Genomic DNA, 144,179 nt, shown 5'->3' with positions numbered 1-144,179 from the left:
TGGATTTGATGTCGACATATGCGGCAGGGCAGAATTGGGGGAGGGCGATGGCGTGGGACTTGAGCTCAACGAAGACAACGTCTAGGGCCAGGGGGATGCTTCCTCAGAGTGGATAGGTGAAAGGCGAGGGGAAGGAGGCGACCGGGGCGTGCGGCTCAGCAGGGGAGGAAATAGTGGAGGCGAGGAGAGCACAGGCAGGCAATCGGTACGGCGTCGGCACCGGCGAACACAGGAACGCGCACAAGGGGGACATGAATCAGCAAGGGAAGCATCGACAGCAAATCGGAAAAGAAACGCACAACCAAACGGATCTGGAGCTTACCCGAAGAGAGCAGAGGCAATGCAGACGGAGAACTGCGGGCCGGCGGGAGCACGCCGGGAGCACGCCGGCGTCGGCCGGTCCCGCCGCCCGCCGCACCGCTGGTGAACTCCTCCGCCGAAGCTCTCCCCCGCCGCCGGCGCGATTTCGCCCTCCCCAAACCCTACACCGCCTCCACAGCAGCGAAAGAAAGAGGCGGGTTGGGAACGGGCGTTGCCCCACGAAGACGTGTGGCAGAACCACCTGAATTATTCCGGCTCAAGTGCGCTGGCCATCACCATAAAGGCAACACCGGCTCGAACGCACTTCAAACGGAACAATTCTTGGTCTGTCGGGTAACGTCCCGATACAACAACCGGATCTCGGATCGTACAAGCATACCCCGCACGAAGGCGAGTCCAGAGATATTACAACCATATATTTTACAACACAGGCATAGTAGTTATTACAACATGTTCAAGTATTATTACAGGTCCAAACTCAGTAAAATGTTATACAAGACATAAGTTTAAAGTTCAGAGTTAAAGCAGCGGAAAGATAACACGACAGCTACAACACATCGCATAAGGATACCAAGCTAGCTCAAGCAAGGTATCACTCATCGGGGTCATTGCCGGCCGGGGACGGATCCCACTCTACGGACCAGCCAGGGGGTAAAGAGCAGGGCCAAGTCAGACTAGCGGTCTGGTCCTCAAAACTCATACCTGAAACAGGATTCAACAGCAAGGCTGATTATACTAATACTCAGCAAGTCTTAACCGTCAACGGATATACTTAGTCCACTTAACTAGACTATGCAGGGTTCTGTAAGGCTCTGGTTTTTCTTTTTGTTGAAAAGCAACAAAGAGTAGGTCCTTAATTTCACATTTTAGCTATCAATATTCTAGTCGATTAACTATTCTATGTAAGCAACTAATTCTAATCAATCATGGTAGAACTTTAGTCAAACATCAAGATTAATCATAATGACATTACTCTTATTACTCTATGTGGCAAAGGGATCAAGTAGTATCAATATCTGCGAGAAACAGACGATTCGAATCGGATTTCCAACCATGCAAGGTAAACCTAACACACACGTTTGGAACACCATCGGGTCGTTCCCAAACAACCGTTGACCTTTCATTCCGGTTTGTGGATAGGGTCACTCTCCCCGACTACAGGGCACCAACTTCCTCCCTGCCCCTGTGGTGTTGCGCAACATAAACATAAATAAAAACCTACCTCTAAGAGAGAGTGAAAGGTATATCCACTCACCGGGCCGATCAGCTACTAGGCTTACCGCGTACCATATTTACGGCATGTGGCTAGTACGTTCAAACACTTAACCACCGCTACCACACACCGCGACCTTAACAAGTTTTTCAACACAGACAGACTTCAATAAATCCGCCCATGATCCTTATAATGATTGCATAAAGTAAACAAGCAACTCCTATAGAGCTCGCGAGCGACTGGCAATCACTCGACTTTTACCGGTCCTATTAGCATAGCTGCTATTCGAACTCTGATTCTAGTGTTCAATCAATAGGAACCTAGAATTATGCATCAAAGGTTTTCAATCAACTAAAATAACTTAAATGCATAAGTAAATAGTATATAAAGTACATAATTTGAAATACTGGGTTTATGTCCGGGGCTTGCCTTCGCGGTAGTCACTAGCTAATTCAGCCTTGGGCTCTTCCGGACTTTGGCCCAGGTCTTCAATCAGTGTAGCGGCGTTCACTTGGGCTTCTTGATCATCTCCTTCGGACTCCGGAATCAGCTCGTACGTCCCGTCAGCTAGAACAATCGTATCTATATGTGATGCAAGAAACGGTATTACAATCATACACACTTCGCGATAAAGTTGCAGTCTAACAATTAGCAAACATAACTTAGCATATGGGCAATTATTTATAGAGTAGTTATTTGATATTTCTTACTACATAAAATAACATGATTAACTTCACAAGACAACTTGACTATCTTCACAAAGTAAGTTTTAGTTGGTTCACATAGCATGTAAATCATGGTTTGCTAAGAATTAAGCAACTCAGTACACAACTAGTATTTAAATTCAGAAAAAAATATTTCAAATAGAAAGTACAGAGAACAATCTATCCTGTAAATTTCATACCATTTCATGCAGCCAATTATTCAGAATAAAACATTTACTCAGACAGCACCTAGAAAAAGATTAAATTCTACAAACCAAACTAGAGCAAATCAGAGGCTATAAGTTTAACAGGACATCGATACAGAGATAACACAACTACTGTAAATTTTTCAAGATTTATATGCACAGAATTAATTCTGATAAAATAAATAAAACAGACAGCAATATATCAAGATTCATTTTTAATTTTCGTTATAAACATAAACTTGTGCTCAAACTTCATGGACAATCTGAGCTACTCAAAATAAACACTCAGAAATATTTGCATGATTTATCATGAAAATAAATTATTTATACGATTTAATCTATTTAGGAACTCATAAATTTATAACTTAAGATGAACAGAGCTTTAAGCTCTCAACTTTTTACTATAGCTAACATGTAAATAGTGAGATCTAGCATAAAAATTAGAGCTTCACAAAGCAACAAAATCATGCTCAAATAGTTATCATGAATATATGTAGCATATAACCAAACCTAAGTCATAGCTTTTAATATAGGCATGCACTAGAGTTCATATTTTGACACAAGAACACACATGACAAGTAGGGTATCTCTGCCAAAAGACACACCCAGCATAGCTATGGAACTCAAGTTATAAATAAAAGAGCATTTACAAAGTATTTAACATACACATAAAAATTTGTAGTGACAAGGTAAATTCCTTTTACAAAATGATAGGGTTCTAAACATAGAATCCATGGCCACTGGTTTCATAATTTTTGGATTTTTCTATCATTTACTAGGAATTTCCAAAGTTCAGCCTAGAAACAAAAAGACAAGAACTGAAAACTTGTAGATAGGTCCTTAGAAAGAAAAAGTGGCTTGCAATGTGGCCCCTGGCCGGAGTCAGAGGTCTGGCGGGGCTTGACCGGCCGATTCCGGCGGCTCTGGGCGTCGGCGGCGAGGGTGAAGGGGCTGGGGAGCTTCAGGGCACTAAGCGCTACCTGCTAGTGGGGTTGGGTCGAGGAGGAGGCGGCCGGAAGAGGTTCGTCGACGTGCGGCGGTGCGGCGGTACAGAGGAGCTCGACGGCGAGGGGGCTCTGGTGGAAGATTGGCGACGAGAAGAGGCCGGTGAGCTGCGTGAGAGCGAGGTGGAGCTGGGAGTGGGGTCTGCGCGGGCAGAGCGGCTGTGGAGGAGCGGGGTGATGGTGAGCTCAAGCTCGCCGGCGTTCGGGCAGGCGGTGGTGGCGTTCTGGAGGTTCGGGGCGGGGCACTGGCGAGGGAATGAGGGGATTGGGATGTGGGGGTTCCCTTGGTGCTGAAGCGCATGAGAGGAAGGGAGCCGGAGCTCTTCCCCGAGTTCGCCATGGCGGCGGCGATGTGGCGGCCGGGGCAGCGTGGCGAGGTGAGGAGGGCTCCAGCGTGGGTAGGAGTGGGGCCAGGGGATTGCGGGGGATGCTGCGTGTGGTGGTGGAGCAGTAGGAGGTGGCCTCCCGGCCTTCCTGAGTGGCGGCGGCGCCACTCTGCGCTGCTGGCAGAGGAAGCAGAGAGAGAGGAGGAAGACGACAGGCTGGACTTGTTTGTAAATTCAGAAAAGTTTAGGGGTCCTACTATAAAACAAAAATAACTCCTAAACTAGGGCTCAAATGAAAAAGTGCCCAACATGAAAGTTGTTCAACTTTTCAAGATCTAAAACTTTGATGTAGTGCAAAAATTGATTTGACCAAAGGGTGAAAAATTATTTTGAAAACATAGAAAAGATTTTGAATTTAATGGACTTTCGTCTTTTCCAAAACGAATTCACCTTAATTTTAGACTGAAAATTAAAATTTCCTGCCATGTAATGATTACACTGAATTTTACAAAGAAACCCTCCACAAAAGCAACATTCATCCATCCTATTCAAATTAAATTATAGGAAGGACTTTGCATCAAATCATATTTACACAATTAGGCTTATTTTTAAAATAAGACCCCTGTTCAAGAAATTTAAGCACATGATGCATAAAATAAATATAGTTCTACTGTGCAGACACCTAGGGTGTCACAGACTTCCCCCCTAAAAGGAATCTCGCCCCGAGATTACAGGAAGAATATGGACGGAAAGATTTGGTACCTGGATTGGTTCTATGAAAGTCGGGAAAATTTCTTTGGAGATAAGTTTCAGTCTCCCAAGTGGCTTCTTCCTCAGTATGGTGATTCCACTGGATTTTGTACATTCTAATCTTCTCTCTTCTAGTACTTCTTGCTTTGGTGTCAAGAACTCTGATTGGATACTCAGCATAAGATAGATCGGGTTCAATTTCGATATCTTGTGGTTTAATGATTTCAGTGGGCACTTTGATGCATTTCTTGAGTTGAGAGATATGGAAGACATCATGAATGGCGGTCAACTGAGAAGGAAGACGGATTCGGTAGGCAACTGGACCACAAGCTTCAATGGTTTCAAATGGTCCGACGTATCGGGGTGCCAATTTCCCTTTTATGCCGAAGCGTTGAACACCTCTAGTAGGAGATACTCGCAGATATACGAAATCCCCTACCTTGAACTGTAAAGGTTTTCTTCTTTTGTCTGCATAACTTTTCTATCTTGATTGGGCTGTTTTAAGATTAGTCTGAATAACTTTGACTTTCTCTTCTGCCTCAGTGACTAGATCTGGCCCAAAGACTTTGCGTTCTCCGGCTTGTGACCAACTCAAAGGAGTTCGACACCTTCGACCGTATAACGCTTCAAATGGTGCCATTTGCAAGCTGGATTGATAACTGTTATTATATGAGAACTCTGCCAGTGCTAGGCACTAATCCCAGTTCTTGCCATATTGAATAGCACATGCCCTCAACATATCTTCAAGGATTTGATTGATTCGTTCAGTTTGCCCGTCTATTTGTGGATGATAGGCTGAATTACGAATCAATTTGGTTCCAAGGGATTCTTGCAATTGTTTCCAGAAATGTGCAATGAACTGCGCCCCACGATCAGAAATGATCGTTTTTGGATCTCCATGCAGACGGACAATCTGGTCGAGATAGATCTCTGCATATTTATTGGCAGGATAAGTTGTATGCACAGGAATAAAATGAGCGGTCTTGGTGAGTCTATCAACGATTACCCAAACAGAATCATGCTTCTGAGAAGTGTTGGGTAAGCCAATGATAAAATCCATACTGATGTCCTCCCATTTCCAAGATGGAATGGGTAAAGGTTGGAGAGTACCAGCTACTTTCAAGTGACTAGCCTTAACTCTTCGACAGACATCACACTCAGAAACATATTTGGCGATCTCTCTTTTCATTCGAGTCCACCAGAAATTTTGTTTAAGATCCTGGTACATTTTGGTACTACTGGGATGAATAGAAAACCTCGATAGATGTGCCTCATCAAGGATTTGTTTTCTAAGCTGGTGGTTCTTGGGTACAACAAGACGAAATTCAAACCACAAAACTCCTTTATGATCCACACAGAAACACTTGTACTTTGCTTCTCCCTGGGATAGCTTTTCCTTGTTGATTTTGATACCTTCATCATGTAATTGTGCCATGATGATGCTATCATGAAGTGTAGGCTCGACAGCTATATGGTTCAGACTTCCTTGAGGTACCATTTCTAGGTAGTTTCATCATTTCCTGGCATAGAGTTTCATTGAATGGCTCTATAGATAGACAATGGCATTGTGACTTGCAGCTGAGTGCATCCGCAACTACATTAGCCTTTCATGGATGATAGTGCACTTCTAGATCATAGTCCTTTATCAATTCTAGCCAGCGTCTCTGTCTCATGTTAAGATCAGCTTGGTTTAAGATATACTTGAGGCTCTTATGGTCAGTGTGAATGTTACAATGAGTTCCCATAAGATGATGTCTCCAGAGCTTAAGATTATGTATGACAGCTGCTAACTCCAGATCATGTGTTGGATAGTTCTTCTCATGACTCCGGAGAGCTTTTGATGCTTAAGAGATCACCCGGTTGTCTTGCATAAGTACACAACCAAGTTCCGTACCAGAAGCATCACAATAGACATCAAAAGGTTTGGTACTGTCCGGTGTAGCCAGCACTGGAGCAGTAGTCAGTCGCGCTTTGAGAGTTTGAAAGGCTTCTTTACATTTATCATCCCAAACAAATTTCACTTCTTTCTTTAATAACTCCGTCATAGGCTTGGCTATTCTGGAGAAATCAGGAATGAATCAACGATAGTATCCAGCTAAACCGAGAAAACTGCGAATCTGATGAACTGAAGTAGGAGGTTTCCAATCCATCACTTCTTGCACTTTAGCTGGATCAACAGATATACCTTCACTGGAGATAGTATGGCCCAAAAATTGCACACTATCCAGCCAAAATTCACACTTGGAGAATTTGGCATAAAGGTGATGATCTCGTAATCGCTGAAGAACGATGCGTAAATGCTGAGCATGATCTTCTTCATTCTTGGAGTAGATCAAAATATCGTCGATGAACACCACGACGAATTTATCAAGCTCCAGCATGAAGACTGAATCCATTAGGTACATAAAGTAGGCCGGGGCATTGGTAAGACCAAAAGACATAACCAGATACTCATAGAGTCCATATCTGGTCGAGAAAGCTGTTTTTGGAATATCATAGGGCTTGATCTTTATTTGATGGTAGCCAGAACGAAGATCGATCTTAGAGAAAATCTTGGCTCCAGCTAACTGATCAAACATGATATCAATGCGGGGAAGAGGATACTTGTTTTTAATAGTGACCGCATTGAGTGGTCGATAGTCAACACATAGCCTCAAACTGTTATCCTTTTTCTTCACAAACAGGGCTGGACATCCCCATGGTGAAGCACTTGGGCGAATAAAACCCTTGTCAAGAAGGTCTTGAAGTTGGATTTTCAATTCTGCCAATTCATTTGGAGGCATACGGTACGGCCTCTTAGAAATAGGGGCGGTACCGGGTTGAAGCTCGATAACGAATTCGATATCTCTATCAGGGGGCATTCCAGACAAGTCATCTGGAAATACATCCACATACTTACACACAACAGGAATATCTTCAATTTTAATTTTTTTATGGCATAAGCACAAGAGTTGAAGCACTCTCGTTGCGGCAGACAGAGTATGGTGGCTCCTTGATAAGGTGAATCTATCTCGATAGCTCGGGAAGAGATATCTAACAGTACTTTATGTCTAGTCATCCAATCCATGCCCAAAATAACATCCATGCCTTCTAAGTTCAACAAGATCAAATCTGTCTTTATCAATTTGCTACCCAACTTAATTTCCACATGTCTAATGATTTGATTGGAAGCTACCTTCCCACCAGGGGTTGCTATCATGTAAGATCCCTTGGTATGACAAAAATCTAATCCTACCCTTGCTCCAAATTTGGCACTTATAAAACTATGAATTGCACCAAAATCAAATAATATGACTGCGGGTTTATTGTGGATAGAGAAAGTACCCGACATGACTGGTGTTCCTTCGGGAAGTTCTGCAAGAGTAGTGAAATTAACTCGCCCCTGTCGGACTTGCACCATCTGCTTCTTGCCCTTGTTGTTCTGGTTGGAGTTCTGCCCTGGATAAGGCTTCTTGGGTTGCGGGCAATTCTTGGCGAAATGGGAAGTACTGGAGCAATTGAAACATCGATTGTTGCCGTTCCCGCGATTGAACTGTTGGGCATTTGGCCTTGGGCCAAACTGCTGCTGCTGCTGAAAGACTGGAGTTCTGAATCCTCCCTGTTGCTGAGGCGGCCTAAAAATAAACTTGCCCATTAGGCCATTTCTCTGTGGAGCTCTTGGTGGAGTATTCTGCACCAAACGATACCTTGGTGGCTGAGCACTCGAGGGTCCCGTTGGTGCCTTTCGCTTCTTCTCGGCGCGGTGCGCGGCGATGCAATCTTCTTGAGTAATGGCCATGTTGACCAGCTCATTATAAGTATCTGCCTGAACAAGGTTTAGGCGTTCTTTGAGCTTGGTGTTGAGGCCACGACGAAAACAGTCGCGCTTCTTGGCGTCAGTATCCGCATGATGGCCCGCGTACTGGCACAGGTGATTGAAGGCCTGTGCATACTGAAGAACAGTGTGGTTCTCTTGATTCAAAGCCAAGAATTCATTCAACTTCCTCTCAATCAGTCCCTCGGGGATATGATGTGTCCTAAAGGCATTCCGGAATTCCTCCCAAGAGATAACATGTCCAGCAGGCTGCATAGCACAATAGTGATCCCACCAAATGCGAGCAGTGCTACGAAGTTGTTGGGCGGCGAAATGAGCCTTGTTCGCATCAGCACAAGGTACTTCTAGCAAGGCAAACTTGGACTCAATAGTACGGAGCCAAGCATCGGCGTCCAATGGTTCATCAGTCTGGCTGAACAGCGGGGGTTGGGTACCAAAGAATTCCTGGTAACCCGCTGGTTGCTCATCACGTCCTCCATGCTGCTGCTGGCGTGGCGGATTCTGCTGCCTTTGCACCAGCTGATGAAGCAATTCGGTTTGTATGGCCATTAGCTCTGCCAGATTCGGCGGTGGTGGTGGTGGCTGCTGAGATCCACTGCCAGTTTCACGGCCGAAGCCTTCGTGCAATCCACGGGTATGACCAACCATCTGTAATTATGGAAGACATCCATTTGATACATTATCCTTGCTCCCAAAATCAATGGTATGTGCAATGATCATACATTGGACAACAAAACAAAATCAGCAGAATTTAACAAAATGCGGTGTAACACAATATGCATAACACACATTTAGCTCAACCAACATAACTCGAAGTTTGTTAGTTGCTAGCATATTTCAATCTTTAGCACTTTGGCGTGTATCAATGGCTCAAGGATGTAAAGATAAAAGGATAGAGAATTTGTTAAGATGAACAGCTCAACAGAATATGAAAACAAAATGCTGTTTATTACAAAAACATGCATATCTCACATTCTGCTCACCAAAATAGCTCAAAATTGGTCAGCTGTTAGATAACTTCATGCTCTACCATTTCGGTATTCAACTCCAGAAGCAAAACAGTAAGGAAGGTAACCTAAAAATTCACTTTTCGTCGTTCTGTGCTATGCTGTTTTTCAACAGGGATCATGGTAGTGTTGTCGGTCGAAACCAACCGGCGAGCAGCGATGGGCAACACGAAGAGCCGGGAGGTTGCTGGGGCGCTGGCAGGCACTGCTCCCTCGTCGACGGCCCGCAATTCCGTCACGCGCCCGGAGAATGTATGGAAAGCCAGGCGTGCCACCTGACCTATACCCGATCAGGAGGGTGCAGACGTGCTCCAAACAGTTTCCTGCGTACAAAGACACGTGTAAACGTAAGTCCGAACCGTGGTCGGCTCCCCGGGACGACTCTTGCATCGGCTTTAAAGAGCCAATCGAGTCCCGGTGTCAGAGTGGATCTATATTTATCCAAATATTGATGAATAAAGCAAATAATCATGAAACTGCTTCGATTAAATCTAATTAATCTAATCCACGATGGTAACAGCTTCACTACTAGATCGGAACATCCTACACGTGACTAGGCCTAATGAATGTAACAGACAACTGAACCGTAACCCAAAACAGAGGCCTAAGAACTAGCAAGAGCCGATTCCCGGAACAATCCCTATGAAGACCACGATAAAGCATCTACTACACCACCAGATCATCCAATCCGTTTGCAAGGCCCAACCTAGCAGATATTATGCAAACTCTTAAGAAAAGAGCAAACCATAACAGATTGGATCTATTAAACTTAAAAGAAGCAGGGTGTTGCCTCTATGCAACTAATTCTATGCGATAAGAACTAGCATGAGATTGAAACGTGACTGCACAGAGACAACATGATATTCGTAGATGATAAGCAACGAAGCACAACAGATCTACTAAAAGCCATGCTACGAACATCAGGATAAATAGCATTACTCGCCATCAAAAATGCTTCAGTACGAGTAATACCAAGGTAAAAGCAAGAACAATGCTGCCCTGATCGCAAGAAGCGATCAGGGCAGCATGGCGCTTACTTGGATGAAACCCTAGGATTAGGGGTGGCGATGCGCCGAGAGTTGTTGTTTGTGAGACGTGATGACGCTCTCCCTTTACGAATAACAAAGGGTACATATTCATAGTCTGGAGACTTGGGAAACAATCTAAACTAATCTTGTCCCGATTGGACTCTATCTCTAATCTTAAACTAAATCAAAGGATACACGGCCCATGTGGCCCAGATGCTCACGCAGGAGCCGATTTACAAGTCTTCTTGATCTTCTGCTTTAAGCCCATCTTGCTTTCGGCCCATAAATTAATCCTGTTAATTTATGGCGATAACACATGCCTCCTGGTTTTGGCAATGATAGTTCCAAAACCAATCCGTCGCTTCATCTTCCCGTTAATGCTCATTAATCACACTATAACCACCAAGAAAGACGCAACGTCTCTGCAACTGGCTCCTCGTAGAATGTGAAACTGCCGATCCGTCTCCCATCCTTTACTATTTAACCTCACCCCGAATCGGCTCTTCTTCACAGCGAACTCCTTCTTCCTCCCAAAGCTAGTAGCGCAGAAACCCCAATCCTCCAGCACCAGCAATGGTGACCTCTTCTTCCTCCGACTCCAACTCCTTCGGAGACTCTTCTTCTTCTTCCTCTTCCCCTTCTTCTTCCCCCCTTCCTGCTTCTTCCGTCGACTCCATCCCGGAGAGTCGGGAGCCGACGCTAGAGTGGGACCGAACCGCAGCGTACGAAGCGCTGGCTCCTCTGCACTGGGATGCAGAGGAGTTCGACTTCGGGGTCGCCTCCAAGGAGGACGAGCCCGAAACTGAAGAAGAAGACCTCCGGCTCCTGTTCCAAGAGGAGTCGGAGAAGGACGAGGAAGAAGACCCCTCTTCGGACGGAGTCGACTCTTCCTCGGAAGAGGAGATCGACTCCCCCTCCGATGACGATGAGCCGATGGGCGGAAAGCCCTTACGGTTCCTCGGGTCCTCCAAGGAGGACAGCGAGGAGGAGAACAGCGGCGGCGGCGACGGCTAGAGCGACTCCGGGTCTGAAGGCGGCATCAGCGCCTTCAGCAGCGACGACGACGACGACGACGGCAGCGACGACGACGGCAGCGGGGATGTGCCGGCCCGAAGCCCCAAGCGTCGTAGGTACTAGGTACCTACGAACAGTAGTAGTATCGTAGGGGTAGGATCACAAAGCCGAAGGATTGATTCCTTTGTAAAATCGGCTTTCCTTGTAATGAACTTCTCATTAATGAAATCAACTTCCCTAAATTATGTATGTCTGATATTTGCTTTCCCAAAAGCCGATGGCAACGCATCAGGCTTCCATAAATATCCAAGAGCCGACGAAATTCAAACTAGAAGCAACCCGCACAGAAATAGAGTAACACTTCCAACTTGAAACGAACTCTTGAATCCGAGCACAATTCGAAAACCAGGCTCTACAAATCCGAGCAATAACTCTCCAAGCAGCCGGAATTCGAATCAGAACCCTCAACAATCAATCCCTAAGACAACGGATCTGATCCATGGCAGATTCTGCAGCTCAGACGACAAGCTCAGCAACTGACGATGCGGCAATCTGCGGCCTGAAGGTAACATTCAGCCTAACCCTTTAGTTTTCTTCAACTCACTAAGCCTCTGAAACATGACACCATATGCATACTTCTGAATTTCTGAACTTCAGGTGTTAGACATCCTTCTGCCACATCCCCCCGACCCAAAATCTTTCTGTCTTGGTCCACAAACTCATGAAAACCCCACAGATTTGATCTCTTGTGAAGCAAATAGGATCCCTTTTGTGAGTCAAAACATCGATCTAAACCTCTGGGACGACTGCTTAAGAGCCTGGCCAAACCCTCCTGAGAGCTGGATTACATGGTACAACAGAGTAGCAAAAGCTCACATGCCCTTATGGTAGGATTTGAACATAGCCGATGCACTTAGCTTATCACTGTCACCCCTTGACAAAGATGAAAATCTTCTGAAAACCATCGGCTATTTCTGCTCTGATGCTCTGAATTGTTTCCTCTTTGGTCATGGACCCATGACCCCTACTCTGCTAGATGTCACCATGATCACTGGACTAGACATTAGCTCTCATAATCCTGCTGCTCACAAAATGGCAGAAGTCCCCTTCAAACTTTCTTCCAAAGTCAACTGCACAAATTGGGGTACTTACATGAGTCAGCACATGAAAACAAAAGGTCCAGTGACTGAGAAGGAACACACAACCTTCTTAAATCTTTGGCTAGAGCACTTCATCTTCTGTGGTCCTTCTTTAGCTCCAACTAAGAACTATCATCCCTTGGCCTATCACCTGGCCCATGGTAATCACACCGGCCTAGGCAAACTCTTCCTTGGAGAAACCTACAGATATCTTCATTTGATGACATCTAATTTGCTCAATAAAAAGAAACTGAGAACTGGAGGCCCTTGGTGGTTTATTCAGTTGTGGGCACAACTGTACTTTCAACACCATATCCTCAACTTCCAAGGCCTAACCAAGAACTCTTTCCCTGATGAGAGTGGTAAACCAATTAGATGTACTAGCTATGGCCAAGCTTTATTCAGTCTTCCTGGCAGTAAATTGAACTCAACAGATACAGCAAATTGATTCAGAATCTTCTACAAAGGACTAGATAATCCCCTTTATTTCCCATTTACTGAATCTAAATCCTTTGAAAACCCAACTGCCTTCAGATTAGATAACTTTGCCGATGACGACAGCACTCGGCATCTGTATTCTTTGATGATTCGACCTGGCTTCCTCCCCGTTGGCTTCAGCACCTCTAATAGAATTATCAAGCCAGGTTATGAATCTTACCAGCCAGTCATAGCAGCTCGGCAATTTGGCCTAGGACAAGTCCCTCCCCACTTCCATATTCACCACTTGGTGGAGAGCAGAGCCGATCTGCCTGATGGTCTCACTAGCTCGAGATGCTACAGCATGTTTGATAATCTCCACATTCCAATACCAGCCGATCTGTCCTTCACTTCTTCATCAATCGGCTTTGATACTTGGTGGAATATCTGGAAAACTCATGTCTTCAGAAAAGCTTTAGGTCCTCGACTGCAGCAAATCGATCTTGAATATGTAATCCCTGAGGAAGAGGTACTGAATTTATGCACTTTATTCCTTCCAAACCCTCTATTCCTTTCTCTTGGCTAATCCTGCTTTCCTTGTTAGCAGCAACAAGATGATGCAGAACCTACGACCATCACCACCAATGAAGAAAGTGATAATAACTATTCAGCCAGACTTACTTCAGTCGGCTTCCAAACGAAGACAAACTTCTGCAAGCATTGCCCCCCCCGAGTCTTGACCAAGAAAAGGAAGATGATCACAAGGCGAGTGGTCAAGAAACCAGCACCAACTTCCCCAAATCCATCAGAGTCCAACACCAACCAGGTAACTCACCATTCAAAAAACCTTCTTCTTTATTTCATACATATGTACTCTGGTTGACTGTGATTTTATTCCCAGGACGCAGCTGAAGACATCCCCAATGCAGAAAGCCTGGAACAACATGAGACAGCTGCAACTCCTGATGCACTGATGGAGACAAACGAAGAACAATCCGATGCGGTAGATGTCCTTGACGTCAACACCAGCTCTAACAGGACAGTTGCTCTTGAACCGTCCAACACCTCTTCTTTAGAACAGGTAACATTCCAAAACCAATTCTGAACTAGCCGATAACCCCATAAATGCATCTTGTTCTAACTCCAGACATGCCCATAGAGCTTTGACATTTCAGGTTTGCTTTCCTTTGACCCGGCATCAATGGGTCTGACTGTCCCTAGAGCAGAAACATCATCTCTGTAGTAATCGGCTAACTTGGGACATCAGCTTCAACTCATCAAGGGTCTCCTATCTGCTCCAATTACTGCTCTAGTTGATGATTCCAGCAAGATAAAAAACATCTTCGAGCAAATAGAATCCAAACTCCCGGAGCCATTGCAAATCAAGCTCTGGTCAGCCAGTAACCTTATATTCTTTCGGATAGAAGTCAGTAAAGCACAACAAAGGATGGAAGCATGTCGCTCTCAAGCTTCTCTGAAAGCTGACATTACCCAAAAGTGCAAGGCCCTCAACCAGAAGAAGGCAACTCTAGATATCAAAGCTGACGTGTCTGCCAACATGAACCGACTCGATCTCCTTAAGAAAGAACTGGCGAAACTCGAAGAAAAGGTCCGCACCACCAAGGAACTCATCCAGGCCGAGGAAACTTCCATTGCAAACTCCAAACAAGAAACCCAGGAAATAGCCGAGCAGATACAAGCAGAGTTTGCAGAGATCAGCACCTTGAGTCGGCAGATAGTTACAGGCAATGACAAGGATGACGAAGCAATCATAGCACGAGCAGACACCGTCCGCACAGAAGCCATCCACGCCATAGAAGAATTCCTGAACCAGTAGATAGGCTCAAGAGACAATTAGTACTGCCTGTTAACCTGAAACTTGTACTTGTTTAAAAATATCTTAAGTTGACGGTTACACATCGGCTATCTTACTTCTCATATGCATTTTTTTTTCTGGCCAACTCAACGTGTTGGCCTATTATGCTTTTTTTTTGTGTCGGCCAACTCAACGTGTTGGCCTATCTTCTCTTTTTTTTACTGGCCAACTCAACGTGTTGGCCTGTCATGATTACAGCCAGATGGATCTCATCAGCTCTTGTTACTCGCCTTCCCACATGCTCGGGAAATACTTCTTGAGATGTTGGCCATTGACAGCAACAGAAAACTTGACGCCGTCCAATTCCTCGAGCATGTATGCATTCCCAGGCAAAACCTGATCAACCCTGTACGGCCCATGCCAAGTTGGAGACCATTTACCAAACCTTTTATCTTTAGTTCCCAATGGCAATACTGCCTCCCAGACCAAATCTCCGACTTGGAAATCCTTAGGCTTGACCTTCTTGTTGTATGCACGGGCGACTTTAGCCTTATTTTCCTTGATCTTTTCCAACGACCAAAGTCTTAGCTCTGTCAGGTCCTCCACATTGTCATTCATCAAGGCTGCATACTGTTCAGCAGATAAATCATTCTGAAATTCAACACGCCTTGATCCGGCCGTGATCTCCCATGGTAGCACAGCATGTTGGCCATAGACCAAATGGTACGGCGACGTCTTGGTGGACCCATGACACGAAATATGATATGCCCACAAAGCTTCTGATAACACCTCATGCCAACGCCTAGGATATTCATCGATCTTTCTCTTTATGAGCTTGATGAGGCTCTGGTTGGATGCTTCAGCCTGTCCATTAGCTTGGGCATAATACGGAGATGATCTGATCAGCTTAATCCCCATGTCATCGGCAAACTTTCTGAACTCCTCTGATATAAAGACCGATCCTCCATCGGTCGTAATAGTCTGAGGGATCCCAAATCTGTGAATGATGTGCTCTTTGACAAAGCTGATCACATCTCTTGACGCTACCGACCTCATGGGCACTGCCTCCACCCACTTTGTAAAATAATCTGTGGCAGCTAAGACCCATTGGTGACCTTTACTAGATGACGGGTTGATCTGACCAATCATATCCATGGCCCAACCTCTGAATGGCCACGGTTTGATGATCGGATTCATTACTGATGCTGGCACTATCTGAATCTTGCCGAATCTCTGACATGCTTGACATCCCTTATAATATTTGAAACAATCTTCAAGCATAGTGGGCCAGTAATAACCCGATCGCCTAATCAGCCACTTCATCTTATGAGCCGATTGGTGAGTACCGCAGGCTCCTTCATGAACCTCATGCAAGAGCCGATTTGACTCTGAAGGTCCCAGACATTTAAGCAGTAGTCCTTCCAAGGTCTTGTAGAACATGTCATCCCCTATCAGAACATACTTCATGGCCTTGAGCCTTATCCTTCTGGGTGCCCCCCGAGCCGAATCCTTCAAGTAATTGAAGATATCGGCTCTCCAGTCTCTGGGTTCTAGAAACTGAACCTCCACATCGACTCCATCAGTTGTATCCTTGTAGCCAGAAGCCATCTGTGCCAAATCATTGGCTTCATTATTCAGAGTCCTGTGTATCCAGTGGAAATTGATGTACCTAAATCGTGACATCAACTCACGGCACCACACCCAAATCGGGAAAAGAGCCTCGCTCTCACATCTATATTCCTCCATGAGCTGAGAAATCACCAACTTTGAATCTCCAAAAATTTCCACCGCTTCTGCTCCAGCTTCGAGGAGCAATTCCATCCCTTTGCGAACGGCTTCATACTCCACCAAATTATTGGTGCATGGGGCAGTCATTCTGATAGAAAAGGAGTAAGTCGCCCCACGAGGCGACACCAACAGAATTCCCACACCGCACCCATCATCACAAGCCGATCCGTCAAAGAACATAGCCCAAGCACGAATAAATACCGCAGCAATATCAGTGCTGATCCTGTCTGCAACAAGATCCGCCAGTGCTTGTCCTTTGACTGCTTTTGTAGGCTGGTACCGGATATCAAACTCTGACAATGCAAACATCCATTTTCCAAGTCGGCCTTTCAGGACAGGAGCCGACAGCATGTGCTTTATGACATCCGATTTGCATATGACAATTGTCTCCGCCGAGAGCAAAATATGACGAAGTTTTGTACATGTAAAGTATAAGCAAAGGCAAAGCTTCTCGATTTCAGGGTACCTGGACTCGGCGTCTAACATGCGTCTGCTGAGGTAGAAAACCACCCTCTCCTGGCCGTCTTGCTTCTGGACTAACACTAAAGCAATGGACGCGTCACCCACGGATAGGTACACGTAAAACGGCCTATCTTGTTGAGGAGGAACCAACACTGGAGGCTTTGACAAATATTCTTTGATTTCATCAAAAGCTTGCTGCTGTTCTGCCCCCCAGCGAAACTCATCATCGGATTTGATCTTCACCAAACCCATGAACGGCTCAATGCGTCCAGACAGATTAGAGATAAATCGTCTGACAAAGTTAATTTTACCGATGTGCTTCTGCAATTCTTTCTTCGTAGTAGGTGGTTTCATTGTCTTCACAGCTTCTTGACTCTTGAGGCCAATCTCGATTCCCCGTTCATGCACCAGGAATCCCAGAAATTGACCGGCCGATACGCCGAAGGCACACTTCTTTGGGTTCATTTTGAGCCCAAACCTTCGATTCCGTTCCAGAACTTGGCGCAGATCTTCTAAATGCCCCCCAGCTGATTTGGACTTGACCACAATGTCATCAATGTAGATTTCTACCAATTTGCCGATGAGATCATGAAAAATGTAATTCATGGCACGTTGGTACGTTGCACCGGCATTTTTCAGTCCAAAGGTAATAACCAAGTACTCATACAAGCCGACCGCGCCTGGCACTCTGAACGCGGTCTTGTTCACGTCTTCTGGGGCCATGAAGATCTGGTTGTAGCCAGCATTACCGTCCATAAAACTCATCATCTTGTGGCCGGCAGCTGCGTTGATCAATGTCTCCGTAACAGGCATCGGGTACTCGTCCTTTGGCGTCGCTCTGTTGAGATCTCTAAAATCAACGCAGACACGCCATCGCCCATCCTTCTTTTGCACCGGTACCACACTGGAGATCCATTCTGCATACCGGCATGGCCTGATGAACCCAGCATCCAACATCTTCTCCACCTCTTTCTTGACTTCTTCTTGGACTTCGGCCTTCATCTGACGTGCTCGTTGCTGAAATGGCCGAAACCCCTTCTTGAGCGGGAGCCGATGCTCGATGATGCTTCTATCCAGACCGGGCATCTCAGTGTAGTCCCATGCAAAACAGTCCTGGTACTCTTTCAGTAATGCAATCATCTCCTCACGCAAGACCGGATCCAACTTCTTGCTGATAAATGTCGGTCGTGGCTTATCCCCAGGACCGATGTCAACCTCTTCCAAATCATCAGCTGACGTGAACCCATATCCTAGTTTGCCGTCGTCTGAAAAACCAACTGCGAACGCAGGCGAATCTTCGTTATCCGCAAGATCAGCGGCAAACACAGGGAGATGACAAGAAAAATTATTTGGCCAACCGCACGGGCTGACCGCTTCTATACTTCCATTATCATTCGGAACCAAATAGTCGATGAGTGGACAACTGCCAGAGCAGGCCATCGTATGTACATGATGTAAGAATTCCGAACACAAACATGATTTTTCTATTTTTTGGGGCCGGTCGCTGGGACCGGCCTCTCTATTTCTATTACATCCCGTAGCATGCCGAGATGCGTTTACTCTGTGAGGCCGGTGGATAAGACCAGCCTCAGTCCATTTTTTGTCGCCTCGATCCGATCACAATCTTCCAGGGCAATCCCTGAGATCGGCTCTTGTCCTTCCGCGTCCCAGGCATTCATGTCTGCGAGCGAGACTTCGTTGGAATCGTCTGCAGGGACCACTTCTACTTCATCGCCGTCCCATTGGACAAGATACTGATGCATTGTGGAAGGGATACAACAGTTGGCGTGGATCCAATCCCTCCCAAGCAATACCGTATATGTACTCTTGCTGTTGACGATGAAGAACGAAGTCGGGATCGTCTTGCGGCCAACTGTCAGCTCCACATTAAGAACCCCCATCGCTTCTGATGGTTGTCCGTTGAAGTCATTGAGCATCACATTGGTCTTGATCAGATCAACAGAAGAACAACCCAATCGGCGCAGCACAGAGTATGGCATCAGGTTGACCGCGGCGCCAGTGTCGACCAACATCCTATTCACAGGCTTGCCGTTGATGAAACCCTTGAGATACAATCCCTTCAAGTGCTTGTAGCTTTTTTCCTTGGGCTTCTCGAAGATGATTGGCCGCGGGCCGAGATCCAGCTGCGCAATGGCCAATTCCTCCGGTTGGGGTGCCCGAAATTCCGATGGGAGCACGAGCACCATGTTCACGTCAGCTGATGGCTTCTCATCGGCTTTTGTCTGCTTGGGGCGCCACTCCTTTCTTGGAGGGCGCCTCTCCTCCCTTCTCGGTCGCCTGACTTGCTCCGCGAGATTCGGACGTGCCTTCCTCAGCACGTCGAGGTACTTTGCTTCTGCCTCTTCCAGGTGGCGCAAGCACTGCACTCTGCGCTTCTGCGAGCGACTAAGCCCGTCAGGACACCACCGTGGTCGATGGTACCTGTCTTCTTCTTCTGGCTCGGAATCACTCCTGGATGGGTGCATCACATGGTTATCTTGACGTGTTCTGGGCCCTAAGCGCCGGAACTAATGGGGACGTGGGTTCCCGATCTTCCGTCAGGTTCTGGATAACTCTCGTTGTAGGCGGAGCGAGACACACCGATCCGGCTTCAGATCCTAAGACCCGAATCCAGCAATCTTAGCACCACAACTCCTCTGGTTATCAACCGTGTCACAACCCGGTTGACCTCGCCAGGAAGGCTAATCCCTGCAAGCGCAACGAAGAACACAAGCAAGAACTCGAAAGAAACGCAGCTCAAATGAAGTGACTCTGCAGATCAATGATTAATCTCACGATGTGGGGTTTCACAAACCGATGAACGGCGACAACTGTTCTTGACAGAATGAATCTAAGCAAAACCCAAGTAACCTAATAGCGGCTGCTGTGTATATATAAGAGAGAGGCTAGGGGGTGGCCAAGGGGGTGGCCGGGCAACCCTAGGGAGTACAAGGCCTTCGGGCCCAAAAACTGGCGTCGCTGCATCCAGGCAGATTCTGGTCGTCATGTTATTTCGATGATTCCTGTCGACTCCGAGTGTATTTTGATATGGGATCAGTTGGGTTGGAAATCTTATCTCCTTATCTTTCCAACGATATATAGAACGCCCAAAACGGAGCCCGTATGTGGCCTGGGCGTCCGTTTTCGTGAGGCCTACTCCTGCAGTCCGAACCGGACTCGCGAATAAATCGGACTTCAATGTGGATTGGGCTTTGAACTCTATCTTTGCTTGGGCCTTGGTCATATGCGTATTGGTCATGTCCTCATCAGGAACACCGATGTCTCGTCCTGCTGGTGTCCTCGAGGCCTGCACTCCAAGCAATCATCTATAGTAGGCAATCGGCTCATGCCGGAGTTCCAGCAATACCTGAAGAACGGGCAATGCCAGTGGTCGCATATAGCCTAGCGTCTCCCTAGTGTCCTTCCTGTGCAATGCTCATACTCATCCTCTTCCGATTCGTACCGGTGGCGCAGCTTGTATTGGTACTGGTACTTTTCCAGAAGCCGATTAGAAGCTGGAAGCTGATTGCGGATGTGACGCACTTGCTCTTCAGTCACATGTCACTGTTCCAACTTGCGTTCATCCTGTGGCCGTTTGCCAGAAGCGGCCTCTCTCCTCTGATTGTCATGGCGGCGCATAGGTCCCACCATGTTGATCTGGAATGCTAGATCCTGGCCCTCGGATCCGAAGTTTGACAGCTCCACGACATTAACTTGCGAGAAGGGCTTCGTGTCAACCTTCATTGTGTGTTGAGCCAGGATTAATCGGCCTTGCTCGATAGCTGATTGTATCTGACGACGTAGCTCCTAGCATTCACCCGTGGCATGAGTTAACGAGTGGTGCCATTTGCAGTATAGTCTTCCCTGCAGCTCTTGTGCCGTCGGTAACTTGTGATTCTCTGGGAGCTTCAGCTGTTTTTCCTTGAGGAGCAGATCAAATATCTGCTCTGCTTTCATCACGTCAAAGTCGAAGCCCTTGACAAGCCCCTGCTGTTTGACCCACTTGCACGGGACAGGGCTTGCCCCCCGAGTCCACTCTACCATGGCCACTTCTTGCTCCTCGCCGGAGTCGTCAGATTCATCCGCCTGGGCCATGTTTACATGGCGCTTGAACTTGTCCTGGTACAGCTCGGGATGGTAATGTTCGTATGCTGTGAGCTTCTGCACCAGGTACGCCAGAGATGTGAACTCCAACTGAAAAGCCGCATCCTTGATCGGCTTAGCAAGTCCCAGGACAGCCAGATCGACTGCCTCCTTCTCTGTGATGCCCGACGAGTAGCATCGGTTCTTGACTTCCCTGAAGCGCTGTATGTATTCTGACACAGTCTCTCCTTGCTTCTGCCTGACTTGGGCAAGGTCGGCAATTCCAGCTTCAGCAGACTCCGAGTGGTACTGGGTATGGAATTGATCTTCAAGCTGCCTCCAAGCCCGAATTGAATCCGGAGCTAGTGATGCATACCATCCAAAAGCTGGGCCCGTAAGGGATTGGCCGAAGAACCGGACCCTCAACGGATCCGACACTGAGATCATCCCAAGCTGCGTTAAGTATCGGCTCACATGCTCGATGGAGCTGGCTCCTTCTGACCCGTTGAACTTGGTGAACTCAGGAAGCCGATACTTGGGTGGCAGTGGGATCAAGTCATAGTCGCTTGGATACGGCTTGGAATAGCCGATCGCTTTCCTCTTGGGCAGGATGCCAAACTGGTCTCTCAGTATTGCACTGACCTGCTCCACACTAAGAACTCCTGGGGCCGATGGCTCAGCACTCGGCCCAGTAGCATACTTTGCCAGCCACGCTTGTTTCTCCGCGTCTGCTCCAGAAGCTCCTGGGTTTACCATCTGCATCGAGCGTGTTGGATTGACGCTGTCAGGGATGTAAGCGCACGTGTAACCGTGCGGGATCTCCTTGGGTGGCTCGGTGAGGAACTGGCCTTCTCCAGGATCGCCGCCGATCTTGTGGACGACGTAGATCGGCGAATTCTGTGATTTTGGGGCCGCAAACGAGAATGGCAATACCGGTCTAGAATGCAGCGCAGCTTCCTCTATGTGACTCCCCAGGGTTGGCCCCGATGGAGAGTACTGGTTCTTGATTATTTCCTGGATGGCGCGGTGCGCCATGCACTCAAGCTCGTTCATCAGGCTCTGAGAGTGCCGATGAAGTGAATGGGCCACCATGTAGTTCATCTCCTGACGCAGGGCCCTGGTGCGCTGTTCTGATGGTATAGACAAATCCACGTTATCGAGAGCGCCTTCAGGTGAGAACCCCTTCCACCTGATGCCATGGTTGCGGGTCCTCTCAAAAGAGCCGATGAGATCAGCTTCCAGCAGAGCTTTGATCTCATCATACTTCTTCTTGTGTTCAGGAGAGAGCTCTTCATACGTGATGGGCTTGGGAGCGGGTTCTTGATCTTGGGCTCCAGTCATTGTTGCAGTGGATGTTGTTGGTGAGAAGGGTCCCACCAGGCGTGCCAGAATGTGTTGTCGGTCGAAACCCACCGGCGAGCAGCGACGGGCAACACGAAGAGCCGGGAGGTTGCTGGGGCGCTGGCAAGCACTGCTCCCTCGTCGACGGCACGCAATTCCGTCACACGCCCGGAGAATGTATGGAAAGCCAGGCGTGCCACCTGACCTATACCCGATCAGGAGGGTGCAGACGTGCTCCAAACAGTTTCCTGCGTACAAAGACACGTGTAAACGTAAATCCGAGCCGTGGTCGGCTCCTCGGGACGACTCTTGCATCGGCTTTAAAGAGCCGATCGAGTCCCGGTGTCAGAGTGGATATATATTTATCCAGATATTGATGAATAAAGCAAATAATCATGAAACTGCTTCGATTAAATCTAATTAATCTAATCCACGATGGTAACAGCTTCACTGCTAGATCGGAACATCCTACACGTGACTAGGCCTAATGAATGTAACAGACAACTGAACCGTAACCCAAAACAGAGGCCTAAGAACTAGCAAGAGCCGATTCCCGGAACAATCCCTATTAAGACCACGATAAAGCATCTACTACACCACCGGATCATCCAATCCGTTTGCAAGGCCTAACCTAGCAGATATTACGCAAACTCTTAAGAAAAGAGCAAACCATAACAGATTGGATCTATTAAACTTAAAAGAAGCAGGGTGTTGCCTCTATGCAACTAATTCTATGCGATAAGAACTAGCATGAGATTGAAACGTGACTGCACAGAGACAACATGATATTCGTAGATGATAAGCAATGAAGCACAACAGATCTACTAAAAGCCATGCTACGAACATCAGGATAACTAGCATTACTCGCCATCAAAAACGCTTCAGTACGAGTAATACCAAGGTAAAAGCAAGAACAATGCTGCCCTGATCGTAAGAAGCGATCAGGGCAGCATGGCGCTTACTTGGATGAAACCCTAGGATTATGGGTGGCGATGCGCCGAGAGTTGTTGTTTGTGAGACGTGATGACGCTCTCCCTTTACAAATAACAAAGGGTACATATTTATAGTCTGGAGACTTAGGAAACAATCTAAACTAATCTTGTCCCGATTGGACTCTATCTCTAATCTTAAACTAAATCAAAGGATACATGGCCCATGTGGCCCAGATGCTCACGCAGGAGCCGATTTACATGTCTTCTTGATCTTCTGCTTTAAGCCCATCTTGCTTTCGGCCTATAAATTAATCCTGTTAATTTATGGCGATAACAGGTAGTGTTTTGACTATAAATATAGCTACACAGATCCGAATAGGCTAAAATTTGGTGAGCACCCAGGTTATAAAATTTGCAACAATTTTGGTATTCATCAAACAGCCTAAAAATGCACAGATGAAGAGATAAAAAAAAATTCGGCAAGCAGAAAGGTCATGATTTCCAAACTGGTAGTCACTACTTATATTACTTCTAAGGTAGTCTTTATATTACAAACCTAACATCACACTTCCTTACCACATATGCTACAACAAGTGGTACTCCTTTCTAGAGCTATTTTACAACATTTCATTTCCCTATTTACATATACTACAACAAAGAAGATCACATGCTATCTAGGACAATCCTAAGATGCCTAGAAATCGTCGAGGTTGCCCACAGAGGAAGCACTGCCGGAGGAAGAGTCGTCCGGCTGAGGGTTAGGCTCGGCAGGCGTGTGCTAGGAATCTATCTCTGAGACTCGCTCAATCTCCTCTGGGTCTTCTTCTTCTGCTGCAGGCTCGGCTGGAACAACTGGGGGCATTGGCTGCTCATGGAGCATACCAATATGCTCTATAGCATCACCCAGATCCATTTGGAGCTTGTGAACCTGCTCCTGAAGAAAAGCAATCACCGTGTTGCGCTGCACTATTTCAGTACCATGCTTCAGAACCTGAAGCTCATATTGTGCAATGGTGTTATCTCTCCCAGCAACAGCCTCATTAAGCCCCTGAATCTGAGTGTCTCTCAGGCTAAGACCTCGCTGAAAAGTCTGGGCCAAGTCCATCACCTGAATCATGTGCCTCTGCTGCAGGGCCTGATAGCGGTACTGGGCATTCATATACCTAATCACCGCCTGGATAATGTCATCTGCCACATCTCCAGATAAGTGTCCAAAATGGGTGGTCCTGAAGAGCCACTCTACGCTGCCAGCATTGACTGCGGAAACAAGCCAATAGGATAAGCGTCCACTTCATTCGGATGGTGCTCACAGAAGGTGGTAATAGCTTTGAGGGCTGCTGCCTCAAAAGCGTCCACAAGGCGATATCCAACCACCTCAATCTCAATAGGCGGCCAAGCCAAATTGGGGTGCTGAGGAATGGTCATGGTGGCACTGCACTTCTGAATTCCATCCTCAGAAAACTATCGTCCCTTGTACCGGGGTGGTTCTGGGTAGTGGAAAATACGAAGTGTATCCCACAAAATCCTAGGAAAGCCCTCCTAGTACAGGCAATCAGTATGAGCATATCCATCATTATCCCAGAAAATACTCGGAAGGTCCGCCATCTGAATCAAAAGGATTCAAATGTGAGTTATATGATTATCTCAAGACTTCTCAAATAAAGCTTTTAAGAAGACTGCGGAAAAAAATGTGATTCCGATTCAAAAGATTATATAGTTTCACAAGACTCAGAAAGTAAACAAACCACAATTGGTACTGGTTCATCTGTTGAGATTCTATGGAACGAAAAGATCATTTTGACATCAAGATGGGGCTAAGGATGAAGGCATAACTCAATTCCATCTTTTACATCCAAGAAAGTCTAAGTGTTTCAACAAACTTGCTCCTAATATCAAGTTTTAACTCAACTTATTGTTTAATCATACTAAGACATATTCATGAGGATCTATGCTAGAAATTCCTTAAAAAGACTCATGTAACAAATTCAAATCATAGGAATCAAATCAAACATAATCAAACTATGCATGCATGTTCTATTCGCCCTCACAAGATAAACAATTGCCAACTATTGTTGGGCTTACGCGGTTAGTACGGTGGCATAACATAGATATGTCTCTCCCTATAATATCTAGTCGATAAATTCTAACCGTTCTTAACTTATCGAATCGTGGTTAGTGTACCTGTAGAAGATTGATAGAGCATATATATGCATGGAACCTTTCATGCCTGCACTCATGAAAGCGTTCCCATACATTACCGCTCACTATAGAAGCGGCATCCATGTGTCCAACACTGCATGGACAGTGCTCATATGCTACCGAGGCAACATATTCACGGGGTACTTTTACTCCCAATATAATCGACCGATGGTCGGTATATTGGCAGCAGCTCAAATAGGCCACTGCTTGAGCGCAGCGTTCGGTTCGCATCACCGACGGGAAGGTCAGACTCCCTCAGCTGACTGAGTATAATTTACTCCCAATATAGTCAACTAATAGTTGGTATATTGGCAGCACCTCAAGTAGGCCACTAGTTGAGGGCAGCGTTCGGCTCGCATCACCGATGTGAAGGTCAAGCTCTCTCAGTTGACTGAGGATTCTTACCATCTTACCTTTGCATAGGTGCATCGTTACAGAATGTAAAGTACTGAAAGAAAAGTACTGGAAGTCAGTTATAAATAAATCATAAGTTAGATAGCCACCAAGTAACTCTCATAAATTTCCCTAGGGCTTTACATTCTAAGAACAATCCTTAACGAAACCAACGTAATTTTATAAATACTTTGTTGGTCCAATTTTACACGGAAATCAATTTTTAAGATTCCAACACCTCTGGTGTGCACTTGCAGCTCTGATACCAGTTGTGGCAGAACCACCTGAATTATTCCGGCTCAAGTGCGCTGGTCATCACCATAAAGGCAACACCAGCTCGAACGCACTTCAAACGGAACAATTCTTGGTCTGTCGGGTAACGTCCCGATACAACCACCGGATCTCGGATCGAACAAGCATACCCCGCATGAAGGCGAGTCTAGAGATATTACAACCTTATATTTTATAACATAGGCATAATAGTTATTACAACATGTTCAAGTATTATTACAGGTCCAAACTCAGTAAAACATTATACAAGACATAAGTTTAAAGTTCAGAGTTAAAGCAGCGGAAAGATAACACGACGGCTACAACACGTCGCATAAGGATACCAAGCTAGCCCAAGCAAGGTATCACTCATCGGGGTCATTGCCGGCCGGGGACGGATCCCACTCTACGGACCAGCCAGGGGGCAAAGAGCAGGGCCAAGTCAGACTAGTGGTCTGGTCCTCAAAACTCATACCTGAAACAGGATTCAACAGCAAGGCTGAGTATACTACTACTCAGCAAGTCTTAACCGTCAATGGATATACTTAGTCCACTTAACTAGACTATGCAGCGTTCTGTAAGGCTCTGGTTTTCCTTTTTGTTGAAAAGCAACAAAGAGTAGGTCCTTAATTTCATATTTTAGCTATCAATATTCTAGTTGATTAACCATCTATGTAAGCAACTAATTCTAATCAACCATGGTAGAACTTTAGTCAAACATCAAGATTAATCATAATGACATTACTCTTATTACTCTGTGTGGCAAAGGGATCAAGTAGTCTCAATATCCGCGAGAAACGGACGATTCGAATCAGATTTCCAACCTTGCAAGGTAAACCTAACACACATGTTTGGAACACCGTCGGGTCGTTCCCAAACAACCGTTGACCTTTCATTCCGGTTTGTGGATAGGGTCACTCTCCCCGACTACAGGGCATCAACTTCCTCCCTGCACCCGTGGTGTTGCGCAACATAAACATAAATAAAAATCTACCTCTAAGAGAGAGTGAAAGGTATATCCACTCACCGGGCCGATCAGCTACTAGGCTTACCGCATACCATATTTACGGCATGTGGCTAGTACGTTCAAACACTTAACCACCGCTACCACACACCGTGACCTTAACAAGTTTTTTAACACAGACGGACTTCAACAAATCCGCCCATGATCCTTATAATGATTGCAGAAAGTAAACAAGCAACTCCTATAGAGCTCGCGAGCGATAGGCAATCACTCGACTTTTAGCGGTTCTATTAGCATAGCAGCTATTCGAACTCTGATTTTTGTGTTCAATCAATAGGAACCTAGAATTATGCATCTAAGGTTTTCAATCAACTCCAATAACTTAAATGCACAAGTAAATAGTATATAAAGTATATAATTTGAAATACTGGGTTTATGTCCGAGGCTTGCCTTTGCGGTAGTCACTAGCTAATTCAGCCTTGGGCTCTTCCGGACTTTGGCCCGGGTCTTTAGTCAGTGTAGCGGCATTCACCTGGGCTTCTTGATCACCTCCTTCGGACTCCGGAATCAGCTCGTACGCCCCGTCAGCTAGAACAGTCGTATCTATATGTGATGCAAGAAACGGTATTACAATCATACACACTTCGCGATAAAGTTGCAGTCTAACAATTAGCAAACATAACTTAGCATATGGGCAATTGTTTATAGAGTAGTTATTTAATATTTCTTACTACATAAAACAACATGATTAACTTCACAAGACAACTTGACTATCTTCACAAAGTAAGTTTTAGTTGGTTCACATAGCATGTAAATCATGGTTTGCTAAGAATTAAGCAACTCAGTACACAACTAGTATTTAAATTCAGAAAAAAATATTTCAAATAGGAAGTACAGAGAACAATCTATCCTGTAAATTTCATATCATTTCATGAAGCCAATTATTCAGAATAAAACATTTACTCAGACAGCACCTAGAAAATGATTAAATTCTACAGACCAAACTAGATCAAACCAGAGTCTATAAGTTTAACAGGACATCGATACAGAGATAACACAACTACTGTAAATTTTTCAAGATTTTATATGCAAATAATTAATTCTGATAAAATAAATAAAACAGACAGCAATATATCAAGATTCATTTTTAATTTTCGTTATAGACATTAATTTGTGCTCAAACTTCATGGACAATCTGAGCTACTCAAAGTAAACGCTCATAAATATTTGCATGATTTATCATAGAAATAAATTATTTATATGATTTAATCTATTTAGGAACTCATAAATTTATAACTTAAGATGAACAGAGCTTTAAGCTCTCAACTTTTTACTATATCTAACATGTAAACAGTGAGATCTAGCATAAAAATTAGAGCTTCACAAAGCAACAGAATCATGCTCAAATAGTTATCATGAATATAAGTAGCATATAACCAAACCTAAGTCATAGCTTTTAATATAGGCATGCACTAGAGTTCATATTTTGACACAAGAACACACATGACAAGTAGGGTATCTCTGCCAAAAGACACACCCAGCATAGCTATGGAACTCAAGTTATAAATAAAAGAGCATTTACAAAGTATTTAACATACACATAAAAATTTGTAGTGACAAGGTAAATTCCTTTTACAAAGTGATAGGGTTCTAAACATAGAATCCATGACCACTGGTTTCATAATTTTTGGATTTTTCTAGCATTTACTAGGAATTTCCAAAGTTCAGCCTAGAAACAAAAAGACAAGAACTGAAAACTTGCAGATAGGTCCCAAGAAAGAAAAAGTGGCTTGCCCGGAGTCAGAGGTCAGGCGGGGCTTGACCGGCCGATTTCGGCGGCTCTGGGCGTCGGCGGCAAGGGTGAAGGGGCTGGGGAGCTTCAGGGCGCTAAGCGCTACCTGCTAGTGGGGTTGGGTCGAGGAGGAGGCGGCCGGAAGAGGTTCGTCGACGTGTGGCGGCGCGGCGGTACGGAGGAGCTCGATGGCGAGGGAGCTCTGGTGGAAGATAGGCAACAAGAAGAGGCCGATGAGCTGCGCGAGAGCGAGGTGGAGCTGGGTGTGGGGTCTGCGCGGGCGGAGCGGCCGTGGAGGAGCGGGATGACGGTGTGCTCAAGCTCGCCGGCGTTCGGGCAGGCGGTGGTGGCGTTCTGGAGGTTCGGGGCGGGGCACTGGCGAGGGAATGAGGGGATTGGGATGTGGGGGTTCCCCTGGTGCTGAAGCGCACGAGAGGAAGGGAGCCGGGGCTCTTCCCCGAGCTCACCACGGCAGCGGCGATGTGGCGGCCGCGCAGACGACCGGGGCAGCGTGGTGAGGTGAGGAGGGCTCCAGCGCGGTTGGGAGTGGGGCCAGGGGGTTGCGGGGGGTGCCACGTGTGGCGGTGGAGCAGCAGGAGGTGGCCTCTCGGCCTTCTTGAGCGGCGGCGGCGCCGCTCTGCGCCGGCGGCAGAGGAAGCAGAGAGAGAGGAGGAAGACGACAGGCTGGACTTGTTTGCAAATTCTGAAAAGTTTAGGGGTCCTACTGTAAAACAAAAATAACTCCTAAACTAGGGCTCAAATGAAAAAGTGCCCAACATGAAAGTTGTTCAACTTTTCAAGATCTACAACTTTTATGTAGTGCAAAAATTGATTTGACCAAAGGGTGAAAAGTTATTTTGATAACATAGAAAGGATTTTGAATTTAATGGACTTTCGTTTTTTCCAAAACGAATTCACCTTAATTTTAGACTGAAAAGTAAAATTTCCTGCCATGTAATAATTACACTGAATTTTACAAAGAAACCCCCCACAAAAGCAACATTCACCCATCCTATTCAAATTAAATTATAGGAAGGACCTTGCATCAAATCATATTTACACAATTAGCCTTATTTTTAAAATAAGACCCTTGTTCAAGCAATTTAAGCACATAATGCATAAAATAAATGCAGTTCTACTGTGCAGACACCTGGGGTGTCACAAAACATTACGAGGAGACCTCGGTGGGACCCACGCACAGCTGCGGCGGTGCGGCAGCAACCAGAGTCGCAAGGGAGGCGGTGTGGCAGAGGCGCTGCCCATGCGCAGCGAGAGAGCCGCGGGAGCTGCCAATCCAGGACCCGCGTCGGGCGTCCTCCCCCCACTACGTTTTGACCGGAGGGCGGCCGGCTGTTCTCAGGGCTCCCCCTCCACAACGTATAGGAGTAAAGGTACTTGCTAGCTGTTGCAGCCAGCACTACCGAGCGCTCCCTAGAATCTCGCCTTGCGCGTTTTATGTTTTATCTTCCGTAGGTACTCCCTCCTTTTCAAACTATAATTCATTTGACTTTTTTGATTTTAAATTTGGCCACTCGTCTTATTCAAAAATGTATATAAATATAGTCAAATTTAAATTATTCTTGAAAAATTTGTATTAACTAGCATTTTGCCCATACGTTGCTACAGATAATATAAATTTTACCCATAAATATATGGGCCCAATAATTTTTTGGTGGAAATTCCATGTACAATATGTACCGTGATCGCATGAGGTATTAATTGTTCGGTTTTTGATTGTATTGGGATTCATATTGATTTGTTCAAGTTCCTATTAGGATTTCGATTGATTTTGGATTTCAATTAGGATTCCAATTGATGGATCGTGGGCCCCCCTGTCAATAATATAGACAGATCAAACCAACTTACCAAATAAAAAATTTGGGTGAAAACCTTACTCGCTTTTGTAATAGGTATAGATAAAACAAGCCATGATAAAAGAAGTGATTTTTTTTACAAATTTTTGAATAAGAAGGATGGTAAAATTTAAGGTGAAAAAAATTCAACGATTTATAATTTAGAATGGAGGGAGTATCTCAGAAGTTAAACCCAAAAAATTAAGACAAGCTGGACACAATTGACGTGATGACTTGTTTCCACTTGCAGTAGTTTAAGCTAGAAATCTTCCAACTACCAGAAGAAAGAAAAAGTTTTTTTTTGCAAAAAACAAATCGCAAATAGGAACGAGAAAATAGGGGACTCGCATTTCACACCCATTTCACACCCCTTAAAGGCTCAATAGAAGAAACAAAGGAGTAATGCTCACAAAAATTAGCCAATCGTGAACGAGTAGTTACTCCCTTGCTGATGTCACCAAGGATTTGATCCACCGGATTATTCCTTTGAATGGTGGCTCGGACTTGAGTTGGAGGTGCCTATGGTACTTCTTCTTCCTCCTTGTCCTCTTGATCATGCGCTCCCCCTTGATCCATGCCTTCATCTTGAGGTACCTGTTCCTATCTTGAGTTGGGGGTTGCGCCATTGTTGAGGAAGAAGGTTGATCTTGTTCTTGTTGTTCCTGCGGTCGCACATCACCTATCGCCATAGTCCTCATTGTGGCCGTCGGAACTTCATTCTCATCTACATCATCAAGATCAACTTGCTCTCTTGGAGAGCCATTAGTCTCCTCAAATACAATGTCACTAGTGACTAAACCCGAAGATTTGTTGAAGACCCTATATGCCTTTGTATTTGAATCATAACCCAGTAAAAACCCTTCTACGGCTTTGGGAGCAAACTTTGAATGTCTACCTCTCTTGACTAAGATGTAGCATTTGCTCCAAAATACACGAAAGTACGAAACATTGGGTTTGTTACCGGTTAGGAGCTCGTATGCCGTCTTCTTGAGGAGGCGATGAAGGTAGAGACGGTTTATGGCATGGCAAGCCATATTCACGGCTTCCGACCAAAACCATTCCGGCGTCTTGTATTCTTCTAGCATTGTCCTTGCCATATCGATGAGCGTCCTGTTCTTCCTCTCCACTACACCATTTTGCTGTGGAGTGTAGGGAGCGGAGAACTCATGCTTGATGCCTTCCTCCTCAAGATACTCCTCCACTTGAAGATTCTTGAATTCAGATCCATTGTCGCTTCTTATCTTCTTCACCTTGAGCTCGAACTCATTTTGGGCTCGCCTTAGGAAGCTCTTTAATGTACCTTGGGTTTCAGATTTATCCTGCAAAAAGAATACCCAAGTGAAGCGGGAAAAGTCATCAACAATTACAAGACCATACTTACTTCCCCCGATGCTAAGATAAGCAACGGGTCCGAAGAGATCCATATGTAGAAGCTCCAAAGGTCTTGATGTTGTCATCACGTTCTTGCTTGGATTACTTGTTCCCACTTGCTACCCTGCTTGACACGCTACATAAGGTCTGTCTTTCTCAAAACAGACATCGATTAGTTCTAACACATGTTCTCCCTTTAGAAGCTTATGAAGGTTCTTCATTCCAACATGTGCTAGACAGCGATGCCAGAGCCAGCTCAAGTTAGTCTTAGCAATTAAACATGCATCTAGATCGGCATTGTCTTTAGTAAAATCAACCAAATAAAGCTTGCCGTCTAATACACCTTTAAAAGCTAATGAACCATCACTTCTTCTAAAGACAGTAACATCAACATTTGTAAATAAACAGTTATCGCCCATGTGACATAACTGACTTACAGAAAGCAAGTTATATCCAAGAGATTCTACCAAAAAGACATTGGAAATTGAATGCTCGGTAGTAATTGCTATTTTACCCAAACCTTTTACTTTGCCTTGGTTCCCATCTCCAAAGATAATCATGTCTTGGGAATCCTTGTTCTTGACGTAGGAAGTGAACATCTTCTTCTCCCCCGTCATGTGGTTTGTGCATCCGCTATCGATGATCCAGCTTGAGCCCCCAGATGCATAGACCTGCAAGGCAATTTAGGCTTGGGATTTAGGTACCCAGCTCTTGTTGGGTCCAAAAAGGTTAGTCACATAGGATTTTGGAACCCAAATGCAAGTCTTACCTCTCTTGCATTTAGGCCCCACATTTTTAGCACAAACTTTACCAGATTTGCAATGAAGCACATATGAAGCATCAAAAGTATGGTAAAGCATAGATGGACCATGAGATGCATTTCTAGGCGCATGAGAAACAACATTATGAGCACGGCGCCTAGGTCTACTTTTACCATGAACATGTGAAGAGCTAGAAGATGCAATCATGGCATGAGAAGCAAAAGCAGCATCATGACGTATGGGTAAAACAACACGATCATTACAACCATCATGATGAGCAACATGAGAAACATTCTTAACATGAGCATACATATAAGCATGGTTCTTCTTGTCATGAAAAGAATGCAAGCTACTAGCCAAAGGCGCCTTCCCCTTCTCCTTAATGAAGTTGGGGGTCTTTTGGCTCTTTATGTCCTTGGTTCCCCTATGGAAACCAAGTCCATCCTTGATGGAGGGATGTCTACCAATGGTGTAGGCATCCCTAGCAAACTTGATTTTATCACATTCATCTTTGCAACTTTTAAGTTGAACATGAAGTTTAGCAATATCATCATTCAACTTAGAAATTGTAGAGACATGATCATTGCAAGCATCAACATCATGATCTTTACATCTATTGCAAATTGAAACATGCTCCAAAGAAGAACTAGAAACACTCAACTTTTCTACTCTAGCATTTAAATCAACATTTAAACTCTTAAGGCTAGAGATAGAGGCATGGCAAGAAGACAACTCAAAAGCAAGCATATCATTCTTCTTAATTTCCAAAGCAAGGGATTTCTCAACATTAACAAATTTATCATGTTCTTCATAGAGAATATCCTCTTGCTTTTCTAGCAATCTATCTTTTTCATTAAGAGCATCGATCAACTCATTGATTTTATCTACTTTAAATCTATCTAAGCCCTTAAAAAGATCGCTATAGTCTATATCATCATTAGATTCTTCATCACTAGAAGAAGTGTACTTAGGAGTGTCACGTACCTTCTTCTCCTTAGCCATGAGGCATGTCTGTCGCTCATTGGGAAAGAGGGAGGACTTGTTGAAGGCGGAGGCGGCAAGTCCTTCATCGTCGGAGTCGGAAGAAGAGCAATCCGAGTCCCATTCCTTGCCAAGGTGCGCTTCGCCCTTCTTGTTCTTGTAGAACTTCTTCTTCTCTTTCTGCCCACTCTTGTCTTGGTCCTGGTCATTTGCATTATCGGGACATTGTGCAATAAAATGACCGGACTTACCGCACTTGAAGCATGTACGCTTTCCCCTTGATTTGCTCTTCTTGGGGTAGTCCTTGCGTCCCTTTAGTGCGGTCTTGAAGCGCTTGATCACAAGCGCCATCTCCTCCTCATTAAGGCCGGCCGCCTCAACTTGCGCCACCTTGCTAGGGAGCTCCTCCATATTGGCTGTCGCCTTGAGAGCCACGGGTTGCAGCTCATAGTGTGGAAGAGGTCCGTTGACAATGTCGTCGACGTATCTTGCCTCCTTCGCCATCATGCGCCCGCTCACAAATTTTCCAAGTATTTCCTCGGGCGTCATTTTGGTGTACTTGGGGTTCTCACGAATAAGGTTTACAAGGTTAGGATCAATAATGGTAAATGACCTTAGCATGAGGTGCACGATGTCATGATCCATCCATCTTGTACTCCCGTAGCTTCGGATCTTGTTCACCAGGGTCTTGAGCCTGTTGTACGTGTCTGTTGGCTCCTCGCCCCTCTTCATGGCGAACCTCCCCAGCTCGCCTTCCACCAACTCCATCTTGGTGATCATTGTGGCGTTGTTTCCCTCATGAACGATTTTGGGGGTGTCCCATATCTCCTTGGCATTGTCCAAGCCACTGACCTTGTTATATTCATCCCTGCAAAGAGATGCTAGAAGCACAGTAGTAGCTTGGGCATTTTTATAAATTTGCTCATGAATAAAATTGGCATTATCACTACTATCAAAATGCATTCCATTTTCTACTACTTCCCAAATAATAGGATGAAGAGAAAAAAGATGATTGCGCATTTTATGGCTCCAAAAAGAATAATCTTCCCCATCAAAATGAGGGGGCTTGCCAAGAGGAATAGATAAAACATGAGCATTGGAATTGTAAGGAATGCAGGTATAATCAAAAGACATTTTGGAAAAGTTTTGATTAACCGTCTTTTTCTTGGAGGAGGAGTTGTCATCCTCCTTTGGTGAAGAAGAAGAGTCGTCGCTGTCGTAGTAGATTATCTTCTTGACGCGCCTCTTCTTCTTCCCGTCCTTCTTTGAGCTCGAGTCGTTGGGATTTTCACCCTTTGGCTCGTTGTTGTTTACGGTCTCCTTCTATGTCTCCTCGGTCACCTTCCCCTTGCCTTTAGGATCCATCTCTTCGGGCGGTTAGTCCCTTGATGAAGAGAACGGCTCCGATACCAATTGAGAGCACCTACAGGGGTGTGAATAGGTGATCCTGCAAAATTCAACTTAAAACAACACAAACTTGGTCTAAAAAGAGTTAGAGAGAAATAAAGCCAAGTTTGGATGAGATAAGAGAGGAGAAGAGAACTCTTCACTTGATTGCTCCTTTGAGATGTGTATTAAACTTAGGAGCAATATTCCAAGTGAATATGAGAACTCATGAAGACAACAATCGCAATAAAGTAAATGGACAATGAGACACGGCGATTTTTTACCGTGGTTCGGCCAATGCCTACTCCACGTTGTGGTGACCTCCTTTGGTCAACGGTTGCACTCAACCCCTCTCAAGTGATCCAAAGATCAAACTTGAGTGCCATGAATGTCTTCCTTATATCAAGTTCCCGGTTGTGAGGAATCTCCACAAATTGGAGTCTCTCACGCCTTACACAATTGATCACAATCAAGCATAAGAGTAAGGAGGGAGTAGAGACACACACAAGAGCACAAGAGCAGCAACACCACGCACAAAAGCAAAGAAGAGAGCGCACGAATCAAAACGACAGAGTTTCTCTCAAGAAAGCGCTCAAATCTCTCTAGAACAAGTTGAGAGCATGGTTGCATTGAATCGGAGTGTTGGTGTGCTCTTTGTATGATTGGGTACCAGGTAGAGGCGCCTAGGGGCTTCTTTATTAGCCCCAAGGGGTCAAGGAGTCGTTGCTCCTTCATTTGGAAGGCCCTGGTTGCCTTCTGTCTGCGGGTGCACCGGACAGTCCGGTGCACACCAGACACTCCACAGTGCCCGATCACCTTCCTTCTGCGGCGGAGCCGACCATTGGCCGCCGCGGTCGCTTGGCACACCGGACAGTTCGGTGCGTCCTGGCGACCGTTGGCCGAGCTGACGTGGCCGGCCGCCGATCACGCGCCGACCGTTGGCGCGGGACAGAGCCGTTGGCGGCCTGGCACACCGGACAATCCGGTGATTTTTAGCCGCGGCGCCCCGGCGATCACCCGAGAGTGGCTTCTTCGGCCGCTGACCAGCTGGGCACCGGAAAGTCCGGTGCGGCCCAGACTGGCCCAAAATTAGCCAACCTTAGCCAAACTCATTTTCTCCAATTTTGCTCGACTTGATGAGTTCCCTAGCACTTAGATGAACATAGTTAGCAACTAAAACAATTTTCAGTAAGTCACCCTTTTATAGTGAAAACCCCTCTCATACTAAGAGCGAGAGCTCTTGGCTTGAGATCGAGGAAGGGTGTGTGACCCTTTACCTTTGTGGCTCTCCTCAACAACATGGAGGTAGGCAAGACTTTGTGGCAAGCTGAACCACGTGATAAATCTTGTGTCATTGTGTGCTTGATCTGAAATGATGATTTGAGTAGTTAGAGTTTGAATATCACATATGTTTGAACATCTTTCAACCTTGTTTCATCTTCTTAATCGAAGTAGAAGTTAGTTTCCCACTTATTTAGGTCCTGCTAAAGTTTGATTAAATTTAGAGGCTATTAGGGTGTCTGGCAGTGCCGGGCATAAGCACGGCAGTGCCGGGCTCAGAGCGGCACTGCCGCTTGGAAATTTGATCTACTTTGCAGTTGAATTTTTACAGATACCATATTCACCCCCCTCTAGGCGTACCAGATCCTTACATAAGCCAACGCTAAATCTAGCCCCAAAACTCTAATCCACATAGACAGTGAGGCACCCATCGCCTCGGCGTGCGCAAGTGACTGGAAAGGCTAAACTCTAATGTCGGCTTCGGATCTCGGCGCCCCAACAAGCCCTGGATCCGAACCTTCTCTTCTACAGAAGAATGGAGGCAGCGGCGTCGACCCTCCTCGACAATATTCTCCACCACACCAGGACGCTCCACTGCTACAAGGCACCGATGGATCTCAGGACGCCGCACATCCCACCAACAAGGGCAAGAAGGTATTCCTTAACCCTCTCTATTTTATGTGTTAACAGATTGTGCACAAGTCTATATCTACTCTATTATCCTTAAGTGCTCTCGATTTGGCTAAGAGTTGGATACAGTTAAAGATCATTATTCCTATCAGTAACACCCCAAATTTCTGACGTATACTAATTCACAATTAAGTATCTAAACATCAGTACCATATAGAAAAAACTAGTACAACAATTTTTTTGCCCATCTCGTGAAAATAACGACAACAGATACATATAAGACTACCTCCAGCAGCTTGCGCATATGGTCTCGGATGCGCAAAATACGTAACAAAATCGTATTATTCACGCGTCTAGCAGTTTGTGCATGCGGTCACGCAAAATACATGGCTTCCACCCTGTGTCACGTTTATTCGCGAGCTACAACTCATTGTGCATGCTCCTGTTCCTCAGCCATACAATTACTTTTGCTATCATACTCGTAGTATCCTCGATATTCATGCGCCTCACGATGTGGAGCAGATGCACGTCCGTATGCGCGAGCTGCTGAAAACGGCTACTAATATTCGCAACGCACAGTACCAGTTTAGTACTCTTTTGCATATGTACAACCGCGAGTTGCTGGAGACAGTCTAAGACCCATATGCATGGCTTGTTAGGAATGCTGGCAAAAATTTATTTGTTTAGGGTTTAGGGTTTAGGGTCAGAGGTAGCCACAACAATTAGGCTAATTTCGATGGTGGCAGGCACTGACCACATACGCGGCTTTCGTGTCGGTCAGTACCAACCGGTCTAGCTCCAATGGAAGACGGTGGACCTGCGATCGATCGATACCGACCGCGTTGGAACCACAACAGCAATAACACCGCAACAACAACAACAGTGTCTCCATGGTATCCACACGTGCAGTGATAAAACATTGTGATGCCGAAATGCTAGCACCGCACACACAACGAGAGAATGGTGATTGTGTCTTGAGTGCCCCAAACCCTAGGGAGAGAGGTAACGGTTGTGGCTAAGATGATCTCTCAAGCACGCTAGCCTCTTCGTATATAGACAATTGCTAATGGGCTTTTATACTAAAAGCTCATTAGCATTCTCATATATCATGATTATCTCTTAGACATATTTTTCAATACTCCATGAGTGGCGAAAAATCACAACAGAAAATGGGATGTCTCTAAATATTGTTTGTGTTGCAATGTGTGACTGAGCTAGCTAGCTTGTGAGAGGAGGTAATGCACAGGTAATTTTTTTTTGATTTTTCGAGGGGGGAAGAGTTCCCCCACCAGATATATTGCAGCCACAGGTGTTGAAAAAGCCCCAAGAGGGGGATACATACGGAATTACAAGTGGGAAATGGCGAGGGAGAGATTACTACACCAAGCCTGAGCAAGGCCATGGTCGCTAGCTTTTAGGCGGTATGCCCACAGGCGGGCGTCTGCTAGACAGGCATGAAGGGTGGCAGCAATGGTGGGGGATTCACCCCGGAATACAAAGTTGTTACGCCTTTTCCAAATATGCCAGCAGCAAAGGGCAATATAATTGGGGAAGGCGTCACCGCTGAGAGATGCAGGGCAGAAGAGCTGGTGGAGGTTGGAGCAGCAGGTGGAGGCGCCCACATTGACACCAGCAGCATTCCAGAAAGCCCAACAAACTCACAATGGAATAGGATGTGGGATGCAGTTTCGTCGCAGCGGGAGCAAACCTCACAGGTAGCATCTGGAACAATCTTCTTTTTGTGGAGGTTGGCCCGGCTCTGAAGGCGGTCGTGGGATGTGAGCCAGGTGAAGAACTTCACCCTGGGTGGAGCGTGGCTGCTCCAGATGAAGCGCGACACCAGGCTCATGGAGTTGTCCTGTGCACAGGTAATAATGGCTCCTAATATGGTGGACAATCGTAATACTGTAGTGTGGAACCAATCCTTCTTTCAGTTGGATGTTGCCATTATGACTCATTCAACCAACTCACATGGCATCAAGCAATTAAGTGGGAACATAGAAAAAAGATGAGGCTCAAGAAAAATGACAGTGAGTTCATCTGATGTCGGTCAGACTAGGTTGAGATGAAAATAAATATACAAAGACGTATACGTTGACTTTTGCTGTTTCATTGTTTGCTGCTGTGTGAATGGTTTTCTTTTCCTTTTCATGTCATTGTTAGTTATTATTATCACACAAATTAAATCTCCATTTGGTTTCACACATGACTTGGGTCGTTACATCCACTCCTCTCAGCTTAATAATGCCTCTTGGCATATTAATTCAAACATGTAATGAAGCGAAGACTCTCTTTCGCTGACTTGAGTGAAATATGCTCTGATTTTGAAGTTGTCCATTGTAAGTATATTTGAATATGTGTCTCACTTCCTTTCCTTTTCGTTGTTAGGTACCACACAAATCTCCATTTGGTTTTCCACGCGTCAAATCGAGTGGGCACTCTCAGCTTTGACTTAATGATCCTTGATTTTAAGCTGTCCGTTTGATTTTTAACAAAACTTAAATGCACGCCTTCAGTCTCTTCTCTACCTAATGCCTATTGACCTAAACATGTAACAAAGTGGAGACTTGAGTCAAATAAGCCTTCTTCACACACACACACACACAAAAAAGAGAGAAAAACTCTTGTGGTGGCCAAATATCCACTACATAGGCCTCACTGTGAGACTTGTCTACCTCTTTTCCCTTTCAAAAAGTCCTGCGCATCACTGTCTCCTCTTGAAGTTCTCATCTTGGGTCACGTAGCATGCATGGTTTTACCCTCAAGATATATATCTATATATATAATATACATACACACAGGATAGCTGTCCACCATATCCATGCATTTCAACCAGTCAGAGCCTCAGAGGTAGGTTCTTACCGCCATTAAGCTAAATCTTTATTCTGAACTGAAGTTTGTTAGATTTAATTAATCATAAACATGATCTTAGCTTAGTCTAATCATGATCACTAATTACTTAATGCGGAATTAATTAGATTAAACTGACCAGAGCTTCTTGAATCCATGAACGCCTCTGAAATTGTAGTAGTAGGGCTGATGACTGATGTAGATGAAATAGACTTAATCTTCACCATTGGAGAGATTTAGATCTCTCTGTTGACGAAGTTCTTGACGAGCAGCAACTCCTCCTTGTGCATGCCACGAAGTAGATGAGGAACAGCAACTCCTTGTGCCTGCCACGAAGTAAATGAGGAAGTCGCGCTTCCAGCCCCTCCAGCGCTCTAATTGATTGGTGTTTCGCTAATCGTGAGATTAACTGATTAGGGTTAGAGAGGGTTCCCTCTACCTCATATTTATATACAGCACTGTGGGACCGGGGCCGACTTATAGATGGAAACGTTAGGTGTACCTGCCAATCACGGTACATGACTTATTTGGTATGTTATCTCTAATTTGTGGAAATTATTTGCCATGCAGATCTAGGTTGTTATCCTGAGATCACAAATTTCCAACATTCTCCCACTTGATCGAACGATTAACAACTTAGGTTCGCTTTAAACTTATGTTCACACTCAGTACAACAGTAAGACCGGACCAATGCGTCGTTAGTAGTATTTAATTCACTACCGGGACTCCATTACTCACAGTTCACTGCAATACCTCGATAGAACGCTTATTACTTATTTGGGAATGATCATGTATCTAGAATCAGGTCCAAGACCGTTCACAAATCCCATACTTAATTTCGCGAAAAATTAAATGGGATGAGTGACAAGTCTTGAATAATATTTGCTAGCATAAACTCAACTTATTTCTTTAACTTTAATAAGTTGATCCTGGGACCTTTCTTTCACAACATAATTTTTAATCATCAGTAGTCTAGACATCATCAATAATTATGTTGTTACTCGAATGAATACTGCAATCATAGCAGTATCAATTTGGTGTCCATAAACTTAACACCGGAATATAATTCTAAAGCTTGATAACTTAAAACATGCCTTATGCAATCTCAACTTTTCATTATGCCAAGTTTGCTTAGAGCTCTCAATATTATTGCTCTTTTCTGCAAGAATGAAGGACATAATCTAATGTGCACTTTTATATCCATACACACTTACAGAACTCTTAGCTAAATAATTTATAATAAACAAGCATGCTATGGTGTCTTGTACATTATCCAATGGACCTCTTTTGGATAATATTAAACACATAAGTATTTCCGGCTTACAAATGCAAAGTCAATCACTTAGAGACTCCTGCATAAGCTTCAAAAGATTGAAGCATAAGGAACGTCTTCCTTAACTTTATCTCAACTTTATTCTTAGGGTATTAGACATAATTTTCTTATAGAACATCATATCTTAATATTTATTCTTATTGTATCACTTTAGACAACTTACATCTCAAGTGATGATCCTAACACTTTCTTGGTCCAATCTTAGTGTACATTGATGCCCAAAACATAAGAGGCTTTCACCAAGATTACTTTAAATTTAATTTAATGATGATAGGAAATCTCACAATATTAGTAGCATATTCTAATCGCCACTTTACTTAGTAGAGCATCATCCACTTAAGTATTAGGATAGTAACTTTTTCACCTTAATCTCAGTACATACCTTTATCCATGAACATTTAATCATGGTAAGCTATAAGCTCAGTATTTTTAATTTTCTTTCGGAATCATGATCATGGCAAGATACTAATTTGATTCCATCACAAATTTATACTAAAGCTCATAGACTCAATTTATGGCCTCCTTTATAGTGACCTTCAAAACGAATGAGGTCATTCTTTTATGCCAACATCAACCGTTATTATATATCACATATTCATGTTGGGATTAATCAACTTATGAGAATCCTCAACAAAATATATGGTAGCTTAAGATGGAGGTTTACTTAACTAATGGCATGAGTTAAATATTATGAGATTCTGCTACTTGAATCATCGATGCGGGGTAACTAAGCCCACATCTCTCCAAATCATCTCTTCCTCCTTTGTGAGCTCCCACTGACTCCCACTAATCTCTGCATTCTTTTAAGAACACAACAGTTGAAACAACTGATCTTTGCATTCCTTTAGAAACACAATAGTTGAGACAATTATAGTGGTAGAAATGGTACCCCTCAGACTTATTAGGATATCCATAAATGGTAGCTCATCATGACATAAGTTCTTTATCTTTAGTATACCATTGATCAATTTCCTTTACTAATCAAGCTCACACCAGCGATGGCTAGAAATTAACAAGAGCAGCAAAGTTTATGGTCAAATATTTACCAAACAGCGATGGCCAGAAATGATAAATATAAGCTATACTTCAAAAGTCTCGAGCTTCATTGAACTAGTCAAATAGCGATGGCTAAAATGAACTAGAGCAACAAAACTTTGTGAACATGTATCCATTAATCAGCGATGGCCAGAATAATGAATAAAGTCACAATTAACTTTATTTGAGACAATTGGCTTTATGGAGTAATTCTCCTGTCACAATGTTTTTTTTTATCGTTCTCCATCATATTCACCCTTTATATGAGCCAATTTTCTAATTTAGCCTTTTGAATATCAATCTTTATGGGCAAATAAAATATGGTGATAACTCTTTATAGTCTTACATCTAATGACTGGAGTATCTCTCATTCTTATGAGACATTCCAATTCTCCCCTTCGAAATGTGATTTAACTAATAATATCACAATTTCGACAAGGTCTCATCAACAACTTATTGAAGCATTACACAATATGCAAGAAATAAATAAAATAATTCCTTGACAAGATAGCAAAATCAACAATGATGATATACTTATTATCTCAAAACTTAACAATTGTTCAGAATCACTTATTACTGAAAACAAATATGGCTAAATATATAAAACTAATGCGAAGCATTTAACATCTTCATCATCATCATCATCATCATCATCATCATCATCATCATCATCATCATCATCATCATCATCATCATCATCATCATCATTAAACTTTGTTCCCCTTGAACTCCCCTGATCTTATGGGTCAGACTTAATGACCTACTGGGAATGCATCTCAATCAATCCACCAAAATTTAGAGGAAACTTTAACTTAAAAGAGCTTATGAGACAACTTTATTATCCTTCCTTTGCACTTGATGAAGTGACTCACATAACTTATATCTTACTGGAGTATCCACATTTTGAGCACGCTTATTATAATTCTCTAGTGGAGAAGCCATAAGATATGACACCAGCAGATCATCAGAGATGAACCTGCCAAGTGCTTTCAACTCAGCAGCCATATTGTACATGCTCTTAATGTGTATACTTAGTCCATTGTGCCCATCATAACGTGAGGTAGACAATTTATTTATGAGGAAATTGGAATAATTAACTTTAGAACTTTCCTCAATGGAGTTCATAAACTCCTTCACACTTAGTTCCATATCACCCTTCATATAAGGAAATGCTCCCCTTATGGCATCTGAGATCGAATGTTTTATAACTAATTTTGCAAATTCGTTGGATTTTTGCCATTTCTCCAACTTGGAGTTGTACTCCCTTAATTGCTCATTATGATTCTCAAAACTTATAGAAGGATTAACAGTTTTATCCTCATAAAGTGCGTAATCAAGGTCCAGAACCTTGAGAACAGCATGCACCTCTTTATTCCGCTTGGGAAAATTGGTGCCATCAAAGGGCTCAATGGTGCTTAGCAAGCCCTCATAATTCACTGAAAAATCATAAAATTGAAGTCTCAATAATCTTAAACAATAAGATGCACATAAAAGCACAAGATTAACCCTACGATGGTCTGATTAAAATCATGCCATAAGTTTCAATTTGCATGACCGATGGGAAAACAAACGAAACTTATCATTAACTCATAATTAAAACAACGATGGTCAGAATTAATTACAAGTGTACTCTAATCAAACTTCTCGATGGTTCCATTCAATTAGAGAGCATCTTAATTGTACATGGTGGAAAATATATAATTTTTCAGCTTAAACAATGCGAACAAATGCAATGTTCATCAATAAAGCACAATGGAAACATTAAGGCAAATACACTTATTTTGGAATTTTAAACTTAAATTTAAACAGTGAAATAACACATAAATCATGAAGAGATCAAATTTCACTGTAAATATAAAGCTCATAAACCTTAAACATTGCTTTATATAATTAGTGCATAAAACATCAATAAATTTAATTGCACTAAAATGATCAGGCTCATTAATCTATAGATATAAGGCACACCAATCTATATATTCTTTCTCATTTAACAAGCACATCTGACATTATAAATTAATTGTGCTCAAATAACAAGACTCATTAATAGACCAAAATAAACTCATTATCAATGATGATTTTCCATAATTATTTTTAAATTGACCATATAACATCAGAATTATGGAAAATATCACTATTCATAATTGAGAAATAAATACTCATGGACATTAAATAAATATAATGCTGGTAATTATAAGTGCAACAGAAAATAATTAAAGCCTTAAACATAAACATCAATTAAATTAAGCTTAAATCATAAGAAACAGTAATGGAAAAGGCTTTAACACTTAAACTGGGCTAAGACTCGTGAAAACAGGCCCAACAATCTCCTTGCGCGCGGCCCATTAAGTTGTTGCTCGGCCCAGTCCGGCCCATCCCGCGAAACCCTAATGCGGAGCAATCTTGGCCGTTCGTTTCGATCGGATGGCTGGAAACTAATTCCACCCGGTATAAAAAACCAGAGCCGGTCCAAAAACTCGCTATTTTCCCTTCTTACTTCCTCAGACAGCAGCCCGTCCGACGCTGCAGCATGCGCCGGCGCTGCTGGGGTCCGGCCGACCGCTGCTCAGGACACTGGCCCGCAGCATGCGCCGCCTAGCTGTAGCCCACGCGCGGGAATAGCGCCGCCTCCTCCTCATGGCCTGCACCAAGTGGTCACCGGCCACATCGGGCCTACGCCAGCCGAGTGGGGCAGCAGCGCCGCTGCAGGGCCGCGTAGCGCTGGCCGCCGACTTCTGATGCGCAGGTGCTGCATGTGCCACGCGCGCGCAGGCCGGGCCTCAGCCACGAGCGCCGCGTGTTCGACCGAGGATTGCACCGGCCGCCGCTGCAGCCTGCTGCAGCGCGTGTCCGCCCTGGGGGCTGCGCCGGCAGCCGCCGCTGCCTGATGCAGTGCGCGCCGCGCATCCGCCCTGGGGTTGCGCCGGGTGGGCCCGGGCGCACAGGGTGGCACCGTGTGCTGCCTCGCGTGAGTCCTGAGGGCTCCGCCTCCTGATGCGCTCCCTGACGCCCTTTTGGATCCTCTCGCCGGGGTGCCGTGCGACCGAGTCGCGCGGCTCCCCGTCGAGGGGCTTCGTTGGGGTGTCCTTAGCCTAATCTCATGGCTCAGATACACCCTTCAGGTAAGAACTCCTTCAATCTTAGGGTTAGGGTTAGGAAAAATTGGGACTTTGCTTAATTCATCATTATTTGCCCAATCGTCTCCTTCTTACTTGCTTTCTGATGCATCAATTTCATGGATCTAACTTCAATTTGCGGAATATACATGATCAGGGGTTTAATCATGGGGAAAACTTAGTAGCAATTGTAAACCCTAACCTTAATTACTTAACTTAATCATGTAATAAACATAATTTGCCTCGGACTAATCATGAATTAGCATTAAACATAATGGTTTGCATCTAATCTGAGACTTTTTATACTTAAACAGATCAAGATTTCAACTTAGACTTGACCTAACCGAACCAATTAGATCTAATTGCATGATTATGACTTAATTAAATACATGAATTAGATCTAATTGCATGATTATGACTTAATTAAATACACGAATTAGATCTAATTGCATTCAATTAACATATAAAACTTTTCTGCAGTAACTGATTGCATCTTAATGGTACAGGCAGATGAAGTTGCACATTAGGATCTAATATGTGCAACACCTTAAACCAATCTAATCATGTAGCTGTGCACAAACAGATCTAATTTGCACATAGCACTTAAATGATTAGATCCATATCAAAATTAATTACCCATGATTAAGCACGGAACAGATCTAAATTGACATTAATCAGAGGCTAAGAACTTGATGGCTCTAGATTAGGATCATGACAGATCTAAGAAGGCTCTGATACCAATTGTTAGATTTGATTAATCATAAACATGATCTTAGCTTAGTCTAATCATGATCACTAATTACTTAATGCGGAATTAATTAGATTAAACTGACCAGAGCTTCTTGAATCCATGAACGCCTCTGAAATTGTAGTAGTAGGGCTGATGACAGATGTAGATGAAATAGACTTAATCTTCACCATTGGAGAGATTTAGATCTCTCTGTTGATGAAGTTCTTGACGAGCAACAACTCCTTCTTGTGCATACCACGAAGTAGATGAGGAACAGCAACTCCTTGTGCCTGCAACGAAGTAGATGAGGAAGTCGCGCTTCCAGCCCCTCCAGCGCTCTAATTGATTGGTGTTTCGCTAATCGCGAGATTAACTGATTAGGGTTAGAGAGGGTTCCCCTCTACCTCATATTTATATACAGCACTGTGGGACCGGGGCCGACTTATAGATGGAAACGTTAGGTGTACCAGCCAATCACGGTACATGACTTATTTGGTATGTTATCTCTAATTTTTTTTTGATTTTTCGAGGGGGGAAGAGTTCCCCCACCTGATATATTGCAGCCACAGGTATTGAAAAAGCCCCAAGAGGGGGATACATACGGAATTACAAGTGGGAAATGGCGAGGGAGAGATTACTACACCAAGCCTGAGCAAGGCCATGGTCGCTAGCTTTTAGGCGGTATGCCCACAGGCGGGCATCTGCTAGACAGGCACGAAGGGTGGCAGCAATGGTGGGGATTCACCCCGGAATACAAAGTTGTTACGCCTTTTCCAAATATGCCAGCAGCAAAGGGCAATATAAGTGGGGAAGGCGTCACCGCTGAGAGATGCAGGGCAGAAGAGCTGGTGGAGGTTGGAGTAGCAGGTGGAGGCGCCCACATTGACACAAGCAGCATTCCAGAAAGCCCAACAAACTCACAATGGAATAGGATGTGGGATGCAGTTTCATCGCAGCGGGAGCAAACCTCACAGGTATTATCTGGAACAATCTTCTTTTTGTGGAGGTTGGCCCGGCTCTGAAGGCGGTCGTGGGATGTGAGCCAGGTGAAGAACTTCACCCTGGGTGGAGCGTGGCTGCTCCAGATGAAGCGCGACACCAGGCTCATGGAGTTGTCCTGTGCACAGGTAATAATGGCTCCTAATATGGTGGACAATCGTAATACTGTAGTGTGGAACCAATCCTTCTTTCAGTTGGATGTTGCCATTATGACTCATTGAAACAACTCACATGGCATCAAGCAATTAAGTGGGAACATAGAAAAAAGATGAGGCTCAAGAAAAATGACAGTGAGTTCATCTGATGTCCGTCAGACTAGGTTGAGATGAAAATAAATATACAAAGACGTATACGTTGACTTTTGCTGTTTCATTGTTTGCTGCTGTGTGAATGGTTTTCTTTTCCTTTTCATGTCATTGTTAGTTATTATTATCACACAAATTAAATCTCCATTTGGTTTCACACATGACTTGGGTCGTTACATCCACTCCTCTCAGCTTAATAATGCCTCTTGGCATATTAATTCAAACATGTAATGAAGCGAAGACTCTCTTTCGCTGACTTGAGTGAAATATGCTCTGATTTTGAAGTTGTCCATTGTAAGTATATTTGAATATGTGTCTCACTTCCTTTCCTTTTCGTTGTTAGGTACCACACAAATCTCCATTTGGTTTTCCACGCGTCAAATCGAGTGGGCACTCTCAGCTTTGACTTAATGATCCTTGATTTTAAGCTGTCCGTTTGATTTTTAACAAAACTTAAATGCACGCCTTCAGTCTCTTCTCTACCTAATGCCTATTGACCTAAACATGTAACAAAGTGGAGACTTGAGTCAAATAAGCCTTCTTCACACACACACACACACACACAAAAGAGAGAAAAACTCTTGTGGTGGCCAAATATCCACTACATAGGCCTCACTGTGAGACTTGTCTACCTCTTTTCCCTTTCAAAAAGTCCTGCGCATCACTGTCTCCTCTTGAAGTTCTCATCTTGGGTCACGTAGCATGCATGGTTTTACCCTCAAGATATATATCTATATATATAATATACATACACACAGGATAGCTGTCCACCATATCCATGCATTTCAACCAGTCAGAGCCTCAGAGGTAGGTTCTTACCGCCATTAAGCTAAATCTTTATTCTGAACTGAAGTTCACACAGCTAGCTAGTCCTAGTCCCTTCTCATGTGTACTGACTTTCCTGAACAGGCAAGGGATCTGCCTAATGGCGGAGACGGTCGGTTCCATGGTTGTCCAGGAGGCAGTTGGCCAGATCCTATCTGGTCTGGTTCAGAGGTACGCGGAGTCAAATGCAAGCAGAAACCTTGAGAGGTTAGAGATGGCGCAAATCAGGCTGGAGGCTGCTCTTGAGACGTCAGAGAAGTGGCAGATCACAGACACATCCTTGCTGCATTGGCGCAGGAAGCTGAAGCGCGCTGCTCAGGAGTGCGACGACACGCTCCGCGAATGCAAGCGTAGAATCCGAGAAGAAGAAGAGACGGAACAGGAGGTGAGAAATTCCGCCTTTCCCAAGAGGATAGCACATGCTGCCAAGTCATTTGTCCTGTCTTCTTTCCGCCGCGACGGCAATGAGCTGAGTAGGTCCGCTGTTCAAAGGTTCGAGTGGTTTGCAGATGGCGCCAGTGAGTTTGTTCGGTTTGTTAGGTTTGGAGGCACGCCCCAGCAACGCATGGCCTTCAACTCCCTCATCAAGCACCTTCTCGCAGGCAAGAAACTGCAGCACAAGGTTGCTCGCGGGCATGGCGTTGGCGGCTCTTTGTTTCTACTATGCTTGGCACCAGTCACGACAACGGAGCACGGAGTTGAAGGTCGGTTGCTGTTTCTTCACAAGGACAGCAACGCACCGGAGGATGACTTCGTGCTTATCGTGATGCTGCAGCTTTCAGAAAGCACGGACATAGTTGGGATCATAATCAAGTGCCTGCAGCTGTTTACACCGAATTTCAAATCCGTAGTTGAGACCATCGAGAGAGAGCTCACTCAACTGCCAACCCAGGACCTGTCATGGGTGCCATGCATTGATTCATGGCAGATAAAACACTGGAACAATCTCCATCGCTTCAGTAGCCTATGGTTTCGCCCGAACCCATTGTGCTGCAAGCAGCACGACCAGCACAAGCTCTGTCGTAGTAGCAAGCTGTACACATCAGGGTCGCTAGATGTTTGTCTGGAACCAGTCATTGATGTGTTTCTGCAGGGACAGGTCTCGCTTTCCGGATACAACAAGCATTGGACCTCGTTGTCTGAATCTGGATGCACTTCTCTGAAGAATAACTCAACGTATCTGAAAGTTGGAATTGCCTTCACACCCCACAGCTCATTGCAAGACACGCTGCCTGCAGATTCAAGCTCTGCGATAGCAGCGGTCGAGGGTGAAGAGCAGCATTTCTTGCATAGAAATATTACCTTGGAAGAGCTAGAAGAGATCATGCTACCCAAGGCGGTAGGTTACTTCCGCCAGAACGCCAAAGCGACAGTCTACCAGATGCTCTGGAAGTCTGCGCATGGTGCTGCATACATTCAGGTTGAGAAGGCAAGCATCAGAACACTGAGAACAAGCGCGCGAGCATTTCAGAGAGCTAGGAAAGGGAAGATGGTGCAAGAGCATGATCGTGGGATAGGGAGGCAGACAGATGTGGTCTATCGGTTCCTCAACCTGTGGGTTGCACACGCGCCCGTCCAGCTGCGAGGCTCGATCGTTGAATGGATTCAGAAGGAAAAGGAAGGTCTATTAGCAGCGCCGTAGCTGCATGTGTCCTAAATTCTAAATCATGTGTAACCATGAATGGACAAGGAAATTGATGAATACATGTCAGGAAATGAAATGTTCTTGGTTGTGTATAAAATGTATTTCTAGCACCTAATGTTGTTTAAGTGTACCACTTAGGTCGACTGACTCTGAAAATGCATCTTTGGATCATTGGGCTCCATCAACACATGACCATGCGTGACACCGCCTCCTCTCACCATCCGTGCATCCATCTCCTATTGTGGAGCTAGGAATGAGGAAGAAGAGGATCTGGCTGTTTATTTTCATGGTCCAAACCACCTCACAAGCTTCTCACGTGCGCAGCGGCACAGTCAGTGTCACACTGTTGACGCCACGTACACCAAAAGCTAGCTCGTGAGCTGTTATGGACCTAAGTCTAAGTGGTACCTCCAAAAAAAAAAAAGTTCAAGAGCCTACCATGCATTTAACACTTTAAAAAATCTATGTTCTGTTGATACAAAAGTCAATGTTTAGCACAACATTAAGGAAGTGTTTGGTTTTAGGGACTAAAGTTTAGCTCGTGTCACATCAGATGTGTGAATGTTTGAATACCTACTACGAGTATAAAATGTAGTTTAATTATAAAACTAATTACACAGCTAAAGACAAAATGACGAGATAAAATTATTAAACCTAACTAAACCATAATTAGTTACTGTAGCATCACATGAGCGAATCATGAATTAATTAGGTTTAATAGGTTTGTTTTATTGTTTAGTTCTCATCAGTGTAATTAGTTTTGTAATTAGACTATGTTTGAATATCTGATTGGACAGAGACTAAAATTTAGTCCGGGAAATCAAACAGGGCCTAAGGCATTTTTGGAAACACTAGTGTCGAGAAATATAAGGAGCAAAACACATAGCATTAATGTCGCAAAATTACATATCAAGAGTCTAGGGCTGGGCACTTTAAACCCGCAACCCGAAGACTGAACTGACCCGTACCCGATTAGACCGAATTTGCGGTCTATTCGGGTATCGGCTTTCGGGTTCGGTTCACAACCTGTGCTAGTTCGGATATCGGGTTCGGGTTCGGTTTCTGACCCACATAACCCGAAAAGACCTATTAACCCGCAATAGAACTTTATTACCTAGCCCAACACGATTTCTACTTTTAACAACACATCGGCCAAACGTTGAAGCTTGGCCCATGCTCCGCTTCTTCCAGAATTGTGATGTCGTGGGCTTAGTTTTCTTTTCTTTTTTTTATCCAGCAAATCGCCATAAGTAGGTATGTATGGCAAAAAAACATGCTAAAATAAATGGCAAGAGCATCTGTTATTTTCGGTCTTCGGCCTATTTGGGTTCGGTTCCTATAGTTCTGTCTATTATTACGGTCTATACTTTTTGAGGCCCGAAATTTCTAGAACCCGAAAAGACCGAACCGTATAGACCAAATAGATCGAATGCCCAGCCCTACAAGAGTCCATGTTCTCTTGATCTTGCAATCGGGAAGCACTATGTCTATCATATCGTTGTTTATATTATAAAACGTAATCTGCTTTGTCGACAAGATTGCTGCCGTCCAATTATAGCATCTATCTATTCATACAAAGTATCTAAGCCACATCATCCACTAGCATGCATTTATTAGTTTACATCATCGTACCACCCTACTCACTAAAATTTATTTGCGATTCCCACAACAACGTGGGTAGTATGCTTCTATTTGTAAGTCGTCTTTGTTTTGATAAATGGAGAAGCTCTGTTGAGAAGGAAAAATACAAAAAAAAGCAACACGTTGGCCAAGACAAAACAATGAGGACTTTGGGCCCGGCCCGGCCCGGCCCGGCCCAGCTGGCTAACTCCACAGTCCACACGGACGATGAGGTGACCAGGGAGGCAGGGAGCGGGGATGGAGCGGGACGCGGTGAGAGGCGGGGCGCGAACCACAGGGGAGGATGGCCGACGCGCCTCCACCATTGCAGTAGCTCTCGAGGAGTCGAGGTACGGTCGATTTGCTCCCCACCTCGCAGTCCACAACTTGTTCCATTCCGACTGCCGCAGGAGCAGAGTATGATGTGTGGATGCGTATGCATTGCAACAAGAGGCACTGTGCTATGATCGAACTATCCTACGAGGAACAGTAAAACACAAATAATGAACACTATGATCTTATTTTAGTTAGATGGCATTATGATATTATTTGGCGTATTTTTTTTTGACGATGGGGAACACCCCCTATTTCATTACGAAATAGAACCAGAATTCTTACAGAGATTCTAGAAACGGCCACACATTAAGCCCACGGCATAATGCGACCGAACGACATCCACACACAGCCAACATCATCGTCTTAACACATCTTGAGGCGGAACAAGTACCAGAATTAAAGAACAAGACTAGCAAAGCTGAAGAGCTAAACGATCAGCAAAAGACAAAGCTTTTTCACGGAAGCAAAGCGCCAGTGATTCTCCTGTCAACCGGCGACCAGCCAAACGCCCGACAAAACGCATCATTTGCCGTCTTTCGGATTCGCAAGCTTCCTAGCTCCACTATTCTTTTTTCCTTCTTTTTCTGCAGTATAGCCCAGGTATCCAACCAGAAACAACACAAAAAAACTGCGTTAGAGGGGTCAGCAAGCATTTTACCATTGAAAACTTTATCATTTCTTGTCCTCCAAATAGACCACAAAACTGCACCACATCCAAACATAACCACATTTCTATCAATCTTGCTAAAGCTATGGATCCAAGGGCCAAACAAATCATCAGTGCTAGTCGGAATGGTATGCAGATTAAGAGCTATTTGGACCACTCTCCAAATGTACCTGGCCACCGAACACTTAAAAAATAAGTGGTCAGTAGATTCAAAAAGGCCACAAAACTCACAACTGGACAAACCCTGCCATCTTCTTTTGCATAATTTTTCTTTAGTGAGAATTCTATTTTTAGCACTAGCCACAGGAACACTTTGATTTTGTTTGGGAGCCTGATTTTCCACAAGAACCTATAAGGAACTAACATCGAGTTGCTTCTATTCATCTTATACAAAGAGTTAACAGTGAAACCTTTTTTGCCTCAAGTCCAGTGGACTCTGTCATCATCGACCGTAAGCGTGGTCTGGCAACACAAAGACTTGAGAGCCTCAAACATGTTTCCCAGGTCACCCACAATTCTTCTTCTAAAGGATAGAGCATTAAAATCAGAAGATAACACTTTGTCCACTGATATCTCTTTATTCAGAGCAAGATTAAACAGCCTTGGGAACTTATCAGCTAGAGTAAAATCTCCACACCACATGTTCTCCCAGAAGCTAGTTGATGAGCCATTTCCAACTTTTTTTCTACAAAATTTGTAGAACATGTCCTTAACATTCAAAATTCCTTTCCAAAAATGCGAATCACTCTGTTTCTTTCTTATTGAGATAAGGGGCTTTCCCTTAATGTACTTTTCTTTAAGAATTTTCTGCCACAAACCATCCGAATTCTCGATTTTCCAAATCCATTTGGATAACAAACACTTATTCATAGAATTCAGATCTAAAACACCCAATCCCCCTTGATCTTTTGGAATGCACATAGTATCCCAATCCACTAGGTGGTATTTTTTGCTGTTATGGCCTCCTTGCCACAACATACGTTTTCTGAATCCATCTACACGCTTAATAACCGATATTATTTGGCGTATGTCTGATCCATTTTATACGAACAGGCATGTTCCTTTTCTTCAGTTGCAATTTTGTGTATTAAACGCAGTCCTTTTCACTGCTCTGACAGTAGTTGGTTGAACCAAATTTGCACGGCATCAAGCAATTAGGGGGAAGGGGGGCATGGAAAAGTGAAAAATTGGAGAAAATGCTAGTAAATTGATCAGTCATCGGTCAACAGATTAGCGTGGCAAGAAAATAAACTGACAACGACTCATATATTGGCTTCATCTGCTAGAAGTTTCCAGTGAGAAGCAACCATGACTTTTCCAAGTTCCTTGTCTACTGCTATGTGTGGATGGAATAATTTCAGGCTGTATTTTTCTTTCTTTTCTGTCCTTGTTTGTGACCACACTATTATCCATTTGATTTTCGACATGACTTGCAACTCTTCCACATCTGTCGACTTGATGCCCGTTGCTAAAAAAGCAAGTTTTAATTACCATTGTTGCATATAGGAACCATCACCATTATATTATTAAGGGTAGAACACTAGCAAAATACTGACCTATCTAACCAAGGTTTCATATGAGGATAAAGCATGACTAGACATCCTTAATAGCTGCAAAGTAAATTCATGCAATGCAATAGTGATATTAAATTAATAGGACAACACGAATGTCACTTGTCTTGCTCCTCAAAACTTAGTTTTTGTCCTTCCCAAACTCGCTCCTTGTCCGACACAAATGTCTCCTCGCCTAAATGTTACACATACATAGTCAATAAACATAAGAGGAGACAAAACCATAGTCACAAAGTTCCCTGATCGATAGGGTCGAGGAACGGGGTATGCTACATATGAGAGTTTTTTACATAGTGGGAACAAAAATGACGCTGCGTACCTAGGTCGGGGACGATGTTTCTGGGTCGAGGGTCGCTACCACTGTACCGTTTCTTGTGACTATGGACAAAACAATACATCAAACATAAAGACAAAAGTTCAAAAGGATTTTAAAATAATTTACACTTCGCTACGAGATCATGGGCACAAGAACCATTGAAAACAAAGTTTGAACGAAGAAGATATGAAGGTTTGGTGGTGAGCCACAAGATAGGTTACATAGATCTACGTGCAGGAGATCTGATCCGTGGTGATGAGATCGGGTGCAGATGGATCTGTGTGGGCTGGTATGTGGAGGGGTGTGCCTGCTCCACGTGGTGGATGAACAATGCCAGTCTGGTGTCGGGGTCCGTGCGGGGTCCACAGTTAGATGGTGCACAATAGCAGGCAAGGAAAGGAAATTGTGGGGGTGCATGGCATTTTGTGTGGGGATTGGGGAAACAGTGTGGGCACGGAGCGAGAAATCGACGCCGAGGTCGAGCGGTGGAAATGGCGTGGGCGCGTGGCGGGAAAAAATGGTGGTGTGTGTGGAGTTGGGGTTCACGGCTGACGCGCCCGTGAACAATATCTATGGCTAGGTGGCGGCGACATACTGGTCAGAGAACTGCGCACGTATATAGGGTACGAATTTTGAGAATCTCCACGAAAGGAAACGGACAACTTGCGGGTTAGATTTAGGACGATCCAGAGATTGGATTGAGAATCTCCACGAAAGGAAAAGGACAACTAGAGGAAGCCCTGGCCAGACGGGGCCATCCGGTTCAGCCGCACCAGGTCTTGGCGTCTATAAAAGGAGTCCCAGGCCGCTAGGGTTCATATTTTTGACGCCCCCATCCTGAAGCACGAGCGATGGCGCCCACCTCGCGCGGCGGCGGCAGTTCCCCAAGGCACGAGCGGCGACGGCGGCTCCGGAGACGCGAGCGCCGGCCGTGGCCTGGGGAGGCGCGAGAGGCCAGAAGCTCGCGCGGCGGCGGCGGCTCCCCAAGCGCGCACGACGGCGATGGTCCCCTCCGGCGGACGCGCGAGGTGCGGCCGTCTCCGACGGTGACGGCGGTCGCGCGAGGCGCTGGCTACGAGGGTCGGCGGTCTGTACGACGGTTCGGGCGTCCTAAGGTGACCAACTCCTCCGATCCGGTGGCCTCGGCGGCGTCCTTCGGCGACGACCTCCTCCAATCCTTTGTTTATGCATGCGGCTGTTGGTTGAGCCCATACTAGGATTTTTTTCATTAATTATGATGTACGGTGTAGGTATTTATGCAACTTTCTATAACGATTTATGATTTGCGCGATATCAGCCATCCAATTTTTGCGTGTATGCTGTGGGAATGAAAATGCCATTCAAAATTTGTGCGCATGCAATGGAAACTCCCACGACCTGCCATAATTTTCGGATCTGCATAAAAATAGGAATCGCATGCATGTGCCTAATGGTTGCCATATTTTTCAGATCTGCCATAAAAATAGGACCGCATGCATGCGTCTGGTGGGGGACGCACCTGAATGCATGTTCCTGGTGGAGGTACGACATACAATCGCGTACATATTTTTATGTCATTTTGTATACATATCTATGCCAACATCAAGATATTTTCAACAGCTTTTATGTTGGATCAGTATTTACGCTCATAACTGCGTGTTTTTACGCTCGAACATGGAGATGCGTCCACCAGTGAACCGCATGCCAGATTTTTACGCATGTACCGCATTGCATAAATACTTACACCGTGTAGCATAATTAGCATCAGTAAATATCATAAACTGAATCTAACAAGCCTAACTGCATGGCTGTTATAGCCATCCTATATTTATGGAGGAAATAAAGCATTTAAATAAGTTTTTTTGTTTCCATGCATGCCAATCCATTTCCTTTCATCGCACATTCCTGTCATCCTAAATTTGTGCGCATGCAGCAGGAAACAGATTTTTACGCAGTGTTCCGGCATCTTGTATTCTTCTAGCATCGTCCTTGCCATATCGATGAGCGTCCTGTTCTTCCTCTCCACTACACCATTTTGCTGTGGAGTGTAGGGAGCGGAGAACTCATGCTTGATGCCTTCCTCCTCAAAATACTCCTCCACTTGAAGATTCTTGAATTCAGATCCATTGTCGTTCTTATCTTCTTCACCTTGAGCTCGAACTCATTTTGGGCTCGCCTTAGGAAGCTCTTTAATGTACCTTGGGTTTCAGATTTATCCTGCAAAAAGAATACCCAAGTGAAGCGGGAAAAGTCATCAACAATTACAAGACCATACTTACTTCCCCCGATGCTAAGATAAGCAACGGGTCCGAAGAGATCCATATGTAGAAGCTCCAAAGGTCTTGATGTTGTCATCACGTTCTTGCTTGGATTACTTGTCCCCACTTGCTTCCCTACTTGACATGCTGCATAAGGTCTGTCTATCTCAAAACAGACATCGGTTAGTTCTAACACATGTTCTCCCTTTAGAAGCTTATGAAGGTTCTTCATTCCAACATGTGCTAGACGGTGATGCCAGAGCCAGCCCAAGTTAGTCTTAGCAATTAAACATGCATCTAGATCGGCATTGTCTTTAGTAAAATCAACCAAATAAAGCTTGCCGTCTAATACACCTTTAAAAGCTAATGAACCATCACTTCTTCTAAAGACAGTAACATCAACATTTGTAAATAAACAGTTATAGCCCATGTGACATAACTGACTTACAGAAAGCAAGTTATATCCAAGAGATTCTACCAAAAAGACATTGGAAATTGAATGCTCGGTAGTAATTGCTATTTTACCCAAACCTTTTACTTTGCCTTGGTTCCCATCTCCAAAGATAATCATGTCTTGGGAATCCTTGTTCTTGACGTAGGAAGTGAACATCTTCTTCTCCCTCGTCATGTGGTTTGTGCATCCGCTATCGATGATCCAGCTTGAGCCCCCAGATGCATAAACCTGCAAGGCAATTTAGGCTTGGGATTTAGGTACCCAACTCTTGTTGGGTCCTACAAGGTTAGTCACATAGGATTTTGGAACCCAAATGCAAGTCTTACCTCTCTTGCATTTAGGCCCCACATTTTTAGCACAAACTTTACCAGATTTGCAATGAAGCACATATGAAGCATCAAAAGTATGGTAAAGCATAGATGGACCATGAGATGCATTTCTAGGCGCATGAGAAACAACATTATGAGCACGGCGCCTAGGTCTACTTCTACCATGAACATGTGAAGAGCTAGAAGATGCAATCATGGCATGAGAAGCAAAAGCAGCATCATGACGTACAGGTAAAACAACACGATCATTACAACCATCATGATGAGCAACATGAGAAACATTCTTAACATGAGCATACATATAAGCATGGTTCTTCTTGTCATGAAAAAGAATGCAAGCTACTAGCCAAAGGTGCCTTCCCCCTCTCCTTAATGAAGTTGGGGGCCTTTTGGCTCTTTATGTCCTTGGTTCCCCTATGGAAACCAAGTCCATCCTTGATGGAGGGATGTCTACCAATGGTGTAGGCATCCCTAGCAAACTTGATTTTATCACATTCATCTTTGCAACTTTTAAGTTGAACTTGAAGTTTAGCAATATCATCATTCAACTTAGAAATTGTAGAGACATGATCATTGCAAGCATCAACATCAAGATCTTTACATCTATTGCAAATTGAAACATGCTCCAAAGAAGAACTAGAAACACTCAACTTTTCTACTCTAGCATTTAAATCAACATTTAAACTCTTAAGGCTAGAGATAGAGGCATGGCAAGAAGACAACTCAAAAGCAAGCATATCATTCTTCTTAATTTCCAAAGCAAGGGATTTCTCAACATTAACAAATTTATCATGTTCTTCATAGAGAATATCCTCTTGCTTTTCTAGCAATCTATCTTTTTCATTAAGAGCATCGATCAACTCATTGATTTTATCTACTTTAAATCTATCTAAGCCCTTAAAAAGATCGCTATAGTCTATATCATCATTAGATTCCTCATCACTAGAAGAAGTGTACTTAGGAGTGTCACGTACCTTCTTCTCCTTAACCATGAGGCATGTATGTCGCTCGTTGGGAAAGAGGGAGGACTTGTTGAAGGCGGAGGCTTCTACTACTTCCCAAATGCTAGGATGAAGAGAAAAAAGATGATTGCGCATTTTATGGCTCCAAAAAGAATAATCTTCCCCATCAAAATGAGGGGGCTTGCCAAGAGGAATAGATAAAACATGAGCATTGGAATTGTAAGGAATGCAGGTATAATCAAAAGACATTTTGGAAAAGTTTTGATTAACCATCTTTTTCTTGGAGGAGGAGTCGTCATCCTCCTTTGGTGAAGAAGAAGGGTCGTCGCTGTCGTAGTAGATTATCTTCTTGACACGCCTCTTCTTCTTCCCGTCCTTCTTTGAGCTCGAGTCGTTGGGCTTTTCACCCTTTGGCTCGTTGTTGTTTACGGTCTCCTTCTCTGTCTCCTCGGTCACCTTCCCCTTGCCTTTAGGATCCATCTCTTCGGGCGGTTAGTCCCTTGATGAAGAGAACGGCTCCGATACCAATTGAGAGCACCTAGAGGGGGGTGAATTGGTGATCCTGCAAAATTCAACTTAAAACAACACAAACTTGGTCTAAAAAGAGTTAGAGAGAAATGAAGCCAAGTTTGGATGAGATAAGAGAGGAGAAGAGAACTCTTCACTTGATTGCTCCTTTGAGATGTGTATTAAACTTAGGAGCAATATTCCAAGTGAATATGAGAACTCAAGAAGACAACAATCGCAATAAAGTAAATGGACAATGAGACACGGCGATTTTTTACCGTGGTTCGGCCAATGCCTACTCCACGTTGTGGTGACCTCCTTTGGTCAAGGGTTGCACTCAACCCCTCTCAAGTGATCCAAAGATCAAACTTGAGTGCCATGAATGTCTTCCTTATATCAAGTTCCCGGTTGTGAGGAATCTCCACAAATTGGAGTCTCTCACACCTTACACAATTGATCACAATCAAGCATAAGAGTAAGGAGGGAGTAGAGACACACACAAGAGCAGCAACACCACGCACAAAAGCAAAGAAGAGAGCGCACGAATCAAAACGACAGAGTTTCTCTCAAGAAAGCGCTCAAATCTCTCTAGAACAAGTTGAGAGCGTGGTCGCGTTGAATCGGAGTGTTGGTGTGCTCTTTGTATGCTTGGGTACCAGGTAGAGGCGCCTAGGGGCTTCTTTTATAGCCCCAAGGGGTCAAGGAATCGTTGCTCCTTCATTTGGAAGGCCCTGGTTGCCTTCTGTCTACGGGTGCACTGGACAGTTCGGTGCACACCGGACACTCCACAGTGCCCGATCACCTTCCTTCTGCGGTGGAGCCGACCGTTGGCTGCCGCGGTTGCTTGGCACACCGGACAGTCCGGTGCGGCCTGGTGACCGTTGGCCGAGCTGACGTGGCCGGCCGCCGATCACGCGCCGACCGTTGGCGCGGGACAGAGCCATTGGCGGCCTGGCACACCGGACAGTCCAGTGATTTTTAGCCGCGGCACCCCGGCGACCACCCGAGAATGGCTTCTTCGGCCGCTGACCAGCTGGGCACCGGACACTGTCCGGTGCACACCGGACAGTCCGGTGCGGCCCAGACTGGCCCAAAATTGGCCAACCTTAGCCAAACTCATTTTCTCCAATTTTGCTCGGTTTGATGAGTTCCCTAGCACTTAGATGAACATAGTTAGCAACTAAAACAATTGACTAAGTGCTAGATTCATTCCTTTTGCATTTGGTTTCTCCAATGTTTGCAATATGCTCCAATTCAAGCCCAAAATGCACTTTCTCTGTTCAATATGGTTAATGGAAAAAACAAAGTGCTAGAAACATAGATGAGGGTATATGCAACTTATCCAAACACTTAAACCTTGTGTTCATGATGGTTTTGATCAAGTTGCACTTTTGGCCCTTCTATTCACCTCATTTGGACTTGACATCTTCAATTTGCTTTCTATAAACCTGTGCTCATACTCATAGGAGGCATGTTAGTTCAAAGTGATGTGTTGCGCATTTAATCACCAAAACACTTAGAAATGGCCCAAGGGCACATTTGCCTTTCAGTAAGTCACCCTTTTATAGTGAAAACCCCTCTCATACTAAGAGCGAGACCTCTTGGCTTGAGATCGAGGAAGGGTGTGTGACCCTTTACCTTTGTGGCTCTCCTCAACAACGTGGAGGTAGGCAAGACTTTGTGGCAAGCTGAACCACGTGATAAATCTTGTGTCATTGTGTGCTTGGTCTGAAATGATGATTTGAGTAGTTAGAGTTTGAATATCACATATGTTTGAACATCTTTCAACCTTGTTCTATCTGTTTACTACGCTCTACTAGTTTCATCTTCTTAATCGAAGTAGAAGTTAGCTTCCCACTTATTTAGGTCCTGCTAAAGTTTGATTAAATTCAGAGGCTATTAGGGTGTCTGGCAGTGCCGGGCATAAGCACGGCAGTGCCGGGCTCAGAGCGGCACTGCCGCTTGGAAATTTGATCTACTTTGCAGTTGAATTTTTACAGATACCATATTCACCCCCCTCTAGGCGTACCAGATCCTTACATAAGCCAATGCTAAATCTAGCCCCAAAACCCTAATCCACATAGACAGTGAGGCACCCATCGCCTCGGCGTGCGCAAGTGACTGGAAAGGCTAAACTCTAATGTCAGCTTCGGATCTCGGTGCCCCAACAAGCCCTGGATCCGAACCTTCTCTTCTATAGAAGAATGGAGGCAGCGGTGTCGACCCTCCTCGACAAGATTCTCCACCACACTAGGACGCTCCACTGCTACAAGGCGCCGATGGATCTCAGGACGCAGCACATCCCACCAACAAGGGCAAGAAGGTATTCCTTCACCATCTCTATTTTATGTGTTAACAGATTGTGCACAAGTCTATATCTACTCTATTATCCTTAAGTGCTCTCGATTTGGCTAAGAATTGGATACAGTTAAAGATCATTATTCCTATCAGTGACACTCCAAATTTCTGACGTATACTAATTCACAATTAAGTATCTAAACATCAGTACCATATAGAAAAAAACTAGTACAACGATTTCTTTGCCCATCTCGTGAAAATAACGACAACAGATACATATAAGACTACCTCCAGCAGCTTGCGCATATGGTCTCGGATGCGCAAAATACGTAACAAAATCGTATTATTCACGCGTCCAGCAGTTTGTGCACGCGGTCACGCAAAATACACGGCTTCCACCCTGTGTCACGTTTATTCGCGAGCTACAACTCATTGTGCATGCTCCTGTTCCTCAGCCATACAATTACTTTTGCTATCATACTCGTAGTATCTTCGATATTCGTGCGCCTCACGATGTGGAGCAGATGCACGTCCGTATGCGCGAGCTGCTCAAAATGGCTACTAATATGTGCAACGCACAGTACTAGTTTAGTACTCTTTTGCATATGTACAACCGCGAGTTGCTGGAGACAGTCTAAGACCCATATGCATGGCTTGTTAGGAATGCTGGCAAAAATTCACTTGTTTAGGGTTTAGGGTCAGAGGTAGCCACAACAATTAGGCTAATTTCGATGGTGGCAGGCACGGACCACATACGCGGCTTACGTGTCGGTCGGTACCAACCGGTCTAGCTCCAATGGAAGACGGTGGACCTGCGATCGACTGATACCGACCGCGTTGGAACCACAACAGCAATAACACCACAACAACAACAACAACAGTGTCTCCATGGTATCCACACGTGCAGTGATAAAACATTGTGATGCCGAAATGCTAGCACCGCGCACACAACGAGAGAATGGTGATTGTGTCTTGAGCGCCCCAAACCCTAGGGAGAGAGGCAACGGTTGCGGCTAAGATGATCTCTCAAGCACGCTAGCCTCTTCGTATATAGACAATTGCAAAAGGGCTTTTATACTAAAAGCTCATTAGCATTCTCATATATCATGATTATCTCTTAGACATATTTTTCAATACTCCATGAGTGGCGAAAAATCACAACAGAAAGTGGGATGTCTCTAAATATTGTTTGTGTTGCAATGTGTGACTGAGCTAGCTAGCTTGTGAGAGGAGGTAATGCACAGGTTTTTTTTTTTTGATTTTTCGAGGGGGGGAGAGTTCCCCCACCTGATATATTGCAGCCACAGGTGTTGAAAAAGCCCCAAGAGGGGGATACATACGGAATTACAAGTGGGAAATGGCGAGGGAGAAATTACTACACCAAGCCTGAGCAAGGCCATGTGGGATGCAGTTTCGTCGCAGTGGGAGCAAACCTCACAGGTAGCATCTGGAACAATCTTCTTTTTGTGGAGGTTGGCCCGGCTCTGAAGGCGGTCGTGGGATGTGAGCCAGGTGAAGAACTTCACCCTGGGTGGAGCGTGGCTGCTCCAGATGAAGCGCGACACCAGGCTCATGGAGTTGTCCTGTGCACAGGTAATAATGGCTCCTAATATGGTGGACAATCGTAATACTGTAGTGTGGAACCAATCCTTCTTTCAGTTGGATGTTGCCATTATGACTCATTGAAACAACTCACATGGCATCAAGCAATTAAGTGGGAACATAGAAAAAAGATGAGGCTCAAGAAAAATGACAGTGAGTTCATCTGATGTCGGTCAGACTAGGTTGAGATGAAAATAAATATACAAAGACGTATACGTTGACTTTTGCTGTTTCATTGTTTGCTGCTGTGTGAATGGTTTTCTTTTCCTTTTCATGTCATTGTTAGTTATTATTATCACACAAATTAAATCTCCATTTGGTTTCACACATGACTTGGGTCGTTACATCCACTCCTCTCAGCTTAATAATGCCTCTTGGCATATTAATTCAAACATGTAATGAAGCGAAGACTCTCTTTCGCTGACTTGAGTGAAATATGCTCTGATTTTGAAGTTGTCCATTGTAAGTATATTTGAATATGTGTCTCACTTCCTTTCCTTTTCGTTGTTAGGTACCACACAAATCTCCATTTGGTTTTCCACGCGTCAAATCGAGTGGGCACTCTCAGCTTTGACTTAATGATCCTTGATTTTAAGCTGTCCGTTTGATTTTTAACAAAACTTAAATGCACGCCTTCAGTCTCTTCTCTACCTAATGCCTATTGACCTAAACATGTAACAAAGTGGAGACTTGAGTCAAATAAGCCTTCTTCACACACACACACACAAAAAAAAAAGAGAGAAAAACTCTTGTGGTGGCCAAATATCCACTACATAGGCCTCACTGTGAGACTTGTCTACCTCTTTTCCCTTTCAAAAAGTCCTGCGCATCACTGTCTCCTCTTGAAGTTCTCATCTTGGGTCACGTAGCATGCATGGTTTTACCCTCAAGATATATATCTATATATATAATATACATACACACAGGATAGCTGTCCACCATATCCATGCATTTCAACCAGTCAGAGCCTCAGAGGTAGGTTCTTACCGCCATTAAGCTAAATCTTTATTCTGAACTGAAGTTCACACAGCTAGCTAGTCCTAGTCCCTTCTCATGTGTACTGACTTTCCTGAACAGGCAAGGGATCTGCCTAATGGCGGAGACGGTCGGTTCCGTGGTTGTCCAGGAGGCAGTTGGCCAGATCCTATCTGGTCTGGTTCAGAGGTACGCGGAGTCAAATGCAAGCAGAAACCTTGAGAGGTTAGAGATGGCGCAAATCAGGCTGGAGGCTGCTCTTGAGACGTCAGAGAAGTGGCAGATCACAGACACATCCTTGCTGCATTGGCGCAGGAAGCTGAAGCGCGCTGCTCAGGAGTGCGACGACACGCTCCGCGAATGCAAGCGTAGAATCCGAGAAGAAGAAGAGACGGAACAGGAGGTGAGAAATTCCGCCTTTCCCAAGAGGATAGCACATGCTGCCAAGTCATTTGTCCTGTCTTCTTTCCGCCGCGACGGCAATGAGCTGAGTAGGTCCGCTGTTCAAAGGTTCGAGTGGTTTGCAGATGGCGCCAGTGAGTTTGTTCGGTTTGTTAGGTTTGGAGGCACGCCCCAGCAACGCATGGCCTTCAACTCCCTCATCAAGCACCTTCTCGCAGGCAAGAAACTGCAGCACAAGGTTGCTCGCGGGCATGGCGTTGGCGGCTCTTTGTTTCTACTATGCTTGGCACCAGTCACGACAACGGAGCACGGAGTTGAAGGTCGGTTGCTGTTTCTTCACAAGGACAGCAACGCACCGGAGGATGACTTCGTGCTTATCGTGATGCTGCAGCTTTCAGAAAGCACGGACATAGTTGGGATCATAATCAAGTGCCTGCAGCTGTTTACACCGAATTTCAAATCCGTAGTTGAGACCATCGAGAGAGAGCTCACTCAACTGCCAACCCAGGACCTGTCATGGGTGCCATGCATTGATTCATGGCAGATAAAACACTGGAACAATCTCCATCGCTTCAGTAGCCTATGGTTTCGCCCGAACCCATTGTGCTGCAAGCAGCACGACCAGCACAAGCTCTGTCGTAGTAGCAAGCTGTACACATCAGGGTCGCTAGATGTTTGTCTGGAACCAGTCATTGATGTGTTTCTGCAGGGACAGGTCTCGCTTTCCGGATACAACAAGCATTGGACCTCGTTGTCTGAATCTGGATGCACTTCTCTGAAGAATAACTCAACGTATCTGAAAGTTGGAATTGCCTTCACACCCCACAGCTCATTGCAAGACACGCTGCCTGCAGATTCAAGCTCTGCGATAGCAGCGGTCGAGGGTGAAGAGCAGCATTTCTTGCATAGAAATATTACCTTGGAAGAGCTAGAAGAGATCATGCTACCCAAGGCGGTAGGTTACTTCCGCCAGAACGCCAAAGCGACAGTCTACCAGATGCTCTGGAAGTCTGCGCATGGTGCTGCATACATTCAGGTTGAGAAGGCAAGCATCAGAACACTGAGAACAAGCGCGCGAGCATTTCAGAGAGCTAGGAAAGGGAAGATGGTGCAAGAGCATGATCGTGGGATAGGGAGGCAGACAGATGTGGTCTATCGGTTCCTCAACCTGTGGGTTGCACACGCGCCCGTCCAGCTGCGAGGCTCGATCGTTGAATGGATTCAGAAGGAAAAGGAAGGTCTATTAGCAGCGCCGTAGCTGCATGTGTCCTAAATTCTAAATCATGTGTAACCATGAATGGACAAGGAAATTGATGAATACATGTCAGGAAATGAAATGTTCTTGGTTGTGTATAAAATGTATTTCTAGCACCTAATGTTGTTTAAGTGTACCACTTAGGTCGACTGACTCTGAAAATGCATCTTTGGATCATTGGGCTCCATCAACACATGACCATGCGTGACACCGCCTCCTCTCACCATCCGTGCATCCATCTCCTATTGTGGAGCTAGGAATGAGGAAGAAGAGGATCTGGCTGTTTATTTTCATGGTCCAAACCACCTCACAAGCTTCTCACGTGCGCAGCGGCACAGTCAGTGTCACACTGTTGACGCCACATACACCAAAAGCTAGCTCGTGAACTGTTATGGACCTAAGTCTAAGTGGTACCTCAAAAAAAAAAAGTTCAAGAGCCTACCATGCATTTAACACTTTAAAAAATCTATGTTCTGTTGATACAAAAGTCAATGTTTAGCACAACATTAAGGAAGTGTTTGGTTTTAGGGACTAAAGTTTAGCTCGTGTCACATCAGATGTGTGAATGTTTGAATACCTACTACGAGTATAAAATGTAGTCTAATTATAAAACTAATTACACAGCTAAAGACAAAATGACGAGATAAAATTATTAAACCTAACTAAACCATAATTAGTTACTGTAGCATCACATGAGCGAATCATGAATTAATTAGGTTTAATAGGTTTGTTTTATTGTTTAGTTCTCATCAGTGTAATTAGTTTTGTAATTAGACTATGTTTGAATATCTGATTGGACAGAGACTAAAATTTAGTCCGGGAAATCAAACAGGGCCTAAGGCATTTTTGGAAACACTAGTGTCGAGAAATATAAGGAGCAAAAGACATAGCATTAATGTCGCAAAATTACATATCAAGAGTCTAGGGCTGGGCACTTTAAACCCGCAACCCGAAGACTGAACTGACCCGTACCCGATTAGACCGAATTTGCGGTCTATTCGGGTATCGGCTTTCGGGTTCGGTTCACAACCTGTGCTAGTTCGGATATCGGGTTCGGGTTCGGTTTCTGACCCACATAACCCGAAAAGACCTATTAACCCGCAATAGAACTTTATTACCTAGCCCAACACGATTTCTACTTTTAACAACACATCGGCCAAACGTTGAAGCTTGGCCCATGCTCCGCTTCTTCCAGAATTGTGATGTCGTGGGCTTAGTTTTCTTTTCTTTTTTTTATCCAGCAAATCGCCATAAGTAGGTATGTATGGCAAAAAAACATGCTAAAATAAATGGCAAGAGCATCTGTTATTTTCGGTCTTCGGTCTATTTGGGTTCGGTTCCTATAGTTCTGTCTATTATTACGGTCTATACTTTTTGAGGCCCGAAATTTCTAGAACCCGAAAAGACCGAACCGTATAGACCAAATAGATCGAATGCCCAGCCCTACAAGAGTCCATGTTCTCTTGATCTTGCAATCGGGAAGCACTATGTCTATCATATCGTTGTTTATATTATAAAACGTAATCTGCTTTGTCGACAAGATTGCTGCCGTCCAATTATAGCATCTATCTATTCATACAAAGTATCTAAGCCACATCATCCACTAGCATGCATTTATTAGTTTACATCATCGTACCACCCTACTCACTAAAATTTATTTGCGATTCCCACAACAACGTGGGTAGTATGCTTCTATTTGTAAGTCGTCTTTGTTTTGATAAATGGAGAAGCTCTGTTGAGAAGGAAAAATACAAAAAAAAGCAACACGTTGGCCAAGACAAAACAATGAGGACTTTGGGCCCGGCCCGGCCCGGCCCGGCCCAGCTGGCTAACTCCACAGTCCACACGGACGATGAGGTGACCAGGGAGGCAGGGAGCGGGGATGGAGCGGGACGCGGTGAGAGGCGGGGCGCGAACCACAGGGGAGGATGGCCGACGCGCCTCCACCATTGCAGTAGCTCTCGAGGAGTCGAGGTACGGTCGATTTGCTCCCCACCTCGCAGTCCACAACTTGTTCCATTCCGACTGCCGCAGGAGCAGAGTATGATGTGTGGATGCGTATGCATTGCAACAAGAGGCACTGTGCTATGATCGAACTATCCTACGAGGAACAGTAAAACACAAATAATGAACACTATGATCTTATTTTAGTTAGATGGCATTATGATATTATTTGGCGTATTTTTTTTGACGATGGGGAACACCCCCTATTTCATTACGAAATAGAACCAGAATTCTTACAGAGATTCTAGAAACGGCCACACATTAAGCCCACGGCATAATGCGACCGAACGACATCCACACACAGCCAACATCATCGTCTTAACACATCTTGAGGCGGAACAAGTACCAGAATTAAAGAACAAGACTAGCAAAGCTGAAGAGCTAAACGATCAGCAAAAGACAAAGCTTTTTCACGGAAGCAAAGCGCCAGTGATTCTCCTGTCAACCGGCGACCAGCCAAACGCCCGACAAAACGCATCATTTGCCGTCTTTCGGATTCGCAAGCTTCCTAGCTCCACTATTCTTTTTTCCTTCTTTTTCTGCAGTATAGCCCAGGTATCCAACCAGAAACAACACAAAAAAACTGCGTTAGAGGGGTCAGCAAGCATTTTACCATTGAAAACTTTATCATTTCTTGTCCTCCAAATAGACCACAAAACTGCACCACATCCAAACATAACCACATTTCTATCAATCTTGCTAAAGCTATGGATCCAAGGGCCAAACAAATCATCAGTGCTAGTCGGAATGGTATGCAGATTAAGAGCTATTTGGACCACTCTCCAAATGTACCTGGCCACCGAACACTTAAAAAATAAGTGGTCAGTAGATTCAAAAAGGCCACAAAACTCACAACTGGACAAACCCTGCCATCTTCTTTTGCATAATTTTTCTTTAGTGAGAATTCTATTTTTAGCACTAGCCACAGGAACACTTTGATTTTGTTTGGGAGCCTGATTTTCCACAAGAACCTATAAGGAACTAACATCGAGTTGCTTCTATTCATCTTATACAAAGAGTTAACAGTGAAACCTTTTTTGCCTCAAGTCCAGTGGACTCTGTCATCATCGACCGTAAGCGTGGTCTGGCAACACAAAGACTTGAGAGCCTCAAACATGTTTCCCAGGTCACCCACAATTCTTCTTCTAAAGGATAGAGCATTAAAATCAGAAGATAACACTTTGTCCACTGATATCTCTTTATTCAGAGCAAGATTAAACAGCCTTGGGAACTTATCAGCTAGAGTAAAATCTCCACACCACATGTTCTCCCAGAAGCTAGTTGATGAGCCATTTCCAACTTTTTTTCTACAAAATTTGTAGAACATGTCCTTAACATTCAAAATTCCTTTCCAAAAATGCGAATCACTCTGTTTCTTTCTTATTGAGATAAGGGGCTTTCCCTTAATGTACTTTTCTTTAAGAATTTTCTGCCACAAACCATCCGAATTCTCGATTTTCCAAATCCATTTGGATAACAAACACTTATTCATAGAATTCAGATCTAAAACACCCAATCCCCCTTGATCTTTTGGAATGCACATAGTATCCCAATCCACTAGGTGGTATTTTTTGCTGTTATGGCCTCCTTGCCACAACATACGTTTTCTGAATCCATCTACACGCTTAATAACCGATATTATTTGGCGTATGTCTGATCCATTTTATACGAACAGGCATGTTCCTTTTCTTCAGTTGCAATTTTGTGTATTAAACGCAGTCCTTTTCACTGCTCTGACAGTAGTTGGTTGAACCAAATTTGCACGGCATCAAGCAATTAGGGGGAAGGGGGGCATGGAAAAGTGAAAAATTGGAGAAAATGCTAGTAAATTGATCAGTCATCGGTCAACAGATTAGCGTGGCAAGAAAATAAACTGACAACGACTCATATATTGGCTTCATCTGCTAGAAGTTTCCAGTGAGAAGCAACCATGACTTTTCCAAGTTCCTTGTCTACTGCTATGTGTGGATGGAATAATTTCAGGCTGTATTTTTCTTTCTTTTCTGTCCTTGTTTGTGACCACACTATTATCCATTTGATTTTCGACATGACTTGCAACTCTTCCACATCTGTCGACTTGATGCCCGTTGCTAAAAAAGCAAGTTTTAATTACCATTGTTGCATATAGGAACCATCACCATTATATTATTAAGGGTAGAACACTAGCAAAATACTGACCTATCTAACCAAGGTTTCATATGAGGATAAAGCATGACTAGACATCCTTAATAGCTGCAAAGTAAATTCATGCAATGCAATAGTGATATTAAATTAATAGGACAACACGAATGTCACTTGTCTTGCTCCTCAAAACTTAGTTTTTGTCCTTCCCAAACTCGCTCCTTGTCCGACACAAATGTCTCCTCGCCTAAATGTTACACATACATAGTCAATAAACATAAGAGGAGACAAAACCATAGTCACAAAGTTCCCTGATCGATAGGGTCGAGGAACGGGGTATGCTACATATGAGAGTTTTTTACATAGTGGGAACAAAAATGACGCTGCGTACCTAGGTCGGGGACGATGTTTCTGGGTCGAGGGTCGCTACCACTGTACCGTTTCTTGTGACTATGGACAAAACAATACATCAAACATAAAGACAAAAGTTCAAAAGGATTTTAAAATAATTTACACTTCGCTACGAGATCATGGGCACAAGAACCATTGAAAACAAAGTTTGAACGAAGAAGATATGAAGGTTTGGTGGTGAGCCACAAGATAGGTTACATAGATCTACGTGCAGGAGATCTGATCCGTGGTGATGAGATCGGGTGCAGATGGATCTGTGTGGGCTGGTATGTGGAGGGGTGTGCCTGCTCCACGTGGTGGATGAACAATGCCAGTCTGGTGTCGGGGTCCGTGCGGGGTCCACAGTTAGATGGTGCACAATAGCAGGCAAGGAAAGGAAATTGTGGGGGTGCATGGCATTTTGTGTGGGGATTGGGGAAACAGTGTGGGCACGGAGCGAGAAATCGACGCCGAGGTCGAGCGGTGGAAATGGCGTGGGCGCGTGGCGGGAAAAAATGGTGGTGTGTGTGGAGTTGGGGTTCACGGCTGACGCGCCCGTGAACAATATCTATGGCTAGGTGGCGGCAACATACTGGCCAGAGAACTGCGCATGTATATAGGGTACGAATTTTGAGAATCTCCATGAAAGGAAAAGGACAACTTGCGGGTTAGATTTAGGACGATCCAGAGATTGGATTGAAAATCTAAGACCACCGCCATGAAGCTCTGGAATAGTAGAACGCAAAGATACCTTCCAATGGAACTAAATATTGGCAGATGTAGAACAGTTCCTCACCAGAGTTGGAGAAGAGGGGCAGCTCTTTTGGTCGTTTGCAACTGCTAGGGTTAGCTCCCGAGGAAACGGGTGGCGGATTTGGAATGGGCTCGTTAAGCGCTGGGCTTCCAATAACTAGAGGAAGCCCTGGCCAGACGGGGCCATCCGGTTCAGCCGCACCAGGTCTTGGCGTCTATAAAAGGAGTCCCAGGCCGCTAGGGTTCATTTTTTGACGCCCCCATCCTGACGCACGAGCGACGGCGCCCACCTCGCGCGGCGGTGGCGGTTCCCCAAGGCACGAGCGGCGACGGCGGCTCCGGAGGCGCGAGCGCCGGCCGTGGCCTGGGGAGGCGCGAGAGGCCAGAGGCTCGCGCGGCGGCGGCGGCTCCCCATGCGCGCACGACGGCGATGGTCCCCTCCGGCGGACGCGCGAGGTGCGGCCATCTCCGACGGCGACGGCGGTCGCACGAGGCGCGGGCTACGACGACATTTAAATAAGATTTTTTTTGTTTCCATGCATGCCAATCCATTTCCTTTCATCGCACATTCCTGTCATCCTAAATTTGTGCGCATGCAGCAGGAAACAGATTTTTACGTAGTGTACCAAATTACATAAATACCTACACTGTGTAGCATAACTAGTATCAGTATATATCATAAACTGGTTTAACGAGCCTAGCTGCATGGCTGTTGGAGCGATCCTATATTTATGGAGCCATCCAATTTTTGCGCGCATGCAGTGGAAATGAAAATGTCATCCAAAATTTGCGCACATGCAATGGAAACTCTCACAATCTGCCATAATTATCGGATCTACCATAAAAATAGGATCTGCATGCATGCGCCTGCGCGTGTGGATTTACCATATATATAAGCTTCACCTAGAGTTTGGTTAAGTTTTGGATTTTCTAGTTTTATATTACTTTTCGTGGTTAAAATAATTTTGAGAAATTGTTTTAGTTCTCAAAAAAAATACTCTAGAAGCTTCGACAAATTCGGAAAAATTGATGGGAAGGTTTTGGGACCCAATTAGCTCAAATAAAATGGTTAGAAAGCAAGGAAAGATTGAGATGAACTTCGAACATGAAGATCTTGACTTGGGGAAAAAGGAAAACACCTCCGGAAGGATTGGGAAAAATCCCTAGAGTAAGATAGACGATACGAGACGCATTTGCAAATATTTTCTCAACTAAAACACTATGCAAAAGCGGTATGAATGCATCAAATATGATTTTTCCTATGGTTCATTTTAACTAAATGATTGTAAGAATTCATAAACCATGTTCCCTGCACTAAAGCATACAAGACCCTAGCATCTTAGTTTCATTTGAAAGAATTTTACTGAAGCCAAAACTAAGGTGTTACATGTGCTGCCCTTTTGGTTCTTGGCTGCCCCGAACACAGAGAACCTGGGCCGATCTTGGTCAGAGCTATGACCTAGGCGATATCATGTCACCTTTGCTCAACAACAGCCTCACCTACCTCCCATGATGGGGGACTTCGGAGGAGTGCCTCAATAGCATCGAGTGCGCCTACCATATGACCAGCACAAAAATGCAGGCATTGGTGGATGTGGTGAGTTGGGAACTACTAGGAGGGCTTGCCACGTTCAGGAATCTTTCTCTTTATGTCCTGGAACATAGTTGGATGAGTTGTAGGTCTTGCCTGGCAGCAATCTCTGTCCCTACACGATGCAATGGTGGACAAGGTTGAGCTGTATTTCAACGTCGTCAATGTTGGGACTTTCTATTTGAGTCACTAGAGTCGGTGGCTGAAAACTCCACTTCGAGTGACGGGAAGGCAGAAGATGCCATGTATGTAGAATACTACTACATGTGTCAAATGTCCCAACGGTCAACACTAAATATCGTAGCAAATACACTAGGGTACCCAAGGTATCTAAGGATTGCTAGGGGAGCGAGGAGTGAATCATGGCACAATAGAGTATGCCTACGAGGTCATGACATCCTAATACATAATGATTTTTATAGAGGTTTGGACCGCAGTATTCGTAATACTACCCTACGTCCTCTTGTTGATCATGGATTATTGGACGTAGATGATGTACAAGATTACATGCTTTAAGCTAGAGGGACAACTCCTCAGAGAGGAGTAGAGTAAGATAGGCTAGACTAACTCTTGCTATTGCCACCTTGGATGGATTGCTTTCAAGTCCCTTGGTTTGGGTTTGGTGGGTCTTGCTTCGGATTTTAGTGGGTATTGGATGTTTTTTGACCTTGTGAACCTAAATTAGATGCTGCTCTACCACCTCTTTTTATAGTCTAAAGGAGTGGTACTATTACATGTATATTTCTCTTGTGGCCATAGAGCCAACTGCCCACGTCTTTTCAGTGGGTTGTGTCACATCTCTCGTTGTAAGCGTGCACCGATGTAATCATGTTGTTTTGCCCTTGGTGCATTATTGGCTCCTAGTACCCCTTATTACAACACAATCCTTTGTACTATCCTATGCTGGCGCCAAGGATTCTCCTAATCCTCGAACAAGTGAGATCTTCTGCTAGGATGTAGCGGTATACTCTAAACTATGTGAGCGCAATGGCTCTGGGTACACCTGCCCGTTGTGCGCGTGTCAGGGTGGAGGCGTGCTCGTAATATCACATTAAATGCGGGTGCTACTAAGGTTATCTTTTGGTAAGACATTGTCACACTGCTATACCGTCTACCTGGGTAGGCATTATAACCTACGACATCGGCCTTTGTGGCGCAATATTGTTCTCCGTAGGTAATTGGCTGTTGGTACTGCCCCTTGTATCTCATCATATTTTTAGGTACAACATGTGCGTGTTTCCGTGTTTACTAGACCGGTGCATGCACTGTTTAGCGGCCTCAAGTGCCCTGCAAGTTACATTGCATGCCTGCACGCTATATTAGCCCTATGACGTCGTCCATCGTGCAACTAATGCGATGTATTCGAGACTTATCCTATAAGTCATCGCATTGGGACAATCTTTAGGGCACCAAGATGTGGGGCCCATATTCTGATGTTGTACTGCCTTCGATGTCCTAGGGCACGAAGGGCCCCAGGGTCTTATACCGCTACTCCCTCCATCCAAGATTAAGTGGACATTTAGAGTTTAAAATTTTTCTCATATTAACCGGTCACCTAGGCCTGTGCCTCAACTGACGTACGCATGGGCAGCTGGCGGACGCATTTCAAGATTTTTTTATTCGCGAGAAAAAAAAAGACCCGTGGTTCAATTGCTCTCGTCCACTCGTTTCATCCGTTCCCCACCCCACCCATTCTCATCCATTCCGCACCCATCCTCCTCCATTCCCCACCCACCCATCCTCATCTGTTCCGCGCCGCCGCCGGCCTTGGCCTTGGCGCCCACGGTGGCCTGGTCCAGGCGGCGAGCCGCGCAGGCCTCCAGGTCCTCGAGCAGCCATGGGGATCTCTGGCAGGAGCACCCCGCTTCCACACATGAGCAGGAAGTTGCACGCGGCCGTGGGGCTCTCCGGCGGGAGCAGGATGTGGCCGGACGGGACGACGCGGCGTCCGGGAGCCACCGTGCTGTGTAGTGCGGCAGCACGGCGGCGAGGCTGCTCCCGGACCCAAATGCGGCCTCTTCCGTGGTGGCTTGGACCGGATGGCGGCAATGGTGTGCGCGTAAGCATCAATGGCGTCATCGACCACGCACTCGTCGCTGGCTCCGGGAAGGCACTGTGGGCATCCGCACCCAAAGCTAGCTGTGCGCCTAACCGAGGTCCTTTCCCCATCCGCACGTACAAGGTTATAGTGCCTCTATTCTTCACCCCCACCCCCTAGTTTATTTGCTGCTAAGTGTAAATCATCTTGATGCATGTAGATGATGTGCTTTTGCTGCCATTATGAATTGACGTTGCTATGATGAAGTGTATGCTATCACTTTGTGTAGCTCAAGTGATTTTGTATACTAGGCGCAGGTTGTCACTTTAGGTACATGAGTACCTTTTGGTCCTATAATAAACTGATTTTAGTGTAATATTGAAGTGTGCTTTGCGTGATCAACTGATAAAGTGATGATAATTAATTTACATGTGTGATACTGACTGCTTATGTTATGTGATAATGTTCCTAGGTCTTTCATACAAGTGACCAGAGGAACTCTTAGACAATTTTTCTACAACTACTAGTAGTTGGTAATTTTCCATTGCGGTTTGTCAGAACTCTGGTTTCATAGTAGTGGCACCGGCAAACATGATTAGCATAAACAAGCACACATTATAAAGTCTTCTAATTTACAGCAGTACAACACATGACTAACATGACCACGTTCACATGCTTTACTTATAGCATGAGCACACATTATACAGTTTCCAAATTGGAAGGACTACTACCCATAATTAACATGACGAAGGACTTATGCCATATTTACAGCATTAGCACACATGATATAATTAGTTTTGTAGTGATGCCAACACGTCCTCAATTAGCTGCATATCACAACCAAGGCTTTTTGGCAGCATGCCTAGTGCCTCCAGCCGATCTTTATCAATGTGTGGGATCTTGTATCTATTTCCTCCGCCATCTTTCATCACCTCAACCAAACACACTTGTAGTGTTAGGAACACTCTATTCAAAGTGTCTGGATCATATTTTTCAAACTCATTCTCTACGTTCGTGATCAACTCATCCAAGTTTCTAGAGATCCTGTCATAGGTTAGGGATTGTAGAGAATTGAAGAATCCTAGGTCTAGCACATTCAAATCTGGGGAATTGGCAGGTTGGTTGATGAGTTGTATGTCAAGCCCTGTCCGTGCTACTGCAGCCCTAAACTCCTTATCATTTACTGGCACATGTGAAGGAGCATTATCTTGCTGAATATAAATAGTTTTTCCTCTAAGTTCCTGAGGCCACCGTTGAACAATAGCATCTAGGACTTTATCGATTAGATATGACCTCATAGTAGCCTGATCTACCGTGATAGGTTTGGTTACTTCCGCCCCCTTCCTCTATTACGACTTCTTCTTTTTGCTGGTTCCTGTAGTAAATGAAATCTAGTATGGACCTAAAATTTGTAGCACAAAATTTATGGAAGAAAGTGAAACATGTGCATACAGTATGTTGTATGTACCTTTATAATAAATGGCCACACTCCTAGCTTCCCATCAAAAATACAGTTACCTGCGTCATCATATATTGGTCTTCCAACTACTGCCAATAACATAACTTTGCCAAAGCGATTCTTATTGTGCATAGTCCTGTGTGGATCATCCTCGTCGGGAGCCATATAATAGTTTATGTACTTGCATGTTGTGTTGAACCATTTCTCGTCCATATGGATGATGTTGTACATTTCAATGAACTTGGGGTCATTTGGCAGTGTTCGTTGATCTAACATGGAAAGACACCATCGTAACCTATCTTTCTTGTTTTCTTCTGTCAACAAAGGCTTTAGTGTGCTAGAGTGGCGTCATAGTAGGCCTTCCTTGAACCATCTATGCAAAGTGCTCTTCTTTACACCAATAGCTTTAGCTAGAGATCGTATAGTCCTCCTTTTGTGCAAGGGAACTCTAACAACATCTGATAGATTAATTTGTATCCTTTTGCGGCCACAATTCTTTCTCCGTGATCTAACATCCATTGGTATTCCTTGTGCACGACACTGCTTCACTCTCCGCCAAACACGTTGTACTTGATATTTACTGACTTGGAACATTTGCGCTACTATATTTGTTGCATTCCTTTTTAATTTTCCACGATTACTTTTCTCAAGCAATGCTTCATATATTCCTTGCCTTTGCGCATCTGTCAAATTTCTAGACTAATGTTTATTATTTTCGTGTCCTTGTTCATGGACTTCAATATCGGAGTCCTCCAGCTCCTCTTCATCAAAGGTTATGTCCACAACATCATTGTACACACCATAATCAAGCATATCCTCGAGCATGTCTACAAAAAAAAAATCAGGTTAGGCAGCAGTACGAATTTGGTGTTACGACTGTTGGCAAAAGAAAAATCCATGCTTACTGGATATGCATATATTAATAGATGCAGTATGTTTAGTGTTTGTACCAAGAGGATATCAATTCCAAATGCATTTAGGAAAAATGCTCTGAAACTAGTTTAGTCAATGTACGCATAGAATAATTTAAGTAAAAAGGGATGCTAATTTGAGGCTTACTGATCATTTGATGCATCTCCTGTTGCTGCTCTGAGGCTGGTAGGTTGAGGTCAAAGACGCCGTAATCATGTGGACCATCAAAGATGATATCTCCATCTTGTAGGCCATCAGAAGCTTGTAAGTTGTGCTCGAATATATTGTAGTCATGTGGACCATCAAAATTGATATCTCCACATTGTAGGTCATCTGAAGCTAGTAAGTTGAGGTCAAATACATTGTGTTCGTTTGGACTGTGAAAGTTGATATATCCATGTTGTTGATGATCGTCCCCAACAACAAGGACTACAACAAGGAGGGACAAGGGTAGGCACTTGAATGTCCCCAACAGCAAGGACTTGTAAGAATTGAATTAAGAGAGACATTACATGTATCAGGATCTTGTTGCTGTCCCTCACAAGCAGGAACGTTGAGATCTATGGCATGCATAGCGCTGTGTTCCCCTTCATAGAGATACTGGACTTGACCTTGGAGTTGATGGACTTCATTTCCTTCTTGGAGATGAACTTGATCTTCATGAAGATGGTGGATTTCGTCTCTCTGAGGTTCTTCATTGAGGTCAGGTAAGAGCTGTCCACTTCCTTCATCTGGTGCTTTATTTAGATCTATGGCCATTGGTTGAAGAGGTACTGGATTGTAGGTTGATGAAGATGGAGTCGATTGATGCTGAGGAGTTTGGACCAATTGGAGCAAGTGGATGCCTCACGAGCATGTGGAGTCTTTTGTAGTGGGAGCATTGGCGGGGAGTTAAAATTTGAATCTCAAGGCACACTGAGCGCCAAAGAGTTCTTGGAAACGCCCAAAAGTTCCTGGAAGTTTCTGTACTGGTCTTTGATGGCCTTTTGTATGCTGCCACGTGTTTGGTTTTTTTATTTGTATGTGCACTGAAACCTGCACATGGCTAGCACATTTATAGGGGTATTATGGTAATTTCACATGAACATGAGAGCTTATACTATCAGATGCCCTAGGACGCTAGGGGTCTCGAAGGCTTATACTGACCGGTGTCTCGGGGCACGAGGGGCCTCGATGGCTCATATTGTCTGGTGCTCCGAGAACGCGAGGGACCCCGGGGATTGTTCTGACAGATGCCCTGGGGCGCGAGAGGCTCTGGAGGTTTAGACTTTAGACTAACAGGTGCCCTGGGGGCACGAGGAGCCCCATGGGCTCACTCCTATACTCATACACCACGTCATGCGGTGTAGCAGGCTTTAGCCAGGGGTACATTTGCATGAATAGTGCTAAAGTTCTTTATTACTCGGGGTTAGGAGAGCCCACCTGATTGTAGAGTCCCGAGAGTAGGGACCCTTCTATCGTGGGTCTAAGAGTCAGTCTCCCAGACAAGGATCTTTGAGCGTGTCTTAACAACAGTTAGAGGTATGTCTTTTCTCAGATACTGACAGTCGTCTACGGCAGTTTCATGCATCCAGCACATTTCATTTTACTGACAGTAAGCAAGCAAATGAGGGGAGCCATGGAAAAATGGGGCGCGGGATAAATGCAGTGAGTTAATCAGACATCAGGGAACTAGTGGTGGTAGGAAAATAAACTTACAGAGACTTCAATGTTGGCTTCGTCTACTAGAAAGTAGAAACCACCACTGCTAAGTGCTAACTAGAACTCACAAAAAGAATTTCCAAGCTCATTGTCCACTGCTAACCAAGACATTTAAAAAAGATTTCCAAGTTGCGTCCGGTTTAATAAGTATCTGCAAGGCCAAGGCCTTTTAAAATATTCTCAAGTTGCATTCCACTTTCTTAGCACGCCGTTGATTATCACACCAGTCTTCATTCTTTGATTTTTCCACACGCACCTCTTTTTTTTTGAACTTGGTGCTTGTCGTCCTATTATATCCAAATATATAAAGAAGTGCAGACTCTCATTGTTAACTTTTGAGGGACTGGCCTACTTCTTCCCTTGCAGAGACCAAATATTGGACTTGCCTACCTCGTTTTCCCTGTCATAGTCTTTGATATATAGCACTGAATTATCTTCAAGTTCTCATCTTGCCTCGCTGTACAATTCGGACTCAGATAGCTCTACATGAAAAGGGTAAGTCTAAGGTATGATCCTACAGTTGCTAAGCTGAATCTTTCCTTCTGATCGGAAGTTCATATGTTTAGTCATTGAGTCCTGATGGTGGCTATTTGTTGATCTTTTATGAAGACGGAAGGGATTCTACAGATCCTCCTTGCATCCTGATGGCGGAGATTGTCGGCTCTGCACTTGTCCATGAGACAGTTAGCCAAGTCCTGTCCAACCTGGTTCAGAAATATGAGGACAAAGAGGAATCGAGTGCGAACAGAAGAAACTTGGAGAGGCTAGAGATGGCACACATCAGGCTGGAGGCTGCTCTCGAGACGTCAGAGAAGTGGCAGATCACCGATGCATCCCTGCTGCGCTGGCGCAGGAAGCTGAAGCGTGCTGCTCTGGAGTGCGACGACACGCTGCATAGATGCAAGCAGAGGATCCTCGAAGCTACGAATCACCGATACGTCTGGATGGCAGCCGTACCCATATCCGATACGCCTCGATACTCCGATACATCCCGATACGCTCCGATACACGTATCGGATTAATTTGATTTAAAAATAAATTATTTAATTCGTGATACGCGTCTGATACTCGGCGATACGTCCATCCGATACGTTGGGCTGTAATATCTCATTTGAAGCCCAGCTCAAGGTGAAGCCCATCAAAATATCAACACCGGCCCATCCAAAAACCTAACTACTAAAACCCCCTCTTTACCTCACTCCGCACACCACATCCACACACCAGTGCCGTCGCCATCGCTGGCTGCTCTGTGCTCTCTTCTGCGCGGCCATGCTGCCATCCGCCCGTCCCAGTCCCTTGCGCCGGCGGCTGGGAGCGAGCGGCCAAGCACCTCCGCCTGGATCTGGATCTACAGGTAACTTGGGTTCATTTCGTTTGTTCGTTTCTTTTTCTGCTACTGCTAGTCTGCTAGCCTGCGATTGAGTTTTTTTCCATGCCTTGCATCTCGTTGTAGACATGGATAGTACAAGTGGAAGCCCACCTTCACCATCCCCTGCCCCTAGTGCCCAAGTTCCTTCTGCTAGTGCATCTTGCTGTCACTTTTCTGCATATTCTGTTATTTTTATTTTGAGATTAATTAGAAAAAATTAATTATTTATATATACCAGACGTATCGGCGTATCCTGGATTTTGAAGATTTGTCGTATCGGTGTATCGCCGTACCCGTATCGCGTATCGGTGAAACATAGCCTCGAAGACGAAGAGACGGAGAAGGAGGTGAGCAAGTCCTCGTTCCCTGTACGCATGGCGCATACTACCAAGTCGTTCGTTTTCTCCATCTTCAGCCCCAACAAAGGCGAGCCGAGCAGCTCCGCCGTCCGAAGGTTCGAGTGGTATGCGGACGGTGCTAGCGAGTTCCTCAGATTACTGGAGCTTGGCGGCAGGCCGCGTCGCCCCATGCCCTTTGACCCTCTTGTCAGGCATCTTCTGAATGGCAAGCAACTACATCACAGAATCATCCAGGCAAACAGGTGTCCTTTGTTTCTACAGCTGATGGCCTATGTCAGTGCAGAGTACGGAATAGAGGCTAGTCTCATCTTTTTTATGCAGACAGATGGCAATGCATCGGAGGACGTCGTCTTCTTTTCTTTGATGCTACAGCTTTCAGAGAGTACTGACATTGTAGGGACCGCGATCAAGTGCCTAGAGCTGTATGCCCCTCTTTTCAGTTTCAAGCCTGCGGTTGAAATCCTTAGGAATAAGCTTATGCTACTACCTACACAAGATTTCTCATGGATGCCGGATGTTGATACGCATCACAGAGAACATTGGAATAATCTTCACGGGCTTGGCACTGATTGGTTTCGCCCAAACCCACTATGTTGCAAGCAGCGGCAGCAGCTCAGGCTCCGTCATGGTAGCAGTAGAAAGCTAAACAAGTCAAGATTACCTCTCGAACCAGTTATTCAAGTACATCTGCAGTGCCATGTCTCTGTCCTGGACTGCAGCCAACATAGGTCCTTGCTGTCTGAAACCAAAAATCCTCTACTCCCTCCGTCCCAAAAAGACCGTTGTTCTTTGACTCAAACTGTGTTTGACTGCTCGTCTTATTCAAATTTTTTATGTATATTATAAGACAAATAAAACATTATTAAAATATCATTAGTGGTGTAATAAGTCATAACAAAAGTGATAATATTTGTAAAAAAAGTTGAATAAGACGAGCAGTCAAACGCAGTTTCTAAGAGTCAAAGAACGATGGTTTTTTTGGGACGGAGGGAGTACAAGATTCTCCATATCTGAAACCCCAAAGAGACCCCAGCGAGGCCTAGGCCCACACTCACTTTCTAATTTTGCTTTGTATAAGACATTTTTCCACCACTTGGGCCCCAGGTCAGCCCAACCAAGTGCCCTCCCAGCTCAGCCTAGCTAGTCATTCTTATTGAGTGTCCCCCTGCTGATTTTTTGACCTGGGTCCGCCCCTGCCTGTGGGTCGCGCACGCGCCTGCCCGGCTGCAAGGCACGATCGTGGACTGGCTTCAGAAAGTATAGGAAAAGCAGGTAGCAGCTCGGCGGCTACATCAGAAATTCTAGGATAAGTGAAATGGGGAACACAGGACTAGAAAACGGGATGTTCAAGGAACAGATCAAGTGTGCTGACATGGTTTTACCATCATATATGTCAATTGTGATGTGTTTTTAGGAGGTGTGTAGTTGATTTCTGTGTGAATTTTAAGAGGTGTATAGTTAGCCCCGTTTGGGAGGGCTTCGGGAGCGGCTCCACGAGCGGCTCCAGGCGAAGCCCTCCCAAACGGTAGTTTTGTAACCGGCTTCACGTGTGAAGCCGGTCCTGAAGCCATCGGCGGCTTACACAGGCAAGGTGAAGCCATGAAATCGTGGCTTCACGCGGCTTACACATCAATCTAACAAGTGAAGCTATTTTGCCAAATATTTTCTAAAACGACTCCAGCTCCACCAGAGAAACCGCTCCATCTGAGGAGATAGAGCCGGAGCTGTTTTTGGAAGAGTCGGAGCCCTACCAAACAGGCCCTTAATCTCCGTGACTGGTCATTGCATGATTGCATCTGCTGCCAACTTTATTTGACTTGAGTTTTGTCCGTTTGACAGTCCTCTCCTCTGTGCCTGCCTGATGATTTCAGGAAGCAGATGAAACTGCAGTCTCCCCGTGCATGGTGCGGGTCTTCTGATACTTCTGACCTTTTTGTTGCACCTGCTGTTTGACTGTACTCCATGGGACGTGCCCGTGGTTTTCATCTAAAAAAGATTCGGAGAACCGTAGCACTGCAGTGGTCTAGTCTCTTCAACTCCAAAACAGCAGCCGTTTCCTCTCTGGCATCCACGCGCTGTGCTCTGCTGACCAGTGACCACCTAGGGCAGGCTCATCCTAGTGAGTGGTGCCTTTGCCGCGTGTGCAGGGGAGTTCTACAAGCTTATCCCGTGCTCTGGTCTTCTTCTGCATGGAAGATCCGGTGTTCAATATGGCTAAGCTACCCTCTGTATTTCATCTACAAGCAGTAGTGACGTGTACCTTCATCTGATACAGACTCTCCAGACACCATGACTTTGCTGAATTCCTTTTCCATTCGTGCACAAAAGTACAAGCGCTCGATTTGTCTTTTTGCTTTGTTGTCTGGTCCTTGTCAAATATCACTGCAGCCTTCATTTGGTTTCTTGCACAAAACACGTGCCACCCGGCAGATTCTCATGTTGTTAAGTCAAAAAGATGATCATTTAGGCGTTAATTAGGTCTAAACACAATCACTAATCATTATTTTTCTTTCACAAACCAACTCCTGTGCACCGGTCACTACCAGACCCCTGTTTTGTTGACTTTTCAATGTCTCTTTCCTCTGAAAATCTTGGGCATCAGTGCATCACATTCACATTTCCCTCAAGTATGTCTTTATATACACTTGCGAGAACTACCCATCACTTCCTTGCGCTTCAGTTGAGGGTAGGCCCCTACTCCTTTACAGCTAGTAAGCTAAATATTTTCTGGTGATTCAATGTTCCTCTGTGGAACACTTTTGATTCTGTCCAAGATTGTGTCCATATATTTAGTCTCCTCATGTACAATTGCTTTTTTTTTCTGAGCAGGGAAGGGATGCTACAAATCCTTATTGGATCCTAATGACCGAGATGGTCAGTTCTATGGTTGTCCAGGAGACAGTTAGCCAAATTCTGTCTGGTCTGGTTCACAGTTACGAGGGCAAAGAAGACTCAAATCCAAATGATAACTTGGAGAGGCTTGAGATGGCCCATATCAAGCTGGAGGCAGCTCTTGAAACATGCAGCAGGTGGCGCGTCACGGATTTGTCATTGCTGCGTTGGCGCAAGAAGCTGAAGCGAGCTGCTCAAGAGTGTGATGACACGCTATACAAATACAAGAAGATGATCCTTGAAGATGAAAAGATGGAACAGGAGGTTAGGAATTCCTACTTTCCTAGACGAATAGCACATGCTACCAAATCTTTTATTTTCTCTGCCTTTGGCCGCAACAGCTTTGAGTCCAGCAGATCTGCTGTTAGAAGATTCGAGTGGTTTGCAGATAGTGCTAGTGAGTTTCTGAGATTCATAGAGCTTGGTGGCACACCTTGCTGTCACATGCCATTCAACTCTTTTGTCAAGCACCTTTTTGCAGGCAAGGAACTACAACACAAAATCGTTCGTGGAAACGAGCACCCTTTGTTCCTACTATGGTTGATGCCCTTTGTTACGGAAGAGCATGGAATAGAAGCTTGCCTGGTATTTATCAAGAAAGACATAAATACACTGGAGGATGAGTTTTTCTTTAGTGTAATACTGCAGCTTTCAGAAAGTACAGACATAGTTGGGATCGCAGTCAACTGCTTGCAGTTGTTCCCCCATCATTTTCAGTCCACAGTTGATACTATCAAGAAAGAACTTACTCAACTAACTACACAGGACTTTTCATGGGTGCCATATGTTGATCTATGGCACAGAAAACACTGGGACAATCTTCTTAGGTTTAGCACTCAATGGTTTCGCCCAGATCCATTATGTTGCAAGCAGAATGACCAGCATAAGCTTCAGTATAGTAACCTAGGCACAGTTGATGCTTCTCTGGATTCAATTGTTGAAGTAAATATGCAGTGTCAGATCTCGCTATCAGAGTACAACAAACAACAACGAACCGCACTATCTGAATGCAAATATTCTTTGCGTGATTATCAAAAGTTGAAAGCTGGATTCCTCCTTACTCCCCTTGGTCCTTCAGAAAACATGCTACCTGCAGATAGAAGTTCTACGATGGCGCCGATCTTCAGGAGGGGACAACATTGTGAGGATACTGACATTGTCTTGGAACAACTCGAGGGACCGAATCTAGCGACCAGAGGGGGTGAATAGAAGCCGATCAAATTTTTTTTTGAAATCGATCCGTCGGCCTATATCCCGAAAATCACCATAAATCCTAGATGAAGTGTGGAGTAGCTATAGAAGAGCTAAACCAATACAAATCAGCCCTAGGAACGAGCGAGAGAAAACACGGAAGCGATCGAGAAAAACTGCAGACCTCACAATCAGGGTCCGGTCTGACCGGTGCAACGATCCGGTCTGACCGGTCGTGCTCGCTTGACCGGTCTGACCGGTCTCGCCGGCCGGTCTGACTGGTGGCACCCAGAAAACCCCATGAACAAAGCTTCAAATGTTGAATCTTGAGCAAACAATGTCCAAATCCAACGAAACTTGAAGGATACCTTCACAATTGTCCCGTGAACATATCCCCAAGAGATCTCTCCCAAAAGATCAAAGGCAATTGGGAATTTGAGGGATGATCAAAGAGGATTGAGATTTTCTCAAGAACGTGAAAAACTCCAATTCGTGAGAACTCACGATTACAGAGGGTTTGGCACTAGGCTAGATGGATTAGAATCGTCACAACGAGTTCAACAAAACACGAATCCAAGGGCTTGTCTCCTCCAAACACAAAACACACCAAAAGAGGAGATTTCAAGCCCAAAATGCAAAACTTGAGAAGGGAGGAAGGGGAGGACGAAATTCCAGCAAACAAGTGATGAACTTAACACGATTTCATTCAAGAATTTCAGAGGTCATCACCTATACAAAGCTAGAGCCTGCCACCCTATCATCCACCCTCATCTTTTGGAGAGATTAGCTATAACCCAATCTTCCTTTTGCGTTGGAGACCTTAGCCCTAACCTGGAGCAGGAGGAAGGGGAAGGAGGAAACAAAAAAGGACTCAAGAGACTCAACCCCACGAACAGGTGAGGGGGGGACTTATATAGCCCAGCTGCGCCTAGACCGGTCAGACCGGTCGGAGAGCTGCTGAACCCTGTACACGATCTCATCAGACGGCGGAGTTTCTTTCTTCGACTCGAAGCCTTCTCCATGATGCCGCCACGTCGATGAAGATCCGGTCCGCGGTTTTGGAGGGTCTGCGAAACCCGGGTAGGTGGCCGGTTTTGAGAAAACCGCCAAAACTCCACGCGCGGGAAGATTCCCGCCTCCACGCTGTGGCCCTAGACGCCGTTCCCGCCTCGGCCTTCTGACGGCCCTAGACGCCGCCCGACGCCCGTTCCTCCGCCAGTCCCGAGACCGACGGCCGTGCATCCACGACTTGGCGTCTTCAACCGTCGTCCGCCAGCTTGGTTTTGTGGTGCAAACCAAGAAACCCGCCATCCACCGATGCTTGCGCCCTCGACGCAGGAGTGGACGCCACAGCTGCCGCCCGGCCCGAGCTCCGGTCCCGACTGCCCTTCACCGCCGTCCACCGCACGGTTGACAATTCACTCATCACAGCGTGAGAAGATCCACCAAAGATGATATCATCCACGTATATTTGAACCAACAAAAAGTCAGAGCCAGAGCGCATGAGAAACAAGGTTTTATCAACACATCCCATTTTAAAATCTTGAGCAAGCAAGAAGTTTTTAAGCCTATCGTACCAAGCTCTAGGCGCCTGTTTCAAACTGTAAAGAGCTTTCTGAAGTTTGTAAACTCGGTTTGGAAGCTTGGGATTTTCAAAACCAGGGGGTTGTTTCACATAAACTTCCTCTTCAATAAAACCATTCAAGAAGACAGATTTCACATCCATTTGGAATACTTTAAAATCCTTGGAAGCAGCAAATGCAAGAAAGATTCGAATCGCCTCTAAGCGTGCTACCGGGGCAAAAGTTTCCTCATAATCTATATCCTCTTTTTGGAAAAACCCCTGGGCTACAAGCCGAGCCTTGTTCCGCACTACCAACCCATCTTCACCTTGCTTGTTCTTGAAAAGCCATTTGGTTCCAATGGGATTATAGGCAGGCGGAGGCTCAACCAAAACCCAAACCTGATTCCTTTCAATATTTTCGAGTTTCTCATGCATGGCATTGACCCAATTGGAGTAAAAAAGAGTGTGTTCAACATCTTTGGGCTCAAAAGAGGCAACAAATGCTGAATGAGCAAAGCCAGCGATACTTGTTACCTTGGACCGTGTGACTCGCTCGTTGAGGTCACCTAGCATCTGTTGAGTTGGATGATGACGCTGAATGTGTCGCGGTGCTTCTCTTGTCGAGGTTGCCTCCTCCTCAATCAAAGCTGGTGTCTCCTCAGATGCAGCTGGGGAAGGCTGAGTCACCTGCTCGATCGGCCCACGGGAAGTAGATGCAGTCGGGTCGGGGCCGTCGTCATCGTCCGAGCTCGTGGCGGAGGCGGCTGGGTCGACAGCACGAGTGGTAGCCTCAGCATCACCCTCCGCAGCTTCTTTCTCCTCATCTTCAAAGATGGGGGGTGCCGAGCTCATCATCTCCTGCAACCTCAAAGACAGAAGAATTACACGGTGCAGTCTCGTCGAAATTGACTTCACAAGTCTCTCTGACGATGTTAGTATCAATAATCAGTACACGGTAAGCTCTAGAGTGAGAAGCATAACCGATAAAAATACCATCAGACGATCGAGACTCAAACTTATCAAGATTTCCTTCCTTCAGCACAAAGCACCGGCAACCGAAAACTCTGAGATGGTCAACACGGGGCTGGCGTCTAAATCGCAACTCATAAGAAGTCTTGTGCATGAAAGCACGCAAGAAAATACGATTGGACACATAACAAGCGGTGTTAACCGCCTCAGCCCAGTACTTTTTAGGAGTCCTGTGCTCATCGAGCATCATCCTAGCCATCTCAACCAGCGTCCGATTCTTCCGTTCTACAACTCCATTCGGCTGTGGAGTGTAGCGAGAAGAATATTGGTGTTCAAGACCTTGATCACTGCAAAAGTTGTCAAAACGAGCATTTTTGAATTATGTGCCATTGTCACTGCGAATCGCTCTCATGGCCTGGGGTACTCGTTCTTCAACCTCAAGATCAAGTCTCGAACAAACTCGAAAGTCTCATCCTTGGTTCTCATGAAAAAACCCAAGAATAGCGAGAAAAGTCATCCACGATCACAAGAACGTACCACTTCCCACCAACCGACATCACCCGAGAAGGACCGACTGTGTCCATATGTAGCAACTCTACAGGGTGAGTGGTCATCACTTGATTAACAGGCGGATGGGAGGTGGCAACCATCTTCCCGTGGCGACACGAGTGGCAAACAAGGTCCTTTTCAAACTTTAATTTGGGCAATCCTCGGATCAGGTCAAGTGAGCTAAGTCTCGACAACAAGTCAAAACTCAAATGTCCAAGTCTCCTATACCACTTCCACAAATCAGAAGAATGACCAGCCAACAAGCAACAAGGAGGAGCAAGAGGAGTTCCAGAGAAATCGACCAAGAAAACTCGGTCACGAGGAACGATCCGGCAAACCAGGTCTCCTCTGGAATCCAAAACTCGAGAACCACCCTCCTTGAAGCGAACTTCAAACCCATCCTCAAGAAGTTGCGAAACTGAAAGCAAATTAAAGCCAAGATTCGAAACCAAAGCAACCTCTCTCAGGGTGAAGCGATCAGAGACTCTAACAGTGCCAACACCACGTACATTGCCCTTACCATTATCCCCAAAAATGATGTATTCTTTGTGGCACGTTGGGGTGAGGCTGGAGAACCATTTGTCATTCCCGGTCATATGGCGCGAACAACCAGAGTCCATGATCCACATGTTCTCCAAACCTCCAATCTGCACATCAGTAGTGAGATAAAGGGTGAGCAAATGTCTCAACACTGGGGTTAGCAAAGTGTGAAGCAAACCAGTGTCGAGCCATTTGCTCTACAGAGGGGTTAGCAAAATCAGAAAAAGCGTATCCCCCGTCCCGTCTACCGCGAGGCTGACGACCACCACCGCGAGGAAAGCGTGGTGCATCGTAACCTCCTCCAAAGCCTCGGTCCCGTGGTCCATAGCCGTACTGAGGATGACAAGGAGCACGACCGGCAAAGAGACCACCCGCTGGAGCACGGTAATCACCACCGTCTCCCTGTCCACCACCTACATGGTGCGCCCTAGCATCTTGCCTACCACCACGCCGAGGAGGACCATGCACTTGAGCAGAGTACATGTCCGAGTTACGTCTCTCCTGCTCATGCATCACAGCCTGCTTCCTCCTGAAGCAAAACTCCTCCAGGTGACTGTCTCTGTGACAGTACTCGCAGTGCTACCTCAACTCTCTCTTGGGAGGTGGAGGCCCCGCCTTTGGACGGGGAGGAGCAGGCCTCTTCTTCTGGGCAACCTGGGCTGTGGTAGCAGGGAGCGTGTCGAGGGGATTCCTCAGCTCATTGGGCTTTGGAACCCAAACCTGCTTCTGTGGAGGTGCTTTTTGTGGTTCTTTCAGTACACCATCCACGGGGTCGACAAGTGAAGGCTGCGTGCTCGTACTAGCAGTGTTTAGAGCACTAGGAACTCCAGCAGCCTTGCCAATCTTACCATACAACTTGCCAAAGTCTGACTTCGTGTAGGTGTAACCGACCCCAAATCCACCACCACGCTTAAACTGCTTGATCATCATGCCCAACTGCGGCTCACTACTAGAAACCCAACTAAGAATCGCCCTAAGATATGTGTTCTCATTCTCCAAGTTGGCTTTCTCTACCGCAAGATTATCCAAATCAGAAATCAGACCAGGGCAAACATGACAATCAATAGGTGGGATGGACTCCACGACCTTAGTCTTCCCCAAAGACTTAATCAAAGCGTTCTTCTCATCTAGCACCGACCTAAGCATGGGACAAAGCTTACAAGCACCAAGCAGAGCAGGCCTAGACCTAAGCTCCTCTAGCTCACACATAACAGTAGCAAACTTAGACTGCAAATAAGCTAGATCAGACTTAAAGATGGAGCACTCATCACAGTCAAGCACATCACTAACGATAGGTGCGTCCTTGGCCAGTTCAAGTTCATGCTTGGCCCTAGCTAGCTCGTGAGACACGTCAGCAAGCGAAGTCTTGGCAACATACAAGTTCGCAACGTTCTCATCATGCTTGGCAGGAGAGCAACAAGATCATTCATGTGAGATATGCAGCCAGCGCACTCATCCTCACCAGATTTCTCTCTAGCACAAGCCAGCTCAGCCCTAAGCTTCTTACGCTCTCTAGCTGCTTCCTTAAGCAGCCTTTTCTGATTGTCGAGAGCGGCGTACAACTCCCTAACCTCAGTATCAAGCAGGTCGATAGTGGAGTTTACCTCTGAATCGCTCTCGGATCCAGGAGAAGAGTCATCGTGCGTCGGTGTAGCATGTCCACCTAGAGACGCACGAGCACCATTGGCCTCGCCCGCCATGGTGCAGAAGCTCTTGTGCCGACCGGCCGCTAAGCAAAGGCCGATGAAGCTGGTGGCTTCCTTGTCCCGCTTCTTCTTCTTCTTGTCATCGTCGTTGGAAGTCGGTGAAGAAGAGCGGTCGGTGTCGGAGCTCTTGTTGAGGTCGCTGAGCTGCGCCAAGAAAGCCTTCTCCCACTTCTTGGCCTTGTACTGGAAGCGCTTCTTGAGTGACTCCTTGTCGAAGCGCCCTCCCCGGTCACGACTGCGGTGCTTGTGGCACCGACGCTCCTTGTTGGAGCCTCGCTCGTCGCGGTGGCGGTAGTAGTCGAGGTTGTTGTTCTGGCCACCGCCGGACTTCTTGGGGCAGTCGGTGACAAAGTGGTTCGGATCGCCGCAGTGGTAGCACCCGGGGTTCTTCCTCCTCTACCTGTTGTGGTAGACACGCTGGAACTTGTTGATGAGGAGGCACAAGTCGTCGTCGCCTAACGTCTCCAACTGCTCATCTGTGACAGAAGGCAATGAGGCAAGAGAAAAGCCAAGAGCAGAGTTAGCGTTAGAGCTCGATCCACTTGGGCCAGTCACAAGAGCGATGCTCTTGGAAGGAGGGGCACCATTGAGCTTGGCTCGTGTCTGGTTATCCACCTCGGTGGCCTTGAGCTTGCTGAAGAGCTCATTCACGGTCAGAGTCTCATAGCCTGCGGACTCATTGATTGTGTTCACCTTGAGATCCCACACAGAGCGGTCAAGTGCATAGGGCAACTTGAGAGCCTTCTCATACTCTGTATAGTCAAGAGCATCAGCAGATCTGTTAGCACTGACTTTGTTCACAATCGATTGAAACCGACTGAACATGTCGCCAATGCTCTCACCCGGCCCCTGTGTGAAGTTCTCATATTCACGCCGGTGAGTCTCGAAAAGCCTGGCCTTAACCTGAGGTGTGCCCTCGTGGTAGTTCTCAAGGCACATCCAAATCTTGTGGGCTTCCTGAAAACCCTGGACGCGTGAGAACTCCGCACGAGAAATGCCATGGACAAGGCATTGACAGCCTTGGCATTAGCCTCATGCTCGGTCACTTGCAGAGGAGTGGTCCGAACGGCAAGCACCTCGTAAGCCTGATTCTTGATTATATCCCTAACCTCGGCTCCTAAGGTCTGCAAGAAAGCCCGCATGCGGACCTTCCAGTAGGCATAGTCCTCGCCGGTAAACACAGGGATCTTCCCAAGACTTGCCATGGTCGTTAAGTGGTTTTCGAACCGATTAGGGTAATGAAAACCTTAACCAAGCTCTGATACCAATTGATCCGTTAGGGGATGAATGGGAGCCGATCAAAATTTCTTTCAAAATCGATCCGTCAGCCTATATCCCGAAAATCACCACAAACCCTCAAATCCTAGATGAAGTGTGGAGTAGCTATAGAAGAACTAAACCAACACAAATCAGCCCTAGGAACGAGCGAGAGAAAACACGGAAGCGATCGAGAAAAACTGCAGGCCTCACAGTCAGGGACCGGTCTGACCAGTGCAACGATCTGGTCTGACCGGTCGTGCTCGCTTGACCGGTCTGACCGGTCTCGCCGGCCGGTCTGACCGGTGGCACCCAGAAAACCCCATGAACAAAGCTTCAAATGTTGAATCTTGAGCAAACAATGTCCAAATCCAACGAAACTTGAAGGATACCTTCACAACTGTCCCGTGAACATATCCCCAAGAGATCTCTCCTAAAAGATCAAAGGAAATTGGGAATTTGAGGGATGATCAAAGAGGATTGGGGTTTTCTCAAGAACGTGAAAAACTCCAATTCGTGAGAACTCGCGATTCCAGGGGGTTTGGCACTATGCTAGATGGATTAGAATCGCCACAATGAGTTCAACAAAACATGAATCCAAGGGCTTGTCTCCTCCAAACACAAAACAAACCAAAAGAGGAGATTTCAAGCCCAAAACGCAAAACTTGAGAAGGGAGGAAGGGGAGGACGAAATTCCAGCAAACAAGTGATGAACTTAACACGATTTCATTCAAGAATTTCAGAGGTCATCACCTATACAAAGCTAGAGCCTACCACCCTATCATCCACCCTCATCTTTTGGAGAGATTAGCTATAACCCAATCTTCCTTTTGCGTTGGAGACCTTGGCCCTAACCTGGAGCTAGGAGAAGGTACTCAACATTCCTCACAACTGAAAGAGATCATGCTGCCAAAGGCTGTAGATTACTTCCGACAAAACACTGAAGCCACAGTCTACCAAATACTTTGGAAGGCTATACATAGCACTGCGTACATTCATTTTGGAAAGCCAGCCATGGAGGCTCCAGGTGCACGGAGAACTTTTAGGGGAGCTAGGAAAAGAAAACTAGCCCAACCAAAGGACCAGGATGTGCAGCATCGGACGCGTATGATCTCTCACTTGCTCGACTTGTGGGCTGCACATGCTCCCGTTAGGCTACGAGGCTTGATCTTGGACTGGATTCAGAAAGAAAAGGAAAGCCAGTTAGCAGCACCAGTGCACCACTGTTGTACCTGAAATTCTAAATCAATTAACCTGGAGAGATAACAGGAACATATCAAAGGTTGGATTACTACTCACAAAAGGGAGCAAATCTGTCAGAAAAATAAAAGGGCGGATATACAGGGACCAGGGTGATAGAAATTTGGGTCAAAAGCTCTGTTTCCAGAGGATCAAACCCATAGCATGAAGGTCTTAAGTTACATATCAAATAGTTTGTGTTCTGTTGGTCACAAAATTAGGAAGTACTACTATCAACCTACATTAGGAACTTATGAAAGTATAACACATCACTTGTTCTCAGTTTGAGTTATGCATATATGACCAGCTGATCATGTGATGGGAATTACATGGGAATAAAAAAAGGTGAAACCTGAAGGACCGGTGAGGCGACCAGAGGGGGGTGAATAGGAGCCAATCAAATTTTGCTTCCAAACACTGGAAATGAACACCTCACTTCAATTGAGATGAAGCAAGCGCTCAAACCAAGAACACATCAGCGAACCAGTGATCTCATGATTACAAAATGTTCCTAATACTCACATGAGACCAGCAAAACAAACGGATCGCAAATCGGACACCGAAAAGTCCGAATCGGTCCAAAACCGTGTCGCGAACAAGTGCTGATTTCAGCAGCACGAAATTCTGTTCTCGGATGTAAAACTTAAGCAAACGAACTGATTGAGATGAAATTTTACACACACCTGGAGAAATATGTTTCCAAGGTCTCCACAAATTTTGAGCTCAATCGGACTTGTGAATCAACCGCAGATCTGAAAATACGAACAGAATGGGGTTTTGTTGGGGTTTTCTCAAAACGAACTCAAAGAGAACTCAAGTCGGATCACGACCAAGAACTGCACCGTGAGGGCGTATGCAGTGATCCAAAGAGTCTATCTCTACACAAATCAATCCCCAACAACACCCATATCAAAAAAACTCGAAGGTTCTCCACAAAACCACAAGAGAGGGGAAAGGGAGAAACCAAGAACACAAGAACTTCAGAAATTCCAGCAAGGGTACAAACTGAGATTTGAAGCCAAAGAACCCTGTGGGCCGGACCGGCGACCCTTCCTCGGATTAAACTTGAAGATCAAGAATACAGTCGAAGGTTACAAAATCGCTGTGGATCACTTGGCACAAGAGGTGGCTACTAGAGGGAAAACTAGGAGCTCTAGAATGAGTAGTCTAAAACAAATGGCAGCCAAGGATACTGAACTAACCAGCCCTCCCCTCTATTTATAGAGGGTTATTCTCACTTCCTAAACTACCCCTATTTACATAGAGCCTATCCACTCCACCGGGGGCGAAATGGTCCAACTCCAAGAGTTTTCATCTGACAGCCACGCCCTTCACACGGAGTTGCTCGCCTTACGCATCCTCCGTGATCAGGTGCAAACCAAGTTTCCGTGCAAACTCCGTGCAAACTAACTAACAAAAGTCACAAAAAGTTCTCAAAAAAAATTATAGATGTACTTCATTGCCTACTCTACCACTGTACAAAATTTAAAGTTCAAATTCATCATACGTTAAGAGATACAAAAAAGAGATAATTTTCAAGTGAAAATTATCTCAAAATTCTCTTTTTTGTATCTTTTAATATATGATGAATTTGAATTTGAAATTTCATAGAGTGGTAGAGTGGGAAAAGAAGTACATCCATAATTGTTTTGAGATTTTTTTGTGACTTTTGTTAGTTAGTTTGCATGGAGTTTGCACAGAAGTACTGGTTTGCACCTGATACGTACTACTACAGATCATGTTATATGAGACGGTTAATTTTCAGTTATTAAGACGCTTATGAAGTGTCCAAATTTGATGGAGTCGCAAAAGATGTCCCACATTTAAGATGGTTATAAACCGTCTTAAAAGATATTATATAAGACAATTTTTAATTTATAACCGTCTAAAAAAGATATTTGTTTAAGTCATTTTGTCCGATAAACCGTCTTGAATTAGGTTTTTGTTTAAGACACTTTTTCTAAAGAACTGTCGAGAATACGAACATTATAAGTCACAAAGTATTTATCAAACTGTCTAGAATATCCTATAGTAATAGACGCTTGCAACAGGAAAACCATCTTATTTAGGAGACTGATATTGGACGTTTTAGAAACCGTCTTATTTAGGAGACTGATATTGGACGCTTTGGAAACCGTCTTATTAAAATTTAAACAAAATGACTTACATAGCATTACATTCTTCAATTTATAATCATTTTTGAGATACAACATTATAATAATTTGAAAGAGAATATACATACACACATATATTTAATAACATTATAATTAATATAATATAGATAGGTACCATTCAATATCTCATAAATAAGCATTGTCAAGTAACTCATACATAAGTGTACTCTAAATCCAAACTAAAATACTAATTGAAAAACTTAGTTATCAACTGTTTGCGCTAACGTTGAGCCTAACTAAGTATATATGAATTCAAGTCTTCACACTTGTGCAGTCACCAAAATTTGAGATCCATTCCATCTTTTCCTGTACAACAAATAGGAGAAGGCAATAATTAGTAGTTAGACACAGATGAACACCTTACATTGTGACATATCTCAAAGGTCATATGGATGTGTAAAAAAGGATAGAATAATGCTAGATTTTGCATCTGTCAAAAGACTTACCTTCTCTGGAACTTTGCTAGAAGCAGGCGTGCTAACAATTGGTCAGACAATAATTGTTTGCCACATGTGAGGAAAATTTGCATTTGGGTCAAGCAGATTTGACGGACCAAGAAATAGTATCTGAAGAAGCATTCGACACTCTCCCATCCTATTGAAAATAACCAAGGAATTAGTCAGTATTGATGTCGACATGTGGTGCATGATCTTGTACTATTGAAGATACCAAATACTGTTTGTTTTCCACAAAACTGGCCTTTAACCTGAAAATTAATATCAAAAGACACCCATGTCTGTTGTCTACGAACTCAGAATAATGCATAGAAAAACTGCTAATCAGTAATCTAAACATCTGGGCCATGATTACACAAGAAAGAAAGTTGCCAAGATAGGACAAATATTTTGTAGTAACGCTCTTATTCAGTCTCATAAATAAACAAGCAATCGCAAGTGTGAGAATCGCAAAGTTCTTATTTTGTCTTCACATGATAGTACATTGATAACTATAAGGGACGACTTTGCAGATAATGAATGAAACTATTCTTGTGGTACTGCACTACTATGGTTCAAATATGAGCACTAATATGATAGGTCATGCAGGAACAAGTAGTTCCCCAAAAATAACAGTAAAAGGACCTAGACTTTTTGTACATGCAACACATAAGCACATCAAATAAAAAAGATATATAAAAAAGGGGACACTAACCTCCAGCTCTAGATGGTAGGCCACGAGAGAGGGGGTCCCCTTAGCAGCAGTGCAGCACAACAATCGGCAGCAGCACCCGGCCTTTTTGAGGGCCTTTAATATGTCCATCTCTATTGTACACAAACAAAGAAGAATGATTTCAGTCTGTGGTGCCAAACTGCTAGTTTCAATAGCAGAAACAGCACGAGCACGAATGTATCAAAAGACAGATGCCTATCTCATTTGTAGAGAGCACCAAATTAACATGTAACAGATCAACTTATGTGTAGGGGCTAAAACAACAAGAAGAAATATCAAATTGTTGTATCCATACATATGAAATTATTTTTGACTTTTTAACCAATAGTATTAGGAGAAATTAATCGAAATTTCCAATTTTCCAATTTCAGTACAACATGGTACAAGGTCGAGATCAAATATTACCTAGCCAAAGATATATATGTATACAAAGTTTTAGATCAGGTTGATCTCTAAAATTTCAGTATAAAGTTCATATTCATCCGACTTTGTATGAAAGGTCAACCAGCAGGTCCCCCATGTCATATGCCAAAGACATGCATGGAATGCACACAAAGTTGTACAAATTTCATAAATTCTTCACTGCTAACACAAGCAAGAGCATGAGTAAGCAACCACTAATTAACAGCTAATCACTTACCGGGATCCCCAATGGCAGAAGTCAGAACATAGAAAAAAAGTTTTTTGGGCATGGAAATAGCAGCTTACCAGCTTCGGTGCTGTCATTAGAATAAGAGGAAACAGATGCTCTGTTATCATGGATATACTGAGTTGGCGAGTAAGTTTTGACAGGAGAGATGATTGTTTTTTGTACTTCTCCCTTCTACGCTTAGCATTATGGTCCTCTTGAAGAAGTTCTTCAATCTTAGTGTTGCTTTGCCCGCTGGTAGAGAAATGATTGAAAATACAAAAGCTATTCAAAATGTACCAAAAAATTAAGCATAAGACATACTGAATATATGGCAACCACAATTGATAAGAAATAATACAAACAGAGAGAATATACATCTGTGTCTCCGTCACCCGTCACCACCATGGCAGGCCCTATCCTACCATTGAAAGTTGACATGGCAGAAATTTGAATGATGCGTCGCCGGCACAATGGCCGTGCGATCCGTCAAGTTATCATGAATCATCGGATCAGCGAGCAGAGCCCGCGTCAGCCTTTTATCTAATAAATGCGCCCCTCCCGGAAGTCGGGGTTTGATGCACGTATTAGCTCTAGAATTACTACGGTTATCCGAGTAGCACATACCATCAAACAAACTATAACTGATTTAATGAGTCATTCGCAGTTTCACAGTTCGAATTAGTTCATACTTGCACATGCATGGCTTAATCTTTGAGACAAGCATATGACTACTGGCAGGATCAACCAGGTAGCACGTCCTCCTCGACAAGCCAACGACGGCTTCTGCACAAAGCATCAACCGGGCCAGCTGTCGTTGATTCGAAGGTTCTGACTTTGAAAGGAACAAGGAGCCAAAGCAGCCACGTCCTGTATCGTTAGCATCATCCGAGACCAATAGCACAAGCGAGGTAGCCTTGGTGGACTTGACCGTTGAGACCATTACCACGAGGCAACGCCGATTGGCTATAATGCCGTCGCATCACACCCAAAGGGTGGATGCAACGAAGGCAACTTGTAGCGTATGCAACTTCCCGAGGAACGGGTAGCAGCACGCAAGCACTTTTTAAGGGTTGGGCATGGTTCCAACGGGACTGAAGGGACATAGGCGCCGAGAGTCAGCCGCACAAGGACGGGGCCCTCCCGGCAGTCACAGGTCCAAGACATCTCATGCGCCAGCTGATACACGATGGCCAAGCCATCCAAAGCATCAATCCGCGCAATGCACGGCGAGTCTACTCTTGAGGAGGGCAGCCAGCGGACCACTGAGCGCGATAAAGAACAATATCCATCCCACAGTTAACCAGATTCGGTCGAATAGTGACCAGTCTTAGCCAACCGGTGCAAATTTCTGAAGCTCGAGGACTGAGTTCAAAGGCATGCAAACCAAAGCATCGGAATCCCCAAGTCCGAACGCAGAAAACGAGAGCAAGCCATCGCCGAGGCCAGTCTGCGAGTCCCCCTTGCCCGATCTTGAGAAATGAGTTCAAAGCCAACATGCTCGAATGGTCGGAATCCTCAAGCAACCGAAATCCATTCCGACTCAGCCTTAGCAAGCCCCTAAACCACCTTGTTCGTTGGTGCAGTACTGCGAGGTTTGAGAAATGAGTTCAACACCATATCCTATGGAAACCAAGACTCTTGTGCAAACTTTGGAAACCCCAATTAAGACCACAGGATCCTCATCCAAGGACTATGGGCAAAGGTGGGTTATTTTAGTACTTAAATCCCTCACCATTAGCCAAAGTAATCACAATTTTGTGAATAACCCCCTGCATCTTATCCCACCTTTGCCCATATCCTCTTATCTTTGATTCTTTGCGTAAACACGACACATGGAGATGCCGCGGATCGACAGGGCCGAAGCGGACGCTGTCCTCCAGGAACTGCACCGCCGGCAGGACGAGGACGACTGCGTGAACTTCCACCACTACGAGCTGGACGCCGAGCACCGCCTCAAGAATCTCTTCTGGGCCGAAGCCGACTCCGGCCTCGACTACATCTTCCACGGTGACGTCGTCGTCCTCGACACCACCTACCGGACCAACAAGTACGGCATGCCGTTCGTCCCCTTCGTCGGGCTGACCCACCACCACACGCCCGCGTTCTTCGGCTGCGGCATCATCTCCGACCAGTCCCTCGACTCGTACATCTGGCTGCTGCGCGCCTTCCTTCTGTCCGTCGCCCAGAAGAGGCCCAAATCGGTGATCACCGACGGCGGCGACGCGGTGGTCGCGGCCGTCAAGATCGTGTTCCCGGACTCCAACCACCGGATCTGCTCGTGGCACGTGGAGCAGGCCATCGAGGAGCACCTCCATGGCGCGTCGACCCGGAACGAGTTCAGGTCCCTGGTGTGCGACGCGTGCTCCCTCCGCCTGGCGCCTGCACGATCCGGCGGCGACGTCCGATGGGAGGGCCTGAACACATCGGGAACACCCTCTGCCTGCACTCTTTGTTTGGGGGATTAGATGCAGGGGGTTATCCATAAAATTGTGATTACTTTAGCTATTGGTGGGAGGATTTAAGTACTAAAATAATCTACCTTTGTCCATAACTCTTGAACGAGGATCCTGTGGTCTTCCCTGCCGGCTGCCGCAACGGAACAAAGCCAAAGCCAACCGCCTGCGCCGCGCGGGGAGGAGGGCCACGACCACGAAGAGGGCCACGACCACGAAGATGGCCGACACCATCCTCCACAGCGCGGTCGTCGTCACCATGGACGGAGAGCTCCGCGTCCTTCGCGATGGCACCGTCACCGTCGCCGGCGACCGCATCGCCGCCGTGGGTGTTGGTGATATGCCCAAGAACCCATCATCACAATACGGTTTAAAGGCCCAAGAGGATATTGATCCAAGAGGGATTAGGGTTACTAATGGGCCTATGAGATAGAAGCCCATTAGTACGCCCTATATATACGAGGGAGGGGATAGAAGCCCATTAGTACGCCCTATATACGAGGGAGGGGCTAGGGGGGCGACACCCCCTGTGAGACGCGCCTGTTAGTATTGATCTCCATCGGGCCAATCCAATGACTGGGCCAACCTTGACTCGCGTCCTGATCGGGGACGCCCAGCCCAATAGACGGCTGGTGGGCCCCCGTCGCGCAGTGCCATATATAGAGGAGGTGGGAACTGCGGCACGTAACACGAGGTTGGTCGCCGCCACTATTCCCACTGTCCTAACCCTAATCCGATCTAGAGAGGGGATGCTGAAGCGACGGGAAGCCGCCACCAGCACCATGACGCCGTCGTCCCCGTACTGCACCACCCGTCGCTGCCTGTGCGCAGTCTTCGTCGCCGAACGAGGTCGCACCGGAATCGTGGACGACAATGAAAGTGAAAGGTATGTCTCACAGAAAACCCGCCGATCTACTCCTAGTCGATCTAAAGTTTCTAATAATGGTATCAGAGCCAATCTAGAGAGTAGATCGAATTTGGGAAAAATGGATTCGGTCACGAATCGAAAGAACAAAGACAAAAGACATAGAGATTTCGATGGAAATCGAACAAGAAAACGAAACCCTAGAGAAAAAGGGCGGCGGGACTCACCCGCTACCGCCACACACCGCCGGCGTTGTTTGACGCCGTATGGCAAAGAAAAGTCGAGCCGCCGGCAGAGGACATCACGCCGCGGCGCGTGCCTCTCCCGCGGACTCGGTCCTCAGGGCACCGTCGCCCAGTCCGCTCGACGGCGGCGTGCTCAGCCAAGGGCGAGCACGCGCACCGGCGAGTGGACCGGCGGCGGCGCCACCATTTTCTTCAGGGCGCCATGGGCGGCCACCGCTGCCTCTGTGCGGCGCAAAAGCAAGAGAAAGAGTAGGAGGGAGAGAAAGAGGTGAGGGGAGCCGACCGGATCTTCACTGGGGCGTCCTCCTTCACCGGCGCCGTCGGCCTCCAAGGCAGGTGCAGCTAGCCTCCATGGCTGGTGCCACTGACTGCAGCTGCCCTATGCGGCACAGAAGAAAAGAACAAGAAGGGTCGGGGGCCGGCGAGAGGCGCCCCCTCCGAGCAATGACCGGGGGCCGGCGAGAGGCGCCGGCGGCGCTGCGCTCGGTGCTCAGTAGAAAGGGGGAGGGCCGCGGCCACGTGCGGGCGGCGCCGCTCCTCACCGGCGCTGGCGAAAGGGGAGGAGGGCCATGGCGGCGCGGCGCCCTTTCGGCAGCCAGTGGCCGCCGCCAGCTCGGGCTCGAGCTGAGAGAGGCTCAAGAGGGAGAAAGGAAAGAGAAAAATGACATTAGGGTTTGGGGAGGAGTGGCCGCCGGGTGTTTGCCCTGGCGAGATCCACGGAGGGCCGTCGGATTTGATCCGACGGCCAGGGGCTGCTCAAGCTGCTGCTGGGCCGACCGGCGGTGCTGGGCCGGATGGGCTGCGCGAGCGCGAGTGGGGGTCGCACGCGGAAGTGCAGCGCACGTGCATGGGCGGCGGGCCGATTTCGCTGATTCGGGCCGCGCGTGCATGCTGAGTGGGCCGAACACTGGACTGACAGAACAGTAAAGCTTTGGTTTTATGTTTTCGATTTTCAGAAGCAATTTTGAGTAAAGTTTTTGAGGAATTCGACTTCTATTGAATATTACACCAACGTGTATATTGCTTAGAAGAATAAAAGAGTACAGAGATGCTTCTGAATAAGTGAATCTTGTTAAGTTTCCGCTGCAAAGTAAAAGTTTCATCCTCTATTTAAATTGGAACCAACGGGAAAATTTAAATAGAGGAGTAGAAAGATATTTGTTTAAAGTTAATTTATGATATTGTTATTTTCTGACCAACGTTGATGATAACAATATTATATTTATAAGTTCAATGATAAATCTCTGACTTTTTGCATCAGAGTGATCAATTTTTTAGAGAAAAGAGAAAAACAAAGAATTGTTTCTGAAAAGAAAGAAAAGTTTTCCGCTGCAATAAAGAAAGATAGACTCAGATGAGTTTTTTCCTGTGGGAAAAAGGAACCTCTATGTTTAAGGTTAAGAAAAGCTTCCGCTGTTGTATGTTAAAGAAAGAATATTTTGGCACCATTTTGCCATTGTAAGTATCAAGTTGAGCATTAGCTTGCTCTTAAAAGAAAATAAATTTAAAGTATATTATGATGTTGTCATTTTCTGACCAAAGTTGATGATGGCAATATTATAATTTTTATTCCAGTCATGTATTCTATTTCTGCCCAACGGTGATATAGTTGAGGTTAAGAAAGAAAAATGCTTGTTCCATTCTGACTTTTAGTTGATATGGAAAAGAGATGAAACTGTTTTCGAAAAGGTTTTGGTTTCTCTCACTAAAGTTCTTGCGAATATTGTAATTCGTTAAATTTTCTGATTAAATTGGAACCAACGAGAAGATTTAATCAGAAAAGAAAGTATATGTGCATGTTTTAGTCATTGTGACCAAAATTTTATCACTATAAAGTGCTATCTTGTCCTTCAACAGTAAAGGTAATGGTTGAAATGAGTTTGACGCACGTTCAATTTGACCAACGTTGAATTAAACATGCGTTGCAAATGCCTTTGAAGTTTTATACCGCATGTCGGAAAAGTTTTTGTCACTTATATCCTGCATGACAGGAAAAGTTGTGATGGATCATGTGCTACTTGAGTATCACATAAAAAAAAGTAAAGAAGTTTGGGGGAGCTTTTAAAGTTATCCCAGTAATTCTCATGCACTACTATAGTGACTTGAAAAGAATCGAAGGATAAAAAGAAAGTTGTATGCTAACCAATATTGTAAGAATGACTTGCAAAAGTATAGCAAAATGAAGAACTTGATGAGTTCTTGAAAGTGCAACAAATCAAGAACTCTGAGGAGCTCTTGAAAAGAAACGAGGAAATAGTACTCCCATTATTTTGTATGACTTGGTCATATGAATAAAGTTCTAGTAATGAAATGCTCCTCGTTCACAAGTGTTAAAAATAGTTTCGAAATTGTGGCAGCAAAGTTTGTGCCATATTTCGAGGGGGAGAAGATTAGAGAGACAAGAAAGATTAAAATTTAGAGAGAATTTTCCCCGCAAAGTTAAATGCGATGCATTTTAAAAGCAAGGATGATCTATTAAAGTGAGTATGACCGACCAAAAAGGGAGTACAACGGTCATAATGTTGATATCCCAACCATAAAAATAAGCAAGATTCTTAGAGTTTTTCAGCTCTAAATAAGAAGAAAAGAAAGTTGAGCCTCAAAACATCCGAAAGAAAAGGTGGTGCTTAAAGCAAGGTGGTGCTTAAAGCACCCTTTGAGGCTTGTAAAGAACAAACCCAAACAAAAGCTCGAAGATATTCCATCTTTACAATAGATGGGATAATCTGGGGGAGTAAGTATGCAAAGAACTAAGCCTTGAAGAGAAGTGAGACTGTATGTTCACTCCTATGATTCAAGCACTACAATTGTCTCATCATATGTTGAGGTGTTGATTGAATGACAGAAATTGAGATGTCTCATTCATCGAGGTGGCAAGAAGCCATAAAAGATGTCATGAGACCTAGAAGTTTCAAATTTATTTTGGAACATAAAATAAGTTCCTAATAGAGCCAAGACAGTAGGCTATAATGGGTCTACAAAATTAAATGTGACTTCAGAGGGAACATGGAAAGTCGTTGAGCACGACTTGTGGCAAAAAGATTTATGCAAAGACAAAGGATAAGTTCTAATGAGACATTTTTTGTACAATCTCATGAAAGAATTCTTTTAGAATCATGGAGACATTGGTGCATACTATTTTTAGAATTGCATCAAATGGATGTTGGTGAAATATCTTCCAATGAAGATTTGTACGAGAAAGTGTATATACATGACATAACCAAATGGTTTTGTTGTGAAAAGAAAAGAACATCCGAATACCATCTGATGAAATCAGAATAGTGGTATCTAAAGTTTTATGAGAACAAAGAAAGTTTTGGGTTTTAATTAAAGGTCAAGACGACAAATTGCAAATATGCAAAGTTTGAATATGGGAAATTATTTTCCTACAAAGTTTAAAGAAGGTTATTATGACCTCTAGTTTTGATAAAATAATGTCGGTGAAAAATCATTCGCTCTAGAAATGAAAATTCACTGGGATAAAAGTAAAGGGGGTATTAAGGATTATCGCAGAGAGCATACTTAGAAAATAGTTCTGAAAGATATAAAGTATGTATGCGAGTAAGCCTACGCCTGTCCTATTGTCAAGGGTAATAGTTTTGGAATTTTCAGAATTCCAAGAACCGTTATATGATCGATCAAAAGAAAAAAAAGGTTCCATGTGCTTTAGCTGTTGGAAGCAAAATTAGTGCTCAAAAGAATTTACCCTGACATAGTGCAAGTATCCGGGACATTTTGGCAGAAGTCCAGTCCAGCAATAGATCACTGGAATGGAGTTATAGAATGTTTTGCAATTTTGCAAAGTATTGTCAGCCTCGTACTGAGTAAGAAAGGAACATGTGCTCTCAAAAGGTTGTGAGCAAAAGGAATTAAGTTTTGGCGAGTTGTTTAGTGAAGCCCACAGTAGTAGCTAACACTCGCGCTTGGAGTTTTATTGTGGAAAAGCTCTTAAGCAAAATAGTTGTGATACCGTGGGTCGTGTACCCAAAGTTTAGCATGATATGAGGCGACAGGACAGGCAAAATGGTTGATAAAACCTTTACCCGGAATTGATAATGGTAGACAACAGCAGTATACCATTCGAATGTTTTCACTCCTATGGCAACATGTCAAGTGTGCTGCCAAACACATTGACAATGGCTTATATGTTGCAAAGGAGAAAATCCAGAATCATATGAAGTCATGGAGCACCAAAGTATCGAGCAAGTGCTTGCGGATCCGCTTACCAAAAGGGCCTGCCGCCCAAGTCGACATGGGTTTTATGGGAGGCCTATGATTTCTGGATTACTAAAGGGCCCAAAAAAAGGTTAAGGTCTTGTTTCAATACAGAAAGGTACATTGTGGCTGTTAAGTCTGACGGTAACTAATAACCGTCATGATGAGGCACGCCCTACATACTGATCTGCAATGAGATGAGACCAATAGCAAAGTGACTAAAGAGAAAGTAAAGAGTTAAGTTCAAATTGAGAAATTTTAAAGTACAAAGATGAGATCAAGGGGGAGAATGTTAGTATTGATCTCCACCGGGCCAGTCCAACGACTGGGCCAACCTTGACTCGCGTCCTGATCGGGGACGCCCAGCCTAATAGACGGCTGGTGGGCCCCCGTCGCGCAGTGCCATATATAGAGGAGGTGGGAACTGCGGCACGTAACACGAGGTTGGTCGCCGCCACTATTCCCACTGTCCTAACCCTAATCCGATCTAGAGAGGGGATGCTGAAGCGACGGGAAGCCGCCACCAGCACCATGACGCCGTCGTCCCCGTACTGCACCACCCGTCGCTGCCTGTGCGCAGTCTTCGTCGCCGAACGAGGTCGCACCGGAATCGTGGACGACAATGAAAGTGAAAGGTATGTCTCACAGAAAACCCGCCGATCTACTCCTAGTCGATCTAAAGTTTCTAACAGCGCCACCTCCTAGCCGCCGCCCCTCCCTCTCTCTCGGCCGCCGCCCATGCCGTGCGTGCGGTGCTAGCACACCGACGCCCGGCGTTTCATCCCCGTACGTGTGGACTCCGTGGAGGCGCTGTTGCGACTGCTGCGCTGATCGGCTACTGGGATCAAGTACGAGGAGCTCGGTTCGTGGGACGTGATCGACTACTTCCTCTACATCGACGCGCGATTTCTTCCGCTGCGCTGCGCGTCTAGTGGTAACGATCTATAATCTTCTACTCGCAAACATCTTGGGTATATACGGTAGTGATGTTAGCGTAGCCTATCCGTTTACCTGCAGTGGGCCCCTCCGCCGCCGTCCTCGCCGCCTTCCCCAGCGCCGCGCGGACCCTCGACCTCGGCGGCCGCATCGTCCTCCCAGGTCGGCGGCCGCGGCGCAGCCTGATTGGGGCTCCCCCCACCCCACCTCGAAATGCAGCCTAATTTTTCGTGAATTTCGTTTCGCTTGCCTCGGCTGTTCTGTGCACTGTGCAGGGTTCGTGAACACGCACGTGCACACGTCGCAGCAGCTGGCGCGGGGGATCGCCGACGACGTCGACCTGATGACGTGGCTGCACGGGAGGATCTGGCCCTACGAGTCGCACATGACGGAGGAGGACTCCTACGCCTCCACCCTCCTCTGCGGCATTGAGCTCCTCCGCTCCGGGGTGAGCATCGGCTTCTCGTTTTACCAATACGGAGTTTGATTTGCTATGCTATGAACGGACTATTTTTTTTTTCGGACGAACAATCTGCTAATAGATGAATTTTCGTACTTGGATCTACCCAAGATGTGAAATGTTGCTGCTGTTGTGTGAGGCATGCCCTGTAAGCGGAGTGCTAACAAACATTGATGGTGTTCGTTAGGAAAAAGCAGATAACTAAATCCCACTGGCAGTTTGCTTACTCTACATTTTGTTGGCTAATCTATTGACCTCAAGGGATGCTCTCATCAACACCGTAATGAATTAATGATGTCTAATTTCGCTATGCAAATTGCTTGTACAGAAGACAGAGTAAATGTTTGAGCTACTATTTGGTAACTGATATGAATGGACATGTTCTTTTGTGATCATCAGATATAGAAAGATTGTTTTACTGTTGCTGCTCCAACAACAACAACAACATAGCCTTTTTTCCTAAGCAAGTTGGGGTAGACTAGAGATGAAACCCGAAAGAAATAAGTTCAAAGTTTAGACACATTGATAGCTAGTCTCCAAGCGCTCCTATCCAAAACTATCTCTTTAGAGATATTCCAATCCTTAAGGTCTCTCTTAACCGACTCATCCCACGTCAGTTTAGGTCTACATCTACCCCTCTTTACATTATCGACCCGCTCAAGAACCCCATTACGCACCGGCGCCTTAGGAGGCCTTCGTTGGACATGTCCAAACCATCTCAGCCGATGCTGGATAAGTTTCTCCTCAATTGGTGTCACCCCGACCCTATCCCGAATAACTTCGTTCCGGACTCTATCCCTCCTTGTGTGCCCGCAAAACCACCGCAACATCCGCATCTCTGTTACACTCAGTTGCTGGACATGTCGCCTTTTTGTAGGCCAACATTCAACACCGTATAACATCGCCGGACGAATTGCTATCCTATAGAATTTGTCTTTTAGCTTTTGTGGCACATGCTAAACTGACATGCTAGTGGCTAGAGACCATAATCTAAAGAGAAAAGGTTGAGTTTCCTTTGTTCTATTAATTTATTTATATGATGTAAGGCTTCATATTTTTCCCCCTTATCTGGTAGTATTTTCTTTTGTTATCTTCATGGAGGTTTTCATCTGATGTAGAGCTTGGTAGGAGTTCTGACTTCTGAGATGCTGCAGAGGTTCCTTGTCTGTTTTTTGGTGAATTACCAACCGTTCTGTACCTGTAAGTTTCATATATTTGAAATCCTGGAGAGTGCGGACTTGAGGAGATTCTAGAAACGGGCATAGATTAAGACAATGCTGGGCCAGCAATTGTTAATCTTATGTACCTGAGCGAACAGCTGTTAATTTTATATTTTTTAATCTGTCTTCTTTATCCTGTTGTTGTGTGACTCTGCTTATCTATATGCATGACTATAGGTTGAATGGTTAGTATGCTAAAACTAGCAATAACCTGAGATTTTTCACTGTGCATGTCACGGGCTAGGGATGGATGAGAGTTGATTGGAGGAACGTTGCGAAGATTGTATTCAAAGGAGGTAGGCGGCCATGGCCCTGGACCTCGTCGGCGCGCCGGAGCTATGGTTGAAGCTCACGGCGCGGCAAGAAGGCAGGAACCCAGGCCAATGTTCAGATACAATCTTAGATGCCAAAACTAATCCCAGGTCATGACTTATATTATGCCAAGCCGGGTAACAGACTCCAAAACAAACTAACCGGACCAATCTAATCTAAACCAACTAGGACTCTTCTTGTTGCCTTGCGCCACCTCTTGCTAGTTCTCGTCTGTTGCCTTGCGCCGCCTCTTGTACGTGAGTCCGACCATGACATCTCTCCCCCCTGGAGAGGCAGCTCGTCCTCGAGCTGGAACTTCGGAAAGTGCTGCTGGAATTCTTCAAGTAATACCCAAGACGCATCCGTTGCTGGAGCTCCTTTCCAACGCACCAAGAGCTCGTGCTGTCCTCGTGCTAGGCGACTTCTGATCACAGACTCCGGTTCAGGCATCACCCGTCCATGCTGCAATGGAGGCAGTGGAGGGATCTCAGCAGGAGGCGTGCCAGGGAAGGGCTTCAACAATCCCACATGGAAGACATCATGAATCCGAGACCCAGCAAGCAGGGCCAACTTGTAGGCAACTTCTCCAATACGGTCTAGCACTTGAAAAGGCCCAAAGAAGCGAGGACCCAACTTTCCACGACCACGAACGTTGAGGGAGGCAGCTGGTCGGTGTAACAAACAGAGCCAAACCCACTGACCTGGTGAAAACACCACCGGGCGATGGCGCCGATCATAAATTGCTTTGTAATGCTGCTGAGCCTGCTCCAAACGATCTCTGACCTCAGCCAAAAACTCATCCCTATTCCTCATAGCTTGATCCACAGCTGGCAAACGAGAATCCCCATGTTCATAAGAACGAATGGTTAGAGGGGGTCGCCCATATACCACATGAAAAGGAGAGGTTTTCAGAGATTGCTGATAAGAGGTATTGTAACAGAACTCAGCCCACGACAGCCATTCAAGCCAATTACGAGGGCGATCACCAGTAAGACATCTCAAGTACATTGCAATGATCTTGTTGGCAGCCTCTGACTGACCATCGGATTGAGGATGAAAGGCAGAAGTGAACTGGAGCTTGACTCCTGACAAACGAAACAACTCACGCCAGAACGAGCTTGTGAATACTGGGTCACGATCGCTCACAATTGAAGTTGGAAATCCATGCAGCCGAACCACCTCAGAAAAGAAGACCCTTGCGACTGACACTGCTGTGTACGGGTGAGAAAGTGCAAGGAAATGAGCTGCCTTTGAGAATCTATCGATGACCGTCAATATCACTGATTTCCCATTGACTTTGGGTAAAGCCTCCACAAAGTCCATCGCCACATCAGACCATACTGTAGATGGCACCTCCAGCGGCTGCAGCAAACCCCCTGGTTGCAGATGCTCACTTTTGTTGCGCTGGCACACCGAACAAGCACGCACAAAGTCTTGCACGACCACCCGATCATTTGGAACATGAAAGTCCGCCCGCAGACGATGAACTGTTTTGTGCACACCCTCATGCCCAGCGCCATGAACCGATTCCAGAATGGACAGTAGCAAATCAGAAGATGGCGAGACAAAGATACTTCCCTTGAACAGAATCAATCCGTCCACCACAGACCACCACACGGGCTTGACCCCTCCTCTGATTGCATCTCGTAGGGCCGAGAGATTAGAATTCCAATTGATCTCCTGGCGCAGCTGATCAAACACCACGAAGCGAGGAGCCGACAATGCCGACAATTCACCGGAATGTTCCTCACGCCTAGAGAGAGCATCAGCCATGACATTGATGTTCAGAGAACCCGGTTTGTACTCCACCACAAAGTCAAACCCCAGAAGTTTGCTTGCCCATTGATGCTGAGGAATGGTTGTAAGATGCAGGTCTAGTAGGAAACGCAGGCTCCTGTGATCAGTGCGCACGACGAACCAACGACCCCAAAGATAAGGCCTCCAATGACGAACAGCTTGAACGAGGCCGATCAGCTCGCGTTCATACGCCGCGAGCTGAGCGTGGCGAGGGGCGATGGGCCTGCTGAAGAACACGAGGGGGCCGTCGCCTTGGTTAAGAACGGCGCCAAAGCCGGACCCCGACGCATCGCACTAGACGACGAAGTCGCGGTCGAAGTCCGGGAGCTGCAGAATGAGTGCCTTTGTGAGAGCTCGCTGCAGAGCTCTGAACGCCCGCTCGGCGTCTTGGTTCCAACGGAACCCCTCCTTCTTGAGCAACGCCGTGAGGGGAGTAGCGATGGAGCCGTAGTCGCGGATGAAGCGACGGTAGTACCCGGCCAAGCCGAGGAATCCCCGCACCGCGCGAGCGAAGGACGGCACCGGCCAAGACAAGATGGCATCCACCTTCTGCTTGTCCATGGCGATGCCATGTTCTGAGATGACATGGCTCGAGTACGCCATGGAGGAGAGCCCGAACTCATACTTGGACCTCTTGAGGAAGAGCTGGTGGTCCTGCAGCGTGCGAAACACCGTGCGAACATGGTGGAGATGATCCAACCACGATGAGCTGTAAATTAGGATATCATCGAAGAAAACAAGGACGAACCGGCGTAGGTACGGTAGCAAGATGTCATTCATCATTGCTTGGAATGTCGCGGGCGCATTGGTGAGGCCGAACGGCATCACGAGGAACTCGAACAAGCCCTGGTGAGTGCGGAACGCAGTCTTGTCGACGTCCCCGGGGTGCATCAAGACTTGGTGATAGCCGGAGCGCATGTCCAGCTTAGTGAAGAACCGCGCCCCGCGCAGCTCGTCCAACAGCTCCTCCACCACAGGGATGGGAAACTTGTCCTTGATGGTGGCGTCGTTGAGCGCACGGTAATCCACGCAGAATCGCCATGTTTCATCGCGCTTGCGGATCAGCAGAGCCGGAGAGGAGAACGCCGACGAACTACGACGGATGATGCCCAGGCGCAACATCTCATCACATTGGCGTTCGAGTTCGTCCTTCTGGGTGTGCGCGTAGCGGTATGGACGAACCGCCACGGCGTCTGCTCCCGATTTGAGGCGAATCCGGTGGGAGAGATGACGCTCCGGAGGGAGTCCCTGGGGCTCGGCGAAGAGGGAATCGAACTCCTCAAGTAGAGCGTCTAGCAGATCACCGTCGCGGCTCATGAAGGTCGCCGAGGAGAGTCCCGGCGTGGCATCCCGGCCGCTCCAGGTGATGGAGCGCCCAACACGCGTGAAGCACATGGTGTGCCTCGCGAAGTCCGACAAGATAGGGCCAAGCATGCCAAGCCACTGGACGCCCAGCACCATGTCGTACTCGCCCAGGGGAAGCGCGTAGAGGTCGACGCCGAACGCTTCGCCGTCGATGGAGACGTTCTGTGCAGGTGCCTTCCCTGGAGACGCGACACGGTCGCCGTTCGCCACGGTGACCGTCAGGTGCGGTCAGGGCTGAAGGCGAACGCCCGCACGCTACGCCAAGGCAGTGTCGATGAAGTTGTGGGACGATTCGGAGTCAAGGAGGGCGATCCCGCTGATGCCGGTGATGGACACGCGCACTTTCATGGTCTGACAATCGCGCGCGCATGCTGGTGATCGCGTGCAGGGAGATGTCCGGGTCAGCGTTCGCGTCCGCGGCCGTGTCCGCCTCCGCGTTTGTCTCCGTGTCGTCGAAGCCCACGATCTCGATGACGAAAAGCTTCTTGCACCGGTGGCCCGCGACAAACTTTTCGTCGCAGTTGTAGCACAAGCCCTCTGCTCGGTGCTGCGTCATCTCTGCTGGAGATAAGCATCGGCGAGGTAGGGTGGATGCGAGCGGTGAGGCCCTGCCCGAGCCTGCTGGCGCCGAGGACGACGTGTCGCGGGGCGTTGCCGATGGCGTGGATGACGGTGTTGTCACCGCTGACGGAGCTCGGAATGAGGAGCGCATGCCCCTCGTGTGGCCGGGATCGGTCGACGACAGCTGCAGCCGTTGCTCGTATGCCCGGGCGAGCATGATGGCGTCGTCGAGCGAGGAGGGTCGTCGTAGCGCCACGTCCGTCTTGAGGGGGTTGACGAGGCCGGTGGTGTACATCTGGACCAGTTGTGCTTCCGTCAGGTCGGCGTCGCGGCACGTGAGGGTGAGGAGCTTGTCGGTGTAGTCGTCCACGATGCCATCCCGGCGGAGCATCATGATGTCGCCAACCGGGCTGTCCGTCATGGGCGGGCCGAAACACTGTTGAACCAGCTGCGTGAAATGGCGCCACGACGGCGTGCCCGACGTCAACTCCAGGCGGTTGTACCACAGCTGGGCAGTCCCGGTGAGTTGTAGGGATGCGTAGGGAACGCGACGGTGTTCCGGTGTGTGTTGGCACCAGAAGAACGTCTCGCATCTATTCAGCCATGGCAGTGGGTCTTCCTTACCGTCGAAGGTTGGGAACTCGATGCGGGCGCGCGGGTGGAAGCGAGGGTCATCGTCGCCGTCGTCGTCAAGGTCCCGGCGAGACAACGGGGGCATCTCGCGGAACGGAGGCGGGCCCGACGCGGAGGCGATGTTTTCCTCCAGCGCCGGCTCCTCGCCGCGGTGCGCTTTCTCCAGGCGGGTGACGGCGAGGCTCAGGGCGGCGATCTAGTTCGAGCCCTCGAATGCTGCCGCCTGGAGAGTGGTGACCTTGTCCGGCAAGCCATCGAGTTGCTTGACCAGCGGAAGCAAGGGTTTGAGGGAGGCGGTCTGCGCGGCGAGCTCGGAGACCTTGGCGGCGAGGTCAGGGAGAGTGGTGAGCATCTCGTCGATGGTCGTCTCCAGGGGGTTCTTCTCGCCGGCATCCGCCATGGACACGGAACCAGAGACTCCTGATACCAAGATGTCACGGGCTAGGGATGGATGAGAGTTGGTTGGAGGAACGTTGCGAAGATTGTATTCAAAGGAGGTAGGCGGCCGTGGCCCTGGACCTCGTCGGCGTGCCGGAGCTATGGTTGAAGCTCATGGCGCGGCAAGGAGGCAGGAACCCAGGGCAATGTTCAGATACAATCTTAGATGCCAAAACTAATCCCAGGTCATGACTTATATTATGCCAAGCCGGGTAACAGAATCCAAATCAAACTAACCGAACCAATCTAATCTAAACCAACTAGGACTCTTCTTGTTGCCTTGCGTCACCTCTTGCTAGTTCTCGTCTGTTGCCTTGCGCCGCCTCTTGTACGTGAGTCCGACCATGACAGTGCATGACCTTTCTTTCCCTGTTTGTCCATTGAATGACAGGTAACATGCTTTGCTGAAGCAGGTGGGCAGTTTGTTTCAGAAATTGCACGGGCAGTGGAATTGTTAGGCTTGCGGGCATGTTTGACAAAGTCAACGATGGATTGTGGTGAGGGTTTGCCTACAAATTGGAGTTCTTGCTCCACTGACGATTGCATTCAGGTGTTGATCTGCCATAAAGTTTACCATTCTTTCCTTCACATCATTTTCTTATATCCTAGAACTATATATTTTCAGTATAACTACTTTCCTGAACATTGTAATCCTCTGTTTGCTCCTTTATTTTGCATCTGACTAAATTAGTAATCCTGTGCCGCTGTACAGATCTGGTAAACACATTGCATCTTAGGTTCCATTTACCATAATTTGAATGGTTTTGTTCGTCTTTGTAGCGAAAGTTGCTTTCAAGATAGAAGACTTTTTCTGAAATTGAAATACACCTTTTGAAGCAGTATTGACCAGAGGGCTGGGCTGATCGTCTTTACATATTTAAGTTAGATGTACTGCAATTGTAAGCTTCTTGATATGTAAGCTTAATTTAGAATAAGGGCTCATTGTTCAGGGTGCTGAACTAGCTGAACTGGAACCAGGAGACTGAAACTAGACGCTGATATTTGACTTTTCTTTTTCTGGCTAAAACATGCAGTTCCATCTGTGGAACACTGATTGATCCTTTGAAGATGATCTGCAAGACTCTGAATAGAATAAGCATATGGAGGAGTTGAGGAGATCCAAATGTGGCATCGTCTATTTTATTGTAGTGTTATGTTCTTGAACCACTATGAAGGAAAAACTTCAAACTAGGATTACTGCTAAAATTAGGGAAGGGTTGGTATCTAGCAGAACATCTATTTCTGTTTATAGTCAATTATTCCCGAAAAGGTTGGGGTAGGCTACAGATGAAGTCCAACAGAGTAAAAGAAGTAAGAGGTATTGGTAATAGTAGTAATAGGAAAAGGGGACCAATAGCCTAGTTCATGGTTCGGGCATCTCAGTTTCTGATTTCCACACACTGTTCAAAGCTTGTTCTTTTTCTGTTTATTTCGAATTTCAAATAAACTAGAAGGCACGTTACATGCAGGTTACAGCTTTTGGTTGAAAAGTAGTACAAAATGTGCGAACAGAAGTATCTAACTTTTTAGTACTGTTCCTTGGCCAAGTTAGTCTATATTGGCTTGTATTCTGTATCCATTATAGATTTTCTAGTGTGGTCTGTTTTCTAGTGTCCATCTTAGAAGAACTCTACTTGCGTTTGCTCTTTCTATTTTGTCTGTTATGTGATGTAATCAACAGGATTTATTTTCTACAGTCACAGAAGGAACTATATGAAAAGCATCATAATACAGCTGATGGGCGTATCAGGATATGGTTTGGGTTGAGGCAGATCATGAATGCAACAGATCGTTTACTGCTTGAAACAAGAGATGTTGCCCAGAAGCTAAATACTGGAATCCATATGGTACTTATACAAAGTTTATTGGTGTATCGAAGTTTATCTACTTTAAATAATGCGCTACTTCATTTGGTTCATGCTTACATGATAGAAGCATTCATGCATAGTCTAAGTACTGGCTTGAGCTGTTTTCAACTTGGGCATGCTTATGATCTGAGCTTCCCAAGTTCTTTTGCAGTTGTGCTGGATCTCATCTATTCAGTCCAATACTATGTTATGGAGATGGATATTTTGGGGTAACTAGGCCTTATGCTTTGCCAAGAGCTTGAGAGATTGAGGGGGACTAGAATTGTTTCTTCATTGTTCATTGCTTTCCTTGAATGACATATCTCCTCTCTTTATATAGAGAGACTTACTTAACCCCTAAGTAACTTATCCCTAACCAACAAACCCTAGAGGGCTGGCGGCGCTACAGTACCTTGGCCCAAGTGGCCCAATAAGCCCAGCTGACTACCCGTGACACTACTCCCCTTTTTCGGAGCAGCTCGCCCACGAGCTGCAGTGGAACTATCTCCGATCGAGGACTTGACTCGATCCAACGCGAGCTTATCACCTAAGAACAAGCCTTTTACATCTCGGCTTATTTTATTATTGACTAGGACTAGGACTCTAACTAAAACCCCCAATTCTGTATATGTGTCGCATCGCCAATTGAGGGTGGACCCCATCCAGAAGCACGGAGGGACAAGAAGCAGGAACAACCTCCCTGGTCCTGTTGGCTGCCCATGACATCTCCCCCACCCTTGGAGACCCAGCTCGCCCTCGAGCTGGATAGCTTGATGGCACCGTCTTCTATGTCGTAATGGAGCAGCACACCAGCCCATCGGATTGCCTTGCCCGCCTTGTCTTGGATTCTGAAATTGAACCCCCAAAATTTGCCTACACAATGCAGTGCATAGATTTGATTGGCAGCGGGACTTGAATTGTAGTAGCTTTGATCCTTCAGACTCTTGGCCCTGTTGATGACGAAAGTAGGTAGCACCGGCCTGCTTGTGGGTTTTAGGGGCCCTGCCTGTGGAACCGAGGTAGGCAGCAACTTGTTGCCTTGGTCCACGGTTGGAAGGACTGCCGCTGTAGTGGCCTCTGATGGTTGCAGCTCTATCAGGATGCTCCCTTGGAGAAGCAATTCTTCAAAGTGATCGTGAGAGTCGACCACGGAACCCGTGCTGTTGGAAGCCTTGAACTCATCGAGAGGGATGGTACTGAGGGGCGGCTCAAAATGCAGTTTGAGCAGCTACGAGAATTTGCGCCATCGTGGCGTACCTTGGTCTTGTTGGACCTGGGTATACCACACCTTGGCGCTCTCCTCTAAATGGCGGATGGCCATCCAGACCTTCTCCTCTTCCATGATACGCTGTTGATGAAAGTAAGACTCACAACGATTGATGAAAATCAGCGGATCAGACCTGCCATCGAACCGCGGAAAATCCATCTGCTGGAGCCACAGTGGGCGGTCCTGGTGATGTTCGCCGCCAGCGGGCGCCTTGCTGCCCGACGTGGAGGAGCGGTCGGAGGAAAAGGCGGCGATTGCCTTGGCGTGGGCCTCCACGGTGGTCTGCAGGGCTGCGACGGCCTTGGCTAGGGATTCGACGGCGGCCCTGAGGTCTCCATTGTCACCCATTGCTGCTGCACATGAGGCGGCAGAAGACGAAGCAGAAGATACAGATGCAGTGGTGGCGGGTGGTGGTGGAGATGCGGCTGGTGGTGGTGGGGTAGGCGGTGCGGCGGCTGTGGGGGATGGCCGGGGAGGTTGGATCGGGCGGCGATCTGGATCGATGATTTTTGTTTTTCCGAGGTGATGGAGAGGATTGGCAGCGGCTGTGGAAGAATCGGATGACTCGTGATACCAGATGTTATGGAGATGGATATTTTGGGGTAACTAGGCCTTATGCTTTGCCAAGAGCTTGAGAGATTGAGGGGGACTAGAATTGTTTCTTCATTGTTCATTGCTTTCCTTGAATGACATATCTCCTCTCTTTATATAGAGAGACTTACTTAACCCCTAAGTAACTTATCCCTAACCAACAAACCCTAGAGGGCTGGCGGCGCTATAGTACCTTGGCCCAAGTGGCCCAATAAGCCCAGCTGACTACCCGTGACACTACTCCCCTTTTTCGGAGCAGCTCGCCCACGAGCTGCAGTGGAACTATCTCCGATCGAGGACTTGACTCGATCCAACGCGAGCTTATCACCTAAGAACAAGCCTTTTACATCTCGGCTTATTTTATTATTGACTAGGACTAGGACTCTAACTAAAAACCCCAATTCTGTATATGTGTCGCATCGCCAATTGAGGGTGGACCCCATCCAGAAGCACGGAGGGACAAGAAGCAGGAACAACCTCCCTGGTCCTGTTGGCTGCCCATGACATACTACTTTTCTATAATGCTGTATTGAAAAAAATGTACTGAATTACTGAACCCAATGTAACCCAACTTGCTTGGGACTCAAAGATTCTGCTGTTGTTGGTGATTGAATTGCTGCTCCCAGGAACCTGCCGTAGATTCTCTTACAAGATTGTCTTTTATTTTGTTCAGCATATTGCAGAAATACCATATGAAAATCAACTTATAGTGCGGACCAAAGGAATTGATCATGGCACAGTGACATATTTAGAGAAAATTGATTTTCTGAGGAGTAATTTGTTGGCTGCCCACTCTGTCTGGTTGAATGAACCTGAGGTGAGTAAAGAATTTCACAATCAATTGTTGCCTTTCACATTGTCTACTGTTTTGTAGTCTGAAAATATACAGCAGTTACAAAATATAAAAAATAGACTAGAAAATGTTCTGGCTGTAGGAATGTTGCGGCCGAATGGCCTTAGATATTGGGTAGGTGCTATGGATTGTATACCAAGATGATGTGATCTATGGGATCGTGTTGGTGCCATGATTGCAGGAGAGAGGGGGGGGGGGGTTATAACAGTTGGGGATAAAAGGACTGAGGAGCTTGTCTGGGAAGAACAAGAATAGTATATTCAAGAGATATACATAGATTATGTCTTTGTTCCCTTGCACAAAAACAGAGCACGACTCCTGAAAAAGCAGCACATTATTGGTTCATAAAAAAGTACTACCTGGACTAGAAGTACATGGACTCAATCTCCTAGCCTGTGCCTACGAACTAAGTAATCTAGTTTATGCAGTAGTTTGTACCTTGTATGTGACTTCCTAAGATCAGAACTTCTTTACAAAACTGGGCTGTCAGGTCAGAAAAACAGAAACTAACTTGAACACTTCTGCTTCTACTCACAAACTGATGCAAATTTCTTCACGATGGGTTGTCTTCGTGTACATTTATTAAGCTTTATCATGCATAAGTCATCATTACTGCTAAAACATCTATACAAGAAGTGTTTTTTGCGACATTCAGATCTGTTGCTAGTTCTGAAATATTTTTGTTATGCACTATTTTTTCAATAATAAATTGCAATAGTTTCTTCAAGAAAGCTTCTAGTAAGCCCTTCTAGGAAGGTTTCATTCTGTGATTCTCAAATTGCAGATAGGGCATTTTTCAAAGGCTAGCGTCAAGGTTTCTCACTGCCCTGCGTCTGCCATGCGGATGTTGGGGTTTGCTCCTATTAGAGAAATGCTGGATTCTGGTGTTTGTGTCTCCCTTGGTACCGATGGAGCACCAAGCAATAACAGAATGAGCATTGGTCTGCTTCATAAATCCTTGCAACAAACATTTTTATGAGCATGTATGAGCCACTGTTGGAGTATGGTACATTGGTACCAGCACGTTAGTGCCGGTCAAATAGGAGCCGGCACTAACGTGCATGAACCGTACAAAGCGGGTACGTTAGTGCCGGCTGGAAACTCCAGCCGGCACTAACGTGCCATTCCCCAACGGTCAAAAGACACGTTAGTGCCGGTTGGTGATTCTAGCCGGCACTAACTTGGTCAATTGCATGTTAGTGCCGGCTGGTAAATCTAGCCGGCACTAAACGTCCACACTTAGTGCCGGCTAAATCCACTAGCCGGCACTAACTTGCCCCGTATAAGCCAGGCACTCCTTCTTCCCCAGCCCGACCATTTCATTTGGCCGAGCTCCTCCTCTCTCTCATGGCGTGTTAGAGGGGAGGTGCTGCCCATTTTCCCCCAAATTTGTGAGGATTTCACCCATCCAAATGCACCAAAGGTTAGTAGCTTCTTCCACTCTTCTTTCACGGTGTTTATTCTTTGTTTCATGCTTTCTAGATAAAGAAAATAGTGATATTAAGGTTGAGGAAAAATGAGCATAATTTTCCAATTTATTCATTAATTTGAGTAAAATAGAATCGATTTGTTACTTTTTAGAGAAGGTTTTCTAGATAGTTTGACTATGATATATTTAGAGTAATTTTTTTGAATTATTTCACGGGGACATGTGTATATGTTATTATGCAAAATTTTAAGGATTTTAAGGATGAGGAAAAATGAGCATGATTTATTAATTTGTTCATTAATTTGAGCAAGGTAGAATTGATTTGTTGCTTTTTAGAGAATGATTACTATATAGTTTGACTATCACACATTTAGAATGAGTTTTTTTGAATTATTTCATGGTGACATGTGTATATGTTATTGTGCCAATTTATTTTTCTATTTAGTTTAAATTTACTAGATAGGTGGTCTATGACACATTTACATTTTTTTGAATTACTTCATAGTAACCTGTTTTTAGGGATAATGAGCATGATTTTTTTTTAATTTGTACAGATGGACCGGCAATGGATGCACGGAAGCCGGAGCACCTCGGCGTGGATTCAGGGTTTAGATTCTTTTCTCAAAGCGGCAATGGCAAATAGGTCGCCAAAGGGTTTAATGTGTTGTCCATGCAGTGTTTGCGAAAATAAAAAGAAATTCTGAAAAAGAGATACTCTATGGAATCACCTGGCCTTGAATGGTTTCATGAGTAACTATAGTCTTTGGACTAAGCACGGTGAAGTTGGAGTTATGATGGAAGATAATGAAGAAGATGACGATGGTGATAACAATCTTCCAGATTGGGCATGGGTTCATGAAGCAGGTGGCTTTCAAGATGAACCAATGGACGAGGGTGAAGCAAATGTTGCACAAGAGGATCCATCTGACGAGCTAGGTCAGGCGTTGCTTGATGCACAGAAAGACAGTGAGACTGTGAAGGAATCATTAAAGTTCGAGAAGATGTTGGAGGATCACAAAAGGCCGTTGTTCCCTAATTGCAAACCGGAGCAAAAGAAGTTGGGTACCACGCTGGAGATGCTGAAATGGAAGGCAACTAATGGTGTAACCGATAAGAGATTTGGTGAGCTATTAAAGATTGTAAAGAACATACTTCCTGAGGGTAATGAACTGTCGTCAACAACATACGAAGCTAAAAAGATGGTTTGCCCTCTTGGATTGGACGTGCAGAAGATTCACGCATGTCCTAACGACTGCATCCTATATCGCGGCGAATACGAGAACTTGGAAGCTTGTCCTGTTTGCAGCGCATTGCGGTATAAGATCAGGCGAGATGATCCAGGTGATGTTGATGGGCAGCCGGTAAAGAAGAGAGTTCCCGCAAAATTGGTGTGGTACTTCCCTATAATACCACGTCTGAAGCGCTTTTTCAAAAACAAGGATAACGCCAAGTTGATGCGGTGGCACAAAGAAGACCGTAAGGAGGATCACATGATCAGACACCCAGCAGATGGGTCCCAGTGGAGAAACCTTAACCGAGAGTATCCTCAATTTGACAACGACCCAAGGAATATAAGATTTGCTCTAAGTGCGGATGGAATGAATCCGTATGGTGAGTTTGGCAGCGCTCATAGTACATGGCCCGTGACCCTATGTATGTTCAACCTTCCTCCTTGGTTGTGCCTGAAGCGTAAGTTCATCATGATGCTGGTGCTTATAGAAGGGCCAAAAGAACCTGGCAACGACATTGATGTGTTCCTGCAACCCTTGATGGATGATCTCTTACTACTCTGGAAAGAAGAAGGTGTACGTGTGTGGGATGAGTATAAACAGGAGTCCTTCAACCTCCAAGCTTTGCTTTTTGTATGCATCAATGATTGGCCTGCACTTGCAAAACTTTCGGGACAGTCGAACATGGGATACATGGCCTGCACCCACTGTTATGATGAGACCGATAGCATTTATTTGAAACACTGTAAGAAGTGCGTATACATGGGCCATCGTCGATTTCTTCCTACCGATCACCCCCTAAGAACCGAAGGGAAGCATTTCAAAGGAGAGCCCGAAACTCGTCCTAAGCCTCTATTCCGTAATGGAAAGCGTGTGTTCTCGATGATCAAGGATGTGAAGGTAGTATTTGGAAAGGGTCCCGGTAGCCAACCTGTTCCCAAGGATGATCAGGGACATGTTCCAATGTGGAAGAAGAAGTCTATATTGTGGAACCTACCTTATTGGCAAGTCTTACAGGTTCGCAACGCAATTGATGTGATGCATCTGTCGAAGAATCTTTGCGTGAACCTACTAGGCTTTCTGGGAGTGTATGGTAAGTCAAAAGACACATTGGAAGCAAGACGCGACATGCAGCAGCTAGCAGGACGACAAGGCTTGCAACCCGAGAAGAGAGACAAAGGATGCCACTATTTAAAACCTGCCAGCTATAATCTGAGCAAAGAGGAGAAGGAAAGTATGTTCGATTGCTTGAACAGTATCAAGGTCCCGTCTGGGTACTCCTCAAATATACAGGGCATAATAAATGTGAAAGAGAAGAAAATCCAAAACTTGAAGTCCCATGACTGCCACGTCCTGATGACACAATTACTTCCGGTTATATTGAGGGGTGTTCTACCGGAAAATGTGAGATTGGCAGTTGTAAAGCTTTGTGCGTTCATGAATGAAATTTCGCAAAAAGCAATTAATCCAAATAATCTAATAAAGCTGCAGAAAGACATTGTCGAATGTCTTGTCAGCTTCGAGATGGTCTTCCCACCTTCCTTCTTCAATATTATGACACACCTTCTAGTTCATATTGTGACAGAAATAACTATCCTGGGTCTTGTTTTTCTACACAATATGTTCCCTTTCGAGAGGTTCATGGCCGTATTGAAGAAGTACGTGCGCAAACGTTCTCGCCCAGAAGGATGCATTGCTAAGGGCTATGGAACAGAGGAGGTCATTGAGTTTTGCGTTGACTATCTTCCTGATCTCAATCCGATTGGGCTCCCCGTGTCACACCATGAGGGGCGACTAAAGGGAAAAGGCACACTAGGAAAGAAATGTAATATGAACATCTCTTGTAGTGAATTCAGCCAAGCAAACTTCACGGTTCTTCAGAATTCATCCAAGGTGGCTCCATATATTGATGAGCACATGAATATTATACGGTCCGAAAATCCACAGAAGAATTTTGCTTGGATTACACGCCAACATATAAAAACTTTTGACGGCTGGTTCAGACGAAAATTATTGGGCAACAACACAGTTGATCAAGAACTTCAATGGCTGGCCAGGGGACCATCAATAACCGTCCAGCAATACCAAGGGTACGAAATCAATGGGTATACATTTTACACGAGAGCTCAAGATAAAAAAAGCACCAACCAAAACAGTGGTGTCCGTATGTGTATAGTAAACAGTAATGGAGAAAAGAACAACTACTATGGTGTCATAGAGGAGATATGGGAACTTGAATATGGACCCATAGTTGTCCCTCTGTTTCGTTGCGAATGGGTGGCTGGAGGAGGCGTAACGAAGGACCGGTATGGGATGACCATAGTCGATTTTAAAAAGATTGGATATAAAGATGAACCATTCGTTCTAGCCAAGGATGTGACACAAGTGTTCTATGTGAAGGACATGTCGAGCAAACCGAAGAAGAAGTCGGATAAGACGTCTCAAGCAGACAAGGCTGGAAATGAGCCGAAACGGCACATAGTTCTTCCAGGAAAAAGAAAAGTTATTGGAGTCGAGAATATTTCGGACAATTCGGAAGATTATGACCAGATTGATGACCTTCCTCCATTCTCAGTTGACGTTGACCCCAGCATCCTCTTATCCAAAGAAGACACGCCTTACTTACGCCGTGATCACGTCCAAGGCACTTTCGTCAAAAGGAAGATTATCAATGTTCCAGTAGATAATGATGATGAGTAGTACTTTTATATAAATTATATATTGTATTTTCTCATTAAGTGATGTAATGTAACGCACCGCGTCGTATTTGTCTCAATTCTCGATACTATTCATCCAATTAGGACACAATATCATCTTCAGATAATATTATATTTTTTGCATGATATAAATATTATTTACATTCACTAATTTTGCATTACTAGAAGCATTGAAATATTAAATTACAAACAAATAATCAAGTAATATGCGAATTACATCATTGTATATGCTACTATTGAAATTTTTTTGAATATTTTTGCATGGATCAAAATGAAATGTTTTCGATTTATTATGAATAACAGAAATATATACACATATAAACCCTATACGCTACACATAATTGATAATGGTTGCATATTTGTTAATTTACTTCAATTACTATTATTATTGTGTAGATATAATTAACAATATACTTAAAAAATTATGATATCAATTTTCAATTTATTAATCTATTTATTTAGCCAATTATGAATACATTTACTAATATTAAAAATTTTGTGTAAAAGAGAATTGGCGCGGCCAAATTTTCTTTCCCGCCAGTTTGGACAAGTTAGTGCCGGCTGGTAATCCTAGCCGGCACTGACGTGCGCACGTTAGTGCCGGCTAGGATTACTAGCCGGCACTAACTTGTCTCGCTGATGTCATAGGGGCATGTTAGTGCCGGCTGGTACGCACGTTAGTGCCGGCTAGGATTACTAGCCGGCACTAACTTGTCTCGCTGATGTCATAGGGGCATGTTAGTGCCGGCTGGTAAGACCAGCCGGCACTAACCTTCCCAACAAATCCCTTTTCTTCTCTCCCCCAAATCACAGAATTTAGATCGACGTCGTCGTTGCCCCGCCCGCGCCACCTGCTCGCTCGCCCGCGCTCGTGCGCCGCCGCGCCACCCCCGCCCCCGGCCGCGCGTGGATCCCCGGCCGGCCCTCGCCCGCGTGCGCCGCCGCGGTTCGCCGTCGAACTCCCCGGCCCGGCACGCTGCCCCGACCTCGTCGTCCTCAGCACCCCGACGCCGCCCTACCCCGGCCCCGTGCGCGCGCCGCCACTACCTCGTCTCCGGCGCGGCGCCCCCCGACGCCGCCCTGCACCGGCCCCGTGCGCCACCGCCCCCGCCCCCGCCCCCGCGGCCGCGCGTGGATCCCCGGCCAGCCTTCGCCTGCGTGCGCCGGCGCGGGTCCCCGTCGACCTCCCCGGCCCGGCACGCCGTGCCGGCCGCGCATCCCTCGCGCGTCCCCAACGCCGCCCTGCCCCCGCCGTCCAAGGCCGCGCCCCAGCCTTGTCGTCATCAGGTGAAAATGTTGCTGTATGTGTTGTTACTGGAATTCGTCCCTCCTTGCTTGGATCTTACTGCTTTGACATGAGTATGTGTTGTTGAACTTGCACCGACAATTACTTCATTTGTGTATTTCCTCATCATTTAAATCTAGTGAATGGAGCAGTAGAAGTGTAGAACTGTGGGCCTGAATCTTCAGTGTCCAAGAGACGCCTGATCGTGATTTCTTCCTTTTCCAAATCAGACTTCTAGGTAGTAACAGATGCTGTTCTTTTCCTTTCTTTACCGCACTAGCTTAAAGCATAAAAATCTCACGCCTGATGTTCAGGTTTAACATGCTATTGAGAATTATTGTCACTGTATATTAGTATATTTCAGTCACAAGGATCCCAGAAATCCTGCATCTACTAGTAGATAGTATATTAGTATATGTATCATCCGATGGCTGAAATAGTAAAGGGGACAATGCTTTGGACACAAGTAGGAGTACATCATCATAATTCATTACTTGCACTTGCAGAAACACAGATTCTACACATAGCATGGCATGCAACTGATGAGAGCAGGTTGACTCCATGGAAAGCTGCCTTAAAACATGTAGCTCCATGAGAGCTCCCCCACATTGCACAATTACCCTAGCACTAGTATGTAGTACAATAATTAACTTCTAGTAGTTTATATGAATCAAATAATCCTTGATCGTATATATAATACTGTTTATTGTACCGTGATCAATTCTTGATCACGTCTGTTGCGGTAGTGATTAATCAGTCAGTGTTGAGTTGATGAATGAATGATGATGATCACTTGAGGTTTGACCACCGAGCTGATGTCTGGTGGAGGAGCTAGCAGCTGATCGATCAGTTGAAAAATTATAATAAACAGAATACCTTCGATTCGTCGGAGTCTACAGTCCGGAATCCTCCAACTATGCCAGCCAATCCAGCTTGTCCTAGAAGTTCACCTCAGTGAGATTCTTGATCTCCAGGACCACGTCACTACGGGCACTCATCTTGCCTATTTCATCATAATGTTACAGTACAAATCACCTCCACGTAATATTATTGAAGTCAGTCTTACCAATTATTAAGTTAATTCAACATCTGGGCATTTAGTTGAAGTAACTAACTGCTAGTCGCGGACATGAACAAGCCCGTCGGGCAGTTTATAGAACAATTTACTGATTAGTTGTGCTTTTGTTCGAAACCATAATTTGTGTAGCATGATCTAAAATCATCTTAATTATCACTTGTTTCCACCAGGGCAACTACACATAGGAACATTTGAGGGAGCAGCTTGATACACTAAGAACAATAACTGTCAGCTCAAGGGACACTTCGGACCTGGTAGAGATCAACATGAAACTCCAGTTACTGAAATCGATCATAGGAGTGGAGTGAACATCTGAGTGAGAATGGGTGTCCCAACCGTTACCTATTGGGCGGAAAGCTTCGCTCTTTAAGACTGTTTCAAATTCAACTTGTGATCTTGACTCATAGTCTCATAGTCTCATGCTTGCTCTTTTAGCTTATTAGTCTCATAGTTAGGCTTCAGATTATTTTTCGATTTCTCTGTATGATTGCTATGATTTCCTTGGTGTTTTGATTTCTGGATCTAAATAACCATGTGAGCATTTATGAATATAAACATGTGTACAATATTTTTGCTAATATGTACATTTTATTAGTACTAGAAAATACTTAATGTTTTTTTATTATTTCAGGTAGTGGAAATGGATCCTACGGACAACCAAGACGAGTTAATGCACGACCTCATTCGTGATAGTACTGCGTACGTAGCTCCAGAGTTTGATGAGGACGAGAACGATGGCAGCCAATTTTTAAACTTGCATTATCATGGCGACGAGGACCAAGATATTAGTGGGGAGGAAGAAGAAAATGTCGAGGAAGCAGAGGTATAAAAGTTTAGTGATTCTTTCAGGCATCAGGATAAACAATTTCTCAATATATATGTTAGGAGCAAGATATTGTTTGTGACACATGCAGCCCAGCTGCGAACTATTTGTGTTTTGTTGCAGTCGTGCTCCAGCTAAAAATTCTTATGAACATTTCAGTCAATAAGTTACCTAATATCATGATAATTTTCGATCTGGAACCCTTGCTTGCGGGTTATGCAGGTTACGCATACCTGCCGTGACGTCCATTAGTTGCTAGCAAACCGCTTGATAAATTTGCGATTCTTTCAGGCATCTGGATCGACGAAGCCTAAACGGAAACGTGGCTCCAAGAGGAAGATGGTAGGATGTACGACCATCACGGAGATCAATGAAGCAACCGGCGAGCCACTAGCCCCTGGTCAAATTAAGACGACATTTGTAAATCAATTGGGATATCTTGTTAGGGAATCCGTCCCCATAAAATACAAGCTTTGGAAGAGAAATAAAGTCTCTGATCGACCTGAAGATATCGTGCCAGATTCAGAGAAAGAATTGTTATGGAAGGAGGTGTCGTTGCACTTCAACTTTCCCCCAGGCAAAGCTGACAAAGTAAAGGGATGGGCATTTAAGAAGATGGCAACTCAGTTCGGCTCGTTCAAGAAAAAATTGGTGGCAAACTTTGTCAACAAGAGCCTCACACCAGATTTTGATAAAGTCTGGAAGAAGCAACGAGAGTGGTGGAATGAATTCGTGAATTACAAACACAGTGCTGACAGCATGGCAGCCTCGATTCAAGGCAAAATGAATGCTAGCAAAAAGAAAAACTTCCATAGACTTGGGCCTGGAGGTTATAAGGTTGCTATTCCGAAATGGGAAAAGATGGAAAATAATTTAATTGTAAAAGAAATCGTACCGCAGACCTTGAGTTGGCCCAAACAAGCAAGGTATTACTTCTATGCTCATGGAGGCACACTAGACCCCGACACTGGAATGTTTGTGACTAGCGACGTACTAAGAGAGGCTGCCCAAAGACTCGAGGACGCAATGAGGCGTACCGAAGAAGGAACCTTCCAGCCCAACAGAGAGAATGACGAGCTGACTTACGCTCTTGGGAATGCGGAATACACTGGACGGACCCGAGGCGTGGGCGTAGTTCCATGGAAATATGGCTTTTCCGGAGATCTCGAAACCTACCGAAGCCGGTGCAGAAGCAAGGCAGTAGTGGCAGAGAAGATCTGTAGCCTAGAAAACCGGATAATGTCACTTGAGGCAGCAGTTGGGCAATGCTCGGACCAACCAGCTGCCAATGTGGAGATCAGCCCCCCTTCTCAGCGTCGTAGCAGTGTTGCTTCCACGGAGCACCCTAATTTGGGTGCCGACAGGCCGAGGGACCCCATTGACGACATCACCATTAGGACCCAATGTGAGCTTCTGGTTCTTTATGGGAAAAAGCTCAAAGTTTGTGCTGAGGGTTATGCGGAAGTCCAAGAAGAGGGCGGGACAATACATTGCCAGCCGATTCCTGAAGGATTCGCCAGAGTCTTTGTTGACCGAATTACTGAAGAACGCTGGGAAGACATGGACCTCCCGATCCCTATAAGTCCTGAAGAAACAGAACTACAATATGCCGTACACACATGGATCGCTTGGTCAAAGCGCGACATAAGATTGGTGCAAGCAGACACAGATTCCGCTCGGTGCTCAAGGCAAAGATCACCAACGCCAGCTGACAGGAATCCTAGTGTTGGCCCACCTTCTCCACCGCCTGCACGGGACCCCAGCATGGATCCGCCATCACCAGCCGCACAAAGTGAGCCAATTCCGGCATCATCACCAGCCGCACAACAGAATCACAGTCAGCAACAGAAGGCATACACGGTACCTTCGGTCCAGCCATCTCAAAAGCAGCAAAGAAAGAAGAAAAAGAAGGCTCCAGAAGAGGAAGAGGCAGAAAAATCGTTTCAAACCTTCTTGCTGAAGCGCAAGCTACTGAGGGAGGCTGCGAACAAGAAGCCAGAAATAGATCCGGTTGCAAAGGCACACTTTGTTAAACACTTCATTAAAGATCCCACCAAGGAGAAAGAAAGAGAGTCGGATTATGATCGGCAGATCAGAAAGTGCTACAGCGACCCCAAGAATCGCCTGATTAATGCAAAGACCGTTCCCCAGCTCGGAGAGCAGTCCAAACAATCGGTCCCTCCGTTGATAGTGCCGCATGAAGACTGTCCCGATGAATCAAGAGATCCGTTGACCATGGCTGGGATGATATTGCAAACTGATCTAACAAGGGCTCAATTGCTTGGGGAGGCCCTACAGAATGCCCGCAGCAGGAAAAAGTTTGTACTTGGTGAACCTTTGATATGGCCAGAGTTGCTACCATTCCTACCAACGAGAATGGCCGAGTTACACAAATGGTATGCCGTGCAATCTAAAGCTAGTAAATTAGAGATGTTCCCAGCTCGGATTAAAGATGAGCATTTCTGGCGGGGGGCAGATGATGTATATATCGAGTTTGCATCACTCTACGATTTATACCATCAAGATGCCCTTCACAAGTCCCTCGTCAGTGTATGGTGCATGTAAGTATTGTCTCTCGTTTCATTATTTTAGCCTTGTGTGTTGATTGATCCCCGTTTTTCTTGTGTCCCGTAGGTCAAAAATTCAAATTTGCCGAAAGAAGAACTTTCATAACGTCGGGTTCTTCGACCCCGATATTATACACGAGAAATCGCTAGCGCTAAATCCTGGAGACATAGTCAATGTTATATACAGGGGGTTGCGTAAAAATAGCATGTGTCCCTTCATTCTCTTGCCATACAACCATCAGTGAGTCGTTCTTTGTTAGACTTTTTTTTTCAATCCCTTCGTATTAATAATACTATTTAATAACTATTATAATCAACATTAATTAGTTATGTGTATGTATATGCACAGCTTTCATTGGATATTGCTTTGTATTCGGATTGAGGAGCACAAGTTCTTGGTGTACGACTCGTTAAGGCAAGATAAATCAAAGTACCAAGATATCATCGAGGTGGTAAATACTGCATGGAGTCGCTACCTCCACAAACACATAGGCTTGCCCATAGGTGAAATCGAGCCTCTTCATTGGGTGACTGATTTTCCGGTATGAATATACTCTCGCTACTAATGTCATTCGCAATAAACATCAAAAAATTCTATATCGTAACCCATATTTGTCCATAGTGTTGGAGACAGGGCCAAGGAAACAACTTATGTGGATACTACGTATGCGAGTGGATCAACTCTTTTACAAGTGAAAAAGGGCAAATGACAGTGGAGGCATTCAATGTACGTGAGCACAATCACATCTGCTCATTATTTTAATTCATTATTTTTTATTCTCATGTTTTTATCGAAAAATGTGACAGCGTTGGCGGATGAAAGAAGAACTCATTGAAATCGCTCGGATCAGGGCAATTCAAGAAGCTATATGCGGATTTCTACTCGATGAAGTCATAAATCCTAAGGGCGAATTTCATGGCGATCTCCGTCTAAGCGTCGCCCAAGAAGATCCGACGACGAGGAAGCTGATACGTTATTATAGTTGATGTAATATCTCATGTACTTTTGAACTCCTAAGTGTTCCATACATGACATATTATAGTGTAATATGCTGTTCTAATAATACTGTGCAATGCAAAGAGTACGACTATGTAGTCACATACGCTAGAAATACGCATAGCCATATGTATAAAAACGAAAAGAAAAGAAACATAAAGAAGAAAAAACATTTAGTGCCGGCTAGTTATATCAGCCGGCACTAACCTTGCTGTCAGGACTCGGGCGGGGGCGGGCACGTTAGTGCCGGCTGGTATTACGGACCGGCACTAACATACGCACGTTAGTGCCGGTCAGAGTAGCCGGCACTAACGTCTGTCACGTTAGTGCCGGCCATTTAGTGCCGGCCACAGGGACCGGCACTAAGCCGTCCTGTGACCGGCACTAATGTGCCTTTCTCCAACAGTGAGCGTAGATGATGATATAACATCGCACAGAAGAATTTTTATGTTCCAAAATATAGATGGGAGGGCCTAATTGATTATATTCTGGTTCACATATTCAATATTTTTCATTACAATGTCATTGCTAGAATTTTCACAACCATGTCTAACATGTAGTTTGAAAGAAAATAGATTATCTGGTTGCTACGTAGTTCAGTTCTGCAGTTATATGAGGCAACACTAAACTGTCTGAAAGAAGGGGTAAAGATGTGAAAGCATATCTTATTAAACAATCTACGATCAAATTGAATGAAAAAGAAGTAATTGAGGCCTCCATTTAATTAGACATATTTGTGTTAAAAATAAAAAAAATTCTTCTTTATTTTCAAAAGTTTATTAAAAAGTAACTTGTTTGGTCAGATCATACAATTTTATGAAATTGAACTTTCTACTGCACCCTAGGCTGTACCCAACTTATCTTTGAAACTTTGACATCCTGTGTGCTTTATCAGTATATATCCTTTTGAGTAAAGAATATATATCTACGTCTCTGCTGAATGTGCACATTTGCTTATTTCGAATGATATTTGTTGCAGTCAATGATTTAGACTTGACTACCTTGTGCTATACAGTGGATGAGATGTACCTAGCATCCCTAATTAACAAAGGACGTGAGGCATGCATCAGTGGAACAACTAACCCAACTGCTCTTCCTGCTGAGACTGTACTGAAGATGGCTACTATTACTGGCGCGAAAGCAGTTCTATGGGATAACGAAATAGGTTCGCTGGAGGTCGGGACAAAGGTGATGCTCCTAGGTTGATAAATCTCTTCATTTTCATCACCCTAAAACCTCACAGTCAACTTATTTTTACTAGAAAGCACAGATGAATATTGACTCTTGATTTATCTGGTTTATTGACACATGGGAGCAATGTTCTTACGGCGTTAAGGCGAGTTGTGGCGAGTCACCACCGCCTAGCCGCCTAGGCGGGCTAAGGCGACGCCTAGGCAGGCCAAAACAGGGGAGCGCCTTGTCGCCTAGGCGACGCCATAAGAACATTGCATGGGAGTATCTTGTTGTGTAGGCGGACTTGGTTGTAGTGACATGGTCCATGGTTCCCTTACATGATAGGTGTGCACTACTATGATTTATTTATTTTTTAAATGTTTGAATTTGAATTGCTACTATCTTTATGATGGGGTTATAACTGGGTTTATTGTGGCAATGTTTTCACTCTGGTATTATAGGTATACAATAGTTTCTTTTCGTATTTATTTAATTTCTGTACTCTAGCCTTTTGTTGCCATAACTAGCAAATCTTCATGTTACCCAATATTTGTATAGTCAGTCATCTAGCCATCCTGCTGGGTTTTTTTTTTTATTGGCTATTTGGGACTCACCTTCTCCCTGATGCACAGCATTGCCAACATTGTCTATTGTATGAGGACGGAGAATATAGAGTCTGTTATGTGCAATGGTCAGTGGATTATGAAGGATCATAAAATCATGAATCTCAATGAGGTAATTTCTTGCTTGTCTGTTTGTATTTCAAACATTGAAATGAACCGGAAAGTGCATAGAATACTATTGACCCGTTATCACTCTAAACACGTTAGCATTGTAAGTGTTTCATTTCTAGTTCATACTTTCGTACCTAATGCCACTTCTGATGATAGCATGTGACATAGTGATGGCTGAAAAGACGACGACTACTTGTGCACAGGGCGTTGAACATACTAGGTTTGCATGCGGTGTAGAACTGCCAGAGACTTCATTAGTCAGGAAAAGCAATAATGCTGGAAGGGGTAATCATGTGCTAGATAAGCTCCCATCTCTGATATCTGAAGATCAGAAACTTGAAATGGGAGCCATTTTTATCAGCTAAAAATATTATTTGTTCCTTTTTTTGGCGATTGCACACTATGCCTGTACTTACTTAGTAGAGAAGAAAGGTGACTTGGATATACCGCTGATGCTTCTGCATGTCTGTTTCTCCTGGTCCAGGAGGAGGTAATTTCTTCAGCTGTGAAAAGAGCGAACGACCTCCTTGCGCGAGCTGGCATCAATCTCCCCAAACGGATGAACTACATGTAGTTTTTGCTTTGCCAAGTTCGTCATGCATTGCCACCACACGTCCACACCCATTGCGGTGTTGCAGATGATGCACGTTGCCCAAAGGAGTGAAGGCATGTTTACAGGACTGTTGGCGTGATTTCATTTTCTGTCAGTCCTGAATTGAAAATAATGTGCAGTAGCATGTATAGTTTCTGGAATCGGAATAAAAGCATCATGAAAGTCCCGACTTATATCAACTGTAAAGAGTCAAACTATTATAAAAACAGTTCATTTTAGGTCTTGGTCTAATTTTTTTCGAGTTGACAAAGTCTGCGCCACGCCCGGCCCTTGAGGGCAAGGCCGAGCTTAGCCCGTTGGGTTCAGGCCAAGTTGTTGGGCCGGGCCTGTTTTGCTCATGTCTATATCATTGTAGTACTGCAATTAGTCGTATATATGATACCATTAACATTTTTTAAATTCGTTTGTCTCTTCGTCTTCTACACAAATATTTATGTAAATAGATAAATCTACAAGTTAAACCTAAAATAGTTTTGATGATAGACCTAGCGGTACACATTTACTTTACTTACTCAATTGTCTAAATAAATATAGCTGGTCAAAGGTTGAGAAAAAGTCAAATGGCGTCATATATTTAAGAAAGAATGGACGAAGCATATTTCACAAAAAGCTAGTTTTATTACAACAGCCTTTACAAAAGGTTAGACACTGTATTACTATGAAATAATAGGGATCATTATCACATTATATGCACTAGGCAGACCGCGCGCTACGCTGCGCCGACCAGGAAGCTCAGTGGAAAAAGAAGGGGAAAGACATAGCACACACACTTGAAACAAAACATAATTCAATCCTGGCAAATTTCTCAAACCGGACTTTATGAAGCGCAAATTGCCCGAGTAGTTCAGCTGGTTAACATGCAATCGACATGCTAAATTAGAGTACGAAGCCAACCTATGTGAGTGTATAATATGTGTCGTTGACATATTAGCAGAACCGATCTAGCATTATTGCAATCCTGAAACAGCACATGAAGGAGACTGTACAACTTAAACACCATAGCAGCTCAGCCAGCTCGCTGCAAATCTGGTGCGGCATTTCCACGAGCACGTTGCGTGCGCTGCCGCGGATTGCGAGTCCGCTCCCGACGCAACGCAGGCGAGGCCTCACGGGTGAGCAGACAAAGGCATAATCACGGAACAGGAAGGCGGGGCCGGGCGAGGGGCCTACTGGTGCTCGGCCGCGGCGGCTGCTGGGGCGGGGTGGGCGGCGAAGATGCGGCGGAGGTGGGACGCGAGGGCGCCGGACGCATGTCCTGGAGGCTGCGCATGCGGAGGGAGAGGTCGTCGCGCTCGCGATGGAGGTCGGCGGCGTCGGCGAGGTCGCAGAGGCGGTGCTTCTGGCCCGAGGACCGCAGGCCTGGAGCCGGTTTTGGAAGCCTGCGGCCTGAACGAGCCGGGCAACGACCCGCGGCAGCTGGTGACGATGAATCCAGGACCTGCGTCGGGCGCCTCTCTCCGCGCATTCTATTTTTTTTCATCGCGGGACACGTGTCACCTTACGGAAGCACAGACGCTCCAAGGACGCCTTCTCTAGGGTGTATAGTATAGTGTGTGGACACACACATATATATATATATACACACACATTACACACAGTATGACCGGCATATATAGTTCAGTGATGCCAACTGGAATTCATTCGCTTGTAGTACAGTACAGTACATTAGTATTGTAATTAATTGCTCACCTATTACAAACAGCCATTACAACAAATTAGTCACATGCTGTATTGCAATGAAAGAATAAGGATCATTACAAGCACGCAATGCAACGACGTATGACTCCCAACTTGCGCTCCGAAGACCTCAGGATTCTTTGGCAGTGGCGGCGGGATGATAAGCAGCGGCTTATTCTTCCTGCGCAACGCCGGCGACGTTGTCGAACCACGGCAGCTGGAGCGCGGCGTCCGCCGTGAGCCGGTTCGACGAGTTGAACGCGAGAAGCCCGCTCAGGACCTCGAACCCATCCTCGGACAGCGTCTCCTCGCGGGGAACAGCTCGCGCAGCCCATCGTCGTGCTGCTGCTGGTGGCCGCCACCGTCCGTCGTGTCGAGCACCTCGTAGATCGCCCAGAGCTGCTCCACCTCGTCGCGGGCCTCGAACAGCGGCCTTCCCCCCGCGAGGAGCTCCGCCATGACGCAGCCCAGCGACCAGGTGTCGACGCGCGCGTCGTAGTCGGCGCTCCCCAGCAGCAGCACCTCGGGCGCCATGTACGCCAGCGTGCCGGCCCGCGCGTGCGGCTCGGACGCGTGCACGGCGAGGCCGAGGTCGCAGATCTTGACGGCCCGGTGGTCCTCCCCGACGAGGATGTTGGCGGGCTTGATGTCGCGGTGGACCACGCGGCGCTCGTGCATTCGCTGCGCCCCCGTCAGCAGCTGCCACATCGCGGCGCGCACCGTGGCCTCCGGCAGCGGCGCTCTCCGGCCGCGGCGGCGGCCGCGCAGGTAGTCGCGGAGGCTCGGGCCGCCGACGTACTCCGTGAGGAGGCAGAGCTCCGCGCGGTGGCGCGGTCGCGCGCGAGGCCGTGGTAGCCGACGAGGAAAGGGAGCCCGTTGCAGGCGTCCAGGAAGCGCGCCTCCCGCAGGAGCTCCCCGTTGCGGCCGTCGCCGGACCGGAGGCGCTTGATGGCGACGGTCTCGCCCGTGGCGCGGTGGCGCGCCTTGGAGACGACGCCGAAGGTGCCGGCGCCGAGGCAGCAGACCTCCTCGTAGTCCTGGGCGCAGGCGATGGGGATGCGCTGCCTCTTGCGGGGCGCCCCTGCGGTCGCGTGGTCGTCGACGGTGGCGGCGGCGGCGGCTTGCTGCATCATCGCGAGTGGGAGAAGCAGGGAGAGAGGAGCCGGATCGGACAGGTCGTTGCTTAGGGCGCGGCGAGTGGCAAAGGCTAATGCATATAGCAAGACTTGGAGTCGAAGACGGGAGGTGCGAAGAATCCAAGTCGGACATGGTTGTAAGCAATTCGGAACGACGTACGCCCGCATGGCCGTTGCACGAGACGGTGTGTTTGGAAGTGGTGTCGCTCGCAGCGCAGTGATCCGGGGCCTTCCTATGTATCTTCTGGAAGGTGGTTAACCAAATCATTTATAAAGCCCATTAAGGCCCAGTTGACAATCCATTTACTGAAAAATATTGAACCATATTTCTAAAAATGTTGAACTAATATTTTGTAAATGTTGAACCAATATTTCAAAAATGCTGAATCAATATTTGAAAAATGTTGAACCAATATATATTGAAATGTTGAATCTCAAAAAAAAAATTCACCTTCCCCGGCGCCGGCGCCGGCTCCAGCGAGCCCAGGGGCGCGTGGCGGCGACAGCATGAGCGGCGGCACAGGCCGCGGGCGGCGGGGCAGGGCGCGCGCGGCGAAGCTGCCGCGGGGACAGTGCGCGGCGGCGGTGTAGGGGTGCGCGGTGCGGAGGCACCAGGAGACGGCGGCGCGGAGGCATCCAGAGGCGGCGGCGCAAGGGTGCAGCGGCGGCGCATGGTGGCGGCGGCGGCAGCGCATAGGAGGAGTTCGTGGTGTAGGGTTAGGGTTGAGTGAAGGGGATGGATGGATGTGATTGGTTGCATGAATCTCAAACACTGGAAGGTGGATAAGAAAAAAAAACTTCCGGAAGATATATAGGATTGGCACAGCGATCCGTCGTGTGGCATAAGGGTTGCACGGTGGTTTCTTTTTGGCCCATAACAGAATTTTTGGCCCAGCGCGTGGCCCACAAGATTTTTTGGCCCACATCTGAATTTTCGTCCCAGCGCGAAGCACTGCGCTGCGTGGTGATTTTTTCCAACCATATGAGGTCTTTTGTCCACAGGTAATTCTATACATCTTTCGAAAGATTTTATCTTCAACACCTTTTACTGTTTGAAATTCGTATAACATCTACTAGCCATTCGATTTAGCTCCACCACCATCTCGTCTTTCTTCTCCGGCCACCCTGCACTCCCTCGTCTTCCTAATCTCTGACGCGCGCCCTCGTTGCTCTTCGTCCCGGTTTTGATCAGTAATTGATAAGCAAAAAATATATTAAATAAGCAAACGGAACACATCGGCCGGAATTCTGAAGAGTTCCAATGTAGCATCGACCATTAACTGATAAAAACATGATCATCGGCTGAATTTCTAAATCTTAGCAATAATTGATTTTGAAGCATATTTTAGGGTCTATTGGCTAAAATAGCCGATTGAAGACTTGAACCATATTAAAATAACTTTTCTTTTATGTAGAGATCAATCTAACTGATAAAACCAACTTAGCGTCACCATCAAAGGATCGGACCTAAACGTGACAGCTTACCCTAGTAGGATGATAAATTAAATAAAACCAACCGATTAATCTAATTATAACTGAGAACGAGATTAATGTGTCTCAAGGTAGAACAACAACCAGAAAGCGTATCAGTTTTGATATATCGTGATAATTTACTCAGGAACGACCCGATGGATCTATGATTGTTGTTAGGTAAATTGTGACATCTATAAAGAACTAGCAAGATATCGAATGATGTAGCCTTACAATATCTTGGTAGAAATCGGTAATTGGTGAAAAAGATAGATCCAAACAAAAGCGATGCGCCGGAAGTTGAAATCTAAATTACTCAATAAATAATTATGCTTACAAGCAAATTGGAGATCGAGACGATGTAGCCCTATTCATCGAAGAAATTGCTGAGAAAACTATGCTACTCCTACTCCGGAGGTTTTGGCAATGAGCAGAGAAATATTGTGTTGATGATAGATTCTTGGTTCAGACCCTCACTGCTCCTATTTATACTCTGAACTAAAGACTCCTAGACAGGGCCGGCTTAAGGGGGAAGGCAGGCAGGGGGACGGCCCGGGGCCCTGAATTAGGGGGGGGGGTCTAAAATCTAGTATGTAGTTGGTAGCAAGGGATGTAGAAAAGTTCCATAGTGTTTCATGCACATTAAACACATAAGCAATTTGGATGACATGACAATGTTTTAAAGAAGAGAGAAATAGAAGGAGTTTTATCTAGATGAAACCCCACATACACTGTTTCCAAGTCATTATGTGTCTTATAATTAAATGCAGTAAGCACATAGGAAATACCAAAATTGAAATCTTACATGTAGGGGCTGTTTCATCTATGGTTTGATAGTATTTTAGATGATGTGGCAGTATTGGAAATATTGAGATGAAACCACCCGCTGGGAATAGCCTACTTGGCCCAACTCGGAGTATACTGGCACACAGTCCGAGTATTTTGGTGTTTCGCTTTCATCTGCTTTCATCCGGGCCTGGCGTCGGGTGTTCTCCTTCTCTAGACGACTAGACACCGATACCGGATACCAGAGTTCGAGTGTCCGACGCACTCACACACACACGCATGGCGGCGCGGCCCGTGCGAGCATCTGTTGCCTAGGCGTTAGCACTAGCTCTCTAGCAGGTTGCAGGTAATGAGCCGTAAGTTTAATTTTCTAATTGTTAGGGTTCTTAACTTCTTATTTTTTAATTGCTAGGCACATATACATTCTAAATAAATTGCTACAGTTTATAATATTGACATTATTCTTCATGAATCACATATATTATTATAATTTGTATCTTCTTTTAAATTATCATCTCAAATAAAAAATAGTTGGCTTAAAGAGTAAATAGCGTCTGGCTCACCCTGCGGCCCCTAAAAATCATGAGCCGGCCCTGCTCCTAGACGCACGACACACTAAAAACTTGAAGAAAAAGAAAGCAACACTGCTATATTATAAAAGATTTATAATGTATCATACTCTCGTAGAATCTTCTACTGATGTCGTCATCAATGGCGGATCCAGGATAATTTTAAGGATAGACTTATTTTCACCTGTAGACAACTTCAGCTTCTTCTCACAGTGGCAAAACATTGTAGAAGTGGCTCAGGAGGGGCTCCATGGGTGTAACACCCCGCCCCCAACACCGCACAGCCCTGCCCTTCCGAGGGGCGAGCCTGCTTACACATAGCATCTCACTTACACTTTCGTCCTCGCTTCGCTTAAAAGGGTTAACCCGAAGGTGCTATGGTTGGAGGACAAAGGCTTATAAGTTGGCTCCACCCTTGCTCAACTAGCAAGGTGGTACTAAATATGTACACGCAGTACTCATGGACCACAACTGGGCCACATCCAAATTGGGCCGGATGTCACCCCCCCCCCCTCAAAGAACCCGACGTCCTCGTCAGTCCAACTCACCCACACTGGACAAATGTCCAGAAACGTTCCCCCTTGGCGCACGCCCACACGTCCATAGCCGCCACCATATGCCATGCCATGTGTCCTCAACCGAGCACACACGCGCCATGCTCCATATGCCCGTACACTGACCCGCACGCGCAACCATGAGGTCGGCTCTGATACCATTTATAACACCTCGCCCCTCGGAAGGGCTGGGCTGTGCGGTGTTGGGGGCGGGGTGTTACAATGGGGTCAACGGCGTTAGGAGGGGCTGGAGGTCCTCCGGACCCACCATTGGCTCCGCCCCTGGTCGCCATGCTTGTCGGATACGTACTGTTGCTTTCACCGCCTTTGACTCGATCTTTGCTTGACTTGGACCAGATCTCTTTATCAGCTTCCTTGAGAACTTTTCATCGGCTTCTTTCTCCTTCCATGGTCTTTCTATAACTATACTTGAAACAGATATTCACTTCCCACGGTTCCTACATATATTCGCCACAGTGTTAGACCAAATGGATCTACTAGAGTGTAGATCGAGTGGTTACTTTCTTTTTCCGGAGCCACTGCAGGTTCATCGGTGAAGTTCTGCGCTAGGGCAGTGACGCGCAGTGCAGAGATGTTGTGGCGGCGGAGTCGCACAGTGTCACACCCCAAAATTTCAATTTTGGGATGTGAATAAAATTTCGAATATAATTATCTATCTTCTGAATATTATGAGAATTTCCTAGACTTTTCTAGTAATTATTCTTATTTTCTATAGAGCTAATTCCATTTAATGGAAAGTTCTATAATATTTTTTATGAGATTCAAATATTTTATTTGGACTACCCTTGTCTCAAAATATCTCCAGGTATTTTCTTAGAATTTTTTGGATTTTTAGGATATATTTTTTATGGATCAACAGATTTATCTAGACTTTTTTAGATTTATTTTAAGCTTGAAAATATATTCTAAGCGATTAAAATCCTTTCTCTTTTCTTTCCGGACTGGACTCCACTCATTTTGCTCTATCGAATTTCCAATACTCTAATCTTTCACCTCGATCAAATCACACCGGAAACAGTCTTATCTCGATTTTCGTGTTTTCTAGTGATATTTTGTTGTCATCACCGTCAGTTTCGACGACCAGCACCGTCGCTCTGAAATACTAGTTCTACCTCGATCCCCCTCAGCCACCACAGCCTACTGAGGTTGAGCGCCGCCGACTGTTGGTTGTCCGATTGGCCGACTACTCCGCCCACCTGCCAAATCCAAGACTTCTCCGAGTATCATCGCGATGTGCCGCAGCCTCGTCACTGGTCGCCCTCGATTCATCACTGAGTAGCTCCGTCGTCACGAACACATAAACCCTATGGCCGCTTTGTTGCAACATGGGGGAGCATCTTCACGTATTTGCTCCCTTTCTCTTGCTAAATCATGGAACCTGCTAGCCAGCCCCATATACTCTCTCCCGTGTGCAACCTGGCCTCAAAACCAAGTCCACGCCTTGTTCATGTTTTGTGCATGCCCAGCACGCAAAATCGAGACCCTAAACGCCGACCCAGCTTGGGGTTCAATCGAGTCCCAACAGAACCCGTTTCAGCTCAGTTCAAGAAACCCGTGGATCAGCCATATTCCTTGTCGCATGGCCAACATGGACTCAAGGCCGAGTCCAAGCCGCCTGCTGTTTGTTCCACAGGCCCAGACCCACACGAGCCTTTGTATACCCTGCACGGCACCTTCCCTTGCCACATACACGTGCAAAAACAAAAGGGGACAGAGCCCAGCCCAGCTGCCCTAGCCCCTGTACGCCGAGTGCCAGGCCTCCCTTCCGCACGAGACCCCTGATCCCTGCGCCCCTCCCCCTGACCGCGCAGACCTGCAGGCTGCAGCGTCCAGCCTAGCGCCGCCGCCAGCCTTGCTCGCCGCGCCTCCTGATGCTGCAGTCGCAGCCCTTCTCGCGCACGCACAACACCGCGCCGCCTCGTCTCTCTCCCTCATGCAGCACTGCGGCCAGTTTCCGCCGGAGCAGACCAAGCCGCCGTCGATCCAGTGCCTTCCTCGCGCGATTGGAGCGATCGGCCGACGCCCCACCGCCGGCCTCTTGGCGTGCGTGCTACGCACGGCACCCAAGCCCAGGACACCATCGCCAGTTCTTCCCGGCGAGAACATCAGAACAGATCGCGGTTGCTACGGTCCGGCTGCTAGTTCGACTGCATCCTCGCCAAAAGCGAAAGGTAAAACAGAATATCCTCGTCGTTTTCTTTCTTTTCCCTCAAAATTCCAAACCCTCTCATATCCTAAATCATCGGCAATTTAACCCGCAGCAAGGTTCTATCCGCCGGCCATGGAGGAGCGCAAGATTTTCAATCTATTCCTTAAAATCTTCAGCTAATTGTAAGTAGGTCCCTAGAGCCTTGTTTAGCTCATAGTTCCTATGTTTTAGCTTCATTTTAAGTGTTTCTTGCGCTCTTGCGATCGTAGCTTCGAGCCCTATCTTTTAGTATTTTTCTGATATTTTTCTTGTATTTAGTGCTATGTTCTTAGTTGTGCTTGTTTACTTGTTAATTGTATATTTGTCCCGATGCTTGTCGCAAGTAGAAAGGAGTGCAGTTCGAGAGCTATGAAGATGAAGAATTGCAAGAATAAGAGTTGAAGACTCTGATCAGTTATTATCTGGTTTTAAGACAAGTATATTTCTTGATCATACTTTGTCCTAATAACATTTATTTTATGCTCGCATGCATTAATTTTGATGGGTACCTATTATCCTATTTGATTATCCATGTCCTTAAATAGTCGGGTTTACAACAATATTACTTGAGACATGAGACATTGGTATATCTTTTGGAACAATTTGATGAATGCTTGAACCTGATTAAAATCAACCATGGAGCGACCACCCGGCAAATAAAATAGCGCAACCACAAGAACTACATGGCTCTGATCTTGGCTGATTAATTAGATGTCTCTAGCTTGTTAGTAGCTTACCGAAAGGCGCAAGATGGGGGACCTAGGTTTAAGAGTGGTACGCTGCCTGCCAAGGGTGTACACATTTGTTTGGTTTTTGTCATGCCTTGAGGGAGGTACACTCGCCTAGCTGCTGAAACCTTAGTGGGCTACTACTTGTTAGAGAGCTTTGTAAAGGCCTCGTAGCGTCTTTATGCAATTACACCTAAGGAAGTGTGGTATTGTGCCTAGCTAGCACAGCATGATTGGGTCCAGAGTTCTTTTAAACTTTTACGCGACTTGTGGGTAAAGTGTGCAACCTCTGCAGTGTGAAAACTGATATATCAGCCGTGCTCACGGTCAAGAGTGGCTCAGACCCTCACATGTCTACTTAATGGAAATCATTGATTAATTCAGTTATTTATTGTTCCAAGTTAATTGTTTATTCAGACATACACTTCTTTTCATAAATGTGGGATGGTTTCATACATGATTTAGTAAATAGGCTGTTAATGTTCAACTATTATTTAAAATGCTTACGGCTTTATTCAGCCAACCTTAATTCCTTGCTTTAAGCCTTGCATGTCATTTATTTCTAATATAATTGCTGAGTACGATATGTGCTCACCCTTGCTATACCAACACTGCTCAGAGAAGAAAGTTGCAATGAAGCTGAAGATGTTGCTGAATTCTAGGCGTACACAACTCTCGGTCGATTGCCTGTGAAGTGTGTAGCATTCGTTTCCATAAGAAGCTATAGATCTCTGATAATCATTTAGTGTTGTAAGTCTCTTTTACGTGACATTGTTACTCATTATTCCATTATAATGTCACTATATGTATGGAACTAGATCCTGGCATACATATTGTTATGCATTCGGTTTTCTTTTAAAAACCGAGTGTGATACACAGGATGACGACGGCGGCATGACGTAGAGGCTGCGGACATCCCGTTGCTGGCAACGTTTCCCTCGATTGGTTAGGGTTTCTTTGTGAGGTATGATGGCTCAAGTGAACCTCGTGTTTAGAGCCTTGGCCCCCACCTTCTATTTATAGCGTTGTGCGACAGGGGCCCACGAGCCAGTCGTTGACTAGGTGTCCCTGATCAGGACATGGTCAAGGAGTCTGTCTCGACCGTTGGGTCGAGATGGATGAGATTAACTCTAAGATTCTCCCCCTTGATCTGATCTTATACTTTATACCTTTTACTTCTTTTCATATTTCGTCACAAATTAATGCATAGAGCAGCTTCATCATCACAGTCGGTTGTCGATAGATTCAACAGCTACAATACACGTCTCTGTTCTGAAATAGATTCTTTAACTTTGGGGTCCTTTATTGTCCGGAAGACAAAGGCTATACCATAAACCCTTATCGACTGTGTGTTCTCTGTACACACTGGACGGTAAGCCATTAATAAATGAATCCATAAACACTTGTCTATCATTCTTTTACTCAATGCACTTCAATATGATTTCGCACTTTCTCCTTTACAACGTATAACTTTGTGTCAATGTGTTTGGCACCACACTTGACTCGTTGTTATAGGAGCAAACTACTTCAATGCTTATTGTTGTTGTCAACCATTATTAACTCCGGGTACAAGTTCCCTTAAGCATTTTGCTTGTCACTCGGCCTTGTATCACGCTACACCATGTGTTTGCATCACATTGTTGATAATTGTTTCATTTTGGAGCTTTTCCACACAAAAACTCCAAGTGTGTAAGTTAGTGACAATTGTGGATTTCGCTACATATTTCACAAGTTCTACCTTTGTACTCACAACCTTTTGAGAGCACTGATCATTTCTTTCTTAGCATGAGGCCGATATTCTCAATTTCATTCCAGTGATCTATATCTGGATTGAACTTTTGCCAAAATAACCTGGATACACGAACTATGTCCGGGTAAATTCTTTACTTGAGCGCTCATAAAGCTTCCAACAGCTGAAGCATATGGAACTATTTTCGTCTCATATTGGTTACTGGAACACTAAAGTTCCCAAAACTATTACCCTTGACGATAGGAACAGGCGTAGGTTTACTGATATGCATACTTCATTTCTTTAGAATCTTTTCTAAGTATGTTTTTGTTGTAACCATAATATCCCTTTCTTTTTATCTCGATGAGTTTTAATTCTTAGAATGAAAACCAACCACTGAGATTAAAAACATAAGGACAAGAATTCTTTATCTAAAATAGCATATTAACACCACCACTAGTAAGTAGGGTGTTATCTTTATTTTAGTTGTGGAAATAAAATTCCCATTATTCAACTTTGCTTAAAAGCTATTGTCCTCCTCAATCTCTTTAAACCCAAACTTTCTTAATATTTCAATGAACTTTAGATACCACCGTCTCATGGTTTACTTCAATCCATAAGTGGATTTCTTCTTGTGGTATCACACATATTTTTCTTTTCATGACAAAATATTAAGTAGTGTCATGTAAACATTTCATCTATTTGATATAATAATTTCAAAATGTAATGTGCGACTAATGTCGTTATAATTTTTAAAGAATTCTTTGCATGAGACTGGAAAGTTCTCATCAATCTATTCTCTTTGTCTAAAATCCTTTGTCACAAGTCTTGCTTTATATCTTTTAATATTCTCTCTGGAGTCACATTTCTTTATGTAGGTCCATTATAACCTACTGTGATGACTCTTTTAGGAATCATTTCTTTTTCCATGGACTCAACCCATGGAATACTCGCGACTTCTTCAATTGAGATGGAACCAACCTCCATTTGATTTTCTTTACTTCACACATTGTTTTCTATATGGGGCTGTTGTTGCTCTTTGCCAAAAGGCAACAGACTCTATGCTCATGCATAACAAGACTCTACTTTACATTATTCATGCTCCCCCAGATTATTCCATCTTCTGTATAGATGGCGTATTAGTAAATCTCTTGTTTGGATTCCATATGTTAAAAACTTTATATATGCTATGTAAGCACCGTTTTACTATCTTTGAGGGTCATCCAGCATAAATACTGGCTAACTACGCTATCTTCCGTTTGGAACTGTAAAAAAGTCCTAGAAATTAGCTACTTCATTATATATAGGGGTATCAATATAGTGACCGGTGTACTCCTCCTGACGATCACATTCATCTTTAATAGATCATCTCTTGCTTTCAATGCATAGTTTGCATCGCATTGTCCATTATTTGAAATATGGGGAAGTATCTTTCTCAATTGTCTCATATTTCTCCCCCTCGAAATATGGCATGAACTTTTCTACCACAATTTCAAAAACTATTCATTACTCTTGTGAATGAGGAAACTTTGTTACTTACTTCATCCACATGATTAGATCATGCAAAATAAAGTAATTTCTTAATTCGTATGGGAGTACTTTTACCTCGTTTCACTTCAAGAACTCAACAAAGTCCTTTATTATCATTACTTATGCAAGACACGCTCGCAAATCATTCTTATCTTGAGGTTCGTATGTAACTTTCTATTTTTGTTAAACTCATTGAGTGCTTAATCACTATTGACACAATAAAAGTGCCCGGTCAATTCTAGGATATCATAAGAGCTACTCCAAACTTTTCTCCTGGTGTGGGGTACACCAAAAGCACATGAATCGTCACAACTTTCTCCCGCCATGCAGGATAAGTACTATGCGAATTTTATAACACCATGCGGATATTATCTTATACTTTTCCCGCCATGCGGTCAATATCACATACTTTTCCAAGACATAAATGCCAGGATTGGCTCATATTCATTCATCAAATTTAGAAATAAATTTGAATATTCTATGACACACATACTTAATCCGATGTTGGTCAAATTAAACATGCGTGACTTATTACAACTTTTACTGAACTCAAAATAGATCCTTCTTGATAGATAATACATAAGAGGCATTTCTCAAACTAAACTTTTATTGCTCTATCTTCTTTTCTTGGATAGATATCCATAAGTACTTTTCTTTTCATGCCATTCTTTACATAGAACACATTCTCTTATGCAATGGGCTTGTTTCTTTCGGAGTCACAATTACCCAGCTCATTTTCTTTTCAGCCTTCAAGAATGATGTCATGGAAATCTTTGTCTGAAAAACAATAATTAAAACTTTAAGTTCTATTCTATATCACCGTTGTGCAGAAATACAATAAACACATTTCTTCTACATTAATTCCACACCACCATGGGTAGAAACAAAATTAACATATGG

At 45.3% G+C, this 144,179-nt stretch overlaps 4 protein-coding genes, 3 long non-coding RNA genes and 1 pseudogene across 12 annotated transcripts; 6 read left to right on the top strand and 2 right to left on the bottom strand.

Annotated features, from left to right (window-relative positions):
• Nucleotides 1-63,781: 63,781 nt before the first annotated feature.
• LOC120699438 lies at nucleotides 63,782-65,710 on the top strand. Its single transcript, XM_039983433.1, has 2 exons — nucleotides 63,782-63,955; nucleotides 64,058-65,710. Exons 1-2 carry the CDS (start codon nucleotides 63,927-63,929, stop codon nucleotides 65,613-65,615), a joined length of 1,587 nt encoding a protein of 528 aa, XP_039839367.1. The 5' UTR covers nucleotides 63,782-63,926; the 3' UTR covers nucleotides 65,616-65,710.
• Nucleotides 65,711-74,347: 8,637 nt separating this feature from the next.
• LOC120699437 lies at nucleotides 74,348-78,018 on the top strand. 4 transcript variants are annotated; one of them, XR_005685431.1, is made up of 5 exons: nucleotides 74,348-76,740; nucleotides 77,071-77,144; nucleotides 77,209-77,330; nucleotides 77,402-77,587; nucleotides 77,665-78,018. XR_005685431.1 is itself a non-coding variant. In XM_039983431.1 (3 exons), exons 1-3 carry the CDS (start codon nucleotides 77,278-77,280, stop codon nucleotides 77,750-77,752), a joined length of 327 nt encoding a protein of 108 aa, XP_039839365.1. In that variant the 5' UTR covers nucleotides 76,747-77,277; the 3' UTR covers nucleotides 77,753-77,915. The 4 variants fall into 4 exon arrangements, 1 of the variants encoding a protein (XP_039839365.1); XR_005685430.1 differs by having other exon boundaries at nucleotides 74,348-77,144; XR_005685432.1 differs by having other exon boundaries at nucleotides 74,348-77,144; nucleotides 77,209-77,364; nucleotides 77,476-77,587; nucleotides 77,665-77,921.
• A 1,783-nt stretch (nucleotides 78,019-79,801) lies between these two features.
• On the top strand, nucleotides 79,802-84,410 carry LOC120700998. Its single transcript, XM_039985175.1, has 3 exons — nucleotides 79,802-79,935; nucleotides 80,189-80,297; nucleotides 83,139-84,410. The coding sequence occupies exon 3, from the start codon at nucleotides 83,172-83,174 to the stop codon at nucleotides 84,408-84,410; it is 1,239 nt and encodes a 412-aa protein (XP_039841109.1). The 5' UTR covers nucleotides 79,802-79,935; nucleotides 80,189-80,297; nucleotides 83,139-83,171.
• Nucleotides 84,411-91,881: 7,471 nt separating this feature from the next.
• On the bottom strand, nucleotides 91,882-93,388 carry LOC120699436. Of its 2 annotated transcripts, none has more exons than XR_005685429.1 (2): nucleotides 92,569-93,388; nucleotides 91,882-92,152 (listed from the first exon to the last, which is right to left on the bottom strand). It is a non-coding gene; the product is annotated as an uncharacterized LOC120699436 (long non-coding RNA). The 2 variants fall into 2 exon arrangements; XR_005685428.1 differs by having other exon boundaries at nucleotides 92,900-93,388.
• A 5,473-nt stretch (nucleotides 93,389-98,861) lies between these two features.
• On the top strand, nucleotides 98,862-129,860 carry LOC120700997 (5-methylthioadenosine/S-adenosylhomocysteine deaminase-like; the record flags this gene model as incomplete). The annotated part of the gene is made up of 9 exons (XM_039985174.1): nucleotides 98,862-98,976; nucleotides 104,984-105,064; nucleotides 105,178-105,350; nucleotides 112,080-112,238; nucleotides 113,386-113,535; nucleotides 116,067-116,210; nucleotides 117,031-117,187; nucleotides 129,387-129,559; nucleotides 129,843-129,860. Coding segments are annotated over exons 1-9 (1,170 nt in total), but the record flags the coding sequence as incomplete, so codon positions are not given.
• Nucleotides 129,861-129,888: 28 nt separating this feature from the next.
• LOC120699435 lies at nucleotides 129,889-131,070 on the top strand. Its single transcript, XR_005685427.1, has 2 exons — nucleotides 129,889-130,279; nucleotides 130,763-131,070. It is a non-coding gene; the product is annotated as an uncharacterized LOC120699435 (long non-coding RNA).
• A 1,670-nt stretch (nucleotides 131,071-132,740) lies between these two features.
• LOC120700996 lies at nucleotides 132,741-133,701 on the bottom strand (annotated as a pseudogene).
• A 5,154-nt stretch (nucleotides 133,702-138,855) lies between these two features.
• Nucleotides 138,856-140,882, top strand: LOC120699434. 2 transcript variants are annotated; one of them, XR_005685426.1, is made up of 4 exons: nucleotides 138,856-139,275; nucleotides 139,366-139,435; nucleotides 139,640-139,729; nucleotides 140,640-140,882. It is a non-coding gene; the product is annotated as an uncharacterized LOC120699434 (long non-coding RNA). The 2 variants fall into 2 exon arrangements; XR_005685425.1 differs by having other exon boundaries at nucleotides 139,640-140,882.
• Nucleotides 140,883-144,179: the final 3,297 nt, after the last annotated feature.

The sequence above is a fragment of the Panicum virgatum genome, chromosome 3K (assembly GCF_016808335.1).
Source record: "Panicum virgatum strain AP13 chromosome 3K, P.virgatum_v5, whole genome shotgun sequence".
In the NCBI taxonomy this organism is placed as follows: domain Eukaryota; kingdom Viridiplantae; phylum Streptophyta; class Magnoliopsida; order Poales; family Poaceae; genus Panicum; species Panicum virgatum.
The sequence above is the reverse complement of the archived record's forward strand: the minus strand, read 5'-3'. Positions and strand labels throughout refer to the sequence as shown.

Bases quoted from the DNA above. Each gene is read 5' to 3' on its own strand.
- LOC120699438 (XM_039983433.1), top strand. From the start codon at position 63,927: ATGCATTTCAACCAGTCAGAGCCTCAGAG. The intron at 63,956-64,057 runs GTAGGTTCTTAC...TTTCCTGAACAG, and splicing joins AACCAGTCAGAGCCTCAGAG to GCAAGGGATCTGCCTAATGG.
- LOC120699437 (XM_039983431.1), top strand. From the start codon at position 77,278: ATGTTGTTGATGATCGTCCCCAACAACAAGGACTACAACAAGGAGGGA. The intron at 77,331-77,401 runs GTAGGCACTTGA...TACATGTATCAG, and splicing joins TACAACAAGGAGGGACAAGG to GATCTTGTTGCTGTCCCTCA. The intron at 77,588-77,664 runs GTAAGAGCTGTC...ACTGGATTGTAG, and splicing joins AGGTTCTTCATTGAGGTCAG to GTTGATGAAGATGGAGTCGA.
- LOC120700998 (XM_039985175.1), top strand. From the start codon at position 83,172: ATGACCGAGATGGTCAGTTCTATGGTTGTCCAGGAGACAGTTAGCCAA.